The sequence below is a fragment of the Saccopteryx leptura genome, chromosome 13 (assembly GCF_036850995.1).
Source record: "Saccopteryx leptura isolate mSacLep1 chromosome 13, mSacLep1_pri_phased_curated, whole genome shotgun sequence".
In the NCBI taxonomy this organism is placed as follows: Eukaryota; Metazoa; Chordata; class Mammalia; order Chiroptera; family Emballonuridae; genus Saccopteryx; species Saccopteryx leptura.
The window spans coordinates 38,457,557-38,580,756 of NC_089515.1; the positions used below are offsets into that span (position 1 = coordinate 38,457,557).

The window sequence follows — 123,200 nt, forward strand, 5'->3', positions numbered from 1 at the left end:
AACTTAGCATTCTCCTTCCTCATTTCAGTTAACCTCTCTCCTGACTTTGATAAATCCACTGTTTTTATTAGTTTGTGAATAGGTTCTTACTGTTAAGCAATATAGTGTTTGGTTTTGCCTGTTTTTATCTTTTTTTTTTTAGTTGATTTTAGCAAGAGAGGAAGGGATAACCTGGACATGTTTTCTTTAAATATATGTACCCTGATTTATTGATGTCATCCCATTAAAATTAATAAAAATTTATTTATAAAAAAAAAAAGAGAGGAAGGGAGGGAGAGAGACAGGAACATTGGTCTGTTTCTGTACATGCCCTGACCAGGGGATTGAACCTGCAACCTCTGCACTTCAGGATGTTGCTCCACCCAACTGAGCTATCCAGCCAGGACTGCCTATTCTTATCTTTATTGTATTTTGACCCTTACTATAAGTGTTTTCCTGTCTTATTTTTTGCACTTGGCATTAATTTTTTTTCCTTAATTTTTGAGAGAGGCAGGGAGAGAGAGTCAGAGACAGAAACATAGAGCTGTTCCTGTATGTGCCTTGACCAGGGATTGAATTGGCAATCTTTGCGCTTTGGGATGATGCTCCAACCAACTGAGCTATCCAGCCAGGACTTAATATATTTTTTTAATTTATTGATTGCTTTTTTAGAGAAGAGAGAGGAAAGAGAGAGAGAGGAGGGAGAATGGAAGCATTCATTTGTTGTTCCACTTAGTTGTATATTTGTTGGTTGCTTCCCATGTGTGCCCTCACCGGGGATCAAACCCTCAGCCTTGTCCTTTTGGGATGATGCTGTAAACGAGGGGTAGTCAACCTTTTTATACCTACTGCCCACTTTTGTATCTCTGTTAGTAGTAAAATTTTCTAACCACCCACCGGTTCCACAGTAATGGTGATTTATAAAGTAGGGAAGTAACTTCACTTTATAAAATTTATAAAGCAGAGTTACAGCAAGTTAAAGCATATAATAATAATTACTTACCAAGTACTTTATGTCAGATTTTTGCTAAGTTTGGCAAAATAAATCTTTATAAAACAACTTACTATAGTTAAATCTATCTTTTTATTTATACTTTGGTTGCTCTGCTACCATTCACCATAAAAACTGGAATGCCCACTAGTGGGCGGTAGGGACCAGGATGACTACCACTGCTGTAAACTGACTGAGCTAATGGGTCAGGGCCTTCAGTCTTGAATTTTTGAGGCTTATTTGTGTTGGTATAACTGAAGTTTGTTAATTTCCCTGGCATATATTATTCCACTATGTGAATTTACCAACTTGTCCAGAGGTGGAGTCACTAAATCTGCATTTTGGACAAGCACCCCAGGTAAAATTAATGCAGATGGCCTGACCAGGAGGTGGTGCAGTGGATAGAGAATTGGACTGGGATGTGGAGGACCCAGGGTCAAGACCCTGAGGTCGCCAGCTTGAGCGCGGGCTCATCTGGCTTGAGCAAGAAGCTCACCAGCTGGGACCCAAGGTCGCTGTCTAGAGCAACGGGTTACTTGGTCTGCTGAAGGCCCACGGTCAAGGCACATATGAGAAAGCAATCAATGAACAACTAAGGTGTCGCAATGAAAAACTGATAATTGATGCTTCTCATCTCTCTCAGTTCCTGTCTGTCTGTCCCTGTCTATCCCTCTCTCTGATGCTCTCTCTGCCCTATATATATATATATAAATTAATGCAGATGGCCCTTGGCTCACATTTTGAGAAATATTCATAGAAGACAATGTCCAAGTTGTAACCTCTCTGTCTCTGAACTCTACCTCGGCCTTCTAATTTCAGTTAAGCTGCTTGTCTTCAATTAAACTATTTTATCTTTGAAAAATATTTTCCATCTTTCTACACCTAGATAATCCCTCGTCTTCAAAACTCTTTTGAGACAAACGTTATCATTATTATCATTGTCATTGACATTTATGAAGCAGATACAATATACAAAGTGTTATAGGCATGACCTCATTACATCTCATTAATCCTCCTGAAGAAGTAATAATCCAACCCCATGAAGAAGGTACTGAGATTATACTCATTTTACAAATAAGGAAATAAAGCTCAAAGAGGGTAAGTAACTTGCCCAAAGTCTAAAAGGTCTTTTTTCCCCCACTTATGCATTCATTGGTTGATTCTTGTATATACCCTGACTCGGGATCAAGTCTGCAACCTTGGCATATTGGGATGATACTCTAACCAACTGAGCTACCTGGCCAGGGCTCCAACAGGTCTTAAGTGTGGACTTGTTTTACTGTCATATTTGTCTTTGTACCTCCAGGGTCTGATGTAGAACTTGGTGTGTAGTAGGCACTTAGAAAATATTTGTTGTCTGACCAGGTGGTGACGCAGTGGATAGAGCATCAGACTGGGATGCCGAGGACCCAGGTTCGAGACCCCGAGGTCACCAGCTTGAGCGTGGGCTCATCTGGTTTGAGCAAAGCTCACCAGCTTGGACCCAAGGCTTGAGCAAGGGGTTACTCGGTCTGCTGAAGGCCCGCGGTGAAGGCACATATGAGAAAGCAATCAATGAATAACTAAAGTGTCGCAATGCGCAACGAAAAACTAATGATTGATGCTTCTCATCTCTCTGTTCCTGTCTGTCTGTCCCTGTCTATCCCTCTCTGACTCTCTCTCTGTCTCTGTTAAAAAAAAAATTGTTGAACTAAAAAAAAAAGACAAGATGGAAAACCATCCCCTTAGCTCAGATGATGGCAGTGGGTATGGAAAGAGGAGTAACATCAGCCTGGGCATGCCAGGCTGCCACAGAGCTGAGGTTTGGGGAGCGGAGGGGGCGAGGAGTGAAAAAGAGACATGGCATTTTCAAATTTTTTACTTTGGGCACATCTTTTTTTTTTTTTAACTGGTGACTTTACAATTTAAAAAAGGAAAGAGAAAGAGAGGGTGTAGAGGCAGAGGCTTACGTGACTTGGCACCATAAGAACACAGGAAACAATGGAGGAAGAGAAATCAAAGCTGACCAGGAGGTTTCTGGTGAGGGTATGTAAGAGAACATTGGAGTCGATGGTAAATAAGAAAGTCAGGAAAGGTGCTCTAGGAGGAGATGCTATAATTTGGAGATTCTGAATTTTGGGGCAAGGGAGGGTTCTCCTTTTCCAAGTGAAAGGTGGGGAGAGAGCAACAGACTCCCATATATGCCCCAACTGGCATCCAGCCAGCAACCTCCATCTGGGGCCATGCTTGCAACCAAGCCATTTTTAGTGCCTGAGGCACAGGCTCAACAGAGCCATCCTCAGAGCCCAGGGCCAATGTGTTGGAACTGATTGAGCTATGGCTGCAGGAGGAGAGGAGAGATAGAGAAGAAGGAGGGGAAAGAGAAAGGGTGGAGAAGCAGATGGTTACTTCTCCTGTGTGCCCTGACTGGGAATCAAACCTGGGATATTCACATGCCAGGCTGACACTTTACCACTGAGCCAACCGGCCAAAGCCAGAGATTCTGGATTTGTCAAGCAGCAGGTCTTCCCTGGGGAGGGTCCATGAAGCAGCTGGATTGGTAGGTATGAGATTCAGGGGAGAGGTTGAGCTAGAACTATGGTGTTTGTTTCTTTTTTTTTTTTTTTTTTTTTTACAGAGGCAGAGATAGACAGGGACAGACAGACAGGAACGGAGAGAGATGAGAAGCATCAATCATCAGTTTCTCATTGCACGTTGCGACTTCTTAGTTGTTCATTGATTGCTTTCTCACATGTGCCTTGACTGTGGGCCTTCAGCAGACCGAATAACCCCCTGCTGGAGCCAGCGACCTTGGGTCTAAGCTGGTGAGCTCTTTGCTCAAGCCAGATGAGCCCGCGCTCAAGCTGGCGATGACCTTGGGGTCTCGAACCTGGGTCCTTCCGCATCCCAGTCCGACGCTCTATCCACTGCGCCACCACCTGGTCAGGCTAGAACTGTTTTTTTTTGTTTTTTTTTCTGCTGGTCCCCGCCCTCCCCCGCCCACATGCTGACTCTAGAACTATGTTTTAAGAGATGATGGTTGAAGTCATAAGATTAGTATGCAGGGGGAAAAAAAAGAAGAGTGCCAAGGGTCAGAATGCTGAGGGGGAGGGAGGTGAGGTGCGGCGCATGTAACGGGAAGAAGAGGAACAGGGAAGATACTTGACAAGGAGTAGCCAGAAATAAGGAGAAGCATCGTATATCCATCAAGAGAAAAGAGAATTTCAAGAAGCATGTGTAAGTAAGACTAAAAAGTAAACAGCACCCTGGCCTGAGAGCTTGGTTGGTTAGAGCATCATCCAGATTCACAAATCTTGCCAGTCGGGACACATACAGGAACAGATCAATGTTTCTGTCTCTCTCTCTTTGTCTCTCTCTCTCCCTTCCTCTTTCTCTAAAATCAACCAATTAATAATAAGTAAATAGCTATTGAACAGAAAGAAGACTAACAAGAGACCTTTAACGACCACTGTCCTCTAGCACCCATACCTAATCATGTACCATTTAAAGCCTTTTTGTTTTGTTTTAATATTTCCATTGATTTGAGAAAGAGAAAAGACCTTTATTAGGAGGAAATTAGGAGACCCTTGAGAGCCAAAATCTAGAGGCACACTAGTAAAAGAGCCTAGATATGACAGCCCTGAGAATAACTACATATTAGTGAAAGTTTGACAAAAAGGGGAAGGGAAGAGGCCTGACCGGTGGTGCAGCAGATAGAGCGCTGGCCTGAGACACTGAGGACCCAGGTTTGAATCTCCAAGGTTGTTGGCTTGAGCTCAGGCTCATCCAGTTTAAGCGTGGGGTCACCAGCTTGAGTGTTGATATCACAGACATGACCTCATGGTCGCTGGGTTGAGCCCAAGGTCGCTGGCTTGAGCAAGGGGTCACTGTCTCAGCTGGAGCCTCTCAGGCAAGACACATATGAGAAAGCAATCACTGAACAACTAAGGAGCTGCAACGAAGAATTGATGCTTCTCATCTCTCTCCCTTCCTGTCTGTCTGTCCCTATCTGACTCTCTGTCTCTGTCAAAAAAAAAAAAAAAAAAGACTTAATATGTTACAACCTAGTGGCCTGTGTCTGTTAAGTACTGTTAGGAAGTCGGGATAGGAGGGGATGGAGCCTGGAGTCTGGGTTGGAGGTAATGTGCTAATTCTGTTGGCAGGTACTAGGTTTTAAAGGTTTCTCCTCTCCTCTAAGAACCTGGGGAAGGGCTGAGGAGTGGAAGAGGGAGAGGGGTCAAGCTACAGACCACCAGCTTTTACCTCTCTGAGAGTAAAGGTGCACATGTGTTAGAGCCTGCTTGCTATGTTGGACAGTACTGGAGTCTGTGAGAGCTCCCTTTAAAAAAAAAAAGACCAGTTCTTTCTCTTTTATATTCTTTATTATTATTTTTTTTGTGTGTGGCAGAGACAGAGTCAGAGAGAGGGACAGATAAGGACAGACACACAGGAAGGTAGACAGATGAGAAACACCAATTCTTCGTTGCAGTTCCTTAGTTGTTCATTGATTGATTTCTCATATGTGCCTTGACTGGGGGGCTACAGCAGACGGAGTGACCCCTTGCTCGAGCCAGTGACATTGGGTCCAAGCTGGTGAACCTTGCTCAAAACCGATGAGCCCGTGCTCAAGCTGGCAACTTTGGGGTCTCGAACCTGGGTCTTCCACATCCCAGTCTAACGCTCTATCCACTGCACCACCGCCTGGTCAGGAGAGCTCCCTTTTTTTTTTTTTTTAAGAGACAAGATAAACATCAATCTGTTGCTCAATTTATGTCTTGGTCTATTCTTGTATGTGTCCTAACCTAGGACTGAATCCATAACCTTGGCACATCAGCATGACACCTTAAGCAACTGGTCTACTCGGCCAGGGCGAAAGACCCACATTTTAAAGTGGTAAGGATAAAGGAATCTTTTTCTCAATTACAGACTGAAGTTCAGAGTGATCAACTGGCCTGGCCAAAGATAGCTGCCTCGTGAGTAACTTCACCGAGACTAGAAGCTCTTTCTTCTGCCCCCCGTTCTGCGCCACTGCCACATTCTCCCTCCTAAATCTAGGCTCACTCACAGACAATGAGCACACATCACATTTTTTTTTTTTTTTTTTTTTTTACAAAAGCGGAGATAGACAGGGACAGACAGGAACTGAGAGAGATGAGAAGCATCAATCACCAGTTTCTCGTTGCGACCTCTTAGTTGTTCATTGATTGCTCTCTCACATGTGCCTTGACCGGGGGCCTTCAGCAGACCGAGTAACCTCCTGCTGGAGCCAGCGACCTTGGGTCTAAGCTGGTGAGCTCTTTGCTCAAGCCAGATGAGCCCGCGCCCAAGCTGGCGACCTCGGGGTCTCGAACCTGGGTTCTTCCGCATCCCAGTCCGATGCTCTATCCACTGTGCCACCACCTGGTCAGGCTTTTTTTTTTTTTTTTTTAATATTTTATTTATTGATTTTTTTTTTTTTTAGAGAGAGAGGAGTGAGAGAGAGAGACAGAGAGAGAGAGAGAAGGGGGAGGAGCAGGAAGCATCAACTCCCATATGTGCCTTGACCAGGCAAGCCCAAGGTTTCGAACCGGCGACCTCAGTGTTCCAGGTCGACGCTTTATCCCACTGCGCCACCACAAGTCAGCACACATCACATTTTTAGCTGGGTTTAGGGTTATGCCTGCTGGTGCTAATAATGTAGCTTTTATGACCCTCAATGTCCTCTAACTGACTTCCTCTTGCAGGACACTCTTCCAGGACATGTTACATTAATCCAGTAAAAAATTCTCAGAATTTCTCCTCTAAGGGATATCGTACTCAATTCTGCATGGGCTCATTCCACATCTTACTCCTGGCCAAAACACTTCCAGCCCCAGAGAGAAAGCACCCTTGGAGTTTCTGATTCAGTAAGTCTGGGTTAAGGACTTAGAATTCGCATTTCTAACATGTTCCCAGCTGCTAATGATATTGGTCTGGGCTCACATGTTGTGGACCACTGCAATGGATTAAACCAGATTTCTTTTCCTCTGGTCAATTATCTAATTTCTCTGTCAAAGAAAGAGCTTGGGTTTACCAACGAGTTCTGTCCCCGCGGAGCTAAAGCCCTTAAATGGCATTCCATATAAAGGAAGGGAACAAACTAGTGTTCCGAGGCTGATGTAATCACTCAGTGTGTATTAACACCGGCAGGCTTGAAAGGAAAAGACCATCAGGCAGCCTCTTTTCTCTCTAGATTGTTAAACATGCAATATCCTCCTTCACCCCTTCCCCCTCTTGCATCTGTCCTTACCTGGCACTCCTACTCCTTGAGGATCAAGGACCCCAGCCCAGGATCCTGTAAAGTTCCCAAGTACTCAGGCTACAAGCCTCCATCATTTCCCAATTCAGAGTGGTTTGATGGGTATAACGTGAGTCCTCCAGTCCTGTAGTGTCTCAGAGACAAATCCCACAGCTGGCCTGTTCCTTGTTGCTGCCAAGGACACCTGCGGCCGGAGTCTGGCTCTTCTGTAACCACGTGACCCATAACAAGTCATTTGGCATTTTCAGGCCTCAGGTTTTCGATGGGTAAAAATAAGAAGTCCCTCATTATGAGAGAAAATGAGACATCTGGAGAAATATTATCCAGAGTTCCTTGGAGAAAAGATGTTAGCGATAATACTGTCACATTCAACTTTAGAGATGTTACACTTTATAGTTTAACAACAAATTGCTCACGTGCATGCGCGCATACATGTGCGCGCGCGCATGTGTGTGTGTGTTAGACCCTCACAACAACCTTGTGAGGTAGGTAAGGTGGGGCCTGAGAGAAGGTGGAAGTCTGGCCAGTTAAGTGTCAGGGCCAGGGCTCCAACAGCTCGCCTTCTCAGTGAAGTCAGTGTTTTCTTTATAACACATGCCCTCCCTCAATGCATTTTTAATTAAACATAGGAATGTACCAGTGCATAAACTGAATGACCCAAAAAGGATCAGAGTTGCATTAACTTAAAACTAAAAGGCAAATGACCCAGCAAATATGAAAACAGGAGCTGTTTCCTGCAGCTGAATGCCAGGAAGGATCCTGTAATATATATTATTTCGCTTCTGCAAAGTGACAGTCCTCTTCCAGGTCCCTCTGGCTTGCTCGTCACTGGAGATTTCCTATGCCTCAGATCGCAGCAAACCCCCAATGGGAGTTCCTCAGACAATGCTGTACAAAAAGCTTCTGAAATTCTTTCAGCCTCTTAGTCACAAGACCGCAAACATCCTCTATGGTAATTCTGCCTTGTCACGGCAATGAGACATTTGGTGACTAATGCCTGCATAGCACTGGGGTGGGAGTGTTCTGTTTCATTAAAACTGTGTGCTCACACCCGAGACCTTCTAGTGCCAACCTAATTTCTTGCAAGTTCTTGGCTTGCAGGGCTGTGCTAATAAACCCCTTACTGAGTGATAAGGCTGAGAATAAGCAACCAGCTTTGTATGGAGTGTCTTTTAAGGAACAGGTACTATACTGAGGGCTTCATGTAAGATCTCAAATATAGATCATTATAGTGATAAGGTGACCGTTTTGATACTGAGCACCTACTTTGTGCCCGTCATTGTACCAGGTGGTTTACAGGAGATCTCCAGGTCACACTTAGCATATTTCCTTTGTATAAGATGCAATTTTTTTTTTGAAAAATTTGGGGTCTAGGCCCTGGCCGGTTGGCTCAGCGGTAGAGCGTCGGCCTAGCGTGCGGAGGACCCGGGTTCGATTCCTGGCCAGGGCACACAGGAGAAGCGCCCATTTGCTTCTCCACCCCTCCGCCGCGCTTTCCTCTCTGTCTCTCTCTTCCCCTCCCGCAGCCAAGGCTCCATTGGAGCAAACATGGCCCGGGCGCTGGGGATGGCTCTGTGGCCGCTGCCTCAGGCGCTAGAGTGGCTCTGGTCGCAACATGGCGACGCCCAGGATGGGCAGAGCATCGCCCCATGGTGGGCGTGCCGGGTGGATCCCGGTCGGGCGCATGCGGGAGTCTGTCTGACTGTCTCTCCCTGTTTCCAGCTTCAGAAAAATGAAAAAAAAAAAAAAAGAATAAAAAAAAAAAAAAGAATAAAAAAAAAAAAAAAAAAATTTGGGGTCTAAAAACTGGGTGCGTCTTATACAGTGGTTGTAGTTTTTTCACTTGCTTTTCCCACTTTTCGGCACTTGTTTTTGCACTCATTGTTGAAGACAGTGATTCATCATCAGACACAGAGGAGGACAAGCTAATAGATGGGAGTTTTGACAGTGATGAGGAGTTGTATGAATTTTATGATAAATAAAACTTGAGTTCAATAACTTTATATAATACATTTTTTCAAATTTTGAGCCCCCAAATTAAGGTGCATCTTATACATGGGAGCATCTTATACATGGGGAAATACGGTATCTTATTTCTCTTCCAGTGACCAGGCACCAACTACTAAACTCATATTTCTCAGTCCTGGCCGGTTGACTCAGTGGGAGAGCATCAGCCTGGCGTGTGGAAGGTCCAAGTTCAATTCCCAGCCAGGGCCACAGAAGAAACGACTATCTGCTTCTCCACCCTTCCCCTCTCATTTCTCTCTACATCTCTCTTTCCCTCCCACAGCCAAGGCTTCATTGGAGCAAAGTTGGCCTGGGCGCTGAGGATGGCTCCATGGTTTTTGCCTTAGGCACTAGAATGGCTCCGGCCGCAACAGAGCAACACCCCAGATGGGCAGAGCATCGCCCCCTAGTGGGCATGCCCGTTGGATCCTGGTTGGGCGCATGCGGGAGTCTGTCTCTCTACCTCCCGGCTTCTCACTTCAGAAAAATACAAAACACACACACACACACACACACACACACACACACACACACACACAAAACCCTCACATTTCTCTAAGAGTCAATCAAAAACAGCGAAGGAATGTCTTTTGTATTGCAAACATTATTTGGATCCTATAGATGTATCCTCACCAGTAAAACATGGGGGAAAAGGAAGAGAAGGAACAGATCAGGGCCCAACTTGAACCACTGGTGCCCAGGTTCAGGTTCTCTCTATTTGGGATACTTGAAGACTATACCACCCTGGCCAGATAGCTCGGTTGGTTAGAGCATCGTCCCAAAGCTCAGAGGGTGCCAGTTCAACCCCAAGTCAGGGAGCATACAGGAACAGATCAATGTTCCTGTTTCTCTTCTGCTCTCTCCTTTCCTCTCTCTAAAATAAATATTTTTTAAAAATTAAGAAAGAAAAAGAGAAGACTGTACCAATGGAAGTTTGGAAGGGAACCGTAGCACCACTGGATTATTTCCTAAATCAAATGAGTGTTTTGATGGCATAAAAGATGTGCTTTCTGACGGAAGCTCTTGTCGCATTTACTACAGTGAAAAGGTTTTTCTCCTGTGTGTGTTCTTTGGTGTGTCAGGAAATGGGAACGCTGGTTGAAGGTTTTGCCACACTCAGGACATCGATAGGGTCTGTCTCCTAAGTGGATTCGCTGATGGGTCATGAAGTGGGAACTCTGATTGAAGCTCTTCCCACACTGGCCACAATGATAGGGTCTTTCTCCTGTGTGGATCCGCTGGTGTTTAATGAGGGCAGAGCTGTCAGCAAACCCTTTTCCACAGTTGTCACACTTAAAAGGCCTCTCCCCTGTGTGTGTTCTCTCGTGCGTGACCAGATGTGAGCTCTGGCTGAAACTTTTGTGACAGTAAGGACAAGTGAAGGGCCTTTCTCCTGAGTGAGTACTCATGTGAGACACAAAATGAGAACTATCTCGAAAGCCCTTTCCGCACTTCGGGCATTTAAAGGGCCGCTCTCCTGTGTGAGTTCGTTGGTGCTTAATCAAATCTGAGCTTTGGCTAAAACTTTCTCCACAGTCATTACACCTGTAAGGCTTTACTCCTGTGTGGATCCTCTGGTGGGTGATGAAATTTGAGCTTCGACTAAAGCTTTTATGACATTCGAGGCACGTGTAGGGCTTCTCTCCTGTGTGGGTCCTTTGGTGCATTATGAGGTGTGGCTTCCGCCCAAAAGTCTTCCCACACTCTGGGCACTCGTAGGGCCTCTCACCTGTGTGGGTTCTCTGATGTTTGATGAGGGTGGAGCTGTCGCTGAATTTTTTCTCACATCCACTGCACTGGTAAGGTTTCTCTCCTGTGTGTGTTCTGCAATGGGTGACGAGGTCTGAACTCTGTTTGAAGCCTTTCCCACACTTGATGCATTTGAAAGGCCTCTCGCCCGTATGGGTTCTTAGGTGTCTTATGAGATAGGAGCTCTGGTTAAAGCTCTTTCCACATTCTGCACACACAGGCTTCTTTCCTACATATCCATCAAGGAGCTTGTTTAACTCTTCACTCTCTGAAAAGGGCTCCTGATGGCCCTCTCCTGGAAGGGTTCCATGTTCTTCTAATTCCAGGGCCCTCTCCCAGCTTCCTCCCCAGCTAGGAGTAAAAGAAATGTCTTTACTGGCCCTTTCTGGGGATGGGCCACATTGTTCTGTTGTTTCAGAAACCTCCTGATGGAGTTTTTCCACCTGATTCTCAAAGTCTGAAAAATTAACAGAAGTGACAGAGAATAAAGTTATCAGGATCGAACATCAGAAAGCTGCAAGAAAGATTAAAATTAGTGTCTTTGCAACAGACTATAACTAATTTGACTACTTTGGTTTTCACTTTATAAAATTTTATTGAAGTTCATTGAACTTACAGAAAACATAAATTCCTAAACCCTTTCTATTTTAAGATGACCGGGTGAATTTTGAGGTGACCTCAAATGTATCCTTCAAGAATAAGATACATATTGTCAAAATTGGGCAGCTCCTTTCAAAGTCAAAACAAAAGTGAAATGCTTACTTAAAAAGAGACTTTATTTGGTGACTGCCCAAGGACTCAAATTTAAACTTCTAATAGGAAGAACAAAGGTTCTAGGGCAGCCTGACCAGTGGTGGCACAGTGGATAGAGCATGAAATCCTGAGGTCACCAGCTTGAGCACAGGCTCACCTGGTTGAGCACAGGCTCAAGTGTGAGATCATCAACATTATCCCATGGTTGCTGGCTTATAGCCCAAGGTCACTGGCTTGAAGCCCAAGGTTGTATCAAGGTATGAATGAGAAGCAATCAATGAACAAAACTAAAGTGACACAGCCTGACCAGGCAGTGGCGGAGTGGATAGAGCGTCGGACTGGGATGCGGAGGACCCAGGTTTGAGACCCCGAGGTCGCCAGCTTGAGCGCGGGCTCATCTGGCTTGAGCAAAAAGCTCACCAGCTTGGACCCAAGGTCGCTGGCTCCAGCAAGGGGTTACTTGGTCTGCTGAAGGCCCATGGTCGAGGCACATATGAGAAAGCAATCAATGAACAACTAAAGTGTCACAATGAAAGACTGATGATTGATGCTTCTCATCTCTCTCCATTCCTGTCTGTCTGTCCCTATCTATCCCTCTCTCTGACTCTCTCTGTCCCTGTAAAAAAACAAAACAAAAAACAAAAACTAAAGTGACACAACTACAAGCTGATGTTTCTGACCTCTTTCCTCCCTTGCTTTCTCCCTTCCTGTGTCTGTCTTTGTCTCTATTACTTGGGAAAAAAAAAAAAAAGCCTGACCTGTGGTGGCACAGTGGATAAAGCAGCAACCTGGAATGCTGAGGTCATCGGTTTGAAACCCTGGGTTTGCCCAGTCAAGGCACATACGAAAAGCAACTATGAAGCAACCAGGCATTGATGCTTCCTACTCCTCCCCCTTTTTCTCTCTCTCTCCTCTCTCTAAAATCAACAAATAAAACCTTAAAAGAAAAAAGTCTAGGGCAGCATTCCAAAATTCTTCTCCTACCCAGTAGCATTCACATCTCACCTGCGTGACTTTCCCTTAGGATCTTCCTTGCCTCAAAATTTTGGAGTGGTAGAACCCATGGCTCTTCTTTCTGTTCCAGCTGGGAGATAACACTTGGTCTAGAAATCCTATACAGAAAGATGAACATAGGGTGTTAATCTGAGCCAATCACACAAGGCCTGGCCAAAATCTAAGCCCTCCTCCTTCCCTCGGTAGAACAGAACACCCAGAGAAATTCTAACATGTGTTTGGTCTCATTAAAAGGGCAGCCATGCCTGACCTGTGGTGGCGCAGTGGATAAAGCATCGACCTGGAAATGCTGAGGTCACCGGTTCGAAACCCTGGGCTTGCCTGGTCAAGGCACCTATGGGAGTTGATGCTTCCAGCTCCTCCCCACCTTCTCTCTCTGTCTCTCTCTCCTCTCTCTCTCCCTCTCTGTCTCTCTCTCTCCCTTTCTTTCTCCTCTCTAAAATGAATAAATAAAATAAAAAAATAAAAAATAAAAGGGCAGCCATGATAAAGTGATAAAAAAGGGAGATCACCTCAAGAGGCTGAGAAAAAGCCCTTTGCCTCCCATTAAAAAATAATCAGGACTTGGTTCATTGAAATGTTAGAGTAAATACAATAACTCATCTCTAAAGATGCAAGACTAAACCATGTGGAGAGATAATTTTATCAGAAACAAATCAAGGAAGTTAATATTGGGCTTTAATATTTTCCCAGAAAAGCAGAAATGGACACATCCACGAGAAAAAGACAAACAGCTCTGACTGGGTAGTAGCTCAGTTGGTTAGTTAGAGCATCATCCCAATATGCCACAGTCATAAGTTCAATCCCCAGACAGGGCACATACAAGAATCAACCAATGAATGCATAAATAAGTGAAACAACAAATTGATGTTTCTCTCTCTTTCTCCTTCCCTCCCATATATATATATATATATATATATATATTTTTTTTTTTTTTAGGTGATAAGAAAGGAGACAGTAAGGCAGACTTCCACATGTGCCCCAACCAGGTTCCACCTGGCAACCCCATCTGGGGCCAATGATTGAGAACCAAGCAAAAAAAAAAAAAAATTAAAACAAACAAACAAAAAACAAACACTTGTAAGAAAAAAATTGACACAAAACATGAATAGGCAATTCACAAAAGAAAATGAAGAGAAGTAGTCTATAAATTATATGGAAAAACTTTAACCTTACTATTAACCAGATAAATTAAAATTAGCCTGGCCTATGGTGGCTCAGTTGATAGAGTGTCAACCTGGAACACTGAGGTTGCCGGTTCGAAACCCTGGCCTTGCCATATAACAAGCAATCAATCAATGGACAACTATAGTGAAACAACTGAGTTGATACTTCTCACTCCAACCCCCTCTCTCTCCTCTTTAAAACCAATAAATAAAATCTTTTTTTAAAGAAAGAAATTAAAGCCTGACCAGGCAGTGGCGCAGTGGATAGAGCATAGAACTGGAATGCAGAGGACCCAGGTTCAAAACCCTGACGTCACCATCTTAAGCATGGGCTCACCAGCTTGAGCGCAGGGTCACTGGTTTGAGTGTGGGATCATGGACGTGACCCTATGGTCGCTGGCTTGAGCCCCAAGGTCGCTGGCTTGAGCAATGGGTCACTCGCTCTGCTGTAGCCCCCTGGTCCAGGCACATATGAGAAAGCAATCCATGAGCAACAAAGGAGCCATAACAAAGAATTTATGCTTCTTATCTTTCCTTCTTCCTGTTTGTCTGTCCCTATCTGTCCCTCTCTCTGTCACAAAAAAAAAAAGAAAAAAATTAAAATTAAAACAATGATACATTTAGGCAATATAGTATAGAGGTGAAAAGTGCAAACTCAAGAGTCATATTGCCTGAATTTGAATCCTAACCCTGCCTCTTACAAGCTGTGTAACTTTAAGAAAGTTAAACTATCTATTTCTATGTCTTTATCTATAAAATAGGGATAATGATAAGACTTACCTCATGGAGTTATAAAGAGTAAGTGTTAAGTCCTCAAATGTTAGCTATTACTATTAATTAGACCTGACTATTAAATTACTGTAGGAATATGCTGTGAAGACTTGCAGAGAGTTAGGGTAAACAATCAGAGACAATGAGGAGCCCTAGGGTGAAACCTCTGAGCAGGTGCGAGTCCAGGGCCTCTCTGACCCTGTGCTGGAAACAGCAAAACAGCAGGATAAGATTCAGTAACAGAAAATGTTTAGGCCAGGGGACCCCAAACTTTTTACAGAGGGGGCCAGTTCACTGTCTCTCAGACCGTTGGAGGGCCGGACTATAAAAAAACTATGAACAAATCCCTATGCACACTGCACATATCTTATTTTAAAGTAAAAAAACAAAACGGGAACAAGTACAATATTTAAAATAAAGAACAAGTAAATTTAAATCAATAAACTGACCAGGCCCTGGCTGGTTGGCTCAGTGGTAGAGCGTCGGCCTGGCGTGCAGAAGTCCCAGGTTCGATTCCCGGCCAGGGCACACAGGAGAAGCGCCCATCTGCTTCTCCACCCCTCCCCCTCTCCTTCCTCTCTGTCTCTCTCTTCCCCTCCCGCAGCGAGGCTCCAATGGAGCAAAGATGGCCCGGGCACTGGGGATGGCTCCTTGGCCTCTGCCCCAGGCACTAGAGTGGCTTTGGTCGCAACAGAGCGACGCCCTGGAGGGGCAGAGCATCGCCCCTTGGTGGGCAGAGCGCGCCCCCTGGTGGGCGTGCCGGGTGGATCCCGGTCGGGTGCATGCGGGAGTCTGTCTGACTGTCTATCCCCATTTCCAGCTTCGGAAAAATACAAAAAACAAACAAACAAAAAAAAAAAAACTGACCAGTATTTCAATGGGAACAATGGGCCTGCTTTTGGCTAATGAGATGTCAATGTACTCCTCTCACTGACCACCAATGAAAGAGGTGCCCCTTCCAGAAGTGTGACAGGGGCCAGATAAATGGCCTCAGGGGGCCGCATGCAGCCCATGGGTCGTAGTTTGGGGACCCCTGGTTTACGCTCTCAGAACAGAGATTAGGAGTCAGCATGTTACTTGCACTTTACTTCATCCCCTGAAAACTTCTGCTGTCTGCTTCCTTGAGTTATTCGTACTAGCTAATATAATATCTGAGTAAGGCTGGGGACGGGGCTTCAGTCCTTTGGTCTACTGACCAGGGCTGTTGCCTCGCCTCGGCCCCTTGGAGCATGTCATCTGGTCTCTGAGTAGTTTATTGTTGCCATGACAAATTATAAATAAATTGATTTAATATTTCTAGAAAGCATTTGGGAAAATATCAAATCTTAGAAATGTACCTATAGTTTGACTTAGCAATTCTAATTCTCGTAATTCTAAGAAAATGGAAAAAAAAAGTTGTGCAAAAAACATATTAGCTAATTATTAACTAATTATACTTCAAGAAACAAAACTTTAAAAAAAGACAATTAGCAGCCCTGGCTGAGTGGCTCAGTGGATAGAATGTCACCCTCCACACACCAAGGTCATGAGTTCCATCCCCAGCCAGGGCACATACGAGAAGCAATCGATGGGTGCACAACTATATGAAAAACGTAAGTGTAACAATGAGTTGATGCTTCTTTCTCTCTTTCTCTCTCACTCTCTTTCAATTAATAGGGAAAAAAAAGACAACTAGCTAAGAGCTGTTCATCACAATACTGGTGAAATTTGGAAATGACCTAAATGTCTCACAACTGCCATTTTATAAGTAAAAAATGGTCAAATTTATGGTTCAAAGTAATGCAAATTACTCTACCCATACAACAAAATACTAAAGTGGTAATTTTAAGTGGTATATAGAAAGATATTTATTGTTAGCAAAATATATTCATACTACAATGTATAACTAGAATGAATGTACCACATGGCCCCAATTTTTTCTTTTGTTTTTGCATCATTTTCTAAATCTATATATGCTTGTTTTTAAATTATATCTAGCCCTGGCCAGTTGGCTCAGCAGTAGAGCGTCGGCCTAGCGTGCGGAGGACCCGGGTTCGATTCCCGGCTAGGGCACACAGGAGAAGCGCCCATTTGCTTCTCCACCCCTCCGCCGCGCTTTCCTCTCTGTCTCTCTCTTCCCCTCCCACAGCCAAAGCTCCATTGGAGCAAAGATGGCCCGGGCACTGGGGATGGCTCTGTGGCCTCTGCCTCAGGCACTAGAGTGGCTCTGGTCGCAACATGGCGACGCCCAGGATGGGCAGAGCATCGCCCCCTGGTGGGCAGAGCGTTGCCCCATGGTGGGCATGCCGGGTGGATCCCAGTCAGGCGCATGCGGGAGTCTGTCTGACTGTCTCTCCCTGTTTCCAGCTTCAGAAAAATGAAAAAAAAAAAAATCTATATGGGAGGGTCCTCAGGTTATGACACAGTTCCGCTCCTATGACAGTGACATAACCTGAGTTTTGGTGTAAGTCAAAACATGCCCTAGCTTAACACAAACGAAACAACTGCACTTTTAACAGTCCAAAAGGGCACAGGTAAGAGTACTGGGGGGCGCCAACTCCCTCACTCATACCTGCGTTATTGCGTATTCTTCCACCGCACACAGCCAAACTAGATTGCTCATGTAGTCCCTAAGTACAATGCTAATGGCATAAGCCACTCATGTCTCATTTTTTTTAGTTTTTATGGGAGTGAGCATTGTAAACTCAAAATGTCATATGTCGAGACTGTCATAAAACGAGGACCCCCTGTATATGCTTACATACTATGCTTTTAATTATATATATGAAAGCACAGTAACTCTTCAGTGGTAGGATGGATGACTTTTGCTTTCATTTGCTTGTCTTTGTCTTCAGTGAGAATATATTACCGGTGTATGCATACTCCTCCTACTTTTTTTTTTTTCAGTGAGAGGGAAGAGGGGAGGGACAAGAAACAGATCGGGAGGGAGAGAGATGAGAAGCACCAATTCTCCATTGTGGTATAATAGTTATTCATTGATTGTTTTCTCATAAGTGCCTTGATTGGGGGCTCCAGCAGAGTGAGTGATCCCTTGCTCAAGCCAACGACCTTGGACCCAAGCCAGCGATCTTGGGATTCAAGCCAGAGACCTTTGGGCTCAAGACAGTGACCATGGGGTCATGTATATGATCCCACGCTCAAGCCAGATGAGACCATGCTCAAGTCAGTGACCTCAAGGTTTGGAACCTGGGTCTTCAGCATCCCAGGCCAACGCTCTATCCACTTTCCCCCCACTTTTTTTATACTCCTCATTTTCCACAAAGACCTGAATTGGTCCTTTGAGTCTCAGTGTCCTGAGCTGGAAAAGGGGGACGATAATAAATACATACATCAAAGGGTTATGGTGAGATATTAACAAGGCAATAAATATCAAAGACATCTGTAAACCATAGGTGCCATAAAAATGGAAATCCTTTTTCTGCCAGGAGGACAATAGTTATCCTCACAGAGATCTGGATCTCAAAAGACAAGCATCCCTAGAGACCACTTAGACCTGAGCCCACTTAAAATATATGCCTTAAATCTAAAGGAGAGTAGCATCCTTACCCTTTGAGAGCCCATTCTTCTAATTCTGCTAGGTGGTATCCCTGAAGAGGATTCTCCAAACAGTGCCTACTCTTCCCAGAAGTCCCCAGCCACATCATTAAGGGTCATCAAGTCCTAAAGCAAGAGACCTCAGTATGCATCAATAGCTCTCTGGATATTCTCACCATGGTCTGAAAACCAAAAGACTAAGGACACCAGCATATTCAAACAAAGCCCCCCCCCCCCAATATCTCAGGTCTGTCACAAAGAATCTGCTTTTCTTATTCTGTTTTTACAGAATCCTTCCTTTGGCCAACCTTCCCATCATTAGAGGCTTGGGCCTCCAAAACATATGCACAGAACCCTGTTTTGAACACACTAACTTTTGGAGGAACAAATTGTCCATGATAGACAAGATAAACAAAGGAGAGAGTATCCAGGTATCAACTCAATTTCTGGAAAGCTTATAATCTAACTACATTTTCCTTAGCAAGCTAGCAATTGTGGACCTCTCCCCCCCCCCCCATTGATATGACAGAGAGAGAGAAAAAAGCATCAGCTCATTGCTCCACTTAGTTGTGCAATCATATGTGACCTGACCAGGGATCCAACTTGCAACTTCAATGCACCTGGACAATGATCTATCCACTGGACCAACCGGCTAGGGCCAATTATGAACTTAATTATACTCATATTAGTTATGAGGACAGCTGACTTTTCCTGGCTTCCAGATTTGTTGTCAACCTCAAGGGCCAGACCAAGCAGAACTCCAAAGGGAACTGCCTTGAGTACCATTTTATTTCAAGGTTTAATGGAATCAGAAATGAGGCCTGAAAAGAAAAAAAAAAGGCCCTGGCCTGGTAAGTCGGTTGGTTAGACTGTGGTCTCAATACATCAAGGTTACAGGTTTAATCCCTGGTCAGGACACATACAAGACTCAACCAGTGAATGCATAAATAAGTGGAACAACAAATCAATGTTTCTCTCTCTCTCTCTCTCTCTCTCTCTCTCTCTCAAATCAACCAATCCAAAAAAAAAAAAAAAACCCAGAAAACGAATAAGCTGTAAAATTAAGTGAACTTCAGTGGGGTTAAGTACATGATTATCTACCCAATATACTGTACACTTAAAACTAATACAAAATACAAAAGATGGAAGGAAGGAAGGGAGGGAAGGAGGGAGAGAGGGAGGGAGAGAGGAAGGAATTCAATGGGGATAAGCACAAAACAAACCCTTGGGGGCTGAAAACAATTATTAATACATCAATAAAATTGACAGCACTATTAAGAAAAAATTATTTTGGGGGAGATGACCAGATTACTGGTTAGATCAGTAATTTATTCATTAAGTAATATATTGTAAGACAGTAGGAATCACAAAGAAACATAGGTAGGTCTCCCACTTTAAAGGGTTTCCAACAGTACCTGACCTGTGGTGGCACAGTTGATAGAGTGTCGACCTGGAATGCTGAGGCCGCTGGTTCAAAACTCTGGGCTTACCTAGTCAAGTCACATAGGGGCATATAAATTCATGCTTCCTATTCTTCCCTCTCTCCCTCCTTTCTCTCTCCTCTCTCCAAAAAAGATCAATAAATAAAATCTTTACGTTTATTTATTTTTATTTTTTCTTTACAGGGACAGAGAGAGAGAGAGAGTCAGAGAGAGGGATAGATAGGGACAGACAGACAGGAATAGAGAGAGATGAGAAGCATCAATCATCAGTTTTTTGTTGCAGCTCCTTAGTTCATTGATTGCTTTCTCATATGTGCCTTGACCGTGGGCCTTCAGCAGACGGAGTAACCCCTTGCTCGAGCCAGCGACCCTGGGTCCAAGCTGGTGAGCATTTTTTATTTTGCTCAATCCAGATGAGCCCGCGCTCAAGCTGGCGACCTCGGGGTCTCCAACCTGTGTCCTCCGCGTCCCAGTCGAACACTCTATCCACTGCGCCACCGCCTGGTCAGGCTATAAATAAAATCTTTAAAGAGTTTCCAACAGAAAGAAACACAAGTCAGCCCCTGAACCTGCTACAAAGAATTCTGTGTTTCAGTGCAGGATGGACCAGATGGGGGAGAGGAAGTTTTCCTCTTTCACATCTTTGTCTCACTAGTCAAAGCACTTAGAACTTCTAGAATACAGACAAGAACACTTTTCACGGAAACATTTACCTATTTACAGTCATTGCTATCAGTCCATCATAAAGTACTGAGTTTTTAAGGACCTAAAAACCGTAGAAATACATTTCATCTCTCTGGCTTAAAACCTTCACGAACAAAAATAATGTCATTAGTTAGTGAAAACTGTACTGAATTTTGAGCATAAATTTTATTTCTACATCCATTACATAACACAACAGCAGGGTCCCCCTGCAGGAGGCAGCGGGAGTGAGGGGAAGGAGTCCCCAGCAAGGCTACAGAAACCCTGTCTCCCACGCTGTCTCCTGCCCCCCCCCCCCCCCGTACAGGTGACCTCAAAGTCCCTACAGCGCTAGGTGCTGTCCCTAAGTGCCACTGTGAGAAGCCCCGGTTTGTCACAAGATTTATTAATAGGAACATGACCGCCAGAGTAGGGCCGCCACCCATTCTCTCCCCCTCCACCCCCACCCCCACCCCCACCCCCACCCCCACCCCCACCCCCACCCCCCACGCTGCAGGCCCTAATCGGGTGTGCGGCGGTCCGAGGATCACAAAGCTATACTAAGGCCCGGGGACCACCACCGAGAAGCAAGAAAAGTGATACGAGGTTTGCTATCCTGACATCAGCAAAGAAAACAACATCTACCTCTCCCCACTGCTCAGCCGACCCGTGGGCTTTGAGAGGCGAGCGCGGGGACCCGCAGACACGGCGTCGGGGCGGCAGGCGAGCCCCTTCCACGCTCCTCAGCAGGCTGCGGCCGCTGTCTTCTTCCCAGGACCCACTCACCGCCCCAGGGCACAGCCGGGGATGGAGCAGGTAGGAGAGTCCTCCACCGTGGATCCCAGACTGTACGCCACACCGAGTCTATCCCAGCGGGATTCGTGACAAGACTGTGGAGACACAGGTGGGACTCAAGGCTCGACAGCCAGCGCCGGAAAACACCGCCCTTATCCTCTTACCATTGGCTTCTCAGTTTCCGTCACGAGAAATATCCCCCATCCATAGGCTGATAGAACTTCCAATCACCGCGGCACCTTCTGGGAAATGTAGTCCCCTGCAAGCCCTCAAAGAGCTCGTAGTCCAGGACGCCCAGTTCCGAGGGCTGACAAGTGCTGACTAAACTCAATTCCCCAGCTACCTGATTGCGGAAATTGCCTCTCCCAAGCTGAGAGGGAGATCAAAGACTGTACTCTCAGAGAATATATGCAGATGCAAACCTCGTGGCTTCACGAAACAACCGCGGAGCAGCCGGGTACCAAAGGCAGTGTTGCCCGCGGTCTGGAACCCAGACCCTTCCAGAGCGCGGAGCAGCTGTCGGCTCAGACCATGCTGCACATGTCTCCTCTAGCGGTTCCGCCGCCCCACTCGGGGCTGCCGGAGCCTGACTGATGTCTGCCGCCGCTGGGTTCCAGGCCAACTCAGACTGTGCATAAGAAACCCAAAGCAGAAGCCGTTAATAGAAGAGAGGCGTTCTGCTCCTTGCCAGTAGCATCACAATTCTCAGGCTATCCCCTTACCATTGGTTATGACACCTGCTCGTAGCCAGAGGAAGCAGGTGACAAATCAAGTGGTTTAGGAACCGCGTTCTTGCTGGTGCCCTATAGAATTCCTGTTCTTCAAATCTCGGTTCTATCCAGTGTGTCATTCCCCAAGCAGGGAGTTCCCTGCTAATAATTAGCAGGATTTAACGGATTTAAATTGGCAGGAGGTGGATTTAAGGGCGGGAGCACAAGGCACGTGCCCTGGGCCCAGACTTCTGAAGGGCACTGCAAAACCCCAACTTTACACTTTTTTCTAATGACACCAGGTTTGGTTTCATATGTACAATTTTAACATTAATAGTACATAAAAAATTTTTATTTATTTAAAAATATGATTAACATGTATTTTTATTTGCCCTATCTCTCTCTTATTTTAAAAGGGGCCCAATATTTTCTTCTGCACCCAGGGCCTCAACCTACCTTAATCCGCCTCTGCCTGTCATCTATCTACTTCTGCAACACTCAGGCTGGTGAACGTGGTCTCCACAATGCCTAGCCAGAGGGGTCTGCCTAGCTGGTACATCTCCTACCACAGCTGCATCACCTTTGTCTTTCCTCCTCTGATGTCCTGGTTTCTGCCACCTGACTGACCTGGGAAGCCGCGAGGAGATGGGGAAAGACCAATGAGGGACACAAAGATCTGGGCCTCTGGGCCCTGGCTGCCCACCTTGGGAGAGATTTTTCCTTCTCCTGTTCTTCCTTGAGGCCTCCCCAGTTCCTTTATACATACATAGAAACTTTCACATCGCTAGGAAAATCGCTTAATTTCACAAATCTTTTGAGTCAACTGAGAACTTATTACTACAAATGAATGAAAGTACTGTTTGCCCTCCAGGAACTCCCCAGCAGCTCTTTGGTTCCTTAAGTTTTAAGGTCTTAAGAGGAAGCTAAGTTAGAACAACAAAACAAAATAAAAAGAAAGACTACATTTGGGAATGTAAATGAATGTATTTATTTATGACTTCCAAGCACAGGAAGGAATTCTAGCTTTTCTTTTTTTTAAAAAATTTTCCAGCCTGACCAGGCAGTGGAGCAGTGGATAGAGCATTGGACTGGGACACAGAGGACCCAGGTTCGAAACCCTGAGGTCGCCAGCTTTAGCCCAGGCTCATGTGGTTTGAGCAAGGCTCACCAGCTTGAGCCCAAGGTCACTAGCTTGAACAATGGGTCACTCCGTCTGCTGTAGCACCCTGGTCAAGCCACATATGAGAAAGCAATTAATGAACAACTAAGGTGATGCAATGAATAATTGATGCTTCTCATCTCTCTCCCTTCCTGTCTGTCCCTATCTATCCCTCTCTCTGATTCTCTCTCTGTCTCTGTCACACACACAAAAACTTTTTTTTCCTGACTGGCAGTGGTGCAGTGGATAGAGTGTTGACCTGGGACACTAAGGACCCAGGTTTGAAACCCTCAAGTCACTGGCTTGAGAACAGGCTCACCAGCTTGAGTGTAGGGTCGCAGCTTGAGCATAGGATCATAGATATGACCCCATGGTTGCTGGCTTGAGCCCAAAGGTTGCTGGCTTAAGCCCAGGGTCACTAGCTTGAGTAAGGGGTTATTAGAGCCCCTTGGCGAAGGCACCTGTAAGAAGCAATCAATGAATAACAAAAGTTGATACAACTATAAGTTGATGCTTCTCATCTCCCTCCCTTCTTCTCTCTCTCTCTTTTTCTCAAAAATAAAAAAAACTCTATTCATTTCAGAGAGAGAGAGAAAGAGAGAGAGGAAGAGAGAGAAAGGGGAGGGAGAGAGAGAGAGAGAGAGAGAGAGAAGCCCCAACTCGTTGTTTGACTAAGTTGTTTCATTTAATTGGGGTTTTTTGTTTTGTTTTTTGTTTGTATTTTTCTAAAGTGAGAAGCAGGGAGGAGGCAGACAGACAGACTCTCGTATGTGCCCGACCAGGATCCACCCAGAATACCCACCAGGGGTCGATGCTTGGCCCCTCTGGGGCGTTGTTCTGCTGCAATCGGAGCCATTCCAGCACCTGAGGCAGAGACCATGGAGCCATCCTCGGCGTCTGGGCCAACTTTGCTCCAATGGAGCCCCGGCTGCCGGAGTGGAAGAGAGAGATAAAGAGAAAGGAGAGGGGGAAAGGTAGAGAAGCAGATGGGAGCTTCTCCTGTGTGTCCTGGCCAGGAATCGAACTCAGACTTCCACCCACCGGGCCAACGCCCTACCACTGAGCCAATCGGCCAGGGCCTCATGCAATTGTTTCATTGATTGTTTCTCCTATGTGCCCTGACTGGCATTGACACTTTATCCACTGAACCACTCAGCCAGGACTAACTTTTCTTTCTTTTTAAATAAAGGGTTTATTAGGCCATTGCTAGCTAAGAAAGAAAGGAAGGAAGGAAGGGAAGGAAGAAGGGAGGAAGGGAGGGAAGGAGGAAAGAAGGAAAAAAGGAAAAATAAAGAAAAGAAAGAATCTGACCTGTGGTGGCGCAGTGGATAAAGCGTCGACCTGGAAACACTGAGGTTGCGGGTTCGAAACCCTGGGCTTGCCTGGTCAAGGCACATATGGGAGTTGATGCTTCCAGCTCCTCCCCCCCCTTCTCTCTCTCTGTCTCTCCTCTCTCTCTCTCTCTCTCTCTCTCTCTGACTCTCCCTCTCCTCTCTAAAAAATGAATAAATAAATAAAAATAAAATAAAAAAAAAGAAAAGAAAGAAAAAGAAGACTGATTAGACTGATTTGGGGTAGGGAGTCAAAAACCACCAGCAGGCATGACTAGGTAAGAAAAGCAACAATGTCTCAATTCTAGCCTTTTTTGATGGTTCAATTATGAATTGTCAGTCCTGTCCTAACCCTTTATATTTTATTTTTTTTTAAAAACTTTTCCATTGATTTGAGAGAGTGAGAGAGAGGAAGGGAGAGAGAGACGTATCAACTCATTGTTGCACTTAGTTTCTCCATTTTTGTAGTTGTGCATTCATCGATTGCTTCTCGAATGTGCCCTTGCCCTTCCAAGGAATCAAACCCACAACCTTGGTGCACTGGGATGATGCTTTAACCACTGACGCACCTGGCCAGGCTCCTGTCCTAACCTTTTAAATAAATTCAGTTTAACCTTCAAAATAAACTGGTTACAGAATGAATCCAGAGCATGACCTATGCCTTGAATATGAGCAATGCTTAAAGATAGTGAGTCTTTTTGTTCATTTGCTGTTGTTGTTTTTTTTAGCAAGAGAGAGAGAGAGAGAGACAGATAGACAGGGATAGACAGACAGGAAGGGAGAGGTATGAGAAACATCAACTCATAGTTGTAGTACCTTAGTTGTTCATTGATTGTTTCACATACATGCACATGCCTTGACTGGTGGGCTCCAGCCAAGCCAGTGACCCCTTATACTCAAGCCAGTGACCTTGGACTTCAAGCCAGAGACCATGGGATCATGTCAGTAACCCCACACTCAAGCTGGTGAGCCTGTGCTCACGCCAAACTTCTTGAGGTTTCAAACTCAGTGTCTCAGATCAATTCTCTATCCACTGTTCCACTATTAGTCAGGCACATAAATCAAAAATTTTATTTAACTCATTAATCAAGGAACCAGTATGATGTTACTTATTAGTTCATAGGAGAATTCAAAAAACTACACACACATGTATGTAGGCAGATTAAAAATGCTAAAATGAATTTATAAATAAAAGCAGGTATATCTATCCACGGGCCAATAATCAATTGCATTCCACCAAATAAAACTAATTTGATTTTTTTTTTAAGTGAGCGGAGGAGAGACAGTGAGACAGACTCCCACATGCATCCCAACTAGGATCCACCTGGCAACCCTTGTCTTGGGCCAATGCTCGAGTCAACTGAGCTATTTTTAATGCCTGAGGCTGGTGAGCCCAGACCAACCAAGCTATCCTCAGTGCTCCAGGCTGATGCTCAAACAAATTGAGCCACTAGCTGTGGCAGGGGAAGAGGAAAAGAAGGAGGAAAGGGAAGGGGAGAGAAGCAGATGGTCACTTTTCTTGTGTGACCTGACCAAGAACTGAACCCTGGACGTCCACGCAGCAGGCAATGCTCCATCCACTAAGCCAACTGACCAAGGCACTAATTAGCATTATGATGGACAAGAATAATTTGCCTTAACATACAGAGTTGTAAAATAGATCACAGGCAAGAAAAGATAACATGGAAAGGTACTCTAGATAAGACACCCAGTAACCTTTCTCGGGAGTCCATTTCAGAGTCTTTCACTTTTTCCTAACAGTGACCACGGAGGAAAAGATCAAGAAAATTTTTCAAGAAATTTGATATATTGCCTGACCGGTGGTGCTGCAGTGGATAAAGGGTTGACCTGGAATGCTGAGGTCACCAGTTTGAAACCCTAAGCTTGTCCAGTCGGAGCACAGATGAGAAACTACTACTGGTTGATGCATCCTTCTCCTCCCCCCTTTCTCTCTCACTCTCTGCTCTCTCTAAAAATCAATAAAATCTTAAGAGTCTTTATTTTAAAAAATAGAAATGTGATATATAAAAATAAAAAATGTGCAACAATGTTTTGTTAAAATTCTTTGTGGCCCTGGTCAGTTTGCTCAGTGGTAAAGCTCTGCCCCGCGTATGGATGTGCTAGTTAAATTTCTAGTCAAGGGGCCCTGGCCGGTTGGCTCAGCGGTAGAGCATTGGCCTGGTGTGCAGGAGTCCCGGGTTCGATTCCTGGCCAGTGCACACAGAAGAAGCACCCATCTGCTTCTCTACCCCTCCCCCTCTCCTTCCTCTCTGTCTCTCTCTTCCCCTCCCGCAGCCAAGGCTCCATTGGAGCAAAGTTGGCCCAGGCGCTGAGGATGGCTCCATGGCCTCTGCCTCAGGCGCTAGAATGGCTCTGGCTGCAACAGAGCAATGCCCCAGATGGGCAGATCATCGCCCTCTGGTGGGTAATGCCGGATGGATCTTGGTCAGGTGCATGCGGGACTCTGACTACCTCCCCGTTTCCAACTTCAGAAAAATACAAAAAAAAAAATTCTAGTCAGGGTACACAGGAGAGGCAATTATCTGCCTCTCCCCCCACTCACTTCCCTTTCTCTCTCTCCCCCTCCTGTAGCCATGACTCAATTGGTTTGAGCTCACTGGCCCCCAGCACTGAGGATGATGTTTTGACCCACATCAAATAATCTTAGAAACAAAACCTCAGGTCTGTTGACTATAGAGACAGAGTTTTGGTCAAACAAGAGAGAATGTCTAGGCCTCTTGTTGTGTTCCAGCTCCAAGCCCAGAGAAGCAGCAAGGCCACGCAGGGGTGATGCCATGGCTGACAGCTTCGATGACTAATGAGTCCCCTGGTACTGACCAATCAGTAGAGACCACGATCTTAATGAGACACACCTGGAAAGCTGATGAAATTCTATTAAGATCCTACCCTGAGATTTGCGGATAAAAGTCCTTCATGGAAATTACCAGGCCCTGGTCAGGCACCTCAGTATGTTAGAGTGTCATCCTGTTATGCCAAGGTTGCAAGTTTGATCCCTGGTCAGGGCACATACAAGAATCAACCAATGAATGCATAAATAAGTGGAACAACAACTTGATGTCTCTCTCTCCTCCCACCTCTGCTCTCTCTAAAACTGAAAAAAAAAAAAAAATTGCCTGACCAGGTGGTGGTTCAGTGGATAGTGCGCCAGACTGGGACACAGAGGACCCAGGTTCGAAACCCTGAGGTCGTTGGCTTGAGCACAGGGTCATCCAGCTTGAGCACAGGCTCACCAGCTTGAGCGAGGGGTCCCTGGTTTGAGTGTGGGATCATAAACATGAGCCCATGGTCGCTAGCTTGAAGCCCAAGGTGGCTGGCTTGAGCCCTTAAGCAAGGGGTCACTCGCTCTGCTGTAGCCCCCGCCCCCCGTCAAGGCACATATGAGAAAGCAATCATTAAACAAACTGAGGTGCCACAACGAAAAATTGATGCTTCTCATCTTTCTCCCTTCCTGTCTGTCTGTCCCTATCTGTCCCTCTTTCTGACTTTCTCTGTCTCTGTCCAAAAAAAAAAAAAAAAAAAAAGAGAGAGAGAGAGAGAGAAAGGACCCAGTTATGCTCTCCTTGAGCGAGCATGCCCTTGCTTTCCCCCCATTTCTTCCCCCAGGCACATTTTCTTTACCTTCTTTCTCCTAAATTCCAGGGGCCCTTGTTTTGCCTCTATAACTTGTTTCCTGAGTTCACACAGCCCAGCTGGCTCACTCCTTCCATGGCTCACTTCTATCTTTGTGACTTTCTAAATAAAAATTTGCTTGTATTTTAGTTCCTTGCCTCTGAATTCATCTCTTAGCTGAACTCAAGGATTGAGGCAAACATCTGGTGCCATTCACCCTTAAAAGAAAGTAGTAAACTATGATACTTGCTCTTTAGGAAGTCTTTTTGCATCATGAATAAATGGAATTACAAATTTATTTTTTTAAGTGAGAGGTGGGAAAATAGTGAGACTGACTCCCACATGCACCCCAACTGGGACCCACCCGGCAGCTCCTAACTGGGGTTGATGCTCAAATCAACCAAGCTACCCTCAGCACCTGGGGCTGATGCTCAAGCCAATCAAGCCACTGGCTGTGAGAGGAGAAGAGAGAGAGAGAAGGGGGAGAGAGGGAAAGAAAAGCACATGGTCATTTCTCATGTGCACACTCACCAGGGATCGAACCCAGGATGTCCTCATGCCATGGGTACTCTATCCACTGAACCAACCAGCTAGGCTTGCTTGATTTTATTTTATTATTAATTTTTAGAGAGGAGAGAGAGAGAGAAGGGGGAGGGAGGAGCAGGAAGCATCAACTCCCATATATGCCTTGACTAGGCAAGCCCAGGGTTTTGAACCGGCGACCTCAGTGTTCCAGGTTGACGCTTTATCCACTGCGCCACCACAGGTTAGGCCAGGCTTGCTTGATTTTAGAAAGACAGAGAGAGCCTGACCTTTGGTGGAGGTTCAGTGGATAGAGTGTCAACCTAGAATGCTGAGATGGCTGGTTCAAAACCCTGGGCTTGCCTGGCCTGGTCAAAGCACATATAAGAAGCAATGCCTACAAGATAATGCTTCTTGCCTCTCCACCCCCTTTCCCTTTCCTTTCTCTAAAAATCAACAAATAAAATCTTAAAAAAAAAAAAAAAAAAAAAAAAAGGAACCCCCTCCTCCCTCAAAAAAAAGCCAGAGAGGAAGGAGAAGAAAGAGAGAAGCATTCATTTGTTGTTTCATGTAGTTGTACATTTATTGGTCACTTCCCTATATACCCTGATAGGGATCCAACCCACAACCTTGGTGTTTTGGGACAATGCTCTAACTGAGCTAACCAGCCAGGGCCAGCCCAATCTGTTTTAAAGAGCTGAAAACACCTGAGCAAGAAACAGAAAGTGCTGGTTTTCTGGAAGGAGGGTTCATCTTAGCCAATCCTGATGCAATGATGGGGTTGGGGGCAAGCTTTAAGGAGATGAGCTGAGGGGCCTGAAAGATCTGGGGAATATGAACTGGTGAAGGACTCTGGATTAGCTGGTGCTACGGGGGTGGAATTTTTCCTCGTTGATTTGAACGTGCGAGAGTGACACCTTGTGTCACTAAGAGCAATTGCAGAAACAACCACAGTCCAGAGTTTAGGATGCTTTGGGCTTTTCTTCCACAGGTGTGAATGTTCATAGGGCTGCTTTGTGTGTTATATAAACCCCAGGATCCTGGGCAGTCCAGGAGAAGGGGGAAGCTCCAAAAAGGAGGTAATTGGCTAACTAAGTAGCTAGAGCTAGAGAATAGAGCTAGTTTCTGATAGATATATGAATTTACCAAAACTTCCAACTGCCCTTTTGTTGTTCTACCTGGTTGCCTGACCTCACCCTTACTGGATAATCGCCCCTGAGGCAGAAAAGTTCCAGAAAGCTGATCAACCGCTCAAGGAGGAGCATTCCAGAAAGCTGAAATCCTAAAACCGTAAAAGGGAACATACCAGAACTTTTGACTCAGTACCCCCTCAGGCTCTCCCAAACCCTATAAAATTTGCCCCTAGTCTGTAACAGGTGCCCTTCTCCCCCTGAGAAGTGCCTGGCAGGGTTTCTGTCTTCCTTTCAATAAAAGCCTGTTACTCTGGTCTTTTCGGACTCCCATGGATTCCAACATTTGGTGCCGAAACCTGGGACCAGTTACTAACTGCCTGGATGATCCCTCTTTGCTGTTCAAACTTACAACCAGGGAAGCAATGGGCAGTGGCAGCTCATCCCGGGCTTACTCTCTGATTCTGTTTGGATGTGTAATTGTAGGTTGATTGGCCAGTGATCTATCCCTGTCCTGAACCCCTGCCGGACCAGAGAAAGGTAAGGAGTTTCTCCCTTTCCCTTCCCCAGTTGGCTTCTCTTTTCCACAAAATCTTCTCTGGTTGGACGGTTTTCTCTGACACGCCTCACATTTGGAGGGGTTTGACTTTCAGTCTCAGCAGACTGCACGGAAGACTAGGCACCTAGCCAAACCTCTCCTCTCTCTCTCTCTCTCTCTCTCTCTTGGAGCTCCCTGACATGGTGACGAACTCTATCAGGGACAACTCCCCCACACGGAGATTTTCTCCTCTTGGGACAGTGACAAAAGGCGGGGACACCCCCTCTTGCTCACCTTTCTCCACGGCTCTTCAGAGTCTAAGCCCTCCCACCAGACCCCTCTAGAATGTCTCATAAAAAACCTCACTAAGTTGGGCCTCTCTGACCTTAAGCCAAAAAAACTCATTTTCTTCTGTAACATGGTGTGGCCCCAATACAAATTAGACAATGACTCCCATTGGCCTGAAAACGAGACATTCGATTACAATATTCTGAGGGACCTAGATAATTTTTGCCACCAGACTGGGAAGGTCTCAGAGATTTCTTACGTGCAGGCTTTCTTCTCCCTTCGCTCCTGTCCTTAATCTCTGTGCCGCTTGTTCTACACACAGGTCATTTTTTGGCCAAAGAAATCTTTCCTAAAACCTCCACTTCTAATCTCTCCTTCTCTGCAGACTCCCAACTCTCTTCCCCTCCTGCCTGACCCCCGGGGGCACCCCTCTCTCGGAACCCAACTCTCTTCCACTTGAGTCTCTTCCCTTCAGAAAGCCCCTTCCCTCTCTTTGCTGAATCCTATTTCTCATTCACCTGCAAATACCAGTCTCTCTTCTCCCCAGCTGGCCAGGGGCCCTCCCTTCTCCACTGTGTTCTTAAGTCTCTCCTCCATCAGGCCATTCTCCGCCTACTATTGGCTCTTACACCGGTTTTCAGGACCCCAAGGCCCAACCCCAATTTTCTTGCAGGAAGTTCTGGCCCTGTCCTGCCTTTGGCTCTGGCGTTTCCTGCCAGATCTGGGTTCCAGGCTCCCAGGAGCCTACCTCCTCTTATTCTAACTCCCAAACCCCTATCTGGGACCTGTGAACACGGCATTTAAAGTTTTTAATGGTCCCAACTAGTGGGAACAGGCCGAGGCTGTTCGCCAGTCCCGCATGCAGCAGAAGGTAACACTCCAAACCCAGGCTCTTGTGGCAACCCTGAGGCTGGCAGAGCAACAGGGGCAAGGCACAAGAAGTGCTCGACCCAAGTCCAAGCCACAAAAAAGATCCCCACCAGCAACTTGCTTTAAGTGTGGCAAGCAGGGTCACTGGTCCCGGCAGGGCCCCTGCCCGTGGCTGCCCACTGAGCCCTGCCCTGATTGCAAGCAGCCTGGTCACTGGCAGAGTGATTGCCCCTTTGGGCAACAGGCTTTTCCTTAGTGTCTCTACGCGGAGGACAAGCCACTCGAATGGGAAGGCCAAGCCAGCCAGGTGGGCCCATTGCTTGAACTCCTGGGACTGACGGCCTGGACTCGGAGACCCCCCATCATCCTCACCAAACCCAGGGTAATGCTGCAGGAATGAGTAAGTCTATCTCATTTCTTGTGGACACGGGAGCTGTCTTCTCTGTTTTGCCATCACACTTTGGAACTTTAGTTCCTTCACGGGTCTCGGTTATGGGAATGGATGGGACCCCTTCTTTTCCCCTTCACACGCCACTCCTAACATGCAGTTTTGCCTCAAGCTTGCCTCCATGTAGGACCACTGGCAGTCGGAACCACTGGACCCTACTCATCTCCGGCTCACCAAAAGGCTGGACCTGCAAATCCCCCTATTACTCCTCTTTTTTTTTAAATTCTTACAGGACCGCATCCGCAAAGTTTCTCAACTCATGGCCAAACAGATGTTCCTCCTGACACCCCTCAAAACCACTACCTGCTGATCTCCCCCTCTCCACAACACCCCTAATCAGCAGGAAGTAGCCAGACGAGGAAACAGCGCCCTAATTAACACAAAAGACCAGAATGTGGGGTGGTCGGCAATGGGAGACAATCATGTGGGGAACCCAGACCCAAGAACTTAGCTAGAACTGCCCACTGCCAAGCGCACCCAAAGAAACTTCCCAAAAGTCCTTGGGAAAAAGCAACTGTCCGTCAATCAGTGACATTTCACCACGTCATATTAGCTCGACCACACTAGATAGGACCCTTTAAATATCTCTCACAGGGTCACCCCATGTGACTTATCTAGCTTCTGACCCTGGCGCTAGGGAACATCGTTGGGTGGGAAGCACTCTGTACTCAATAAAGCCTTTTATTATTCCACACTTAGTGGCTCTGGCTCCTTCCTTCTTTCTTGGTGGGGGGAAAAATACCTTACAGTTTTAGTTTCCTTTGTTTTGCAAAAATTTTAAGGGATCCTGATGTGGTATAGTTCATATTGGCTACACTCATATGCATAGAAAAAAGAATGAAAGAAAATCCACTACAACCATACAGAGATTATCTTTGGGTATTGAAGTTATACATAGCCATAGCCAAATAGCTCGGTTGGTTAGAGCATTGTCCCAAAGCACAGAGGTTGCTGGTTCAATCCTCGGTCAGGGCACACAGAGGAGAGGATTGATATTCCTGTCTCTGTCTCTCTCCCCCTTTCTCTCTCTAAAATAAACAATATAAATATTTTTAAAAAGAAATTATATATATACTTTTGTTATCTTTTTTTAAATTTCTGTATTTTCCATTATTTTGACAATAAACATATACCATCACTTTGCTTTTTTGTTTTGTGTGCAAATTTCTTTTTTAGCAAGGGAGACAGAGACAGAGAGACAGAGAGAGGAACAGATGGGGACAGACAGACAGGAAAGAAGAGAGATGAGAAGCATTAATTCTTTGTTGCGGCACCTTAGTTGTTCATTGACTGCTTTCTCACATATGCCTTGACTGGGGGGCTACAGCAGAGCCAGTGACCCCTTGCTCAAGCCAACCACCTTGGTCTCAAGCCAGTGACCATGGAGGTCATGTCTATGACCCCACGCTCAAGCCAGTGACCCTGCAATCAAGTTGGTGAGTCTGTGCTCAAGCCAGTGACCTTGGGGTTTCGATCCTGGGTCCTCTGCATCCCAGGCAGTCACTCTATCCATTGTGCCACTGCCTGGTCAGGCTGTGTGCAGGTTTTTATGTGGACATAAGTTTTTTATTTCTCTGGGTAAATACCAAGAAACATGATTGCTGGGTCATATGGTAGGAGTATGTTTACATTTGTAATAAACCACCAAACTGTCTTGCAAAGTGCCTGCACCATTTTGCATTCCTACCAACAACGAATGGCAGTTCCTATAGTTCCATATCCTCATCAGTGCTTTTTTCTAATATAAAATGTTTACCCTGGCTGGTTTTCTCAGTGGATAGAGCATCGGCCCAAGGTGCAGATGTCACAAGTTCGATCCTCAGTCAGCACACAAGAAGTGACCATCTGCTTCTCTTCCCCTCCCCTTCCTCCTCTCTCTCTTCCCCTCTCACAGCCAGTGGCTTGATTGGTTTGAGCCTCAGCCCCGAGTGCTGAGGATAGCTCATGTGATTAAAGCATCAGCTCTAGACAGGGGTTGCCAAGTGGATCATGGTTGGGGCGCATGCGGGAGTCTGTCTCCCCTCCTCTCACTTAAATAATTAATTAATTCATTAATGTTGGCCCTGGCTGGTTAGCTTAGTCAGTTAAAGTGTCTGAAAACACCAGTGTTTCAGTTCAATCCCTGGCCAGAGTACATATGGAAAGCAACCAATGATTGCACAATTAAGTAGAACAACAAATGAATGCTTCCCTCTTGTTGGGCAGCCCGGCCCATGCAGGTTCGCGTTGGATTCGGACAGTTGGTAAAGAAACAACGGAGCCAAAAACTGGTGGGCCATCATCTTTAATCCTAGCTTGCACCCGGTGGGCAAGTAAAAACACACACTGGGCTCCAAAACCCACTCATTCAGTGCTCACAAAGCTACTGATTTATCCGAGTTCTCCTAGAATCAAAGGTTTCTAGCTCACTGTTGGGCAGATAAAATATATTATGATCACTTTGTTAAGGATGGCGCTGCCCACATGGAAGCCTGTCACCCAGATGATATTAATGTGTGTTGGGAGCGGGCTGTGGGCAGGCAGGATTCTTGTAGCCTGGGGCTTGGTTTTAGGACTAAGCCTTTCCCACCCTTTTTGATGTGGGGTGGTGCAATCCCATCATGCCCTAGATAAGTGACTTTGTATTAGAGACTTCCCTATTTTGTATATTAGATTAAAGGTTTTGATTTCTGCACTATAAAATGGGGGCAGAATGGGATCTTGCTCTCTTGGTTCCTGAGATTAATATTAGAGGAGAGAGCAGAGAGGAGAGCAGAGAAAGGCCACGTGGAGGAGACCAGGAGAAGCAGCCAAGATGGCGGAGTGTTGAGTGAGAAGCCAGTTTGTGCAGAGTTTGTGCAGGGAGAAGGAAGGAGATGGGGAACAGAGGTGAATAAGTCTGGTGAGCTAGAGACCTTTGATTCTAGGAAACTCAGATAAGTCAGTAGCTTTGTGAGCACGGAATATGAGTGGGTTTTGGAGCCCAGTGTGTGTTTTTACTTGCCCGCCAGGTGCAAGCTAGGATTAAAGATGATGGCCCACCAGTTTTTGGCTCCGTTGTTTCTTTACCGACTGTCCAAATCCAATGCGAACCTGCATGGGCCAGGCTGCTGTGATGGTGGCCCTGGCTACTGGCTTTACACTCACTAGACTTATTCATCTCTGTTCCCCATCTTCTTCCTTCTCCCTGCACAAATTCTGCACAAACTGGCTTCTCCTTCAGCATTCCACCATCATGGCTGCTTCTCCTGGTCTCCTCCACGTGGCCTTTCTCTGCTCTCCTCTCTAATGCTAATCTCAGGACCGAGAGAGCAAGCTCCCGGTCTGCCCCCATTTTATAGTATTGTATATTGTATATTAAATTAAAACCTTTAATTCAATATACAAATAAGGAACTCTCTGATACAAAGTCACTTATCTGAGGCATAATGGGATTCCTCATGAGAGTGCACCACCCCACATCAAAAAGGGTGGGAAAAGCTTAGTCCTAAAACCAAGCCCCAGGCTACAAGGATCCTGCCTGCCCACAGCCCACCCCAACACACATTAATATAATCATGCCCATTACAAGCAAAAAGGGCAACTAATATCACCTGGGTGACGGGCTTCCATGTGGGCAGCGCCATCTTTAACAAAGTGAGCATAATATATTTTATCTGCCCAACACCACCCTAACCCCAACTAAATAACTTTTCCCTCTTGTGTAAATTAACATCCCTATTGAGCATGGAAAACTGGAAAAACTATTGTAAAGTACCATACCTCACTTCTGTAGGTTTATGTAGAGACACCAAGTCCAGATGAATTTTGAAGGGTTTTATTAAAAGGAGGAGATTTAGCCTGACTGGGCGGTGGCGCAGTGGATTGAGCGTTGGACTGGGATGCGAAAGACCCAGATTTGAGACCCCGAGGTTGCCAGCTTGAGCGAGGGCTCATCTGGTTTGAGCAAAAGCTCACCAGCTTCGACCCAAGGTCTCTGGCTCGAGCAAGGGGTTACTCAGTCTGCTGAAGGCCCGCAGTCAAGGCACGTATGAGAAAGCAATCAATGAACAATTAAGGTGTTGCAACGTGCAAAGAAAAACTAATAATTGATGCTTCTCATCTCTCCGTTTCCTGTCTGTCTGTCCCTGTTTATCCCTCTCTCTGACTCTCTCTCTGTCTCTGTAAAAAAAGAAAAAAGAAAAAAAAGGAGGAGATTTATTAATATGCCAGCTGCATATGACTAACGGGGCATATCTGACCCAAATTGTGCAGCACCAAATATATCTCAAAGGAGGTTATATACCCTTTGACCACATACAGGTTGGGGGGGCATGACAGCATAACATAATCATTAACAAGCTTATAACATTTGTCTAGGGCAGGGCTCAGGAACCCATGGCTCACGAGCCAGATGTGGCTCTTTTGATGGCTGCATCTGGCTTGCAGACAAATCTTTAAGAAAAAAAATGTTAAAAATATAAAACATTCTCATGTATTACAATCCATTCATTTCCTACCACTCATGTTCATGGTTGTGGGTGGCTGGAGCCAATCACAGCTGTCCTCTGGGACAACACCAAATTCTTATTGGATAATGCATAACGTAGATGGGTCGTTGTATGGCTCTCACGGAATTACATTTTAAAAGATGTGGCTTCATGGCTCTCTCAGCCAAAAAGGTTCTTGATCCCTGCTCTAGGGGATTTAAAAAACGTTAAAACTTTCAAGGTAACACAATGGTGATGTCGTTTACATATCAAACTACATTCATAAACCTTTTAGTGTCTATCTCTCCTCCTTTGCCTAGAGGTACACATTAATCTCAGGATTCCAGGGAGGGAGGGAGAGCTAAAATCAGTGTAGTATGGTAAGTAAATTTTGTCTCTTACTGAAAGGGAAAGGAAGTTCTTCAGATAACCTTAATCCTTTCAGAGAACTAAAACTAAGTGACCCAGTTGTCTTTGTAAGGCAGGAGATTTCTATATCTTTTTCCATCCATTTTCAAAAAAAAAAGATGGGACAGAAAGCCTGACTTTTCCTCTTTAAGATGGTGTTGCCAATACTGTTTTACAGTTTTTTGGCACCGTACCACAAAATAAATCTTTGTTAATATATGATCATTTCCCAGAATTACCAATCTCAAAACATTTTGGAGATTTTGCACTCTAGGAATGCTGATTACTGGAGAGGTGATGGTGGATTCTGCATTCAGGTACTTAATGCATTCTTCTCAGGATAGCCTGGAGGTGGCAATGTTTGCATGTGGTCACTTTAGGCAAATAAAATAAGATTACCAGGGATGTAGTATTTAATAGTGGAACTTCATTTTGTATCTTTATATTTGGATTAATGTTGGGATCCATGGGAGTCTGGAAAGACCAGAATAACAGGCTTTATTGAAAGGAAGAAAGGAACCCTGCCGGGCACTTCTCCAGGGGAGAAGAGCACCGGTTACAGATTAGGGGATGAATTTATAGTGCAAGAAAGAATTTTGAGCATGTGGGTGTTGAATTAAAAGTCCTGGGATGGGCCTGACTAGGCGGTGGCACAGTGGATAGAGCATTGGACTGGGATGCAGAGGACCCAGGTTCGAGACCCCGAGGTCACCAGCTTGAGCGCAGGCTCATCTGGTTTGAGCAAAGCTCACCAGCTTGGACCCAAGGTCGCTGGCTCGAGCAAGGGGTCACTCGGTCTGCTGAAGGCCCGCGGTCAAGGCACATATGAGAAAGCAATCAATGAACAACTAAGGTGTCACAATGAAAAACTGATGATTGATGCTTCTCATCTCTCTCCGTTCCTGTCTGTCCGCCCCTGTCTATCCCTCTCTCTGACTCTCTCTGTCCCTGTAAAAAAAAAAAAAAGAAGTCCTGGGATGTCTGGAATGCTCCTCCTTGGGGCAGCTTGCCAGCTTCTTGGAGTTTCTCTGTCTCAGGGGCCATAGTCCAGCAAGGGTGAGGTCTGACAGATAAGCGGAACATAAAAAGGGCAGTTTGAAATTCCTGGTAAATTCACGTATCAATCATTTCTCAACTCTGTGGTTACATATAAAAGAAAGGCAGTTATTAATTTTATACTGTACGGTGAGGGGTGACGAGGAGAAAGAGGAGAAAAAATTGGAAAATTATTGTTTCCTCTGGAGAGAACTCAAGAAGAGAACCTTGCTAAGCCAAGTCCCCCATCCAGTTAAGGAGGTCGTCAATTTCCGTGTTGTGAGTTCTGAACCAGGCAATGTTTTCGAAAACCTGAGTGATTAAGTAAAAAAAAAAAAAAATTGCGAGGTAATAATTGTTAGTTGCTTGCTGCGAGTGCCGAGTGGACAGAGTGACATGGTGATACATGGTCTCCTGGATGTTTCATGAGACGTGCTTGTCTGGTTCCTCTCGAATGGAAGGACATGTGGAGATTTTTAGAGACAGGGAACCTGTTGGTGTAAGTTTTTAGAAGGACTGAATATGTGTGGTTTAAAAGGAAGAGGGTTTGGAGAACATTCAGGAGGGAACTTCTCCGGCTGAGGGGCGGCTTCTTCCTGTTCTCATCCCTACCTATTTGATATTTCTCTCGTGAAGTTCTCCTTGGGGTACTGGGAATAGGAGTGTAGGAGCATTTGATTGTAGGTAAGTCTAGAGATTTCTCTCACCCTGGCCTGTAGGAACTTGATAAAGAAGGGGGCAAGTATTTGGATAAGGAGGGTTGTATAGCGGGGAGTGAAAGTTTTTCCATGGTAAAGTTAGAGATATTTTTTCCTGGAAGTCCTGGAGAGAGCAGTTAGCTTGAGCTAAAAGAAATGTTTCATGTCCATTTGTAAGCTCTTCTTCAGAAAAGAAGACCCAGAGATCCTGTCCCCTTACTATGTGAAGGGTAAAAAGACTGAGAAGCATTTAGAGGTGAATGCTAACCATTCTCCTCAGGGATATGGGAGAGTTTTTGGGTTAGGGGACCTGAGGGGTTGAAAGATAGGATTTGTAAGGTCGGTGGATAATGGGGAAAGGTCAGGCCCACAAACTTTGGCTGGGACCGCCCACAACCAAGCGCGCCAAAAGAAACTTCCCAGGAACCCTTTGGAAAAAAGCAACCGTCTGCCAGCCAGTGAGATTTCACCACGCCATATTAACTCGACCACCCTAGGGACCCTATAAATATCCCTCACATGGGTTACTCCTTGCAACTTCCCTGGCCTCCATCTTTTCTCGGGGCCAGGGAACCTTGTCAGGTGGATGCGCACTCTATACTCAATAAAGCCTTTTATTATTTCATACTTTGTGGCTCCGGCCCCTTCCTTCCTTCTTGGTGGAGAAAAATACCTTACATTTTGGTGCAGAAAACCCGGGAGGAGTTGAAGTCCGCAAGGACCGCTCCTCTTCCCTTCCTCTCTGAAAAAGAACCAGGACTTCCGACCTTCCACCCACTTCAGCACACGGTGTAGTAAGTCCCCTGCCTCCAGCCACCCTTGAGTTCTTTCTGCTGAAACTCCCTGTCTGAAACCGTAGCTACATCAGGGAAGTCTTTCTGATCCGAGTGCTTGTGCTCATGAAGACGTCCCGAGCACATCCACTTTACCTTATCCATCCGTGGCCAGAGCTTGAGTTTTGGGACGCTAATGCTCAAATCTGACCACTCCAAGGACTGAGGGTGGCTGTGGGGGCACAGGAATCTCCCTCCTTAAAGAAGAAGAAACTGTTCTTCTTTTCTGCTGTGGCCAGGCCACAGAACCCACTGAATTAGCCTCCTGAAGGGACTTTTGGTTTTAACACCCTCACCAATTTAACTATCGCCAAAAAAGCTGGGAACTGATTGGAGATCTTACATTCACGGCTTCTAATTATTCGCGTACCAGTCCTTAATCTCTGTGCCGCCTGTTCCACCGCGCAGGCCTTTTTCTGGCCAGAGAAACCTCCACTCCTGATCTTTCCTTCTCTGTGGACTCTCAACTCTCTTTCCCTCCTTCCTAACCCCTGGGACACCCCTCTCTCAGACCTCTCTCTGGTCCCTCTGTGGACCTCATTCTGCTCAAGTCTCTTCCCTTCGAGAGCCCCCTCCCCCCCTTCGCAAAATTCTGTTTCTTATTCACCACTACCACTCTCTTTCTCCTCCCCTGCTGGCCAGGGGCCCCTTCCCTTTTCCACTGTGTTCTTAAGTCTCTCCTCCGTCAGCCATTCTCAGCCTGGCATTGTTCTTACACTGGTTTTCAGGACTTCCAACCCCAATTTTTTTGCTGGAAGTTCTGGCCCTATCCTGCCTTTGGCTCCAGTATTTCCTGCTGGATCTGGGTGCCAGGATCCCTACAAGCCCCCCTCCTCTTATTCTCATCCCCCAAACCCCTATCTGGGACCTGTGAACATGGCATTTAAAGTTTTTTATATGTTTTTCTTTATTTATTTACAGAGACAGAGAGAGTCAGAGAGAGGGATAGACAGACAGGAACGGAGAGATGAGAAGCATCAATCATTAGTTATTCGTTGCACATTGCAACACCTTAGTTGTTCATTGATTGCTTTCTCATATGTGCCTTGACCGTGGGTCTTCACCAGACTGAGTAACCCCCTTGCTCAAGCCAGTGACCTTGGGTTGAAGCTGGTGAGCTTTTGCTCAAGCCAGATAAGCCCGTGCTCAAGCTGGCTACCTTGGGGGTCTCGAACCTGGGTCCTCTGCATCCCAGTCGGATGCTCTATCCACTGCACCACCGCCTGGTCAGGTGGCATTTAAAGTTTTTAATGGTCCCAACTAGTAGAAACAGGCCAAGGCTGTTCGCCAGGCCCACATGCAGCAGAAGGCAATGCTCCAAACCCAGACTCTTGTAGCAGCCCTGAGGCCGGCACAGCAACAGGGGCAAGGCACAGGACGTGCCCGACCCAAGTCCAAGCCACAGAGAGAAATCCCACCAGCAGCTTTAAGTGTGGCAAGCAGGGTCATTGGTGCCAGCAGGGCCCCTGCCTGCAGCTGCCCACTGAGCCCTGCCCTGAGTGCAAGCAGCCCGGTCACTGGTGGAGCAATTGCCCCTTTGGGCAACAGGCTTTTCCTCAGTGCCTCTATGAGGGGGACAAGCCGCCTGAATGGGAGGCCAATCCAGCCAGGTGGGTGCATCTCTCAAACTCCTAGGACACAGCCTGGACTCAGAGAACCCAGGGTATGGTGCAACTAGTGGGTAAGTCCATCTCATTTCTTGTGGACACAGGAGTTGCCTTCTCTTTTTGCCATCACACTCTGGACCTCTAGTTCCCTCACGGGTCTCAGTTTTGGGAATGGATGGGACCCCTTCCTTTCCCCTTTTTACGCCACTCCTGACATGCAGTTTTGCTTCAAGCTTGCCTCCATACAGGACCACTGGCAGACAGAACCACTGGACTACATCCATCTCCGGCTCACCAAAAGGCTGGACTCTACAAATTCCCATATTACTTCTCTTTTTAAAAAATCCTTACAGGACCACATCCATGAAGTTTGTCAACTCATGGCAAAACAGATGTTCCTCCTGACACCCCTCAAAACCAACACCGGCCAATCTCCCCCAACCCATGACACCCCTAATCAGCAGGAAGTAGCCAGATGAATAAACAGTGCCCCTATTTTATTTAACACAAAAGGTCAGAATGTTAGGTCGGTGGATAATGGGGAAAGATCAGGCCCGCGAACTTTGGCTGGGACCGCCCACAACCAAGCACACCAAAAGAAACTTCCCAGGAACCCTTTGGAAAAAAGCGACTGTCTGCCGGCCAGTGAGATTTCACCACGCCATATTAACTCGACCATCCTAGGGACCCTTTAAATATTCCTCACACAGGTCACTCCTTGCGACTTCCCTGGTCTCCATCTTTTCTCGGGGCCAGGGAACCTCGTCAGGTGGGATGGGATGCACGCTCTGACCTCAATAAAGCCTTTTATTATTCCACACTCTGTGGCTCCGGCCCCTTCCTTCCTTCTCGGTGGGGAAAAATACCTTACAGGATTTAGGAGGTTTGCTGATATAGGGTTTCAGATTTTTCTGTTTCACGAGGGCAGGTTTCAGGGTTGGTGTGTAGGGTTAGGTAGATTTTTCCAATTTTCTGCTGCACGCAGTTCTGTAAGAAACTAGTGAACAAACATAAGAGGCCGGTTTCAAAAGTTAGAAAAATAAACAGGAGAGTGAGTGGACTAATGAAAAGCAATAGTCAAGACACCCAGTTTGTGTGAAACCACTGATACCATGTTTACGAATTCACTGGGCTTCAGAGAGAGAGAGAGAGAGAGAGAGAGAGAGAGAGGCAGAGTAGGAATAAGTAGGAAAATGGCCAGTCCCTCTGGCCCTAGACCTACTTTTGTAGAGATTTCTAAAGCAACAAGAAGAGTGAAAATACAATTTCATGAAACAAACTCAAAAGTTTTATCAGCATCCTCTAGGACAGGGGTCAGGAACCTATGGCTTGCGAGCTAGATCTGGCTCTTTTGATGGCTGCACCTGGCTCACAGACAAATCTTTTTTTTAATTTTTATTTATTTATTTATTTTATAGAGACAGAGAGAGAGTCAGAGAGAGGGATAGATAGGGACAGACAGGAATGGAGAGATACAAGAAGCATCAATCATCAGTTTTTCATTGTGGCACTTTAGTTGTTCATTGATTGCTTTCTCATATGTGCCTTGACCGTGGGGCTACAGCATACCGAATAACCCCTTGCTTGAGCCAGTGACCTTGGGTCCAAGCTGGTGAGCTTTGCTCAAACTAGATGAGCCCGCGCTCAAGCTGGCGACCTCGGGGTCTCGAACCTGGGTCCTCCACATCCCAGTCCGATGCTCTATCCACTGCGCCACTGCCTGGTCAGGCAACAAATCTTTAATAAAAAATAAAAATGTTAAAAATATAAAACATTCTTGCCCTGGCCGGTTGGCTCAGTGGTGGAGTGTCGGCCTGGCGTGCAGGAGTCCCGGGTTTGATTCCCAGCCAGGGCACACAGGAAAAGCGCCCATCTGCTTTTCCACCCCTCCCCCCTCCTTCCTCTCTGTCTCTCTCTTCCCCTCCCACAGCCGAGGCTCCATTGGAGCAAAGTTTGCCCGGGCGCTGAGGATGGCTCTGTGGCCTCTGCCTCGGGTGCTAGAATGGCTCTGGCTGCGGCAGAGCGACGCCTCAAGATGGGCAGAGCATCGCCCCCTAGTGGGCATGCCAGGTGGATCCTGGTCGGGCGCATGCGGGAGTCTGTCTGACTGCCTCCCCGTTTCCAACTTCAGAAAAATACAAAAAAAATTAAAAAAAAAAAAAAAATATATATATATATAACATTCTCATGTATTACAATCCATTCATTTCCTACTGCTCATATTCATGGTTGTGGGTGGCTGGAGCCAATCACAGCTGTCCTCCAGGACAACACCATATTTTTATTGGATAATGCTCAACATACATGGGTTGTTGCATGGCTCTCACAGAATTACATTTTAAAATATGTGGCGTTCATGGCTTTCTCAGCCAAAAAGTTTCCTGACCTCTGGGATAGAGCATTGGACTGGGATGTAGAGGACCCAGGTTTGAAACCCCAAGGTCACCAACTTGAGTGTGGGCTTATCCGGCTTGAGGGCAGGCTCACCACCTTGAGCACGGGGTCACTGGGTTGAGCATGGGATCATAGATATGACTCCATAGTCACTGGTTTGAGCCAAAAGGTAACCTGGCTTGAAGCCCAAGGTTGCTGGCTTGAGCCCAAAGTCTCTGGCTTGAGCAAGGGGTCACTGTAGCCCCCCAGTCAAGGCACATATGAGAAAGCAATCAATGAACTAAGGTGCTGCAAAGAAGAACTGATGCTTCTCATCTCTCTCCCTTCCTATCTGTCTGTCTGTCCCTATCTATTCTTCTCTCTGTCTCTCTCTCTGTCTCTCTGTCTCTTGCAAAAAAAAAAAAGGGGGGTGAGTGCCTAGACTGTGGTTGCTCCTGGCTTTGCGGTAGTGGGTCTGGAGGTTTTTGAGTTGGTAGCAACACTGTTCCAGGGACTGTAGGAAAGCACATTCTTGCAGCCGCTCAGCCACAGTCTGATATACTTGGTGACTCCAATAGCTGGTGTGGAGGTTTTCATGGATTCAGGACTCACTGAGAATTCCCAGAAAAATTTTGGCTTCCTTATAGCTCCAGTGCACCCCCACCCCCTTCACATCCTCCAGGCCCTGTCCCTGCAGCTCATCCAAGGTCTTGGATTTTTTCAAGACAGGCACCTGGCTAGGCTTGACTCCCTCCCCCCCACCCCCATCTCAAGAGCCTCTGGAGCTTGAAGTGCTGGGCTCCGTGGCTTTTCCTCCTGCTCCACATGAGAGCTTACAGTGGGTCCATGGGTTGGAAACTGTTTGCAGGGAGACAAATAGAATCTAATCTATTTGATTAGATTGGCTTGGTGAATCGAATCCCAAAAACTTTTATACCATGGAGGAGAGACAGTAAATTTTTTTTTGTTGTTGTTGTTGTTGTTGCATTTTTCCGAAGCTGGAAACGGGGAGGCAGTCAGACAGACTCCCGCATGTGCCCGACCGGGATCCACCCGGCATGCCCACCAGGGGGTGATGCTCTGCCCCTCTGGGGTGTTGCTCTGTTGCATCCAGAGCCATCCTAGCACCTGAGGCAGAGGCCACAGAGCCATCTTCAGTGCCCGGGCCATCTTTGCTCCAATGGAGCCTCGGCTGCGTGAGGGGAAGAGAGTGACAGAGAGGAAGGAGAGGGGGAAGGGTGGAGAAGCAGATGTGCGCTTCTCCTGTGTGCCCTGGCTGGGAATTGAACCCAGGACTCCCGCACGCCAGGCCAACGTTCTAACCACTGAGCAAACCGGCCAGGGCCATAGAGACAGTAAAAATTTTAAAAAGTCTAAGAAGCTTCTTGGGAAAGCTCATTGAAAGTTATATTAAGGCATGTGAATGAACAAAAAGAAAAAGTTCAGGCCCTGGCCGGTTGGCTCAGCGGTAGAGCGTCGGTCTGGCATGCGGGGGACCCGGGTTCAATTCCCGGCCAGGGCACATAGGAGAAGCGCCCATTTGCTTCTCCACACCCCCCTCCTTCCTCTCTGTCTCTCTCTTCCCGTCCCGCAGCCAAGGCTCCATTGGAGCAAAGATGGCCCGGGCGCTGGGGATGGCTCCTTGGCCTCTGCCCCAGGTGCTAGAGTGGCTCTAGTCGCGGCAGAGCGACCCCCGGAGGGGCAGAGCATCGCCCCCTGGTGGGCAGAGCGTTGCCCCTGGTGGGCGTGCCGGGTGGATCCCGGTCGGGCGCATGCAGGAGTCTGTCTGACTGTCTCTCCCCGTTTCCAGCTTCAGGAAAAAAAAAGAAAAAAGAAAAAGTTCAGCCTGACCAGGCAGTGGTGCAGTGGATAGAGCATCGGACTGGGATGCAGAGGACCCAAGTTTGAGACCCCGAGGTCGCCAGCTTGAGCACAGGTTCATCTGGTTTGAGCAAAGCTCACCAGCTTGGACCCAAGGTCACTGGGTCCAGCAAGGAGTTACTCGGTCTGCTGAAGGCCCGTGGTCAAGGCACATATGAGAAAGCAATCAATGAACAACTAAGGTGTTGCAATGAAAAACTGATGATTGATGCTTCTCATCTCTCTCTGTTCCTGTCTGTCTGTCCCTGTCTATCCCTCTCTCTGACTCTCCATCTGTCCCTGTAAAAAAAAAAAAAGAACAAAAAGAAAAAGTGCAGGCCCAAATACATGACGTATTCTATTCCCATGTTCGCCTATCCTGTAACAAAATTCAGTCACCAGCTTTACTAACCGTCTTCCTAAGATGAGCTTCAATGCAGCATCCTTTCTGGACCCCAGAAACTCATCATGGTCCAGCTAGTGCTCTACTTACGACCACGATTGGTTCCGACAGACCGGTCGTAACACGATTTGGTCATAAGTTGAGTAGGCTATATGTACAGTACTGTGAAATGATGTTATAAAAATCTTTAAGTCAGGCCTGATCTGTGGTGGCACAGTGGATAAAGCGTCGACCTGGAAATGCTGAGGTCGCTGGTTCGAAACCTTGGGCTTGCCTGGTCAAGGCACATATGAGAGTTGATGCTTCCAGCTCCTCCCCCTTCTCTCTCTCTCTGTCTCTCTCTCCCTCTCTGTCTCTGTCTCTCTCTTCTCTAAAAATGAATTAAAAAAAAGACTAAGCCAAAAAATAAAAATAAAAAAAAACTAAAAAAAAAAGTTTAAAAAAAATCTTTGTCATATTTTATCATAATTTTCTATCATTGTTATATATCATCATTTTCTTTGTTCATTTTATGCCGTTTGTATCACCTTTACACCATTTTGTTTCTAATTTTTATATTTGTCAGGTTTAAGTAAAACACTGCATTACCAGTACAACTGGTTTAATATTTGCAAAGACAATTTCCTCTTGGTAGACATCTTGGGAGGGGTTTGATGAAAAATATCCAAGACACAAAACACAAATTGCTGTACTGAATCTGGGATAACAGTTGAAATGGTGCACGCGGAGATGGTAGTGCTGCCGGAAGCTGGTCTGCACTGTCGTATGCCTAGCTGGGCAACGCTTGCGCTGCCAGACAAGGAGCAGTCCTGGCTAGCAATTGTGGTCATAAAGTTGAATGGTCGTAAGTTGATCAATATTTGTGTTGGATTTACACTTATCTTTCAAGTAGGACAGAAGGAAAAAATGGATTTGAACATTTCAGACTGAAATGATCTGGAGTAAATACTAGAGAAAAGCCCACAGCTAACTTTGGTTGTAAAGGAAAAGGCATTCTTACCCAGCAAGGCCCTCTTTGCAGATTTCTCCTAACTTGTTTTCCAGGTGGTTCCTCTGTCCAGGTTCTGGTCGCCTCTGTGCCTCCTGGAAGACATACCAGTAAGGTGACCAATCATTCTCCTTTAGGGAGGACAGTTCTTCTTTTGTACATTCCGTCCTCCCTCGAAAAGTGTCCTCTTACATGTCCTCCTTTTTGATATTGGAAGACTAATCTGTAAATGTCCGTATTCGATCAATGCAGTCGATCCATTGCGTGTGATGTGACATATTTGTATCTAAATGACTACTTTTTTCTTATAATTATTATTAAAAGTTAATAGGCATGTAAGCATAATTACAATATAAAATATTACAAATGTTTTTATTATGCATTTATCATATTATAGTGTATTATTGTTGCAATGAATAAAATGTTTCTTATATTTACGATATTGTTTTCTTCAATTTATTTTGTCCTCCTTTTCATTGTAAAAAAGTTAGTCACCTTACATACCAGCCACATTGCCGGATGTTACCAACTCCCAAGAAACAACACCTCTATTCAAGGCACACTGCCATGGTACCAAATGCCTCTAAATGGCCTGAGTTGGAGGACAGGGGACAAAACAGTTTTCAAAGAAACTAACAAGTGAGTTTCCTTTGGCTTTTAAGGGCAATAAGCTCACACTTACTGAACACTTATCCCTGTACTGGAAACTTTTCATACTTGCTCATAGTTAGTTAGTATGTGCCAGAGCTGGGATTTGAATTCTGAGCTGTGTGACTCTGAAGCTTTTGTTTTTTCCCTCATTATACAGTCCTGCATACCATGTGGGCAAAACCCAGATATGGAAAGAAGGAAGTAACCTTTTTTTTTTTTTTTTTTTTTGGTGAGAGAGAAAGAGAGGCAGAGACAGGAAGGTAGAGAGATGAGAAACATCAGCTCATAGTTGAGGCACCTTAGTTGTTCACTGATTGCTTCTCATACGTGCCCTGACAGGGGAGCTTCTGTCAGGCCAGTGACCCCTTGTCAGTGACTTGACCTTATGCCAGCGACCTTTGGGATCATGTTGATGACCCCACACTCAAACTAGTGAGCCTGCTCTCAAGCTGGCAACCTTGGGGTTTCAAACCTGGGAACTCAGCATTGCAGGTTGACGCTCTATCCACTGAGCTACCACCAATCAGGCAAGAATAACTATTACTTTTTTTTTTTTTTTTTTTTTTTTTACAGGGACAGAGAGAGAATCAGATAGAGGTATAGATAGCGACAGACAAACAGGAATAGAGAGAGATGAGAAGCATCAATCATCAGTTTTTTGTTGCCACACCTTAGTTGTTCATTGATTGCTCTCTCATATGTGCCTTGACCGCGGGCCTTCAGCAGACTGAGTAACCCCTTGCTCGAGCCAGTGACCTTGGGTCCGAGCTGGTGAGCTTTCTACTCAAGCCAGATGAGCACATGCTCAAGCTGGAAACCTCGGGTTCTCGAACCTGGGTCCTTCCGCATCCCAGTCCGACGCTCTATTCACTGCGCCACCGCCTGGTCAGGCAATAACCATTACTTTTAAGGCAAACAAGAAAATCAGTATAATCTTACAATCCCAAGGTCAAGAAAAAGAATGATTTAAGCCCTGAATGGATGGATCAGTTGGTTAGAGCATCATCTCAATACAGAGCTTGTGGGTTTGATCCCCAGTCAGGACACATACAGGAACAGATAGATGTTTCTGTCTCTCTCTCTTACTCTCAAAACAATTAATAGCCTGACCAGGCGGTGGAGCAGTGGATAGAGCGTCGGACTGGGATGCGGAAGACCCAGGTTTGAGACCCCAAGGTTGTCAGTTTGAGCGCGGGCTCATCTGGCTTGAGCAAAAAGCTTGCCAGCTTGGACCCAAGGTCGCTGACTCAAGCAAGGGGTTATTTGGTCTGCTGAAGGCTCACGGTCAAGGCACATATGAGAAAGCAATCAATGAACAACTAAGATGTCACAATGCGCAACGAAAAACTAACGATTGAAACTTCTCTTCTCTCCGTTCCTGTCTGTCCCTGTCTATCCCTCACTCTGATTCTCTGTCTCTGTAAAAAATAAAAATAAATAAATAAAAAACAAACAAAAAACAATTAATAAAATTTTTTTTATAAAAAGAATGACTTTAATACAATCCCTTACAACCTACACTGTGCCTTACATAGGGAAGGAGATAGGCCATATTTTGCAAGGTGATGAAATTTTGGAGCCTAAACTATAAAGTTCTGGGCCTCCCTGCTGGATAAAATTCCTTTGGAATTTCTGATAGGCAAGTGAGTTGGTTGCAGAGGGTCCCACTTGAGTAGTAGAAGGTGATATGAGTAAGAGGAACATCTGGCTCACCTGGCAGGTGCTCACTGTCCCCTGGTCATCACTGCTCTCCTCCACAGAAAGACCCAGAGCCTGGAGATCAGGCAGGGTCAGGGAAAGGAAAGGAGCTGTTAGAGAACACTTCTCAACTCTTTCCCAGGGACCCATCCATCTGAATTCAGAAACATATAGAGCAGCGGTTCTCAACCTGTGGGTCGCGACCCCGGCAGGGTTGCCTAAAGCCATCGGAAAATACGTAATGCATATCAGGTATTTACATTCCGAATCATAACTGTAGCAAAATTACAGTTATGAAGTAGCCACCAAAATTATTTTTTGATTTGGGGTCACCGCAACATGAGGAACTGTATTGTGGGGTCACGGCATTAGAAAGGTTGAGAACCACTGATATAGAGTCTTTCTCTGTCTGCTTTGTTCTATCAAAGAAGGGCTGACAAAAATCCAAATGACCCATTCCTAAAAGAAGAGTTCAAGATTTTCCCCTTCCATATCTATCCAAGTTACTGATCATCAGTTTTATGATTTTATTCTTCAGTTTTGATAACACACTTAAATGATCTGATTTGCTTTGGGGATACATGTATTTTGAGAATGAGTGCATTTTAGTTTAACGTTACCTTGCGCCTTTCCCACCAACCAGGCCTAAAATCTGTACTCTACAGGATATTGTTGTAAAGTACCCAATCCACAATTCTGCGGGTTTTTGTAGAGACACCAAGTCCAAATAGTTTTTGAAGAGTTTCATTAAAGGAGGAAACTTATTAAATATGCCAGCCTTTGGCCTGACCTGTGGTGGCGCAGTGGATAAAGCGTTGACCTGGAACGCTGAGGTTGCCAGTTCAAAACCCTGGGCTTGCCCGGTCAAGGCACATATGGGAGTTGATGCTTCCTGCTCCTTCCCTCCTTCTCTCTCTGTCTCTTTCGCTCCTCTCTCTAAAATGAATAAATAAAAATAAATTTTTAAAAATAAATAAATAAATAAATATGCCAGCCGCATATAGCTTACATAAGGCAGTCCCAAATCGTGTGTCCCTATAAAATTCCAGGGGCTGGTTATGTACCTTTAATTATACATGGGCGGGGAAAAAGCCTGACATCACGGCATAAGCTTATACTTTTTGTTTTCTCCTATACAGGTTTGGGAAAAGGATAAAGGGAGGGAGATGGGACACAATTCATTAGCAAGTTTATAACATCTGTCTATAGGATTCATAAAAAGACGTTTCTACACATTAAAATTTACAAGGCAAACCTGACCAGGCGGTGGTGCAGTGGATAGAGCATCGATCTGGGATGTGGAGGACCCAGGTTCGAGACCCCAAGGTCGCCAGCTTGAGCGTGGGCTCATCTGGCTTAAGCAAAAAGCTCACCAGCTTAGACCCAAGGTCGCTGGCTTGAGCAAGGAGTTACTCGGTCTGCTGAAGGCCCCCGGTCAAGGCACATATGAGAAAGCAATCAATGAACTAAGGTGTTGCAACAAAAAACTGATGATTGATGCTTCTCATCTCTCTTCATTCTTGTCTGTCCCTATCTATCCCTCTCTGACTCTCTCTGTATCTCTAAAAAATAATAATAATAAAATAAAATAAATAAAATAAAAAAGATCTTAAAAACAACAACAACAAAGTGAGCATAATATATTTTATCTGCCCAACACCATTAATTATACATGGGTGGGGAAATAACAAGACATCACAGCATAAGCTTATACCTTTTGTTTCCTCCTATACAGGTTCGGGAAAAGGATGAAGGGAGGGGGATGGGACACAATTCATTAGCAAGTTTATAACATCTGTCTATAGGATTCATAAAAAGACGCTTCTACACATTAAAACTTACAAGGTAACACAATGGTAAAAATGTCACTTTACATACTAAAAGATATTCCTATAATTTCTAGTGTTCATTTGCTATTCCTTTGTCCAGAGATACATATATTAGCTACATGCTTTCAGGAAGGGAGAGGTAGTTTCCATGGGGACAAATGCCTGTAAATGGTCCAATAGTATAAGAAAAGGTTTAATTTAATTCTTTTTTCTCTCCCTACACCTGGCTAGCTATTCACCATTTCCCTGTAAGTATGAGGGAAGGTCATAGAATCCTTCCTCTGTTTCATTTACAACACAATGCCATCGGCCATCTTGATTTTATGCTAATCACAAGTACAGAGATCATTTACAAAATCCCTCTGTATGCCTAGCCCAAATTAACAAAATGTTCTTTAAGCTTCCTAAAATATTAATATTAATTCTGTAGCCTTTGGTATCTTACAGCAGCTCCTGCTGAAGGACAGCTGCTCTCCAAAAAGAAAAGTTTTTTTTTTAATTTATTCATTTTTAGAGAGGACAGAGAGAGGGAGAGAGAGAGACAGAAGAGAGAGAAGGGGGGAGGAGCCGGAAGCATCAACTCCCATATGTGCCTTGACCAGGCAAGCCCAGGGTTTTGAACCGGCGACCTCAGCATTTCCAGGTCGACACTTTATCCACTGCGCCACCACAGGTCAGGCCCAAAAAGAAAAGTTTTATGTGCTCCTTTGATCCGAGTGGGTGCTCTGCCATTTTAAGCAGTTTTCATTTAATGACAGGGACAACACTCAGAGCAACCAATGCTGTACATTCTCTAAAGAGTCACTTAACTTTGGGAGGAAAGTTGCAGGCCCAGGAAATAAGCAAATTCCACTTTGATACAAACAACAAAGCACTACATGTCCTCCTCACTGCTGGCAACCCAGCTGCTCTGGCTCTCACATTCCTCTATTTTAACTACTCAGAATTAGGTTCCCATATTCCTGTTGCATCCACCAAGCGCAAGAACAAACGTCGGAGACTTTCAGGGGTTTAGATCTTACTTTATTGGCCAAGTTTAACCTGCGCAGGGGCGAACTCTCAAGGCGTCCGGAGACACCGTACCCACAAGGGGCTGCAAACGAGAGTCGCACCTGGTGCTTACAACTAGGTCTTTATATATCCTAAGTGAGCAAGCATTATACAGAAGCAGATGTGGCAGTTCGCTATTCGCTAGGAGGGTCGCGCGCATCATAGCAACAGGGGAAGGGTTTTGCTCAGTGGCGAATTTCAAACATAAACTTCTGATAAGGGTCTCTGACTCATAGAATGCAGAATGTTTGCCCAACTCTGTGCTGCTGTCTTTGTTCTCGGCCTCACAGGGACCCTGTCAGCACTTCCCTGTTCCTACTCTTCTAAGAGTTAGACTCTGGCAGCCACAGCACACCTCCCCGAACCTAACAATTCCCACCTGCAGCCCCCATCTTCCTGGTGTATTCTGCAAGTCCTCCACTAGGGCCACCGCCTCCCCTCTACTTTCTAGGTGCTTTCGTCTCACCAAGATCTGGATCTCCTGGAGAAGGACAGTGAGGAACTGTTCCAGGACTAGTGACTCCAGGATCTGCTCTTTCATACACTTCTCTGGTCTCAGCCACTGATAACAAGGCTTCCGGAGCTGGATGCGAGCCTCCTGAAGTCCTGATGCTTCTTGACAGTGGAAATGCCAAAAGCGCTGGCAGGAGGTCTCTGGTTTGGGGTCACTCCCTTGAAGAGAAATTTCCTGTGCCCAGTGGGAATCTTCTTCCAGCTTCATTATTCAAAGCTCTTCTTGTATTTGAGTAGCCTGCATTTGTTGGTCCACAGCTACAGCCATTGTTCATCTCAGAGAAGAACCTTGCACCTGTGCTCTCAAGTTCAAACCTCTTCCTTTAACTTCATTGGGAAGCTACCTTCAGATAGGAGTCACTAAGTAGAACTTGAAATTGTAGTCAGAGACGTACATTACAAAGTGAACTCTAGTGAAAACCCTAAGTGTCAGCCCAGCAGGATTGAGGTGAAGGAAAGAGCCTTTCTGTTCTATCTACCCTCCCCATATCTTGGTGCCAGAAGAGTCTGGCCTTCTGTCACTGTCTGGAGGCAGCTCCAGAAGTTTCATATCAGGGTTTCAAGGGCCAGTGATCTGGTTGGAAAGGAAGGGAGCTTGAAGCTGTGTTTGCATAGGAATTTACTTTACTTAAGGCTGAGAAAATGCCAGTTATTCATACTGAAGAATGAGGATGGGCTGTTGACAATAACAGGGACAAAAAGCCGCCCACCCTTCACAGCCACTGGTCTTCATTGTTGCAAAGTGAATTTTTCAGGGTAAGTACAGACCACGCCCAATGTAGCAGCACCTTGAAAAGCAGCACCTGGCTGGAGCCTGCTCTGCCCTTCGGAGATTCAAATGCTCCAACCGCTCAAAGGTCTCCCCTCTGGCTGGGTTCTCAGCTTTGGATGCCCCGTTCAGGATTTCTCAGTCTTGGCACCCCAGCTCTCTCCCAAACAGAAAGGCCTGCCATGATTAAAGTTACAGAGCAAGGATAATAAAAACACAGACTCACAGGGTGTCAAAGTTGGAATGAAAATTAAGACACTCCAGCTCTGTCAAATCTGAGACAGTCACGGCTCAGAGACTCGCCAAAGTCACATAGCTGGCTTATCGCAGGAAATGTACAGTGGCTCTGCCCTCTGACCGTGACCTGGGTGACAGTTCCGCAGAGCGTGACTGGAAGGCTAATCTGCTCTGCGGGCGACCCTGGGGGACGAGGTCGCCTCGGAGGTCATAGGTGTGCGGTGCGCGGCGACAAGGATGGCGCTGCAAGCTCTCGGCCCAGCCGCGCCCACCCGCCGAGGGCGACCCAAACCCGAGGTGAGAGCACTTCCCGCACTCCGGAGCCCTGCGACTGCGGGAGCTCTGGCCCCACGTCACCTTATTCGCAGACACGAAGCGTCCCCACCCTGCACTAGAACCCTAGCCCGGAAACAAGTTTGGGCCCTCCGACGCCCACTAAATACCATAAGCGGAAACGCGATCCCCAAGAGAATTCGGGCTTCACGGGACTTCATTTCCCAGAGGCCTCCGCTTGTGCTCATAGACTGACAACAGCGTTAACCAGTAAGGTGTGGCGATGGCTGGCGACTCTTCTGGACGAATCACTGGTGGCGGGTGGGACTTCCCCACAAGCTGAATTAGGGGATCTAGAGCCACAACTAGGAGTGAATCAACGCGAGTTCCGGACGGGGCGGGGGTTGGTCTGTCTCCGCCCTACGCGGTCCGGGGGCTCTGAGAAAGAGGGTCCTTTCCAAAGCATTTTCCTTACAGCTGAAAGCAGGTATTTATCCCTTTAGCCCCTATTTACTCGTATTACACAGGTGAAAAAAAAACCCAGCTGGCTTGGGCCCGAGACCTTTCAGTGCGGAGCTGAAATTTCAGTTATTTTGCCTCAGAAGAAAGTACTTTTCTGTCATGGTTGTCCACTGTGGTAATGTTCACCGCTTCAGTCCTCCGCTTGGTGCAACACACACATTTCCTCATTTCCTGAGGCATCCGGGGAGATTCAAGGTGGATACCAAGTCACTCAACCATCTTCAGTTGTAGAGCGTCATTTTGAGAGAAACAGAGGGACCGACAGGAAGGGAGAGTGATGAGAAGCATCAATTCTTGTGCACCTTAGTTGTTCATTGATTGCTTTCTCATATATGCCTTGATGGGGGTGGGGAGGGGGGCTCCAGCCAAGCCAATGACCCCTTGTTCAAGCCAGTGACCATGGGGTCATGTCTATGATCCCACGCTCAAGCCAGCAGCCTAGCGCTCAAGCTAGTAGCCCGCGCGCAAGCCCGTGGTCTCTGGCTTAGAACCTGGGTCCTCTGCATCCCAGTCCAACGCTCCATCCACTGCACCACCGCCTAAGACGCTGTCATGAACAACGCAAATAACTCCAGTGCAGGGTGGTAAGTGCCAAATGGCGGGTCTGGGTTCCCCACGTGACCATCCCCTATTATCCACCGACCTTACAGGAACATTTTCTAACCGCCCATCGGTTCCACAGTAATGGTGATTTATAAAGTAGGGAAGTAACTTTACTTTATAAAATTTATAAAGTAGTTACAGCAAGTTAAAGCATATAATAATAATTACTTCTGACCTGTGGGGCGCAGTGGATAAAGCATCGATCTGGAAATGCTGAGGTCGCCAGTTCGAAACCCTGGGCTTGCCTGGTCAAGGCACATATGGGAGTTGATGCTTCCAGCTCCTCCCCCCTTCTCTCTCTCTGTCTCTCTCCTCTCTCTCTCCCTCTCTATCTCCTCTCTAAAAATGAATAAAAAATTTAAAAAAATAATAATTACTTACCAAGTACTTTATGTCGGATTTTCACTAAGTTTGGCAGAATAAGTCTTTATAAAACAACTTACTATAGTTAAATCTATCTTTTTATTTATACTTTGGTTGCTCTACTACCACCCACTATGAAAGCTGGAACGCCCATTAGTGGATGGTAGGGACCAGGTTGACTACCACTGATCTGGCCTGTTGGCTTGGTGGTGGAATGTTGGCCCAGCATGTGGAAGTCCAGGTTTCGATTCCCAGCCAGGAGAAGCAATCATCTGCTTCTCTGCCCATCCTCCTCCTTCTCTGGCTCTCTGTCTCTACCCCGTCTCCCGCAGCTATGGCTTGGAAGGTTCAAGCAAGTTGGCCCTGGGTGCTGAGGAAAGCCCATTGCCTTGACTCAGTCGCTGAGATGGCTCGTTTGCCCAGCAATGGAGCAGCGGCCTCAGATGGGCAGAGCACCCCTGGTAGGGAACTTGCCATTGATCCTGGTCAGGGCATTCTCTCCCTCCCTGCCTCTCACTTTATTTTTTTTTTAAATTAAATTTAAAATTTATTTTAGTGAAAGGAGGGGAGGCAGAGACAGACTTCTGCATGTGCCCTGACCAGGATCCACCCGGCAAGCCCATCAGGGGGTGGTGCTTTGCCCATCTGGGACCCTTGCTCCATTGCAACTGGAGCCATTTTAGCACCTGAGGCTGAGGCCATGGAGCCATCCTCAGTGCACAGGGCCAACTCGCTGTAATTGAGCCTTGGCTGCAGGAGGGAAGGAGAAAAGAGAGAGAAGGGAGAGGGGGAGGGTAAAGAAGCAGATGGGCGCTTCTCTTGTGTTTCCTGACCGGGAATCAAACCCGGGACATTCACACGCAGGGCTGACACTACCATGGAGCCAACCAACCAGAGCCACTTTATATACTGTATATATAAATAACAGGAAAAAAATACTGGAGGGCAGCTGAGAGAGCCCAGGAAGAAAGAAGGTTCAGTCTCAGGGAAAGGGAGCAGGAAACTAGACTTTATTGAGCACCTACTTTACATATTTTATGTGGTTTGGATCTGACATCGAATTCTGCAGCGTAGAGCCCACTCCCTATTTAACAGATGGAAGGTCCAAAAGTCAGGTGAAGGTGGGTGAAGTTGTGATCCTCCCCACAGGAAGAACGGTGACAAGAGGGCTCTCCAGGGAATCCCCAGTTCAGTATAAAATATGGGTCAGGGCGACTTCTCTCCTCTGACCTCAGAGAGGGCTACTGTGGAAATTCAGGCCAGCACATCATTCAACATGCACACACATCTGGCTTTCAAACCATTCCCTGGACCAGCCCAGAAGTCCCACAGGGCAGCCTCGGGGACTGCAGGTGGCCTAAGGCCCAACCCAGGAGAGGCCTTTGGGTTGCGACCATCTAGTCACCACTGCAGCTCTGCTCTCACATGTTTTCTGTCAGTGTAAGATTTCACTTCGAAAGAGGTTCCACTGTTGAGAAAAAGAAAATTGAAAATTACCAATCCAAGCTCATTACCCATTCCCTTAATTCAGGGAGCACATGGAACTTTGACTGGAACTGAAATCCAGCATGGAAAGGGCAGATCCGAACACAACTCATATCACTTTCACCATTACACCGCACCCCACACTTAAGAGAGAAGACATGCGTGCATGTCTTCCAGCTGTGAGCCACACTCCCCAAGACTGGGACTAAAGGACCCCCAATAGTCTGCATACATGGGATGCTTTCCCAGTTGCAGCTTCCTGGCTCTTCAGAGGACAGTTAGCCTTAAAAACCTAGACAGAAAATTTCTTTTGTCAAAGCAGACCCCATGTAGTTAGAGTTATCAATATTACCATGAAGAATAGGATGTCAGTGTTCACTGACATACAGAGGGCCTTACCCTTTCCCAGCAGCCTTCTGAAATGGGAAGAGCAAGTATTGTCATCAATTTTGCAGATGAGGAAAAGGAGGCCTCCAGAAGTGATGTTCCCCAGCGACACTGCTAGTTACTGGCACAAGTGTGTCTAGAACCAGGTTGGGCAGGTCTCCTGGGCTCCAATTCTCCATCTACTGCACCATAGATTTCAGTACAGGAGCTAATAACTTTGAAGGGCAGCACCATATGGGACAATGAGAGACGCAAGTGTCAGTAAGTCAGTTTCAGCAAGTCTGGTTTCTAGGTCATTGATGTATTTAGAAAAATAATGCACAGAAGGGTCTATAAGCAGTGCATAAGGAGAGAGGATTTTGAGATGGAAATAAGCTTATTCTTTTTTTTTTTTTTTTTTTCAGAGACAGAGAGAGGGATAGACAGGGACAGACAGACAGGAATGGAGAGATGAGAAACATCAATCATTAGTTTTTCGTTGCACATTGCAACACCTTAATTGTTCATTGATTGCTTTCTCATACGTGCCTTGACCGCGGGCCTTCAGCAGACCGAGTAACCCCTTGCTTGAGCCAGCAAGCTTGGGCTCAAGCTGGTGAGCTTTTTGCTCAAACCAGATGAGCCCTCGCTCAAGCTGGCAACCTCGGGGTCTCGAACCTGGGTTTTCCGCATCCCAGTCTGATGCTCTATCCCCTGCGCCACCGCCCGGTCAGGCAAATAAGCTTATTCTTGAGGAATTCAACTTATTATAGCCACACATAATGAATGGACATTAATGTTTCCTAGGTTCACTGGGTCATGTTTGTAACTTTTTTTTTCTTCTTTTCTGGGTAGAAGAGACAGAGAGACCGACTCCCGCATGTGCTCTGACTGGGATCCACCCAGCAACCCCCATCAGGGGCTGATGCTATGCCCATCTGGGGCCATGCCTGAAACAGCTACTTTTTAGCACCTAAGGTGGAGGCTCCATGGAACCATCCTAATTGTCCAGGGCTGATGCACTCAAACCAATCGAGCCATGGCTGTGGGAGGAGAAGCATGAGAGAGAGAGAGAGAGAGGAGAAGTGGAGGGGTGGAGAGGCAGACAGTCACTTCTCCTGTGTGCTCTGACTGGGAATTGAACCCAGGACATCCACATGCCAGGCTGATGCTCTATCACTGAGCTATCTGGCCAGGGCTGTGTAACTCCAAATTAACCAGTAACACTAACCTGTCTGTAGAAGGGGCATGTTCAGCATGGAAACCTGGGAGAGTTAACAAGGAAATCTTGGGTACTGAGCAGACAACACTGGGGAGCAGGGAAGAGAAACAGGACTATGAAGGGCAGTATTCATTTACTAAGGGGGTTCATGGCTGGTGTCTACTTGTCCCTCACTTGACTTCTTTCTTTCATTACATGTTGGCTCAAACCACTATCTAATCACAAAGCCACCATTTCAGTCACTTAGGACCAGGAGCAAGGGGTGCTCTGCAGGAGGCTTAGTACAGGAGATCCCCCACTGTCAATTAATAATAATCAGAGTCTGGAATATATATTGGTCTGTTGGAAATTGTTAATGGAAGCCTATCAACCCAAGGTCTGGACATCTCTGAGTGTACTGAGGAAACCCAGTCTCTGCATCAGAAAGGCTGGGACTAGAACTTGGCTGTGGTAAATCTGCCAAGATGTGCCACCCCCTGAGGCCTCCTGACAGGCACCCTTCCCCTAAGACAGTGGTTCTCAACCTTTCTAATGTCGTGACCCCGCAATACAGTTCCTCATGTTGCAGTGACCCCAAACCAAAAAATAATTTTGGTGGCTACTTCATAACTGTAGTTTTGCTACAGTTATGATTCAGAATGTAAATACCTGATATGCATTATGTATTTTCCGATGGCTTTAGGCGACCCCTGTGTTTTGGTTGTTCGACCCCCGCTGGAGTCGCGACCCACAGGTTGAGAACCGCTGCCCTAAGACATCAACAGATTAAATAGATGCTGTGGCCGCCAGGCCTGTGAGCCAGAAGGGGCCCAGGGAAGTGTTTCCTTGGAGCCAGAGCCTTCTTCTTCTGGTGGCAGTCCTGTAGTTGCCTTTGACTGTGAACTGATGGAAGATTCTCAGTTGGTACAGTGGGAAGGGGGGCCAGGGGGAAGGAGCCAGGGCAGGTAGGCCCTGGAGCCATAGCCTCTGCTGATGGCTGAGGCCCAAGCCAGTTTGCACTACTGATTCCATGGAAAGCCAAAGGGAATTAACCACCAGCCCCACTCTCCACCAGGCTCTGAAATCTTGTCTCTTGTCTCAAAGTCTGACCAACTATAGCAGGGGTCCCCAAACTATGGCCGTGGGCTGCATGCGGCCCTGCCACACTTCCGGAAGGGGCACCTCTTTCATTGGTGGTCAGTGAGAGGAGCACAGGATGTGGATCCTGTCTGTGCTCCTGGAGTACTGTATGTGGCAGCACCGCAGAACGCGGCAAAGCACGGCGTGGCTCACGTACAGTACTACTTCCGGTGACGCGGGATGCATGCATCATGGCTCCGGAAGAGCGTAATATCACTTGTTACGGCTAGCAGTGACAAATATGGAACCGGACATTGACCATCTCATTAGCCAAAAGCAGGCCCATAGTTCCCATTGAAATACTGGTCAGTTTGTTGATTTAAATTTACTTGTTCTTTAATTTAAATATTGTATTTGTTCCCATTCTGTTTTTTTACTTTAAAATAAGATATGTGCAGTGTGCATAGGGATTTGTTCATAGTTTTTTTTATAGTCTGGCCATCCAACGGTCTGAGGGACAGTGAACTGGCCCCCTGTGTAAAAAGTTTGGGGACCCCTGGTCTCTATAGTTTTATGTCCACATCCTCTGTGGCCCTGGGCTCTTTTATCAAGCAAAGAGGGTGGGAAAAAAGGAAAAACTAACATTCTGCCCAGAGATTTGAATTAGTTCCAGGCAGCAAGGAGGTTAAAATTAAGCTGACCAATTGTCCTCCTTTAGGGAGGACAGTCCTTTTGTATGTTCTGTCCTCCCTCAAAAAGTGTCCTCCTACATATCCACCTTTTTGATATTGAAAGACTAATCTGTAAATGTCCGTATTCGATCAATGCAGAGTTGATCCATTGGGTGTGATGTGATGTATTTGTATCTAAATGAGTACTTTTTTCTTACAACTATTATTAAAAATTAATAGGCATGTAAGCATAATTACAATATAAAATATTACATTTTTATTATGCATTTATATTATAGTGTATTATTGTTGCAATGAATGTTTCTTATATTTACGATATTGTTTTCTTCAATTCATTTTTGTCCTTCTTTCCATTGTAAAAATGTTGGTCACCTTATTAAAATGGCCCTGCATTTGAAAAACTCCAGGGCCATCTGGCAGATGGAGGGTGCAGCAAACCCAGCATACTAGGCTGCCACCGCACTTCCTGGTTATGAGGTCAGACACCCATTGGTGGATAAAAGGTTGAAAGAGCAGCCATCAGTCACATACAAGGAATGACCAATTACAGTTGTGGATCATCTTGATATTTAGCTAGGGAAGAGACTCAAAAACATAGCCAATATATTGTTTTTATTTTAACTTTTTTTTCCTTCAATTTGTTCCATAGGTATTACTCCTGGCTTTGATAATGCAATGGAGTTAACTGACTTCAGGACTAGAGTAAACAATAGGTGCTAGGTAAGTCATTCTTTTTTTAAGGTGAGAGGAGAGGAGATAGTGAGGCAGATTCCTACATGCACCCCCACTGGGACCCACACAGCAAACCCATCTCAGGCCGATGCTCGAATATGGAGCTATTTTTTAGTGTCTGACGCTGATGCACTCAACTGAGCTATCCTCAGTGCCTAGGGCCATGCTTGAACCAATTGAGCTGGGTGCAAGAGGGAAAGGGGGTATGAAAAGGTAGTGGGAGAGATAAAGAAGCAGATGGTCACTTCTCCTGTGTGCCCTGACTGGGAATTCAACCCAGGACGTCCATATGCTGGGCTGACACTCTACCCACTAAGCCACTGACCAGGGCCAGTAAGTCACTTACTAAGCTCTCCTGAGACCTCAGTTCCTAAGCTGGGAAGTGGGGATATAGATCTGTCATAGGGTTGTTGTCAAGATTGAGACATGCATGTAGAGAGAGCTTAGTGCAGAGCCTGTACAGAGTAACTGCTCCATAAATTGCATTACTGTATAAACTACTATGGCTTTTTGTAAACTATAAATGTTCCTAAAAAGAAGTAAAATTCCATGAGAAACAAAACAGGAGGTCTCATTCTGCCTTGCCTCTAATGGTAAAGTCTCTGATGAGAATGAGACTGTCTGGTTAGTGGTACAAGTGTGTCTAGAACCATGTCAGTACAGCTCCCAAACTTCCATCCACCACATCACTGGTTTCTCACTAGATTTCGATGATCTGTGACATTTCTAAAATATGTTATTTCATTAGGATATTGGTTACTTTTTATAAATATCTTCAGCTTTGCCTGACCAGATGGTGGCACAGTGGATAGTGTCAACCTGGGATGCTGAGGAGCCAGGTTCAAAACCACAGTCACCAGCTTGAGCAGGGGCTCATCCAGCTGAATGCAGGCTTACCAGATTGAACGTGGGCTCATAGACAGGACTCCATGTTTGCTGCATTGAAGCCCAAGGTCGCTGGCTTGAACCTAAGGTTGCTGGCTTGAGCAAGGGGTCACTGGCTTAGCTGTAGCCCCCCAGTCAATGAATGTATGAGAAAGCAATCAATGAATAACTACAGTATCGCAAAAAGTTGAGGCTTCTTGTCTGTCTTTAAAAATAAAGAAAAAAGGCCTGACCAGACGGTAGTGCAGTGGATAGAGCATCGGGCTAGGATGCTGAAGACCCAGGTTCAAGACTCTGAGGTCACCAGCTTGAGCGCGGGCTTATCTGGTTTGAGCAAAAGCACACCAGCTTGGACCCAAGGTCGCTGGCTCGAGCAAGGGGTTACTCAGTCTGCTGAAGGCCCGCGGTCAAGGCACATATGAGAAAGCAATCAATGAACAACTAAGGTTTTGCAATGTGCAACGAAAAACTAATGATTGATGCTTCTCATCTCTCCGTTCCTGTCTGTCCCTGTCTATCCCTCTCTCTAATTCTCTCTCTGTCTCTGTTAAAAAAAAAAAAAAATCTTCAGCTTTGTCTCCATTCACCAATAGCAACTTAGGTGAGAGGGCACTGAAGTTGCATTGTGGCGTGGTGGGGAAGTAAAGTGTGGGTTTGCTGATGATAGTCAATTTCAGGTTTTCTGACACACATTAAAAGACAGAGTCAGGAAAAGAATGGGACTCTACTTTATTAGACAGCACTGAGCATCCATCCTGTAAGAACCAAGGCCCATTCCGAGTGCAGGCCCCACGCACTGGAGGAGGTGGTTTCACATTTCCCAGAAACGCTTGTCCACTCTCTCCTCATAACAAACCCCTTTACCTGCTACCATCTCCATCTTTACTGTTTCAAGGCTCAAAGACCCAAGAATAAAGCCTTGGTAGCACCCTAGAATCAAAGGCAACCTCTGTAGGACAGACAATGCCTGATTCAAGCCCAGATCTCTCCCGGGGACAGATGATGTCTCCTCAAAACCAACAGTTCCTTAAAAATAACCTTCTTTGTATACAAAAGCTACTGGACAGAATTCTAGCTCTGCATGTATAAAATAAAAAACATAAGATGAGGAACTGATAAGTGCATAAAGTAAAGATTATGGAGCTTTGTGTAAAGACGTCAATAAGCCCACCCTGCAAAGTGCGGGACTGTTTCACCCCCGATGGGAGAGAAACTGCCACCCCCCAGGGCTAGACTGCTAGGGATCTCCGCCTTCACACTCGAAAAATGAAGCTCCTCAAAAATCCGTGTATCACCCCTGGCAGCTGACTTACCACAGGACAACAGCAGTAACAGAGCAAACGTGTACATCTCGTTGTACACCTTCCCTGGCAGGCCCTGTTCAACTCTTATCAATGGAAAGGCTGCTGGCACACTGGTTCCAGGACACACTGTGTTTCAGCATTCCTGCCCCTCTCTAGAAAGAGAAAAGGACTTCACGTTCATGTGGTGACTCAGAATTGGAGCAGCCTTTCCACCTTGACCCTGAAATCAAAGGCCAGGACTGAGCCAGGAAAAGATGGCGCTGACATGGGCAAGGGGCCTAGAATCTAGTAACACGGGTTGAAGGCACCTCAACCCAACAAAGTGGCAGCACAACCAGGCCGCACCAACAGAATCCCGGTATTTCCCCGAGAATTCAGCGGGATGTGGACCACGTCACCTTCCATTCCACATAGAGAAACACTCCCCTGTTCTACCAGAGAAGAAATGGCAGCACAGGGGTCAGGAGAGAGAGCCAATCAAGCCATGAAACAAAACAGAGAAAGACCCAACTTCCCAACCTTCCAGTTCTACACCAGTTTGGCTCCGACCACAAGACGACGGGATCCAAGGAAGGAAGATGCAGGGTGAGATTCTGGCACAAATCCCGAGATCACTCAGGAAGAATGGCTCTTCTAGTGAGACATCCCTGCCGGGGGCAGGGTGACAGGTCCCTCTCCCGGGTCAGCCCCTCACTTCTCCTCTTGTCACGTCAATAAAGTTTCTCTTTCATGTGAGTTCTCTGATGTGTAATGAAATTGGAGCTGTTGCTGAAGCCTTTGCCACACTCAGGGCATTTGTAGGGCTTCTCCCCTGTGTGGATTCGCTGGTGTATAATGAGAACTGAATTCCAACTAAAGCCTTTGCCACATTCGGAGCACCTGTACGGCTTGTCCCCCAAGTGCGCTCTCTGGTGCATGACCAGGATGGAGCCCCGGCTGAAGCTCTTGCCACACATGAGGCATTCATATGGCTTCTCACCTGTGTGGGTCCGCTGGTGCACCACCAGCTGGGAGCGCTGGCTGAAGCACTTCCCACACTCCCCGCATTTGTAGGGCTTTTCCACCAGGTGGGTTCTGCGGTGCGTGGCTAGATTGGAGCTGCGGCTGAAGTTTTTCCCACACTCACTGCAGATAGGGCTTCTCTCTTGTGTGAGTTCCCCAGTGGCTGATGAGGCCTGAACTCTGACTGAACCTCTGCCCACAGTCAAGACATTTGTACGGTTTCTCCCCTGTGTGGATCCTCTGGTGTCTGATCAGGTTGGAATTGTAACTAAAGCTTTCACCACATTCTTTGCATTCGTAGGGCTTTTCTCCAGTGTGGATTCCCTGATGGGAATTAAGGCTGGACCGGTTGCCAAAGCATTTGCCACACTCAGGGCATGAATATGGTTTCTCTCCTGTGTGAGTTCGCTGGTGAGTGACGAGATGGGGGTTCCTGCTGAAACTCTTGCCACACTCAGCACACTGAAAGGGTTTCTCACCCGTGTGGATCCTTTGGTGGGTTATGAGGTTTGCGCTCCGGCTAAAGCTTTTCCCACAATCCCTGCATTTGAAAGGTTTCTCCCCAGTGTGAGTCGTTTGGTGTCTACTAAAGTTTGAACCATCACTAAAGCTTTTTCCACATTCATCACACTTGTAGTGTTTCTCTCCTGTGTGGGTTCGCTCATGCGTGATTAGGTGGGATTTCCGGCTGAAGGCTTTCCCACACTGGGGACATTCATAGGGCTTCTCACTCAGGTTAGTGCTCTGAAGGCCAATGAGCTGTCTAACTTTCCTGCTCTGTGATGACACTTTCCTACAGTCTTCACTTGGGGCATTTCCCTGGGGCCTCCTGGAGCCACAGTCTCTCTCAAAATCACTTTCCCAATCAGACTGCTGAACGCCTTCCCCTTCAGGCATTTCTGAGAAGATCTCATGTGACTCCACATCCTGAAATATGTCTTGACTAGAGTTCTCCCCAATTGCACTCTGGATTTCAAAATCTGAAATAATGAAGAAAAACATACAATTTATACTCAATTCCCTATAATGATGAGAAAAGGACACCAAAGGAGAAATTTTAAAAATTCACTGGTAAAAAGGCTAACGAATCCTTAAAACTTTTAAAAACCAGCTTTATTTCCTTTTAACTGGTTCTCTAGTTAGCAGGCCCCAAACTTCCTGGTAATCAATTATCCAGAATTCCTAAGTCGTGTGTGTGTGTGTGTGTGTGTGTGTGTGTGTGTGTGTGTGTGTGTCAGAGATAGAGACAGAAAGAGGGACAGATAGGGAAAGACAGGCAGGAAGGGGGAGATGAGAAGCACCAGTTCTTCATTGCAGCTCCTTAATTCTTCATTGATTGCTTTCTCATATGTGCCTTGAAGGGCAGTGAGGCTACAGCAGAGCGAGTGATCCCTTGCTCAAGTCAGTGATCATGGGCCAAGCCAACCATCTCGGGATTTCAAGCCTGAGTCCCCTGCATCCTAGGGCAATGCTCTATCCACTGCGGCACCAACTGGCCAGGATAGAATCCTTAGTCTTAAAGCTGTGGGTTCTGTCTCTACTTGTTTCTTCACCGGGAAATGAGGGCAGGTAGGAGTTTGAAAATCCTTTTTTTTTAAGTAAGAGGATGGATGATAGTGAGACAGACCCCATCATACTCTCCAACTGCGATCCACCCAGCAACCCCTGTCTGGAGCTGATACTTGGATCAACCGAGCTACTTTTAGCACCTGAGGCTGACACATTCGGACCAAACAAGCTATCCTCAGTATCTGGGGCCAATGCTTGAACCAACTGAGCCACTGGCTACAGGACAGGGAGAGCGAGAAAAGGGGAAGATGGAGGGACAGAGGAGCAGATGGTCACTTCTCTTGTGTGTCCTGACTGGGAATCAAATCCGGATGTACATACACTGGACTGATGTTCTATCCATTGAGCAAACCGGCCAGGGCCTGAAGATCCTAGTCAAGGGAAAGTAACAGTTTACACGACCCTCAGTGTGCACCATGGAGCCTGATGCTTAGTAGCAGGTGCTTGCTCAATTAAACTTGATGAATGAGTTTTTTACTAATATCATAGAGATTTCCCTAAAGCCGAGTCTCCTTTCAAATGGAGCTTATATAATAATCTTATGCATTAACCTATGTGTTGTGTTTATAATCTTAGTTGGCATGGAAGTCAGACACAGAAAACATGACAGGACACCTGCAACAAGGACTCTTGTGATCTTCCATTGACAGGAAGCTAGTAGTGGGGAGTTATAAATGCCCTCAACTTTTTCTGCAGAAAGTGACTATAGATAGACCTTCCATCACTAATAAAAATATCTACCTTCCAGAACCTTATCAAACCCTCTCCTACCCAATAATTATCAAACATTTCAGTGAAAGACATCACTCACTAGGGAGGCTTTCTGGAAGAATATGCATCTCTTCCTTAGACTAGAGGCTCTAATAAATCTACCCCAGAATTAAGCCGAGCAGCAGAGAGCTGTGATCCTGGACCTCACTGCTCTGACCCCAGTTCAGTGAGTTCACTGAACTCTGTGTTGGTTTAACGGCTCTGGCCAATAGTGACAGACACTCTAAGGAGTGTCATTAGTACTAGTGGCTGTCAGGAACATTCATGCTGCCAGGAAGTTGCTGACGACATTGTTTATACCAATGTCCTCTTGATGAGCCCAAGGAGGAATCCTTCCTCTGACTGAAATACCAAAAAGCAGCTCTTCTGCGCCACCAATTTGTCTGTCTAACCCCAACTGTGGCTTCCTCGTAGCGTGGCCTGTTTGGAAGCTTGGAGCCAAAAACTCAGAGCAGACACTGGATGTTCTTACAGCATGCAATTTGTGTTCTTTCTTTTTTTCCTGTCCCATTATTTTCTTTTTCACTATAATTTCCTTGTGCATTATTTCTGTAAGGTGTCTTCAGTTCTTAGTTTAAAAAATTCTGTAGTGTATGCAGAAATCAATCAATGATTAATTGATAAATGTGATAGCCTATTTCTAAAACCTAACATTAGATCCTCTTACAAAGTAAATCTATCCATAGCAGGGAAGACAATTAGAAAAATAATGACACAAAGTCCTAGTGACATATTCATTATTAAAGCTAATAAACTATTTATTTACAGTAATGATCAATTCAGTGATTAATTTCTACGAGTGTAAATTTCCATTTATGCTTGATAAAATTTGATGTGCATCTTGCATCATGCTTTAGTCAATATAAGATTATATTTAGGCCCTGGCCGGTTGGCTCAGTGGTAGAGTATCGGCCTGGCGTGCAGAAGTCCCGGGTTCGATTCCCGGCCAGGGCACACAGGAGAAGCGCCCATCTGCTTCTCCACCCTTCCCCCTCTCCTTCCTCTCTTTCTCTCTCTTCCCCTCCTGCAGCCAGCCAAGGCTCCATTGGAGCAAAGATGGCCTAGGCACTGGGGATGGCTCCTTGGCCTCCGCCCCAAGCACTAGAGTGGCTCTGGTCGCAACAGAGCGACACCCCGGAGGGGCAGAGCATCGCCCCCTGGTGGGCAGAGCGTCACCCCCTGGTGGGCGTGTCGGGTGGAACCCTGTCGGGCACGTGCGGGAGTCTGTCTGACTGTCTCTCCCATTTCCAGCTTCAGAAAAAAAAAAAAAAAAAAAAAGGTTATATTTAAACTTGCAAATAGGCACATAATTACATTTCGTGCTCACACTAATATATGCTGCTGGCAATCTGTGAGCTCATATAATTGCCCTCCTTCCCCCATATCTCCAGGGGATGGACACAGGCATGAGGGGCCCAGTGCAGGTCTCCACTTGGCTAGGGCCAGTAGGCTGAGACCCTGACTTATTTTCTACAAGCTTGTAAAACCAAAGACATTTTTAATGACTTTAGTAAGTGTCTTCTTCTTAGTAGAGACAATACCTATTAAAGTTTCACTGCTTTAAAATCAGAAACCCTGGTATGTTCTGGGATGAGCTCAAACAACAGAGAAAACAAACAAAAACTCAAACTTAACTTCAGTGAGAGTAGGAAGAGAGTCAATTTGCAGACACTAATTGATGGAAGGGCTTCCCAAAACAGCAGAGACTGGGCAGAAGCCCACGAGGGCGGGGAAGAGGGAAAAGAAGCATGGGAAGTAGTGTGTGGAGAGGGCGGCACTCAAGGGAAGGAGATCTCAAAAAGCTGACAGCCTGACCAAGCGGTGGTGCAGTGGACAGAGCGTTGGACTGGGATGTGGAGGACCCAGGTTCGAGTCCCTGAGGTCGCCAGCGTGAGCACGAGCTCATCTAGTTTGAGCAAGGCTCACCAGCTTGAGCCTAAGGTCGCTGGCTCGAGCAAGGGGTCACTCGGTCTGCTGTAGCACCCTGGTCAAAGCACATATGAGAAATCAATCAATGAACAACTAAGGAACCGCAACGAAGAATTGATGTTTTTCATCTCTCTCCCTTCCTGTCTGTCCCTCTCTCTGTGTCTGCCCCCCCCCCCCCAAAAAAAAAGCTCTGGCAGATGATCACTTCCTGCAGGTCGGTACTGCCTTCAAGTGTGCCAGTGCTGCTGGGGACCGGGGAAGCAGGGCTGGCCTCTCCGGTTCAGAGAAGTAACGGAAGTGAGGCTACAACCAGAATCAGATAAGCCATTCAGAGCAACTCTGACCCTCAGGCACTAATCATGGGAATCCTTATGGAGAAAAGAGACCACTGTCCATCTATAACAAAAGTTAAATGAAGCAACCACCTCTGTGAAGAGACACTAGCCTGACCGGTGGTAGAAGTTACATTGCCCTGGCTGAGCACCTCAGTGAATACAGCATTGTTCAGCCACGCTGAAGTCGTGGGTTTGATCCCCAGTCAGGACAAAGGAAAAGCAACCAGTGAGTGCACAACCAAATGGCACCACCAAGTAGAATAGATGCTTCTCTCTCTTCCTTCCGTGCCCCTCCTTCCCCACCCCCCTCTCAAACCAATGGGGGAAAAACAACTAACTTAAAATAATCATCTTACAAAAGGGAAGTATGAAAACCTATTCCATTTACCATGTCAGAATATTGGACTCCACCTGCCTCTTGCATTTTCTATCTATCTCCACAAAGAGAACTCAGTTGGCAAAAATGGATTAAGTTCCTATTGTAATCCAGGCCCTCAGCTGGTTGCTAGAGACAAGAGTCTGGGACCTCAGTATGGGTGTGAACATAAAAGATAGAAGAGTGCCTGACCAGGCGGTGGCGCAGTAGATAGAACGTCGGACTGGGATGCGGAAGGATCCAGGTTCGAGACCCCAAGGTCGCCAGCTTGAGCGCGGGCTCATCTGGTTTGAGCAAAAAGCTCACGGGCTTGGACCCAAGGTCGCTGGGCTCCAGCAAGGGGTTACTCGGTCTGCTGAAGGCCCACGGTCAAGGCACATGTGAGAAAGCAATCAATGAACAACTAAGAAGTCTCAATGCGCAACGAGAAACTAATGATTGATGCTTCTCATCTCTCTCCGTTCCTGTCTGTCTGTCCCTGTCTATCTCTGCCTCTGTTGAAAAACAAAACAAAAACAATAAAAAAAAAACAAAAAAAGATAGAAGAGAAAGGGGGCAGAATCATGTCAGAGAGAGATGTGTGACAGGTCACAGGCACTGAAGTGGGAGAAGGTAGGGGTGTGAGAGGCAGAAGCAGGTCAGGCCTGCCACAGATGTGCAGGGAAGCCTGACCTATGGTGATTCAGTGGATGGAGTGCAGACTGGAATGCTGAGGTTACCAGTTCCAAACCCTGGGCTTGCCTGGAAAGGAACGTACGAGAAGCAACTTCAGGTAAAAATCAGTAAAACTGATTTTTACTCCCTGAAGGTCATGGACCATTTTTGGCCTGGTGCAGGAAGTGGCGTGGTGGGGAAGTGAAGTGTGGGTTTGCTGATGATACTCAAGTTCAGGTTTTCTGACACACATTAAAAGACAGAGTCAGGAAAAGAATGGGACTCTACTACTCCTTCAATGCTTTTCTCTCTCTCTCTAAAATAAATAAATAAAATCTTTTAAAAATAAATAAAGTAAGTGTAGGGAAGAAAAAAAGGTCCAGGTTACGCCTCATGGAGATGATGGGTCAGACTTCCTGTTCACCACCGGCCCCTAGTACCCAGCATAGAGATGGAATTAATGATGGGAACTTCACAGCCAAGGTAGTTTGGCTTAACAATCCTGGCCTAGGTTAGAAATTAGACCTTTCTGTCTAATTTCGCTGATTCAGGATAACGATGATTCAGGAGGCCATCTGGCTCCTTAACCAGAGCTGCCGCTCCAAGTCTTGGTAGACAGACAGCGTACAGAGTTGGCAAAGGACACTGGAAAGGTATGTGCACTGGTCAGATCTAGGCTCAGCCAAAGGCGTGCTCTTTGGAGCAACTGATTTTTACTCCCTGAAGGTCATGGACCATTTTTGGCCTGGTGCAGGAAGTGGCGTGGTGGGGAAGTGAAGTGTGGGTTTGCTGATGATACTCAAGTTCAGGTTTTCTGACACACATTAAAAGACAGAGTCAGGAAAAGAATGGGACTCTACTTTATTAGACAGCACTGAGCATCCATCCTGTAAGAACCAAGGCCCATTCCGAGTGCAGGCCCCACGCATCGGAGGAGGTGATTTCACATTTCCCAGAAACGCTTGTCCACTCTCTCCTCATAACAAACCCCTTTACCTGCTACCATCTCCATCTTTACTGTTTCAAGGCTCAAAGGCCCAAGAATAAAGCCTTGGTAGCACCCTAGAATCAAAGGCGACCTCTGTAGGACAGACAATGCCTGATTCAAGCCCAGATCTCTCCCGGGGACAGATGATGTCTCCTCAAAACCAACAGTTCCTTAAAAATAACCTTCTTTGTATACAAAAGCTACTGGACAGAATTCTAGCTCTGCATGTATAAAATAAAAAACATAAGATGAGGAACTGATAAGTGCATAAAGTAAAGATTATGGAGCTTTGTGTAAAGATGTCAATAAGCCCACCCTGCAAAGTGCAGGACTGTTTCACCCCGATGGGAGAGAAACTGCCACCCCCCAGGGCTAGACTGCTAGGGATCTCCGCCTTCACACTCGAAAAATGAAGCTCCTCAAAAATCCGTGTATCACCCCTGGCAGCTGACTTACCCCAGGACAACAGCAGTAACAGAGCAAACGTGTACATCTCGTTGTACACCTTCCCTGGCAGGCCCTGTTCAACTCTTATCAATGGAAAGGCTGCTGGCACACTGGTTCTAGGACACACTGTGTTTCAGCATTCCTGCCCCTTTCTAGAAAGAGAAAAGGACTTCACGTTCATGTGGTGACTCAGAATTGGAGCAGCCTTTCCACCTTGACCCTGAAATCAAAGGCCAGGACTGAGCCAGGAAAAGATGGCGCTGACATGGGCAAGGGGTCTAGAATCTAGTAGCACGGGTTGAAGGCACCTCAGCTCAACAAAGTGGCAGCACAACCAGGCCGCACCAACAGAATCCCGGTATTTCCCCGAGAATTCAGCGGGATGTGGACCACGTCACCTTCCGTTCCACATAGAGAAACACTCCCCTGTTCTACCAGAGAAGAAATGGCAGCACAGGGGTCAGGAGAGAGCCAATCAAGCCATGAAACAAAACAGAGAAAGACCCAACTTCCCAACCTTCCAGTTCTACACCAGTTTGGCTCCGACCACAAGACGACGGGATCCAAGGAAGGAAGATGCAGGGTGAGATTCTGGCACAAATCCCGAGATCACTCAGGAAGAATGGCTCTTCTAGTGAGACATCCCTGCCGGGGGCAGGGTGACAGGTCCCTCTCCCGGGTCAGCCCCTCACTTCTCCTCTTGTCACGTCAATAAAGTTTCTCTTTCATGTGAGTTCTCTGATGTGTAATGAAATTGGAGCTGTTGCTGAAGCCTTTGCCACACTCAGGGCATTTGTAGGGCTTCTCCCCTGTGTGGATTCGCTGGTGTATAATGAGAACTGAATTCCAGCTAAAGCCTTTGCCACATTCGGGGCACCTGTATGGCTTGTCCCCCAAGTGCGCTCTCTGGTGCATGACCAGGATGGAGCCCCGGCTGAAGCTCTTGCCACACATGAGGCATTCATATGGCTTCTCACCTGTGTGGGTCCGCTGGTGCACCACCAGCTGGGAGCGCTGGCTGAAGCACTTCCCACAGTCGCCGCATTTGTAGGGTTTCTCACCCGTGTGGATCCTCTGGTGCTTGATGAGGTTGGAGCTCCAGCTAAAACTCTCCCCACAAGTCAGGCACTCATAGGGCTTTTCACCCGTGTGCATTCCCTGGTGTGCGATCAGGCTAGAGCTCTGGCTGAAGCTCTTCCCACACTCCCCGCATTTGTAGGGCTTCTCCACCAGGTGGGTTCTGCGGTGCGTGGCTAGATTGGAGCTGCGGCTGAAGTTTTTCCCACACTCACTGCACTGATAGGGCTTCTCTCCTGTGTGAGTTCTCCGGTGGCTGATGAGGGCTGAGCTCTGACTGAACCTCTGCCCACAGTCAGGACATTTGTACGGTTTCTCCCCTGTGTGGATCCTCTGGTGTCTGATCAGGTTGGAATTGTAACTAAAGCTTTCACCACATTCTTTGCATTCATAGGGCTTTTCTCCAGTGTGGATTCCCTGATGGGAATTAAGGCTGGACCGGTTGCCAAAGCACTTGCCACACTCAGGGCATGAATATGGTTTCTCTCCTGTGTGAGTTCGCTGGTGAGCGATGAGATTGGGGTTCCTGCTGAAACTCTTGCCACACTCAGCACACTGAAAGGGTTTCTCACCCGTGTGGATCCTTTGGTGGGTTATGAGGTTTGCGCTCCGGCTAAAGCTTTTCCCACAATCCCTGCATTTGAAAGGTTTCTCCCCAGTGTGAGTCGTTTGGTGTCTACTAAAGTTTGAACCATCACTAAAGCTTTTTCCACATTCATCACACTTGTAGTATTTCTCTCCTGTGTGGGTTCGCTCATGCGTGATTAGGTGGGATTTCCGGCTGAAGGCTTTCCCACACTGGGGACATTCATAGGACTTCTCACCCAGGTAAGTGCCCTGAAGGCCAATGAGCTGTCTAACTTTCCTGCTCTGTGATGACACTTTCCTACAGTCTTCACTTGGGGCATTTCCCTGGGGCCTCCTGGAGCCACAGTCTCTCTCAAACTCACTTTCCCAATCAGACTGCTGAACGCCTTCCCCTTCAGGCATTTCTGAGAAGATCTCATGTGACTCCACATCCTGAAATATGTCTTGACAAGAGTTCTCCTCAATTGCACTCTGGATTTCAAAATCTGAAATAATGAAGAAAAACATACAATTTATACTCAATTCCCCTAATGGTAAGAAAAGGACACGAAAGGATAAATTTTAAAAATTCACTGGTAAAGAGACTAAAGAATCCTTAAAACTTTTAAAAGCAGGTTTATTTCCTTCTAACTGGTTCTCTAGGTAGCAGGCCTCAAACTTCCTAGTAATCATCCAGAATTCCTAAGTCTGTGTGTGTGTGTGTGTGTGTGTGTGTGTGTGTGTGTGTGTGTGCGCGCGCGTGCGCTGTGTGTGTGTGAGAAGAGAAATAGAGAGAGACAGAGAAGGACAGATAGGGACAGCCAGGATGGAAGGGGGAGAGATGAGAAGCATCAGTTCTTCATTGCAGCTTCTTAGTTTTTCATTGATTGCTTTCTCATGTGCCTTGATGTTCCGTGCAGCTACAGCAGAGTGAGTGATCCCATGCTCAAGCCAGAGACCCCACACTGAAGGTGGTAAGCCTATGTTCAAGCCAGCGACCTCGAGGTTTCCAGCCTGTGTCCCCTGCATCCCAGGCCAATGCACTATCCACTGCGCCACCACCTGGCCAGGCCAGAATTCCTTAGTCTTAAAGCTTTGGGTTCTGTCTCTACTTGTTTCTTCACTGGGAAACGAGGGCAGGTAGGAGTTTGAAGATTCTTGTTTTTAAGTGAGAGGAGAGGAGATAGTGAGATAGACTTCTGCTTACTCCCGAAATGCGATCCACCCAGCAACACCTGTCTGGCGCCCATACTTGGATCCACCAAGCTACTTTTAGTACCTGAGGCTGACACACTCAGACCAAACAAGCTATCCTCAGTGCCTGGGGCCAATGCTTGAACCGACTGAGCACTGGCTACAGGAGGGGAAGAGAGAGAGAAGGGTGAGATGGAGGGGTAGAGGAACAGATGGTCACTTCTCTTGTGTGTCCTGACTGGGAATTGAACCTGGATGTCCATACACTGGACTGATGTTCTATCCATTGAGCCAACAGAAAACATGAAGGGACACCTGCAACAAGGACTGTTGTGATCTTCCATTGACAGGAAGCTAGTAGTGGGCAGTTATAAATGCCCTCAACTTTTTCTGCAGAAAGTGACTATAGATAGACCTTCCATCACCAATAAAAATACCTACCTTCCAGAACCTTATCAAACCCTCTCCTACCCAATAATTATCAAACATTTCAGTGAAAGACATCACTCACTAGGGAGGCTTTCTGGAAGAATATGCATCTCTTCCTTAGACTAGAGGCTCTAATAAATCTACCCCAGAATTAAGCCGAGCAGCAGAGAGCTGTGATCCTGGACCTCACTGCTCTGACCCCAGTTCAGTGAGTTCACTGAACTCTGTGTTGGTTTAACGGCTCTGGCCAATAGTGACAGACACTCTAAGGAGTGTCATTAGTACTAGTGGCTGTCAGGAACATTCATGCTGCCAGGAAGTTGCTGACGACATTGTTTATACCAAACAATGTCCTCTTGATGAGCCCAAGGAGGAATCCTTCCTCTGACTGAAATACCAAAAAGCAGCTCTTCTGCGCCACCAATTTGTGTCTGTCTCACCCCAACTGTGGCTTCCTCGTAGCGTGACCTGTTTGGAAGCTTGGAGCCAAAAACTCAGAGCAGACACTGGATGTTCTTACAGCATGCAATTTGTGTTCTTTCTTTTTTTCCTGTCCCATTATTTTCTTTTTCACTATAATTTCCTTGTGCACTATTTCTATAAGGTGTCTTCAGTTCTTAGTTTAAAAAATTCTGTAGTGTATGCAGAAATCAATCAATGATTAATTGATAAATGTGATAGCCTATTTCTAAAACCTAACATTAGATCCTCTTACAAAGTAAATCTATCCATAGCAGGGAAGACAATTAGAAAAATAATGACACAAAGTCCTAGTGACATATTCATTATTAAAGCTAATAAACTATTTATTTACAGTAATGATCAATTCAGTGATTAATTTCTATGACAGTGTAAATTTCCATTTATGCATGATAAAATTTGATGTGCATCTTGCATCATGTCTTTAGTCAATATAAGATTATATTTAAACTTGCAAATAGGCACATAATTACATTTCGTGCTCACACTAACATATGCTGCTGGTAATTTGTGAGCGCATATAATTGCCCTCCTTTCCCCATATCTCCAGGGGACGGACACAGGCATGAGGGGCACAGTGCAGGTTTCCACTTGGCTAGGGCCAGTAGGCTAAGACCCTGACTTATTTTCTACAACAGGGTTCGAGAACCTATGGCTCGTGAGCCAGATGTGGCTCTTTTGATGGCTGCACCTGGCTCGCAGCCAAATGTTTAATAAAAAAATAATAACGTTAAAAATATAAAACATTCTCATGTATTACATTCCATTCATTTCCTATCGCTTATGTTGGTGGTTGCGGGTGGCTGAAGCCAATCACAGCTGTCCTCCGGGACAACACCAAATTTTTATTGGATAATGCTTAATGTACACGGGTCGTTGTATGGCTCTCACGGAGTTACATTTTATTTATTTATATATTTTTTTACAGAGACAGAGAGTGAGTCAGAGAGAGGGATAGACAGGGACAGACAGATAGGAACAGAGAGAGATGAGAAGCATCAATCATTAGTTTTTCATTGTGCATTGCAACACCTTAGTTGTTCATTGATTGCTTTCTCACATGTGCCTTGACTGCGGGCCTTCAGCAGACCGAGCAACCCCTTGCCAGAGCCAGCGACCTTGGGCTGGTGGGCCTCGCTCAAACCAGATGAGCCCACACTGAAGCTAGCGACCTTGGGGTCTCGAACCTGGGTCCTTCCGCATCCCAGTCCGACGCTCTATCCACTGCGCCACCACCAGGTCAGGCATCACGGAGTTACATTTTAAAATATGTGGCATTTGCCTGACCTGTGGTGGCGCAGTGGATAAAGCGTCGACCTGGAAATGCTGAGGTCGCCGGTTCGATACCCTGGGCTTGCCTGGTCAAGGCACATATGGGAGTTGATGCGTCCAGCTCCTCCCCACCTTCTCTCTCTCTCTCTCCTCTCTCTCTTCCTCTCTCTCTCTCTCTCTCCCTTTCTCCTCTCTAAAAAATGAATAATAAAAAAAAAAAATTAAAATATGCGGCGTTCATGGCTCTCTCAGCCAAAAAGGTTTCCGACCCCTGTTGTACAAGCTAGTAAAATCAAAAACATTTTTAATGACTTTAGTAACTGTTTTCTTCTTAGTAAAGACAATAGCTATTAAAGGTTTCACTGCCTTAAAATCAGAAACCCTGGTATGTTCTGGGATGAGCTCAGAAACCACAGAGAAAACAAACAAAAACTCAAACTTTATTTCAGTGAGAGTAGGAAGAGAGTCAATTTGCCAACACTAATTGATGGAAGGGCTTCCCAAAACAGCAGAGACTGGGCAGAAGCCCACGAGGGCAGGGAAGAAGGAGACAAGCATGGGAAGTAGTGTGTGGAGAGGGCGGCACTCAAGGGAAGGAGATCTCAACAAGCCCTGGCAGATGATCTCTTCCTGCAGGTCGGGACTGCCTTCAAGTGTGCCAGTGCTGCTGGGGACCGGGGAAGCAGGGCTGGCCTCTCTGGTTCAGAGAAGCAAAGGAAGTGAGGCTACAACCAGAATCACCCAGATAAGCCATTCAGAGCACCTCTGACCCTCAGGCACTAATCATGGGAATACTTATGGAGAAAAGAGACCACTGTCCATCTATAACAAAAGTTAAATGAAGCAACCACCTCTATGAAGAGACACTAGCCTGACCAGTGGTGGCACAGTGAACCTGAGATGCTGCGGTCCCAGGTTTGAAACCCCAAGATGGCCGGCTTGAGTGTGGGCTCATCCAGCTTGAGCACAGGAACATCTACATGATCCCAAGGTCACTGGCTTGAGCAAGGGGTCACTCACTGGCTTAGCTGTAGCCCCCCAGCCAAACCACATATGAGAAGCAATCAGTGAACTAAAGTTCTGCAACTATGAGTTGAAGCTTCTCATCTCTCTCCCTTCCTGTCTGTCTCTCTAAATAAATAAATAAATAAATAAGATCCTACAGTGGAACTTGAAGAGAAGACGGTGAGATAATGAAATGTTAGCTGGCAAAACTAAGAAAAGGAGGGGAAATAATCCAGAGAAACAAGCACAGTTGGGATGGAACACAAATGAAAACATACACCTTGGAAAGGACAGAAATGGAGGAGGAATGCAATGACAAAAGCAATGAAATTAAATGGAAACAAAGTAAGGTGAACAAGATTAAAGAGATTGACAGAAACAGAAGTTAGACAAAAAGAGAATCAATAAACATAACTGGAGTTCTCAAAAAAGGAAACTAGCCTGACCTGTGGTGGCGCAGTGGATAAAGCGTCGACCTGGAAATGCTGAGGTCCCCGGTTCAAAACCCTGGGCTTGCCTGATCAAGGCACATATGGGAGTTGATGCTTCCAGCTCCTCGCCCCTTCTCTCTCTCTGTCTCTCCTCTCTTTCTCTCTCTTTGTCTCTCCCTCTCCTCTCTAAAATGAATAAATAATAATAATAAAAAAAAAAGGAAACTAAACCAAAGGACCAGAACAAATAGTTTAATCAATAAAGACATAAGAACCCTTGAAACTTAAATTGTATGCCAAAGAAAAGTAGCCCAGGGTGGTTAATAATGAGACACAGGTAACAAGGCAAAAAGATCAAATCACTTATATGGGCGAAGAAAATCAACTGGTCTTGGATTTCTCTCCAGTCACACTCACTGCGAGCAGATAGTGCAGCAACAGCTATAGATGCGTAAGAAAAGAAAATGTACGCCAAGAATTTTATGTTTAACCAACTGTCCTTCAAGTACAAAGTGTATAGGCAAACAGCTTTGAATACACACAATTTCATGGAATATTGGTCCAATGAGCCCTTCCTGAGGAAACAGTTAGGAGATGAATTTCAATCAACCAAGAGATAAAGGAAACTCTAGAGCAAAAGATTGGTGATGACACCTGATACATAGACCTTTAGAAGTCTAAAACAGCCTGACCAGGCGGTGGCACAGTGGATAGAGCGTCAGACTGGGATGCGGAAGACCCAGGTTCAAGACCCTGAGATCACCAGCTTGAGTGCAGGCTCATCTGGTTTGAGCAAAAGCCCACCAGCTTTAACCCAAGGTTGCTGGCCCCAGCAAGGGGTTACTCAGTCTGCTGAAGGCCCGCGGTCAAGGCACATATGAGAAAGCAATCAATGAACAACTAAGGTGTTGCAATGCGCAATGAAAAACTAATGATTGATGCTTCTCATCTCTCTCCATTCCGGTCTGTCTGTCCCTGTCTATCCCTCTCTCTGACTCACTCTCTGTCTCTGTAAAAAGTAAAAAAAAAAAGTCTAAAACAACCATGGTGATTAGGGGGTTAGACTGTAAATGCTATACAGAGATGCAGAAATGATATTCTGATCAAAACTGGGGTAGGGGGAAGAAGGTGGAATATAGGATATGTTCATTGACTGCCTTACCTCTTAATACCTGGGAGCTCAAAGGATATCATTTAAAAGTGACAAATCGTGTTACTGAAGTTTCAGTCTTTTTTTTTTTTTTTTTAATTTATTTATTTTAGAGAGGAGGGGGGAGATAGAGAGAGAGACAGATAGAGACAGAGAGAGAGAGAGAGAGAGAAGGGGGAGGAGCAGGAAGTATCAACTCCCATATGTGCCTTGACCAGGCAAGCCAGGGATTTGAACCGGCAACCTCAGTGCTTCCAGGCTGACGCTTTATCCACTGAGCCACCACAGGTCAGGCAAGTTTCAGAGTCATTAAAGCAGTGGTCCCCAACCCCCGGGCCGTGGACCAGTACTGGTCCGTGGGCCATTTAGTACCGGTCCGCAGAGAAAGAATAAATAACTTACATTATTTCCGTTTTATTTATATTTAAGTCTGAATGATGTTATATTTTTATTTTTTATTATTATTATTATTTTTTGTATTTTTCTGAAGCTGAAAACGGGGAGAGACAGTCAGACAGACTCCCGCATGCGCCTGATCGGAATCCACCTGGCATGCCCACCAGGGGCGGCGCTCTGCCCACCAGGGGATGATGCTCTGCCCTTCCGGGGCGTCGCTCTGCGGCGACCAGAGCCACTCTAGCACCTGGGGCAGAGGCCAAGGAGCCATCCCCAGCACCCGGGCCATCTTTGCTTCAATGGAGCCTTGGCTGCGGGAGGGGAAGAGAGAGACAGAGAGGAAGGAGGGGGGGGTGGAGAAGCAAATGGACGCTTCTCCTATGTGTCCTGGCCGGGAATTGAACCCGGGTCCCCCGCACACCAGGCCGACGCTCTACCGCTGAGCCAACTGGCCAGGGCTGATGTTTTATTTTAAAAAAATGACCAGATTCCCTCTGTTACAGCCATCTAAGACTCACTCTTGACGCTTGTCTTGGTCACATGATACATTTATCCGTCCTACCCTAAAGGCTGGTCCGTGAAAATATTTTCTGACATTAAACCAATCCGTGGCCTAAAAAAGGTTGGGGACCACTGCTTTAAAGTACAAAATAAACATTAGGATAAGATTACAAGAGATTAAGTGTTGGCAAGGATGTGGAGAAAAGGGAACCCTCATACATTGTTGGTGAGAATGTAAGTTGGTACATCCACTATGGAAAAAAATTATGGAGGTTCCTCAAAAAATTAAAAATAGAACTACTGCCCTGGCTGGATAGCTCAATTGGTTAGCATCGTCCTGAAGCAGAGGTTGCAGGTTCGATCCCTAGTCAGGGGATATACAGGGACAAATCAATGTTCTTGTCTCTCTTGCTCACAAAAATCAATAAAAAAAAACCAAACAAAATAGAGCCTAACCTGTGGTGGCGCAGTAGAGGGACTGTGGACCTGGAATGCTGAGGTCACCAGTTCAAAACCCCAGGCTTGCCTGGTCAAGGCACAGACAAGCAGCAATTAGTGAACTAAAGTGAAGCAACTACGATCTCGCTCCCTCTCCCCATCTCTCATTCTCTCTAAAATCAAAAATCTTAAAAAATAGAACCACCTTATGACCCAAAAACTCCACTTCTGGGTGTATATAGCATCCTAAGCAAATAAAATCACTATCTCAAAGAGATACCTGCACCCCCATGTTCACTGCACTGTTATTTACAATAGCCAAGACAAAAGATTCTTAGAAACACTTAAATTTCTTATGGTCTAATAGGCAAAAGAATAGTTTTGTACTTTAATGGGTATTTTCCTGATAATTTTTGTGTGTGTGTGTGTGTGTGTGTGTATTTAAAGCATATGCCATTAACCATTTTATTTTATTTATTTATTTATTTATTTATTTATTTATTTATCTTTTTCTGAAGCTGGAAATGGGGAGAGACAGTCAGACTCCCGCATGCGCCCGACCAGGATTTATTTATTTATTTATTTGTATTTTTCTGAAGCTGGAAACGGGGAAGAGACAGTCAGACAGACTCCCGCATGCGCCCGACCAGGATCCACCCGGCACGCTCACCAGGGGCGATGCTCTGCCCACCAGGGGGCGATGCTCTGCCCCTCTGGGGCGTCACTCTGCTGCGACCAGAGCCACTCTAGCGCCTGGGGCAGAGGCCAAGGAGCCATCCCCAGCGCCCGGGCCATCTTTGCTCCAATGGAGCCTTGGCTGCGGGAGGGGAAGAGAGAGACAGAGAGGAAGGAGGGGGCGTGGAGAAGCAAATGGGCGCTTCTCCTATGTGCCCTGGCCGGGGATCGAACCCGGGACTTCCGCACGCCAGGCCAATGCTCTACCGCTGAGCCAACTGGCCAGGGCTTTTCCTGATAATTTTTAAGGTTGAATTTATTTTGTATAAACTGAGAAGCAAAAACTTATTTTGGTGTAAGTTATGAAGTAGGGATCCAATTCTAGTTTTTTCAAAATAGTTAGACCACTTCCAAATACCACTCCATGGAATGGTTCTTGAATTGCCACAAGACCCTTATAGGTCAGCAGATAAAAGCCGCAGTTGTGGCTCAGTCTAAACCAGCGGTTCTTGCATTTTTCTTTTTTTTTCAGAAACAGAGAGAGAGTCAGAGAGAGGGATAGACAAGGACAGACAGACAGGAACGAAGATATGAGAAGCATCAATCATTAGTTTTTTGTTGCACACTGCAACACCTTAGTTGTTCATTGATTGCTTTCTCATATGTACCTTGACCGCAGGCCTTCAGCAGACCGAGTGACCCCTTGCTCGAGCCAGCGACCTTAGGTCCAAGCTGGTGAGCTTTTGCTCAAACCAGATGAGTCTGCACTCAAGCTGGCGACCTGGTGGTCTCGAACCTGGGTCCTCGGCATACCAGTCCGACGCTCTATCCACTGCGCCACCGCCTGGTCAAGTGGTTCTTGCATTTTTCAACCTTCAATATACTCTCCATTCCCATGCACAGCACATCCCAGTGGCTGTCCCCCTGCTTGGTCAGAGGCCTGCTCTTTCCCTCCCATGCTAGAACACATATCAGAATGAGTGTGAGGAAAACTGATGTCAATAAGGGGATAAACCTGAATTTAGTATAATTTGTAACAATAAAATTGGTTACTAACTACAATGCTTTAGCTGGGTCAGCTAAAAATTCTCCCAAAGCTCCTCCCACCTGATTGTGACACACTGTTGTGTCTCAACACCACAGTCAGAGGCAATGGTCTAAAATACAAAAGTGAGTGCTCGCTTCGGCAGCACATATACTAAAATACAGAAGTTAAGCCCTGGCCAGCTAGCTCAGTTGGTCAGAGCATCATCCTGATGTGCTAAGGTTGAGGGTTTGATCCCGTCAGTGCACATACAAGAATCAACCAATGAGTACATGGGCATTGATACAATGTTTCTGTCCCTTCTCTCTTCCTTTCTCTCTTTCAAAAAAACAACAACAAAACAAAAACCCAAAACAATCAATGAACATCTATTTATTCATTCTTTTAGATTTTATTTATTGATTTTGGAGAGAGGTGAGAAAGAGAGAGGGGGATAAGGAGAGTGAGAAAGAGCGGGAAGCATCTACTTGTAGTAGCTGCCTCCTGTATGTGCCTTGACCAGGCAAGCCCGGGGATTCAAACCAGCAACCTCAGCGTTCAGGTCAATGCTTTATCCACTGTACCATCACAGGTCAGGCAAGAAAAATGTAATCACATGAAATACAGAACTGTTTCATCCAGCTTGTGTTCAATTCCGGCTCTCCTACTCTATCTTGGCTTCCCCCATAGGAGTGCTGCCCTGCAAAGCCTTGTGGGAGCCTGATCCCACTGGAGTGCTGGGCACACTGTTCCCAGCTGAACTCTGGCTGCTTGAAAGACTGAGCACTGATAAAACAACAATGAGCTCTCTTATCAGTTTAAATGAATGTCTGCCAAACATTTTACATTATGATATTACAACTCTCTAAGAGTTCAAATACATAAGTGAACTCAAAGTGATTTTATTTTGAAGCTGAAAATCATAGCTTTAAAAGACATATACTTTCCACCTGACCAGGCGGTGGCGCAGTGGATGGACTGTCGGACTGGGATGCGGAGGACCAGGTTCGAGACCCCGAGGTCACCAGCTTGAGTGCAGGCTCATCTGGTTTGAGCAAGGCTCACCAGCTTGGACCCAAGGTCGCTGGCTCGAGCAAGGGGTTACTAGGTCTGCTGTAGCCTCCGGTCAAGGCACATATGAGAAAGCAATCAATGAACAACTAAGGTGTCGCAACAAAAAACTAATGATTGATGCTTCTCATCTCTCTCAGTTCCTATCTATACCTCTCTCTGACTCTCTGTCTCTGTAAAAAAAAAAAAAAGAAATATACTTTCCAACCCTCTAACACTCTCTATTCCCCTTCTTGTTAAAAAAAAAAGAATGTATTTGTTCATATGTTGTCATTAAGGGAACATTTTGCTAAGTTGCAAGCTCAAAGTAGGTAAACTTGCGGCCTGACCTGTGGTGGTGCAGTGGATAAAGCGTCACCTGGAAACGCTGAGGTTGATGGTTCAAAACCCTGGGCTTGCCTGGTCAAGGCACATATGGGAGTTGATGCTTCCTGCTCCCCCCCTCCCCTCTCTATAATGAATAAATAAAATCTTAAAAAAAAATAAAAAAGTAGATAAACTTGCTTGTGCCCCCAGAAAGCCAGGTGATGCTGGAGAGGTCGCTGTGACCCTTAGGCTCACCTGTTGGAAAACAGTAGATTTGAAGTTGACAATATTGATTTCTCTATAGATAGAAGAAGAATAAAAAAGAAAGACAGGTCCTTGCCTTCTGGGATTTTATAGGTTCCTAGAAAAAAATAAGACAAGTATTCACAGAAACAGAAAACAAGACGGGCTTGACCAGGATAGAGCATTGGCCTGGGATGCTGAGGGCCCACGTTTGAAACCCCAAGGTCACTGCCTTGAATGCAGGGTCACTGGCTTGAGTGTGGGATCACAGGCATGACACTATGGTTGCTGGCTTGAGCCCAAAGATCGCTGGCTTGAAGCCCACGGTCTCTGGCTTGAACCCAATGTTGCTGGTTTGAGCAAGGGGTTACTGGCTCAGCTGGTCAAGACATGTATGAGAAAGCAATCAATGAACAACTATAGTGCTGCAAGTATGAGTTGGTGCTTCTCATCTCTCTCCCTTCTGTCCCTGTCTGTCTCTCTCTCTCTAAAAGAAAAAGAAAACAAGATGGAATATGAGAAAAGGCCAAAAGAGAAGAATCAAAATGCTCTGGAGAGAAGACTTCCAGCAGAAATGATCCAAGATGCTCCCAGGTGGACGGAGCTGGGGCCAGGGAGGAGGGTCTGGAAGTAAGGACAACTTTATGGGGCTGGACTTGAAAGGTGTACACTCAAAGGATGACCAGGATGGGATACCACACAGGGATGGGATAAAGCCATTTCAGGTCAAAATTCAGGAGCAGAGGGGAATGCTAGAAAACACAGGCATGTTCAAGAAACAGCAAGACCAGGTCTGAGTGGAGCAGGAGCTGCAGCAAGTGGCCCAGGGAAAATCAGCTGCAGGGCCGTCTGAGCCAGGTCTCACGGGCCACAGGCTCCAAGCATAGCACTCGATTTGGAGACACTGGGGAACTCACGATGACTTTTCGCAGGAGAGTGACCAATCACTCAGGTAGGAGGAGCAGCTGTAATGAAGAGGAAAGGAGGAAGGCAGGTTCCCTTTGGAGGTTGCTGCAAGATTTCAGGTGAAATCCAAGAGCATTAATTACAGCTTAGGACTGAAATGTGGGAAACACTGAGAGAGAGCTTTACCTTAACCTGCTGATAGAGGTCCAATCTCAATTGAGATGATTAGATACTGTGGGCACCCACAGGTGCCTGTCAGTCAATATTTAACTGTACTAGATAAATGTGTCCAAGGTCCCGAGCTGTACAGAACAGAGGTCTTGAGTAAACGTTCAAGAAGGGATGAAGATAGTTGCAGAGGCTCCTCTGAGGAATCATGAGGAAGGTCAGGAGCATTTGTTAAACAAAGACCAATAAAGATGATCTCAAAGGCAGAGGCAGGAGTCAGAGGGCTGACAGGCACATCTCCCGGGTCCCAGGACCGAAGAAAGCACCAAGCCTCTGCAGTAAGCCAGGTAGAAGGGCTGTGGCAGGGGGCGTCTATAGTCCCCCGAGGCACCTGCTGAGACTCCACTTTCTGTTCTGTGACCTCCCCAACCCAACCACAATCCTAGAGGCCTCTCCCAGTCTGCAGCCCTGCTGGCCTCTCTGCGGTATCTGACTAAAGATCCTAACGTTTATTACAAACTTATCCCAGCCATCAGGAGGCAGGCGAAACAAGTGTTTAAATAGGGTAAGAGGTGCCCTGGCCAGATAGTTTGGGTGGTTACAGTCTTGTCCTGATATGAAGGGGTTGACGGTTTGATCCCCAGTCAGGGTACATACAGGAACAGATCGATGTGTCTGTCTCTTCTCTCTCTCCCTTCCTCTCTCTCTATAATCAATAAATTTTAGCCTGACCTGTGGTGGCACAGTGGATAAAGTGTCTACCTGGGACGCTGAGGTTGACAGTTCGAAGCCCTGGGCTTGCCTAGTCAAGAACATACAGGAAACAACTACTATAAGTTGATGCTTCCTGCATCTTCTCCCACCCCTCTTTCTCCTTCTCTCCCTCCCTCTCTCTCTCCTCTTTCTAAAAAATCAATAATTTAAAAATAGAATTAATTAAAAAATTAAAATCAATAAATAGGATGAGAGGTGTTTGTATTTTTTTAAATAGAAAGAGTAAAAATAAAAGTTACTTTTTTTTTTGTAGTGACAGAAAGGGAGATAGAGACGGACTCCTGCATTCACCCTGACAGGGATCCAGCCAGCAACCCTCATCTGGGGCCAATGCTCAAATCAACCAAGTTATCCTCTGCGTCCAGGGCCATCGCTCAAACCAATTGAGCCACTGGATACCAGAGAGGAAGCGAGAAGGGGGAGAGGGAGAGGGAGAGGGAGGGAGAGAAGCAGGTCACTTCTCATGTGTGTCCTGACCGGGGATCGAACCCAGGACGTCCGCATGCCAGGCTGACGCTCTATCCACAAAGCAATGGGTCAGGGCCAAAAGTTACTTTTCAAGGCTAAAGAAAACCAGGTACTTTAATTTAGACAAAACCTAGGATCTAGCCTGACCAGGTGGTAGTTCCATGGATAGAGAGAGCATTGACCTGGAATGCTAAGGACCCAGGTTCGAAACTGCAAGGTTGCCGGCTTGAGCATGGGCTCACCAGTTTGAGTGTAAGATCATAGACATGACCCCATGGTCGTTGGTTTGAGCCCAAAGGCCGCTGATTTGTAGGCCAAGGTCGCTGGCTTGCGTAAGGAGTCACTGACTTGGATGGAGCCTCCTGGTCAAGGCACAAATAAGAAAGCAATCAATGAACAACTAAACTGCCGCAACTAGAAGTTGATGCTTCCCATCTCTCTCCCTTCCTGTCTGTCCCAGTCTGCCTGCCTGTCTCTCTCTATTCTACCCCTCACTAAAAAAACAAAAAACAAAACAAAACAAAAATATCTAGGATCTACCCGACACATGTGGAAGCAAATACACTGGAATTTTAGTCCTAGATACACCACTTACCCACTGTGTGACTCCAAGTAAGGACTGCCTTGTTGCACTCCATGTCCTCATCTATAAAACGACAGCCCCATCCATCTCACAGGATTTTTTTTTTCTTTTATAGAGACAGAGAGAGAGAGTCAGAGAGAGGGAAAGATAGGGACAGATAGACAGGAACGGAGAGAGATGAGAAACATCAATCATTAGTTTTTTGTTGCGCGTTGAGACACCTTAGTTGTTCACTGATTGCTTTCTCATATGTGCCTTGACTGTGGGCCTTCAGCAGACTGAGTAACACCTTGCTCAAGCCAGCGACCTTGGGTCCAAGCTAGTGAGCTTTGCTCTAACCAGATGAGCCCGTGCTCAAGCTGGCGACTTCGGGGTCTCGAACCTGGGTCCTTCGCATCCCAGTCTGACGCTCTATCCACTACGCCACCACCTGGTCAGGCTCTCTCAGAATTTTTTTTTTTTTTTCTTCATTTTTCTGAAGCTGGAAACGGGGAGAGACAGTCAGACAGACTCCCGCATGCGCCCGACCGGGATCCACCCGGCACGCCCACCATGGGGCGACGCTCTGCCCACCAGGGGGCGATGCTCTGCCCATCCTGGGCGTCGCCATATTGCCACCAGAGCCACTCTAGCGCCTGGGGCAGAGGCCACAGAGCCATCCCCAGCGCCCGGGCCATCTTTGCTCCAATGGAGCCTTGGCTGCGGGAGGGGAAGAGAGAGACAGAGAGGAAAGTGCGGTGGAGGGGGTGGAGAAGCAAATGGGCGCTTCTCCTGTGTGCCCTGGCCGGGAATCGAACCCGGGTCCTCCGCACGCTAGGCCGACGCTCTACCGCTGAGCCAACCGGCCAGGGCTCTCTCAGAATTTTTAATGAGACATGTAAGGTGCCCACTGCAGGGTCACAATACGCCTTCAATGGCAGTCCCTTTCTCTGAAAGATGGCTCTACTTCTGTCTCCCAAGTCCCTGAAGGTTGTCACCACCTCTGCCATTTCCTTTCTTCTCTTCCCAGTCCTCTGAATCCTCCAGACAAGATGCTTCTGAGTTAGGTCACCTTTGTCTCAGTCCCCAACTGCATCCCCCCTTTCCAACTCCCCACCGGGAACTATCCCTCTGTGTTCCAGATGAGATGAACATGAGTTCAATGCTCAGACCCATGAGTTCAGACGCTGGCCTCATACTAGCTGCATGATCTCATGGGAGTCACAGAACTTCTCTCACTTAACTCACAAGGTGATGAAGTAATCTCGCTTTCTCCCAAGGTGCTAAATTTTCATGAGTTTTGCATATTGATGTATGGAAAAGAAAGGATCTTAACATGAATAATTTTTGGTAAAACTTACTTTCTTTAAAACAAAGAGACTTTTAGCAGAACTTACTTTTTCTGAAAAGACTCCCTATTCCTGGCCTTGAGGCTGGTTTCCCAGACTGTGCCTTGGGCTAGCTTTGCAAAGTTGCAGGTGTTCTCAGAATGTTTCTCCCCAAATTAACCCAATAGATAAACATTGTAAAGCTTGTTTCACTGCTGTTTTACTGCTATGCTTTCTCTCCTCCCCATCCCTCAATCAGTATGTAATTTCACCTATGAAATCTAATTCCAAACTGCAGTCAGAGCTGCACTGATTTGAAGGGCTTGGGCCTCCATGTGGTCCGCGCATGGCTAGCTAATAAAGGCTCCCTAATTACCTAATTTGGCTTCGTGACTGTGTGGCAAGACGTATGTTTCTCACTGTTCTGATACAACATATTATTGGAGGCCCCAGTGAGATAAGAGTCCCCTGCACTCATTTGACTTTTTGTCTTTGCAACACAAGCAGGGCGGCTGACCTCCTCGGCCAGGAGCAGAAACCCAGCAGGGGAGGTGCCACCTGAGATGTTCCAGGGCCCCGCTGGTCTTTTGTGTCTGGCCGACAGTCAGCCGCAATCAGCACGCCCATCCACCCATTTGGAGTCATCAAGAAAGCCTCCAGAGGTGAGTAGAGCAGATTTGCAATCTGCTCAATTTGTGGCTTGTCTGTGGCTAGGCTTCTGTACTATTGTGAACGAGGATCGGACGTGACTGCACTCACACAGTAGGCTCTCCAGTGCCAAGACATTGGTGGAGCGTTATTTGGAAGAGGGATCTTTGTGCTCTTGGGAGGGCAGTTGCTGGGACTGAGTCCCACCTCAAGCTTCCCAGGACACGTTTGGATTTGCTCTCATATGTTTGCCCTCTGCTTGTTTTGCCGCTTGTTTATTTTTACAGTATATCCTAAAAGACACCTCCTGGTTTGGTCCCTCTTTTGGGATCTCCTTCCTGCATTCTTCACTGGATAGAGGACCTTCATTTTCAAGGGTCCCTATCTGTTTTACTCTTGCCGAGATCTCGTTCTTCACTTTTGTTTGATATTCTGTCTCTGTGTTGAAAACCCCTGAGTGAATGTGTGAATAAAGAGCTCAGGTACCTAAGCCTGAGTTTCCAGTTTGTGGCTCTTCACAGGCACCCCTTTCCGTTTTGTCTGAAAGTTCTTTGTCCTTTGGTTCTCCAGGATATGATCCAATGGGGGACATTTTAGAAAACTGGCCCAAACCTAGGTTCTTTTTTTTTTTTTTTGTATTTTTCTGAAGCTGGAAACGGGGAGAGACAGTCAGACAGACTCCCGCATGCGCCTGACCGGGATCCACCCAGCACGCCCACCAGGGGCGATGCTCTGCCCACCAGGGGGCGATGCTCTGCCCCTCCGGGGCGTCACTCTGCCACGACCAGAGCCACTCTAGCGCCTGGGGCAGAGGCCAAGGAGCCATCCCCAGCGCCCGGGCCATCTTTGCTCCAATGGAGCCTTGGCTGCGGGAGGGGAAGAAAGAGACAGAGAGGAAGGAGGGGGGGTGGAGAAGCAAATGGGCGCTTCTCCTATGTGCCCTGGCCGGGAATCGAACCCGGGTCCCCCGCACGCCAGGCCAACGCTTTACCGCTGAGCCAACTGGCCAGGACCCAAACCTAGGTTCTTGATCCCTTTTGTGATCTTGGGAAGTTCATTGTACTCATATTGTTTGTAACAATGGGGAAAGGGCAAAGTCAGAGTCAAACTCCTCTTGAGTGTATGCTTAAGAATTTCAAGCCTGACCAGGCAGTGGCGCAGTGGATAGAGCGTCAAACTGGGGTGTGGAGGACCCAGGTTTGAGACCCTGAGGTTGCCAGCTTGAGCTCAGGCTCATCTGGCTTGGGCAAGGCTCACCAGCTTGAGCCTAAGGTCACTGGCTCGAGCAAAGGGTCACTCGGTCAGCTGTAGCCCCTGGTCAAGGCACATATGAGAAATCAATCAATGAACAACTAAAAAGCCGCAACAAAGAATCGATGTTTCTCATCTCTCTCCCTTCCTGTCTGTCTGTCCCTCTCTCTGACTCTGTGCCACAAAAAAAAGAATTTCAAAATTGGATTTTCTGATGATCGATGATTATGGTATAAAACTAAGCAAGGGGAGACTTTGAACTCTTTGTGAACTAGAATGGCCATCCTTTCGGGTAATGTGGCCCAAACTGGGCTCATTAGATCCTAGAGATGTCAGAGCTGTATGGAATGTAAAGCTAAGCCTCCGGGCCACCCAGACCAGTTCCCATACATAGATCAGTGGAGGGCTCTAGTGAGAACCCCCCTCCCTGGCTGAAAGGCTGTGCTGTCAGAGACAGTCATCATGTTTTGTTAGCAACAGTCCCAAAATTAGACAAGAATGTCCCTGTTTTACAAGCTGTTGAGGAAGATTCAGAATCGACCCTCCGTATCTTCCCCTCCGTCCGCTCCACCCGCCTAGAAGCCTCAGGCTCTAACAAGACTGTTGGAATCTGTGCTGTACACACATCACCCCACCTGGGACAACTGCCAGCAGCTTTCAGTTACTTTGTTTACTACTGAAGAGAGAGAAAGAATCAAATCAGAGGCAAGAAAAGCTGTCATGCTAGGGAGAGATGGCTGTGAGGAGGACCACCTTGATAAGGTGTTCCCCACTGTCCAGCCTGACTGGGACCCTAACGCTACTGCGGGACGGGAAGCTTTGAACACTCTTCACCAGCTTCTGTTAGCCGGGATCAGGGAGCTGCTAAGAAACCCATGAATTTGTCTCAGGTGTCCGACGTTATGCAGGGCCCCCAGGAAACTACCTCAGCTATCTTAGACTGCAAGAAGCTTACAGGATCTACATACACACCTTTAGACCCTGAAGCACCAGAGAATGCTAAGGCAGTTAAATTAGCTTTCGTGTCACAGGCTGCTCCAGATATCAGGAGGAAGCTACAAAAATTAGAAGGCTTCCCGGGGATAGGAATTTCCCAATTGCTAGAAGTAGCTCAGAAAGTTTATAATAACAGAGACTCCCTTGAGGAGAAACAGCCTAAGAAAATAACAAAGGTAGTTTTAGCTGTTTTAGAACACCAGAATAATAAGAAAAAAGGAAGCCTAAGTTAAGCAGAAATCAGTGCACTTATTGTAAAGAAAGACATTAGAAGAAAGACTGTCCAAAGCTGAAAGGAAAGTCACAGCAAACCCCAAGAATCCTTAATCTAAAGGAGGACTGACGGGGCAGGGTCCACACCTGTTAGCCTTTACAAGTAGGAGGCTGCCCGGCAGACTTCCTCACTAGCACCAGCGCCTCTCACTCTGTTCTCACTGCCCTCCTCCAACTGCTCTCAGGGGAACAGTATTCATATTAAAATACTGTTAGAAGTTGGTATTCTTGTTCCTTGCCAATCCCAATTGAATGCTCCTTTACTGCCTGTCCAGAAGCCAGGCACCAAGAACTATCATCAAACCCAGGACTTTCGGGAGGTAACTAAACGGGTTGAGACAATACACACAACTGTGCCTAACCCCTACACACTTTTAAGCCTGTTGTCACCGGACTTGAAATTTTACAGAGTTTTAGATTTGAAAGATGCTTTCTTCAGTATTCTCCTGGCCCCTGTAAGTCAGCCCATCTTTGCTTTCGAGTGGAATGACCCAGAGGCAGGCATTTAAAGACAACTAACCCGGACCAGATTACCACAGGGCTTCAAGAATTCACCCACCCTCTTTGATGAGGCACTACATCAGGACCTGCTCGCCTTCCGCCAGGAACATCCAAATGCACGCTGCTACAGTACTTAGATAATTAGCTTCTAGCTGTGGAAAAGGAGGTAAGCTGCTGCATAGCCACTGAGGGACTTTTACAAACACTGCAGATTCTGGGGTACTGGGTGTCAGCTAAAAAGGCACAACTCTGCACCTCCAAGGTGGCCTATCTAGGCTACCACATTGAGGCAGGGAAGCATACTCTCTCCTCCAGTCGTATAGAGGCCATCCTTCGAATTCCAACCCCCACTAGCAAGAGACAAGTCCGAGAATTTCTCGGGGCAGTTGGATATTGCAGGTTTTGGATCCCTAGGTTTGCAGAGATAGCCACGCCTTTATACTCCGGTACAGCAGGAACCCAAGAGTTAATCTGGACAGATAAGGAACAAGAAGCTTTTGAAACCCTCAAGAAAGCCCTCCTGAGGCCCCTGCCCTGGCTTTGCCACACATTACCAATCCTTTCCAGCTCTTTGTTCACAAAAGCAAGGGAATAGCAAAAGTGGTTCTGACCCAAACTTTAGGGCCATGCGCAGGCCTAATTCTTGTCCTCTCTAAGCGGCTAGGCCTTGTTGCATCTGGATGGCCAAACTGTCTCAGAGCCATAGCAGCCACTGCCATACTAGTGAAGGAGGCAGATAAACTAACCATGGGCAAAAACTGTTCCTGACAGTTCCACATGCAGTAGAGACTTTGCTTAGAGAACTCCAGAAAGGTGGATGTCTAATGCTAAAATCACACATCAAGCCCTGCTCATAGATCAACCTCACATTAAGTTTGTCCAGATGCATGCTATCAACCCAGCAAGCCTGATGCTGACGAAGAAATAAGCATCCCCTTGCATGACTGCTCTGAGGTGCTAGACTCTGTTCAAACTGCAAGACCAGACCTTACTGATGTACCTCTATTTAATGCAGAAGTACAGCTATTCACTGATGGCAGCAGTTTTGTCCTAGATAGGGTTCAACATGCTGGAGCGGCTGTAGTAATTCCTGATGAGACCATATGGCCCAAGCCTTGCCCACGAGACCTTGGTTCAGCAGGCAGAACTTATCGCTCTCACCCAGGCATTGAGGTGGGCCAAAAGAAAGAAGGTCAACATTTACCCTGACAGTAGGTACGATTTTGCTACTGCCCATGTTCATGCGGCAATCTATAAGGAGAGAGGATTCCTGACATCTGACATCTGCTGGTAAGGACATTATAAACAAAGAAGAAATTTTAGCTTTACTAGAAGCCATTTGGGTGCCAGAAACTGTAGCTCTCATTCATTGCCCAGGACACCAGCAAGGGGACTCAATAGTGGCAAAAGGAAATCAGGCAGCAGATAAGGCAGCCAAAGAAGTCGCTCTAAAACCAGTAGGGCCTTTAGAAATCTCAGTAACTTTACCAGAACACTTGTTGCCAGAGATGCCTTTTTATAACCAACTAGAGGAGCTTTCCCAGGTAAACATTAGGAGATAGGTTTTATTAAGATAAAGCTGCCAGCACAGGGATATAAGTATCTATTAGTCTTTATTGACACCTTTTTAGGATAGGTAGAGGATTTTCCTACTAGAAATGAGACTGCAATAACAGTTGTTAAGAAACTACTATATGAAATTATTCCCAGATTTAGCTTGCCCATTAATATTGGGTCTGATAATAGGCCTGCATTTGTATCTAAGGTCTCATAGCTAGTAGGAAAGGCACTCAACATTAATTAGAAGTTACATTGTACTTACAGGCCTCAGAGCTCAGGACAAGTTGAAAGAATGAACCAAACTCTGAAAAAAGTCCTAACTAAATTCATTTTAGAAACTGGTAAAAACTGGCCCTGGCCGGTTGGCTCAGCGGTAGAGCGTCGGCCTAGCGTGCAGAGGACCCGGGTTCGATTCCCGGCCAGGGCACACAGGAGAAGCGCCCATTTGCTTCTCCACCCCTCCGCTGCACTTTCCTCTCTGTCTCTCCCTTCCCCTCCCGCAGCCAAGGCTCCATTGGAGCAAAAAAGTTAGCCCGGGCGCTGGGGATGACTCTGTGGCCTCTGCCTCAGGCGCTAGAGTGGCTCTGGTCGCAACATGGCGACGCCCAGGATGGGCAGAGCATCGCCCCCTGGTGGGCAGAGCATCGCCCCTGGTGGGCGTGCCGGGTGGATCCCGGTCGGGCGCATGCGAGAGTCTGTCTGACTGTCTCTCCCTGTTTCCAGCTTCAGAAAAAATGGAAAAAAAAAAAAAAAAAGAAACTGGTAAAAACTGGACTGATTTACTCCCCCTAGTTTTGTTAGAAGCTAAATACAACCTTTACTGGAAAAACCTCACCCCCCACAGAATTGTATTAGGCAGGGAGACCCCTTCTCCCTAGGCTCCCTTGAAGACCCCCTCAGAGACGATCCCACCAACCCCTGTGAGCTGACCCTAAGAAGGACAACATGCTCTGCTTCAGCCACAAACCAGAAGCTGGATGGTCTACGAAGCCTGCGGAAGCTCGCCATGGGTCTCTTTCATAAATGAACTTTGGGAAGGGGGGAGCTCGGGTCAGGGGAAGGCCAGAGGGAGTCATCTTAAATTTTAACATATGTACCGCTGCAGGTCATGCAGAAAGGGGCTATAAGTCCCTTCGCTAAGAGAGAAGCTACAAGGAAAATGAAAGATATATATATACTCAAAGCTACCCCTGTAAAGTAACCTATAAATATTAATCATGTATCTGACAAGCTACTTAGAGGGAGGACATCTCTAAAAAGAAGCATATTTTAAAGAAAATTGCTTATTGCTAACATAAGTTGTCACTAAATGTTAAGATCTTTAAAAATTAAGAGTTCTGATTAAAAAGGGATTGTATAGTTTTGATAACAGAAGGTGTAAGGTATAAATGTACTTTTAAGAAAAAAAAGAGAAAAAGTTGTTATAAAAGCTAGTTATTTCTGAACAGATAAGAAAGTTCATGAAAGCTCAGGGTTTATGTAAGTTGCAGAAGGTTTCTGCAGGCTGTAAGCAGTTTGTACAAAGAGAAAAGAAAACAGGTTTAGGGAACAGAATAAGCCTTATTATATATTCTAGCAAATGTTATGTCTCAAGTTTATTTGTATAAAAGAAATAGTTTTACAAAATAGAAGAGGCTTAGATTAACTTTTCCTTCAACAAGGTAGCTTATGCACAGCTTTAAGGGAAACTTGTTTCTATGCTAATAATTCTAGTGTAATTAAAGAAAGCCTATGTTTAGTTAGGGCAAACATAGAAAAAAAAAGAATTTAAACAGTTAAGCGAATTGGTTCCAAAGAATGTTGAATTGGTCACCATGGCTCACTACTCTTTTGTCTGCAGCAATTGGTCCTCTTACTTTAATTTTAACTTGTCTTATAGTAGGACCATGTTTAATTAATTTTACAACACGATTTGTTTGAGAAAGGATGAACTCTATCAAATTAATAGTAATCAAAAATCAATACAGGCCCTGGCCGGTTGGCTCAGCGGTAGAGCATTGGCCTGGCGTGTGGGGGACCCCGGTTCGATTCCCGGCCAGGGCACATAGGAGAAGCGCCCATCTGCTTCTCCACCCCCGCCCCCTCCTTCCTCTCTGTCTCTCTCTTCCCCTACCGCAGCCGAGGCTCCACTGGAGCAAAGATGGCCCGGGCGCTGGGGATGGCTCCTTGGCCTCTGCCCCAGGCACTAGAGTGGCTCTGGTCGCGGCAGAGCATCGCCCCCTGGTGGGCAGAGCGTCGCCCCTGGTGGGTGTGCCGGGTGGATCCCGGTCGGGCGCATGCGGGAGTCTGTCTGGCTGTCTCTCCCCGTTTCCAGCTTCAGAAAAATACAAAAAAAAAAAAAAAAAAAGAAAAAAATCAATACACACCAATACAAGAAGATAGCAATGAAAATAAAAAAGAATCAATGATTTGATTAAAATTTAATTAAAACCAGTAGGGAATGAAGTGTGGAAAAGAAAAGCTCTTAATGAATAATTTTTGGCAAAACTTACTTTCTCTGAAACAAAGAGACTTTTAGCAGAACTTACTTTTTCTCCCTATTCCTGGCCTTTAGGCTGGTTTCCCAGACTGTGGCCTTGGGCTAGCTTTGCAAAGTTGCAGGTGTTCTCAGAATGTTTCTCCCTGAATTAACCCAATAGATAAACACTGCAGTTTTACTGCTATGCTTTCTCTCCTCCCCTTTCCTCAGTCAGTATGTAATTCTGCCTATGAAACCTAATTCCAAACTGCAGTTGGAGCTGCACTGATTTGAAGGGCTTTGCCTCTGTGTGGTCCGTGCCCATAGCTAGCTAATAAAGGCTCCCTAATTACCTAATTTGGCTTTGTGATTGTGTGGCAAGATGTTTGTTTCTCGCTGTTCCAATACAACATATTAGATGCTAGGCATACAGTCTGGCCCACAGAAACGGATCGATAAATGCTAGCTATTGTTTCCGAGTTCTTCTTCACACGTGCCCAATCACCTCCTTGTGCCCTGCCGACCCCACCTTGGGCTGACCCCTGTACACCTGATGTCTAAGTGGCTTTCTGGCTGCTCTCCTACCTCCAGCCTCTCCCTTCTCTAATCAAACCCACATCCTGTTGCCAAACTCGGCTTCCTCCCATGCCCCTTGGGCTCCAGTTCAAAAACCTGCTGAGGCCAATGACAGTAAGTCTGAGCCTCCACCCACCCTCCCCCCAAGCTCTACTTCCTACCACTTCCTAAACACATACTTTCCACTCCTCAATCAGCCAGCCTTGCTTACTGTCACTTGAACTATGCCATGATGATCCACCCTTCTGAGCCTCTGCTTAGCACAGCTCCTCTGGGAGGCCACCCCGTCTGCCTGCCCCGCACCTTTCCAAATTTTCCCCCCAGCCTGCGACTCCGGCTCAAGTTCCACATCCTCCACGAAGCCTCTCTGACCTCTCCTCTCCCACAGTCCTCACAGCACACAGGCAGCCCTTTCCCTTGGGTCCTGAAGCAGCCCCAGGGGCACAGGGAGATTGGAAGTAAACATCTGGAAATCAAGGGAGTCCAGCTGACAAGTGAAGAGCAGGATGGAGGGAAGAGTAGTTACACGGCATACCCAGGTCCCACAGTATATTAATAATATAAAAGACAAATACATCAACTGCTATAAAGAACTCAGATTTGTAATTCCTCCTCTAAGAGCCCAGCATTACTGCCTACTGGTTTTAGTGCAGTGGATTGAGCACTGGCCCAGGACACTAAGGGCACCGGTTTGAAACCGCGAGGTCGCTGGCTAGAGCACAAGCTCATTGGCTTGAGCGTGGGGTCACCGGCATGAGTGCAGGATCATGGACATGATCCCAAAGTCTCTGGCTAGAGCTCAAAGTTGTTGGCTTGAGCCCAAGTTCACTGGCTTGAGTCCCCAGTTAAGACACGTATGAGAAGCAATCAATAAAACAACTAGAGCTACTATGAGTTGATGCTTCTCATCTCTCTCCTCCCCCTCTCCTTTCTAGTCTCTCCCTCTCTCTAAAAAAAAAAAAAAGAGTCCAGCATTACTTTGTGCCACAGAAAGTCCCTAGTATTAGCTGGCTTACTTGTCATTCATCTTGGTTTCATAAAAATAATCACATTTTAAAAATAGGATTTGGTTTTGCTAGACCCATGGCAGCACAGTGGATAAAGTGTGGACCTGGAACACCAAGGTCGCCGGTTTGAAACCCTGGGCTTGCCTGGTCAAGGCACATATGGGAGTAGATGCTTCCTGCTCCTCCCCCCTTCTCTCTCTCAGTCTCTTTTCTCTAAAATGAATACATAAAATCTTTAAAAAAAAAAAAAAAAAGATTTGGTTTTTCTAACTGCTGGAACTCCACAAATATCTGGATGTTTATTGTACAACCAAGTGAAGGCACCATGGGGTGAATTATAGGGTTTTCAGCCCCTCCCCCAAACCTCCACCAGGTTCCCAACCACTCTGAGTAAACACAGAAGGATAAACCACGCTGGCCCTGCCAGGTGGCTCAGATGGCGAGAGCATCCTCTTCATACACCAAGGTTGTGGGTTTGCTCCCATGTTAGGGCACATACAAGAGTCAACCAATGAATGAATCAATAAGTGGAACAACAAATCAATGTTTTTCTTTCTCAGATAAATAAAAATTAAAAATAAAATAGTTCCAATACTCTTCCTCTAAGCCCCTTCTACACTAAAATTCTGTAACTTTCACTGCACCCCAGGGACTTTAAAAAGGTGACAATATGCTGATTTTATGCAGACAGAGTAGAGGAATGGGGCTGTCCCAAACTCTGTCTTCTCCTCTACCTGGGAGGGTGCTCCCAGCCTCGCCCTAGGAGTTTCGGCATCTTACCACTGTCCTGCAGGGTCTGGGTCAAGTCTTCTACCAGGGCCACTGCCTCCTCGCTGTTTTCGGGCCTATGCTCTTGCAGCCAGGCCTGAATTTCCCTTGGCATCAAGGTCAGCATCTGCTCCTTGGTGTGCACCTCTGGCCTCAGCCAACGCCGACAGAGCTCTCGCAGGCGGCCGAGCGCACCCGGTGGTCCTCCAGCGACCTCCTCACAGTGGCGGCTTTTGCCAGCACTCTGGGGAAAGGACTCGGACTCAGGGCCATCCTCCTGCAGCACAGCCTCCTGCACCCAAGAGTCATCCTCTAGGATCATGGTGGTGACCTCCTCCATTTGTCTGTCTTCCTCTTGAGGTAGCTGGACCAAGGGACTCAGGGGAGTGGTTACTCTCGGCACCTCTGCAGCCATCACTTCTGTTCTCGGGACACTTGGGCTTCTAGCTTTAACTTCAGTCTTCTCCAGCCAGGCCCTCTGAGAAGACACCTCCCTCCTAAAATTTCAACAAGTAGCCCAGCTGAGAAATGAGAAACAGAATTAAAAATTAGAAAAGAAAGGTTCTTAGCATAAGTAACTTTTAGCAGAACTTACTTTCTCTAAAACAAAGAGACTTTCAGCAGAACTCACTTTTTCTAAAAGACTCCCTACCTCTGGCCTTGAGGCTGGTTTCCCAGGCTGTAGCCTTAGGGCTAGTTTTACAAGGTTGCAGATGCTCCCAGAATGTTTCTCCCTGAATTAATCTTATAAACGTTGTAAAAGAGCTTGTTTCACTGCTTTGTTTTACTGCTAGGCTTCCCCTCCTCCCCAAAACCCAATCAGTGTGTAATTTTGTCTTTAAAAGTTGACTTCAGCCTGACCAGGCGGTGGCGCAGTGGATAGAGCGTCGGACTGAGATGCGGAAGGACCCAGGTTTGAGACCCGAGGTCGCCAGCTTGAGCGCAGGCTCATCTGGTTTGAGCAAGGCTCACCTCAAGCAAGGGGTTACTCGGTCTGCTGAAGGCCCATGGTCAAGGCACATATGAGAGAGCAATCAATGAACAACTAAGGTGTCACAACGAAAAACTGATGATTGATGCCTCTCATCTCTCTCCGTTCCTGTCTGTCCCTATCTGTCTCTCTCTCTGTCACTGTAAAGATAAATAAAATTAAAAAAAAAAAAAAAAAAAGTTGACTTCAAACTGTGTTCGGGGCTGCATGATTGGAATGACTTAGGTCTCTGCACCGGCTTTGAATAAGACTCCTTTAAAACTGAACTTTGGTGTGGAGTCTGTATACTCTCACTGGTTCTGCTACAACAGAATCAATAAGCAAACTGTCCTAAAACGATCTAACTCACAGCAGCCCAGGTCAGGCCGCCATTATGATTCTCATATTGCAAATCAGCACAAGTTTCCTGTCTCTCTTAAGGAAAAAGTGGCTTATTTCTGAAAACCTATTTCTCTCTACGGCAGGAGAAGAAGAATCATAAACACAAAATTATATAGCATTTTTCTTTCCAAAAGCCAAAGCATGAGTGTAAGAAATTCAAAGCCCTTGCGAAAATCCAGGGCTGAGTTATCCTGCCCTAAACTCAATTCAGATTTGCTGCCGAGTGAGTGGCCTTGACCTGACTTACTCAACCTCACTGACCACCACAAAGTAGAGATAATAACACCCATCCTTCTTATCTTACAGGGATTCTCAAGTATTAGCAATGGATCAGATATCAAGAGACTTTGAGCCTCACTATACAGAAGACAATTTCTCAACAGCATTATTACCATATTTTAATATATGAAGTTTTAAAATGTTCATACTTGTTGCATCCACCAGGCACGAGAACAAACGTCGGAGACTTTCAGGGGTTTAGATCTTAACTTTATTGGCCAAGTTTAACCTGCGCAGGGACGAAATCTCAAGGTGTCCGGAGACACTGTACCCACAAGGGGCTGCAAATGAGAGTCGTGCCTGGAGCTTACAACTAGGTCCTTATATATCCTAAGTGAGCAAGCATTATACAGAAGCAGATGTGGCAGTTAGCTATTCACTAGGGAGGTCATGTGCAGCATAGCAACAGGGGAAGGGTATAGCTCAGTGGAGAATTTCAAACATAAACTTTTTTTTTTTTTTTTTTAGATTTTATTTATTCATTATAGAGAGGAGAGAGAGAGAGAGAGAGAGAGAAGGGAGGAGCAGGAAGCATCAACTCCCATATGCGCCTTGACCAGGCAAGCCCAGGGTTTCGAACCGGCAACCTCAGTGTTTCCAGGTTGACGCTTTATCCACTGCGCCACCAAGGTCAGGCCAAACATAAACTTCTGATAAGGGTCTCTGACTCATAGAATGCAGGATGTTTGCTCAACTTTGTGCTGAACTCTTTGTTCTCGGCCTCACAGGGACCTTGTCAGCACTTCCCTGTTCCTGTTTTTCTAAGAGTTAGACTCTGGCAGCCACAGCACACTTCCTTGAACCTAACAATACTCAGTGATATGGCCTTGGCCCCTCATGAATTTATCTTTTATAACTATATTTCAAAGAAAAATTTATTTGGAAGAACATCCAACCATAGCATTCTTTCTGACTGCAAAAAAATTGACATGTTAAAAATCCAGCAGCAGCCTGACCTGTGGTGGCGCAGTGGATAAAGTGTCGACCTGGAAATGCTGAGGTCGCCGGTTTGAAACCCTGGGCTTGCCTGGTCAAGGCACATATGGGAGTTGATGCTTCCAGCTCCTCCCCCCTGTCTCTCTCTCTCCTCTCTCTCTCTCTCTCTCTCTGTCTCCCTCTCTCTCCTCTCTAAAATGAATAAATAATAATAAAAAAAATCCAGCAGCAGGGGAATGGTTAATAAATTATGGCAAATGAGTACTATAAAATGTATTAAAAACTATGCTGGAGCCCTGGCCAGTTGGCTCAGCGGTAGAGCGTCGGCCTAGCGTGCGGAGGACCCGGGTTCGATTCCCGGCCAGGGCACACAGGAGAAGCGCCCATTTGCTTCTCCACCCCTCCGCCGCGCCTTCCTCTCTCTCTCTCTCTTCCCCTCCCGCAGCCAAGGCTCCATTGGAGCAAAGATGGCCCGGGCGCTGGGGATGGCTCTGTGGCCTCTGCCTCAGGCGCTAGAGTGGCTCTGGTCGCAACATGGCAAAGCCCAGGATGGGCAGAGCATCGCCCCCTGGTGGGCAGAGCATCGCCCCATGGTGGGCATGCTGGGTGGATCCCGGTCGGGAGCATGCGGGAGTCTGTCTGACTGTCTCTCCCCGTTTCCAGCTTCAGAAAAATGCAAAAAAAAAACAAAACTATGCTGATGCCTGGCCTGTGGTGGCGCAGTGGATAGTGTTGGCCTGGAATGCTGAGGTTGCCAGTTTGAAACCCTAGGCTTGCCAGGGTAAGGCACATATGACAAGCAATCAACAAACAACTAAAGTGAAGCAACTATGAGTTGATACTTCTCGTTCCTCCCCTTCCCCCTGTAAAAAAATCAATAAATAAAATCTGGCCCTAACCCACTGGCTCAGTGGTAGAGTGTTGGCTGGGCATGTTGATGCCCCAGCCCCGGGGTTTGAATCCCAGTCAGGACACACAGGAGAGGTGCCCATCTGTTTCTCCCCCTCTCCCCCTCACTTCTCTCTCTCTCTCTCTTCCCCTCCCACAGCCATGGCTCAATTGGAGCAAGTTGGCCCTGGGTGCTGAGGATGGCTCCATAGCCTCAGCCTCAGGCTCTAAGAGAACTTGGTTGCAATGAAGCAATGCCCCACATAAGCAGAGCATTGCCCCCTAATGGGTTTGCCTGGTGAATCCCAGTGGGGCACATGTGGGGAATCTGTCTCTCCCCTCCTCTCACTGAATAATAAATAAATAAATAAATAAATAAATAAATAAAATCTTCTTTTAAAAAAAATCTATGCTAATATAATAATGGCTACTTTGGGAGGTATTGACTGAGAAGGAGCTGAAAGGAGATTTTGGGGGGTGTTGAGAATGTCCTATATTTTGATTTGACAATGGTTGCATGAGAGCATATGTATGAAATTTAAGATTTGTGCACTCTGCTGTATGTATTTTTAAATATTTTTAAAATTGTGCTGACAAAGGCCCTGGCCAGGTGGCTCAGTGGATAAAGCATCAACCCAGAGCACCAGTGGCTGTGGGTTCAACCCCTGGTCAGGGCACAGAGAAGAAGCAATCAATGAGAGCACTACTAAATGGAACAACTTAAGTGAAACAAGGATTTGGTGCTTCTCTCTCTCCCTGCCTCTTTCTCTCTCTCTCAAATCAATGGCAAAAAAATTTTAAATTATTCTGAGAAAGATTATTCATTATTAGTGATTTAAGATAATCACTAATAATGTAAAAATTAGGGATGAAAACAAAACCAGCAACATCTTAAAACCATAGATACAATATGACCCCAATTCCCTTTAAAAATGAACATACACAAGGAAAAAAAAGATCTGGACCGAAATCCTGCAAGACACTGAAAGCTGTGAAATTACAAATTACTTAAATACTATAAACGCAATAAAAATTATTTTACAAGATTATTACTATACCATAAAGACTCAGATAACAACCCCCCCCCCAATAAAAAAGGAAAAAAGGGGGTAAGAAAAACTTTCTTAACAGAATAAAAATGCTAGTGGGAAAACCGAAGTTCCCAATGTGTATTTACAATGACTAGAAGAATCACAGGGATAACAGAACTCTTACCCTTAAGGAACCCTGGAAAACTGTTCCTAGTAAGTTAATGTTCTGTGTGACCCGAGGCAAGTAAGACACGCCCCCTCTGAGCTCAGTTTCCCCATGTGTAAAATGAGGAGCTGCGCGGGATGTCGTCCAGTGTGCTTCCAGTGCAAATCCTGCAGCCGCTGTTGGGTGTGCAAGGAGCTCATCGACAAGAGCAGAGCCCGGGTGAGTTCGCAGAGGGAACCAACGCGTAAACCGGAACCGCCTGGGTCCGCGAGCCACGGACAGCGCCCCCGACGCCCCTCCCCCAGCAGGCTGCCAGCACTGGCTCCAGGCCCGTTATTCCCACGCCTCACGGTACTCCCCTGAGCCGCGAGGCTCCAGGCCTGTCTCTCCGGGCTTACCTCTCTGGAGACCAAATCCTGCTCCGACGGCGGCTTCCCGTGCAAAGGGGCCCCGCGCAGGGCACAGTCCCTCCAGAGTCACAACGGCTCGGACCAGAGGGGCACCGAGAACAATGGACGGGAGCGACCCGCCCCCAGCGCGCTCATTGGCTACCGAGAACGCCCGCTGGAACTCTGCTTTCCTGTTGGTGGATACATCGCCCAGCCAGAGGCGGGTAGGAGACTAAGCCGAAGGCATTGTGGGTGATGAAGTCCATCTACGCAGACGGCCAGTCCGCCGGCCTGGGAGCGGGGTTTGGGCTTGATAGCCAGGGCAGAACCCGTGGGCCAGAGGCAGAAAATCAATGGACTGGACGTCAGGACCCCCGTGTTGGCCAGAGCTGTGACCTGTAACAGGTCATTTACACTCTTTAAGGCTTCCTATAATTATAAAAAGAAAGTTGGAGGGAGTTGAAGGTCCTTTTCAGCTCTGACTCGTGTGGCAATTGTTAGGTCCCTCGACAGCAAACAGCAGCCACAGAAGAGTAAGAGCCCCCTGTCGCCTCAGCCCCAACCTGCAGATGCTTGAACCTGGCTTTGCACACACCTTTGTTTTCACACGTGGTATTCCTGCATGTGGAGGAAAGCCCTGTTCCACCTCTACTGACAGGAACGTCTATCTCTGTCTGCAACTCCCCAGGGAGACACTACCCTCTCAGCACACCTTCGACAGATCTCAGCAGTAAGAAGTGAGTGTGGGAGGTAGGCCTCTGTCGTGGTATTCTCACTCTTGATGTTCTTGAGAAAGCTGCCCCGACGCTGTGTGACAAGAAAAAACTGCCTGGAAGTCCAAGACGGAAAATATAAGAACGGAGAGAAAGACATCTTTAAAGATTGTTGATAGAACAATTGTGTATGGTTTGTACAGAGCAATTGATGACTACATTGAAATTAAGCAAAGAGACTTCCAGCAGAACTTACTTTTTCTAAAAGACTCGCTATCCCTTGCCTTGAGGCTAGTTTTGCAGGCTATGGCCTTGGACTAGTTTTGCAAGGTTGCAGATGTACCTCGAGTGTTTCTCCCTGAATTTATCTTATAGATAAACATTGTAAATGAGTTTGTTTCACTGCTTTTGTTAAATTGGAACAGCCATAGATGTTTGCCACACAATTAAGTAGTCAATTAAGGAGTCTTTATTTCAAAAGCCAGCAACCTATGACCAACTAGCGTTCCAAAAACTCACAGCCCCAAACACAGTCAGGAGCAAGTTTTTAAAGGCAAGATTATATTTTGGCCAGGATATGGGGAGGAAGGGAAGCCTTGCAGTAAAACAAAGCAGTGAAACAGGCTCTCTTACAATGTTTATCTATAAGATTAATTCAGGGAGAAACATTCTGGGAACATGTGCAACGTTGCGGAACTATCCAGGGCCATAGCCTGGGAAAGCAGCCCCAAGGCCAGGGGTAGGGAGTCTTTTAGAAAAAGTAAGTTCTGCTGAAAAGTCTCTGTTTTAGAGAAAGTAAGTTCTGCCAAAAGTTACTCATGCTAAGAGCCTTTCTTTTCTACATTTCATTCCCTACTGGTTTTAACTAAATTTTAGTCAAATCATTGACTCATTTTCTTTGCTATCATCTTGTAAAGGTATATATTGACTTCTGTTTATTATTAATTTGATAGAATTTATCCTTCCTCGAACAAATCTTGTTATAAAATTGATTAACCATGGTCCTAATATCAGACAACATAAAATTAAAGTAAGAGGACTGGTTGCAGAAGACAATAGAGTAGTTAGCCATGGTGACCAATTAAACATTCTCTGGAACGAATTCTCTGAGTTTTCAAATTCTTTTCTCTTTTTTCTAGTTATTGTGGCAAGATAAGACATCTCGCCACACAATCAGTCAGGCAAATTAGGGAGTCTTTAATTAACCTGCTGCATGGACTGCATGGATACCTAAGTTGTTCAGATCAATGCTGCGGTGAACACAGTTTGGGGCTTGCTTTTTTTTTTTTTTTTTTCTGAAGCTGGAAACGGGGAGAGACAGACAGACTCCCGCATGCGCCCGACCGGGATCCACCCGGCACGCCCACCAGGGGCGATGCTCTGCCCACCAGGGGGCGATGCTCTGCCCATCCTGGGTGTCGCCATGTTGCGACCAGAGCCACTCTAGCGCCTGAGGCAGAGGCCACAGAGCCATCCCCAGCGCCCGGGCCATTTTTGCTTCAGTGGAGCCTTAGCTGCTGGAGGGGAAGAGAGAGAGAGAGAGGAAGGCGCGGCGGAGGGGTGGAGAAGCAAATGGGCGCTTCTCCTGTATGCCCTGGCCGGGAATCGAACCCGGGTCCTCCGCACGCTAGGCCGACGCTCTACCGCTGAGCCAACCGGCCAGGGCGGGGCTTGCTTTTAAAGGGAAAATTACATACTGACCGATGAATGGGGAGGACAGTAAAACAAAGTTTTAAATCAAGCAGTAAAACAAAGCAGTAAATCAAGGTTTCTTACAATGTTTATCTATAGGGCTAATTCAGGGACAAACATGTTGAGAACACCTGCAACTTTGCAAAGCCAGCCCAAGGTCACAGTCTGGGAAATCAGCCTCAAGGCCAGGAATAGGGAGTCTTTTCAGAAAAAAGTAAGTTCCGCTAAAAGTCTGTTTTAGAGAAAGTAAGTTTTGCCAAAAATTATTCATGGTAAGAGCTTTTTTTTTTTCAGAGACAGAGAGAGTCAGAGAGAGGGATAGACAGGAACAGAGAGATGAGAAGCATCAATCATTAGTTTTTCATTGCGCATTGTGACACCATAGTTGTTCATTGATTGCTTTCTCATATGTGCCTTAACTATGGGCCTTCAGCAGACCGAGTAACCATCTTGCTCGAGCCAGCGACCTTGGGCTCAAGCTGGTGAGCTTTTGCTCAAACCAGATAAGCCTGTGCTCAAGCTGGTGACCTTGGGGTCTTGAACCTGGGTCCTCTGCATCCCAGTCCGACGCGACGCTCTATCCACTGCGCCACCGCCCGGTCAGCCTGGTCAGGCAAGAGTCTTTCTTTTCTACACTTCATTCCCTACTGGTTTTAATTAAATTTTAATCAAATCATTGATTTATTTTTGTTTTTGTTGCTATCTTCTCTCGAACAAACCTTGTTATAAAATTAATTAAACATGGTATTATTATCAAACAAGTTAAAATTAAAGTAAGAGGACCAATTGCTACAGACAAAAGGATAGTGAGCCATGATTAATTAAACATCTTTGGAACCAATTCTCTGATGTTCAAATTCTTTTTTCTCTTTTCTATGTTTGCCCTAACTAAACATAGGCTTTCTTTAATTACACTAGAATTATTAGCATAGAAACAACAAGTTTCCCATAATGCTGCACATAAGCTACCTTGTTGAAGGAAAAGTAAATCTAAGCCTCTTTTATTTTGTATACAAATAAACTTGAGGCATAACATTTGCTAGATGACAGAATAGGCTTATTCTGTTCCCTAAACCTGTTTTTTTTTTCCTTCGTACAAACCGCTTACAACCTGCAGAAACCTTCTGCAACTTAGCTTTCATGAACTTTCTTATCTATTCAGAAATAACTAGTTTTCATAACAACTTATTTTTTCTTTTTTAAAAAATTATATAATCCCTTTTTAATCAGATTTCTTAATTTTAAAGATCTTAATCTTCAGTGACAACTTAAGTTAGTAATAAGCAATTTTCTTTTAAAATATGCTTCTTTTTGGAGGTGTACTACTTCTAAGTAGCTTGTTGGAAACAAGATTTTTATAGGTTACTTTACAGGGGTAGCTATGAGTACATATATATTTTTCATTTACCTTGTAGTTGTTTTTTGTTTTGTTTTGTTTTTGTTTTTGTTTTTAGCAAAAGGACTTATACCGCCTCTTCTTTATGACTCATAGCAGTACATGTATTAAATCTTTTTTTTTTTTTTTTCATTTTTCTGAAGCTGGAAACAGGGAGAGACAGTCAGACAGACTCCTGCATGCGCCCGACCGGGACCCACCCAGCACGCCCACCATGGGGCGACGCTCTTCCCACCAGGGGGCGATGCTCTGCCCATCCTGGGCATTGCCATGTTGCGACCAGAGCCACTCTAGCACCTGAGGCAGAGGCCACAGAGCCATCCCCAGCGTCCGGGCCATCTTTGCTCCAATGGAGCCTTGGCTGCGGGAGGGGAAGAGAGAGACAGAGAGGAAAGCGTGGCGGAGGGGTGGAGAAGCAAATGGGCGCTTCTCCTGTGTGCCCTGGCCGGGAATCGACATGTATTAAATCTTAAGATGACGCCTGACCTGTGGTGGCGCAGTGGATAAAGTGTCGACCTGGAAATGCTGAGGTCGCTAGTTCGAAACCCTGGGCTTGCCTGGTCAAGGCACATATGGGAGTTGATGCTTCCAGCTCCTCCCCTCTGTCTTTCTCTCTTTTTGTCTCTCTCTCTCCCTCTCTCTCTCCTCTCTAAAATGAATAAATAAAAAAATAAAAAAAATCTTAAGATGACTTGCTCTGGCCCTACCCCAACCCAAGATTCCCCCCTTCCCAAAGTTCAATTACAAAGGAGTCCCCCAGCGAGGTTCCTCAAGCTTCTGCCATTTGTAGACTAGCCAGCTTCTGGTTTGTGGCTGGAGCAAGGCATGTCATTCTTCTTCAGGGTCAACTTACAGGGGTTGGTGGGATCCGTTTGCACCATCTCCATTTCTGAGGGGGTCTTTAAGGGAGCTTAGGGAGAAGGGGTGTCACCCTGCCAAATACAAGTCTATATGGGGTGAATTTTTCCTAGTAGGGGGTGTATTTAGCTTCTAGCTAAACAAGGGGGAGTAAGTCAGTCTAGTTTTTACCAGTTTCTAGAATTAATTTAGTTAGGACTTCAGAGCTTGGGACAAGTTGGAAGAATGAACCAAACTCTGAGGCCTGTAAGCACAATGCAATTTCTAATTAATGTTGAATGCCTTTCCTACTAGCTGTGAGACCTCAGATACAAATGCAGGTTTATTATCAGACCCAATGTTAATGGGCAAGTTTAATCTGGGAATAATTTTATATAGCAATTTCTTAACAACTGTTATTGTGGTCTCATTCCTAGCAGAAAAAGCCCCTACCTATCCTGAAAAGGTGTCAGTAAAAACTAATAGATACTTATATCCCTGTGCTGACGGCTTTATCTCAGTAAAATCTATTTCCCAATGTTCACCTAGGAAAGCTCTTCTATCCCTATTTCTCTCTACGACTTCTCTATTTTGTTTGGCATTTACTTGGACACAAATTAGACACTTGGGCACTATGCTTTCTACAATAGAGTCTAATCCTGGCAAATAGTAATTTTTATTAGATAATTCTATTAGCTTAGTTTGGCCTAGATGAGTAACTTGATATAGCTGGCTGATAATCTCTCTGCCTAGGGCTTCAGGTAAGAGGGTTCTTTGGTCTGGCAACTATAATCATCCTTCTTTGTTTTTAGACATTCTTCTTTTAGCAAAATCCTCCTCTAATTAGTTATAAAAAGGTGTCTCTGGCAACAAGTGTTCTGGTAAAGTCACTAAAATTTCTTTTTTTTTTAATCTTTTTTTTTCTTTTTTTCTTTATTCATTTTTAGAGAGGAGAGAGAGAGAGGGAGAGAGAGAGAGACAGAGAGAGAGAAGGGGGGAGGAGCTGGAAGCATCAACTCCCATATGTGCCTTGACCAGGCAAGCCCAGGGTTTTGAACCAGCGACCTCAGCATTTCCAGGTCGACACGTTATCCACTGCGCCACCACAGGTCAGGCCTAGTCACTAAAATTTCTAAAGGCCTTACTGGTTTTAGGGCTACTTCTTTGGCTGCTTGATCAGCTGCCCAATTTCCTTTTGCTGCTATTGAGTCCCCTTGCTGGTGTCCTGGGCAATGAATGAAAGCTACAGTCTCTGGTAACCAAATGGCTTTTAGTAAGGCTAAAATATCTTTTTGTTTTTAATGCCCTTACCAGCTGATGTCAGAAACCCTCTCTTCTTATAGAATGCTGCATGAACAGGGGCAGTAGCAAACGCATACCTACTGTCAGTGTAAATGTTGACCTTCTTTCCTTTGGCTCACCTCAACGCCTAGGTGAGAGTGATAAGTTCTGCCCGCTGAGCCAAGATCCCAATTGGCAAAGCTTGGGCCCGTATGGTCTTATCAGGAGTCACTCTAGACACTCTAGCATGTTGAACCCCATCTAGAACAAAACTGCCGCTATCAGTGAATAGCTGTTCTTCCACATTAGGTAAGGGTATATCAGTAACATCTATTTTTACTGTTTGAACGAAGTCTAGCACCTCAGAGCAGTCAGGCAAAGGGATGCTTGGATCCTCGTTGGGTGGATAGCCTGCATCTGGACAAACTCAATGCGAGGCTAATCTATGAGCAGGCTTGGCTATCTCTACAAACCTAGGGATTCACAACCTGCAGTATACTACTGCCCCGAGAAATTCTCGAACTTGTCTCTTGCTAGTGGGAGTTGGGAGCCGAAGGATGGCCTCTATACGACTGGAGGAGAGAGTATGCTTCCCGCCTCAATGTGGTAGCCTAGATAGGTCACCTTGGAGGTGAAGAGTTGTGCCTTTTTAGCTGACACTCGGTACCAGTCTGTAGTGTTTGTAAAAGTCCCTCAGTGGCTGTGCAGCAGCTTACCTCCATTTCCGCAGCTAGAAGCTAATCATCTAAGTACTGTAGCAGCGTTCACTCTGGATGTTCCTGGCGGAAGGCGAGCAGGTCCTGATGTAGTGCCTCATCAAAGAGGGTGGGTGAATTCTTGAAGCCCTGTGGTAATCTGGTCCGGGTTAGTTGTCCTGAAATGCCGGCCTCTGGGTCGTTCCACTCGAAGGCAAAGATGGGCTGACTTACAGGGGCCAGGGGAATACTGAAGAAAGCATCTTTCAAATAAATCTAAGACTGTATAAAATTTCACTTGCCCTTTGTCAGAGGAATATATATTAAATGTAGTTACCAAGGAAGAACAAGAAGTTTCAAATGAGTATTTAATAGACTTACAGCACAGATTCCCCTCGGTTTGGACAGAAATCAACCCGTCTGGGCTTGTAAAGCATCAAGCCCCAGGAGTAGTTTAGCTTACTGTCTGTAAGTGCCGTCCCTATACAGGTAAAACAATACCCTATGTCAAGAGAAGCTAAAAAGGGAATATTTCCCATATTAAGAGACTGGTAGAAGCTGGTATTCTTGTTCTCTGCCAATCCCAATGGAATACCCCTTTGTTGACTGTTCAGAAGCCAGGCTCCAAGGACTATCATCCAGTCCAGGATTTACGGGAGGTAAATAAACGGGTTGAGACAATACACCCAGCTGTGCCTAAACCCTACACACTTTTAAGCCTGTTGTTACCAGACTTGAAATTTTACCCAGAAACATCACTTTTTCTTTTTTTTTGTATTTTTCTGAAGCTGGAAACGGCGGGGAGAGACAGTCAGACTCCCACATGCGCCCGACCAGGATCCACCTGGCATGCCCACCAGGGGCGAGGCTCTGCCCACCAGGGGGCGATGCTCTGCCCCTCCAGGGCGTCGCTCCGCTGCAACCAGAGCCACTCCAGCGCCTGGGGCAGAGGCCAAGGAGCCATCCCCAGCGCCCAGGCCATCTTTGCTCCAATGGAGCCTTGGCTGCAGGAGAGGAAGAGAGAGACAGAGAGGAAGGAGAGGGGGAGGGGTGGAGAAGCAGATGGGCGCTTATCCTGTGTACCCTGGCCAGGAATCGAACCCGGGACTTCTGCACGCCAGGCCGACGCTCTACCACTGAGCCAACCGGCCAGGGCCCCTATTAGTTTTTATTGACACTGTTTCGGGATAGATAGAAACTTTCTCTACTGGAAATGAGACTGCAGTAACAGTTGTTAAGAAATTGCTATAAACAATTGTATCAAATTAACCCCAGGTTTGGCTTGCCCATTAACATCGAGTCTGATAATGGGCCTGTGTTTGTGTCTAAGGTCTCACAGCTAGTAGGAAAAGCACTCAACATTAATTGGAAGTTACATTGTGCCTACAGGCCTCAGTGTTCAAGACAGTTCAAAAGAATGAACTGAACTCTTAAAGAAGTCCTGATTAAATTTATTTTAGAGACAGGAAGAAATTGGATCAATCATCTTTGCTATTTTGAAAACATGATGTACCCCCCTATAAAGCTGGGTTCACACCTTATGAGATTGTATTTGGGAGACCACCATCATTGCTTCCAAGCTTAGAGCTGAAATGTTAGCAGAATTAAGAAACCAAGAACTCATTAAGTCATTGCAGGAGCTGCAGAAAACACAGCGGCAGATCCCTAAGCAGGTGCAAGAAACTCTCCCTTCGCTCAGCTCTGAGCCTGCTCACCCATTCCAGCCAGGTGACTACATTCTTGTCAAGAAATTCATCAAAGAAGGACTGACTCCTGACCACTCTAACTGTAATAAAGGTAGATGGCATCCCGGCGTGAATTCAACACTCATGGATCAAAAAGGCCGACTCAGGATGGACCGTCACAGCTACCAAGGACCCTTTAAAAATAAGATTAACCTGGCCCTGGCCGGTTGGCTCAGCGGTAGAGCATCGGCCTGGCGTGCGGGGGACCCGGGTTCGATTCCCGGCCAGGGCACATAGGAGAAGCGCCCATTTGCTTCTCCACCCCACCCCCCTCCTTCCTCTCTGTCTCTCTCTTCCCCTCCCACAGCCAAGGCTCCATTGGAGCAAAGATGGCCCGGGCGCTGGGGATGGCTCCTTTGCCTCTGCCCCAGGCGCTAGAGTGGCTCTGGTCACGGCAGAGCGACCCCCCCGGAGGGGCAGAGCATCGCCCCCTGGTGGGCAGAGCGTCGCCCCTGGTGGGCGTGCCGGGTGGATCCCGGTCGGGCGCATGCGGGAGTCTGTCTGACTGTCTCTCCCCGTTTCCAGCTTCAGAAAAATACAAATAATAATAATAATAATAAGATTAACCTGTATCTAATTGTTTACTTTGCTTTTTGTATTTAATTCCCTATAGTATAGGAGGTAACCCCCAGAAGCCACAACAACCATATAAATTTCAGTTAAGAAATGAAATTGCAGGAGATACTATCAAAGAATATATTTGGACAGGAGGTAGTGCCCAAGTAATGCTTGGCCTCTGTGATATTTTTCAAAGCAATTTTGAAACAAGGTACAAGGGGAATTCACATAATATAAAAGGAGCCTTTGAGGTAGATGAAGTAGTGGCAGGAAAAAGGCCCTTTGGATGAGGCTATGTAAGTCAGGAAATAGGACTAAGGAGACTTGGAATCTATATTTGCCCTGGATCTGGTAATGTACAGTCAAGGTGTTTAAATGTTGAAGAGTATTTCTGCCCTTACTGGGGTTGTGAAAACCATTTCCACTATAGACAATAAAAAGAAGAATAGGGATAGTCATATTCTTCTATCTGGAATAGTTCCCACAGACAGCTGCCAAAACACTGGCAAATGTAACCCTATAAATATTACCATCATAGCCTGACCACAGGTGGTGGCGCAGTGGATAGAGTGGCGGACTGGGACCCTGAGGGCCCAGGTTTGAAAACCCTAGGTCACCAGTTTGAGCCGCAGGCTCATCTGGTTTGAGCAAGGCTCACCAGCTTGAGCCCACGGCCCCTGGCAGATCAATGCTGTAGCCTCTCAGTCAAGGCACATATGAGAAAGCAATCAATGAACAGCTAAGGTGCCACAATGAATAACTGATGCTTCTCATTTCTCTCTCTCCCTTCCTGTCTGTCTGTCCCTATCTGTCCCTCTCTCTGTCAAAAAATTATTACCATCATAAACCCAAAGAATGCTGGGTGAGCTGTAGGAAAACGTGAGGAATACGACTCTATGTGTGGGCTAAGGATCCAGGAACACTTATAACCATCCAAAGGTATACATACACTCCACTTAGGAAACTCATAGGTCCTTCAGCAGAATGCTGCCAATCCCTGTTGCTCCTCTTGTTATGCAAGCATCATTTGTTACACAAGTTCCCTTTGTTACTCCCTCCACCAGACTTAAAGATTTGGCATCACCTGAGGTACCTATACCTACTTTAACTCCTGAATCTCCCCTTCTTAGCATCTTTGATGCAGTACATAAAGTTGTTATTGCAGGAATCAAAGGAGCGAAAAAATGCCCAGACAACTTGATGAAGGAAGTAGGATTTATTAAAGCTGGCAGTGCACGTGAGATCTGTAGCTGCAAAACACGGGCTCCCTGAAGTTGATTTTCTTACATGTTCTATACCTTTATAGTATCTAAGCAGTGGGCATGTGATTTCTTTGTTTAAGTTTTCCCAGGACTCAAGGAGAGAGGAAGGAAAGTTTTGGTGGAGTCAGCAAAGGGAGAAGGGGTTTCCAGATCACTGGCCATAGTTACATACAGATCCTGCTATTCTTGCTTTGTATTGCAACTATGGGATATAGTTAATTTATTACTGGCTGACTTGGTTACCCCTAATGACTCTTTTCCTTTGTATTCTTTTTTTTTTTTTTTTTTACAGAGGCGGAGATAGAGAGGGACAGACAGACAGGAACGGAGAGAGATGAGAAGCATCAATCATCAGTTTCTCGTTGCGCGTTGCAACTTCTTAGTTGTTCATTGATTGCTTTCTCACATGTGCCTTGACTGGGGGCCTTCAGCAGACCGAATAACCCCTTGCTGGAGCCAGGGACCTTGGGTCTAAGCTGGTGAGCTCTTTGCTCAAGCCAGATGAGCACGCGCTCAAGCTGGCGACCTCGGGGTCTCGAACCTGGGTCCTTCTGCATCCCAGTCCGACGCTCTATCCACTGCGCCACCACCTGGTCAGGCTTCCTTTGTATTCTTTTCATTTCTTCCTTTTCAGGGAAGAGGGGGCCTGCCCCTCCTTCCTTATTCCCCCTTTCAGAATTCAGAATTTCTTTTATACTGGAGTTTCCCATTCTTTCCCTGATCCTAAAGGGGAGTCCTGATAGTGGTGGGGAAAGTATACATGGGCTGTGGTTTGTTGCTGTATTGTGGCCTGTACCATGTTTCTTATGCTGTTCATTAATAATGGTAACAAACACAGACCCATTAAGCAAATTCCTAGGAGTAGTTAAGACTGATCCTATTAGGGTTTTAAACCTACTAAAGGCTGAGAACAATATTTTACTCTAAATATTGTGATAGTAGGAGGATTTTTAGGATCATAACAGTCATAAGGCTGGTTATTCCCTGGGTTACACACTGAATATTGAGTCTGATTATAGGTACAGGTCCCTTTCTGAGTTCCCTCACACTCACAGAAGCTATAGAAAAATAAGGTGGTGGAGACCTTTCGGCCTTCCTTGGTGACATGGATACAAAGTTTACAGTCCTCTGCCCTAGTTGTGTCCCTCCCCAGAATCTAATTATAAAGAGCCCCAGAGGCGAGATTCCTCAGGCTTTGGTCGTATGTGGACCAGCCAGATCCTGGTTTGTGGCTGGAACAGGGCATGCTGTCCTTCTCAGGGTCAACTTACAAGGGTTGGCAGGGTTAGTATTTGCTGTCTACGAAGGTGTCTCCGCTGGGGCCTCGGGCTTCAGCTGGCTGTGGTGAATCCAGGCAGGAATGCCTTCTACCTTGGCAGCAGGAGTGGTCAGTATCACAGTGTCAAGTCCCTTCCACCTGGTTTCCTGGGGATGAAGAATGGACAGGGGTGAACAAACTGATCAGAGCCCTATCTAGCACCTACTTGGATATGGTACCAGTCACCTTGCCTAAAGCTTTTCATTGCCTATGTAGTTCTGTTTTTCCTAATTCTTGGGGAGTCTCTGGCAAGCTACATAATATTGGGGGAGGCCTATTGTAAAATACCTTGTAAGGTGAATGAATACCTGGTGTTCTTGGAGGGGGTGTACTGAACCTTAAATAATATTAGAGGCAAAGTTTGTACAGTTTAAGACCTGTTTCCTGACATAATTTGCTAAGCCCTAACTTCAGAGTTTTGTTCATGCATCCTACCTTTCCCGAGCTCTGAGGTCTGTAGGCCGTGTGAAGCTTCTAGGTCAGGAGTCCCCAAACTACGGCCCGCGGGCCGCATGCGGCCCCCTGAGGCCATTTATCCAGCCCCCATCGCACTTCCAGAAGGGGCACCTCTTTCATTGGTGGTCAGTGAGAGGAGCACTGTATGTGGCGACCCTCCAACAATCTGAGGGACAGTGAACTGGCCTCCTGTGTAAAAAGTTTGGGGACCCCTGTTCTAAGTGATGTCTAATGCTTGAGCTGTTCCTTGTACTCTCTTAGCTACAAAGGTCGGGCCGTGGTGGGAGCCTATCCGAAGTGACAATCTAAACCTTGGAATTACTACTTCTCTGAGCAATGCCTTTGTTACTTCTCTAGCTTTTTTAGTCCAGTGGGATAGGCTTCTACCTATCCTGCCTCCTGGTGTCCTTGGCAGTGGATTACTGCTATCTGTTTTGGCTTCTAGACTGCTTCAAGCAGCTGAAGGATTTCTCCTGGATATCTGAGGTCCTTGCCCCCAGCAGCCAGGAGCACTCTTTCTGGCTCTATGGACTTTCAGAGTAAGAAAGGCAAAGCAGAAATCAGTACATATCCAGCTTGCCTTCCTCCTGGTGAGTTGACAGCAGCTTCTAATCTGGGTCTCTAATCGGTTGATCTAGCAATTCTGGCCAGCTGGAGTAGACTGCATCAAGCACTTCCAAGCAATTGTGTTGAAGCTTTCCGTCACTCACTGGGAGCAGTGACGCTGGATTTAGAGTGGTACACGCCTCTATTACTAGTTTTGGGTTTTCACATAATAAACTCTGGCACACAGTGAGGTGGGCATTTGTGAGCCAGTGATGTCCTCTGGCATTCATTAGAGTCACTACTGCATGTGGCACCCGCACTTTTAGGTCTTGTCCTAAAGTTAGTTTGTCTGCTTCTTGCACCAGCATGGCAGTGGCCGCTAGGGCTCTCAAGCATGGAGGCCAGCCCTTTGCAACCCCATCTAGTTGCTTGGAGAGGTAGGCTACTGGTCTAGGCCATGACCCCAAGTCCTGGGTTAATACACCCACTGCTGTCTTGCTCCTCTCTGAGACATACAGCACAAAAGGTTTTAGCCCTGGCCGGTTGGCTCAGCGGTAGAGCATCGGCCTAGCGTGCGGAGGACCCGGGTTTGATTCCCGGGCAGGGCACACAGGAGAAGCGCCCATTTGCTTCTCCACCCCTCCGCCGCACTTTCCTCTCTGTCTCTCTCTTCCCCTCCAGCAGCCAGGGCTCCATTGGAGCAAAGATGGCCCGGGCACTGGGGATGGCTCTGTGGCCTCTGCCTCAGGCGCTAGAGTGGCTCTGGTCGCAACATGGCGACGCCCAGGATGGGCAGAGCATCGCCCCCTGGTGGGCAGAGCTTCGCCCCTGGTGGGCGTGCCGGGTGGATCCCGGTCGGGCGCATGCGGGAGTCTGTCTGACTGTCTCTCCCCGTTTCCAGCTTCAGAAAAATGAAAAAAAAAAAAAAAAAAAAAAGTTTTGCTAGGCTAGGAGGACCTAGCGCTGGGGCAACTTATAATTCGGTTTTAAGAGTCCAAAAAGCACAGCCCTGTTCTGACCACCAGTCCATGGGCTCTTTTTCTCCCCACTTTGTGACTTCATAGAGGGGTTTGGCCAGTACTACAAAGTTGGGGATCTACAAATGACAGTTCCTACTGTACCCAGGAACTCTCTAACTTGTCTCCTTGTGGTAGGGACTGGGATGTTCTAAATAACCTGTTTCTATTCTACTCCTAGCCTTCCCCCTGTTGGAGAATGATCCCAAGTATTTTACTTGCCTTTGGCAGATCTGGGCGATCTGGGCCTTCTTCTTCCAGACCTTGTATCTATTCTTCTCTAGATGATGTAGAAGGTCGTGGCTTCCTCGAGCACATCCTTGGAGAGTCTCATGACCTAGCTATAGGTCATCCATATACTAAAGGAGGACACACCCAATGTCCTGTGCAGGAAACCTCGGGAGGTCCTGAGTGAGGGCCTCCCCATAGATAGGAGGGGAGTTCTTGAACCCTTGTGGGAGCCTAGTCCAGGTGTACTGCACCTTTGCCCCTGCGGCCGGGTCCTCCTATTTGTAGGCAAACAGCTCCCGGCTTTTAGGAGCTAGTCTTATACTAAAGAAGGCATCTTTTAAGTCCAAGCAAGTGAACCATGAGACTTGAGCAGGGAGGAAGCTTAGGAGTGAGTAAGGATTTGGTATTGTCGGGTGCCGAGTCACTGCTGCCTCGTTTACGACCCTCAAGTCCTGTACTGGCTAATAACCATTGGCCACTGGTTTTCTTTTTTTTTAATTTTTATTTATTTTATTTTTCTGAAGTTGGAAACCGGGAGGCAGTCAGACAGACTCCCGCATGCACCCGACCGGGATCCACCCAGCATGCCCACCAGGGGGCGATGCTCTGCCCATCTGGGGCGTTGCCCTGTTGCAACCAGAGCCATTCTAGCGCCTGAGGCAGAGTCCATGTTGCCATCCTCAGCGCCCGGGCCAACTTTGCTCCAATGGAGCCTCGGCTGCGGGAGGGGAAGAGAGAGACAGAGAGGAAGGAGAGGGGGAGGGGTGGAGAAGCAGATGGGCGCTTCTCCTGTGTGCCCTGGCCAGGAATCGAACCCAGGACTCCTGCACACCAGGCCGACGCTCTACCACGGAGCCAACTGGCCAGGGCCGGCCACTGGTTTTCTAACAGGGAGCAAAGGAGCATTCCAGGGTGTCAAGGAACTTAACATTTGCTTCTGCAGTGTCCTCTGGAGGGTAGGCACACAGTGCACACAAGCATACACACACACATGTATACTCACACAGATGTACATGCATGTGCACATTTCCACCCACAGCAGTGGCCTGGCCATCACTGGGCAGCTGAGCTCCGTGGGGGCAACTGGGTGTTATGTGTTTACTAGTTCAGAATCGACCTGAGCCACCTGTCCAGTGAGCTTTGTAGGGAGCCCCTTCAACGGGCCATGACACCCTGTGCACTCCTGTCCACTGCCCACGACACGCCCACGGAGATCTCGGAGTGGCAGGAGAACCAACCCTGGGAGGTTGTCATCTTGGCCTACAGCAACTTCGAGGGCATGACAGACGACCTGCACGAGTACCTGGTCACCTGTGTCAAGAACATCTTTGGGGACATGCTGTGTCCCCGAGGGGTGAGGGGTAATGCGGTGTCCTTGAGGGGTGAAAAGGGTGTGCGGTGCCCCAATGGGTGAGGCAGGCACGACCTCCCCACGCAGGTCATGGAAGGGGGTGAGGCTTCCCCGTACCTGATGCTGAGGTAGTCCTGGCACCAGTGAAGCTGCTGACATGGTCTTCTGGAAGCTTCTGTGGAGACTGGGTCAAACTTAGCACCTGTTAGAAGTTGCTGCACTGTGTGTTCCCCGTGAGCAGGGTGACTCTCTGTGTCCCAGGCTGTCCCAACAGGGTGCACAGCCTGGGAGCACCAGCCCCACAGGGCTTCTTCTCACCTCACTCTGGGGGCTGGAGTCTGAGACCCAGATGTGGGCAGGGCTAGTTCCCCCTGAGGCCTCTCTTCTGAGTGAGACACGGTTGTCTCCTCCCTGTGTCCTGACATGGCTGTCCCTTTGTGTCTGTGTCCTCACCTTCTCTTCTTATAAGGACCCCAGTCCTGTGGGATCAGGACCCTTCCTAGTGACCTGATTGTACCTAAATCCCCTCCGTTCATGTACAGCCTGACTCAGTGTGCCTCCTGTCCCGGTCACTCACTGAGGAGCATCAGGCTCTGTTCCAGGAAAACGAGTGTGTGTCCTTGTGACAATCCAGATGCCACAACACTGATACGGATGCCCCATTGCCCCACTGTCCTCACACAGACCTGATATCCCCTCCCAACCCTGACACGTCACCCTCCCACCACAGGAGGCTCCGACACTGCAGCAGCTCTGGGCGCGGGGCGAGCAGGTCCTCCTGTCCTACGATGATGAGGGAGCCGTGCACCAGCACGGGGAGCTGTGGCTGGCCATCCCCTACGGGTGGGGCAACCAGGTGAAGCCCAAGAAGCTGATTCACTACCTGGAGCTCATAAAGAGCTGCGGCCGCCCAGGTGGGTGCATGTCCTATGGGGGTACACTCACACACGTGTACACATAGCACGCATCCATCATGGGGTATGCATGTGTGGTTTTAGGGCTCAACTGCATGAGGTCTGGGTGTTGCCACGGCAGCTGCCAGCTCTGAGCAAGGAGAGCGTGCAGTTCTGGGGTCTTCTGTCCCTTCCGATGTCGCACAGCATCCCGTGTGTTTCTCGCCCGAGCCTCCTCATCTATTGCCCATGACTCTCTGCAAGGACATGGGCACTTTTGGGCACACGAGCCACACACGACCCCAACTGATTCGGAGGTGGGGCTGTTTTGCACTGTTGTGTCTGTGTTTTGAAGGAGATTTTCTTACAAAAGGAGTCTGTGGTTTCAACTGCTCCATATCCATGGTCAGGGTGCGTGGCTGTGTCTGTGGCTACTTTGGGCCTCCGGGATCCCACTCTCCTGTCACAATCAGCACTGTGAGAGGGCAGCTGTGTGTTACGCTTGGTGTGCTACCTGGGATTCACACGGCTATTAATCCGTGTACCGCACGGCATCAGGACGTGGACATGTCAGGTAACTTTTCACCCATAGTCCTCTGTAGCAGGAGCATGGCGATCTGACAGCACTGTGGGGCCAGAGATGTCCGTGCTGGTGTGAGGGGCTGGAACCATGGGGATGACCGCGGGGGCAGGACGGGGGTAGCTGATGGGCCACGTGGGCCGCAGGTGGGAACCAGGTGGGGCGCAGGTGGACGGCAGCAACCCCCACACTGGCAGGTGGGCTTTTTGTAGCTGGCAGCAACCTGACGGAGAACCTACAGTAAGTACGTCCTGGCGCATCATCCGAGTCCCTGTGGAGGCTGACACTGCCCAGCCTGCCACAGGCCGGGGCCTGGGTGTGGGACCAGTGCCCAGGCCCGGGCGCACGTTGCACCAACATCATTGCGGGCGACTTCATCGGCGCCAACACCTTCGTCAGCAATGTCATTAATCTCAACAAGAGGCTGCTCGATCTCAACGAGAGGCTGCTTGCATGCTGACGGCGTGCCCTCTGTCCTCCTGCAGCCTCTGTCGTCTCCCTGTCTCGCACATGCATCCAGCCAGCAGGGCGAGAATGGTGGCCAGACGGCTCACAATGTCTCTGACGTAGTAACTATCACCCCCTGCACACCCACATTTCCCTCGGTTGAGCCTGAGCCGGGAACCATCCACAGCAGTGATTTCCTCCCAGAGAACAACACACACATGAAACAGCTTTGACACAGATTTTTGTGGTCAGACAACCCAGGTGTTGAGAATACACAAAAAGGAGCTTCAGAAATGTGAACTGTGTTTGGGTCCTGAGGAGCTATTTTTAAACATGGAATTGTGCCCCCCCCCTCCCTCCCATTTATCTTTGATTTATAAAGAGTTCTGAGGTTCATAATACCTTCAGCTTCCCAGGGGCCATTAACCAAAGGTCTGCATGTAATTGTAAAGATGACTTCTCCAGACTTTATGTTAAAGGGACATGTTCTTCCAGCAGGACATACTGGGCAAACTGACTTCCAGGCCGTGGGCAGAACTGTCGCTACGAAGCCACTCAATAAATATTTGTGAAGGAGCCACCAAACACATGCTGACCTGGGATCTCTCTCTGAAAACACTGCCTCGTCAGACACATGGTGGGCACCCCTGGTCTGCCCAGCCCAGCCCACCTTCCCCTGATGACACAACGGCCTCCCTTCCTTCCTCCCTCCCACTTGTGGTTGTTCTCAGGGTCAGAGCTCCTGTGGGCCCAGTGGACCCTATAATCTGGAGGAGACAAGACCGTCAGTGGTGTGGAGTGGTATTACACTTGTTCTCCCCCACATGAAGCCCAATGTTTGCTCTCTGGGGCCCGAAGACCCCAACCTCATCCTCCTCCTTGCGGCCCCACTGAGCTGAGCCCTCGCAATGTTGTCGAGACCGGACAGTGTGCCTGGCCGTGCCTGAGACAGCCCTGGGGTGAGTTCTCTCCTCCTCAACTCCAGGAGTGAGAACGGGTGTGCCAGCTGTGGGGGTACCAAGAGGAGAGCCAGCCCGAGACCAGAACCCCCACCCGGCCCCGTTTTCCTGAGCCAGAGAGGAAGTGGCTTGCAGCAGATGAAGCCCGGAACTGGACGGCAGGTGTGGGCAGCAGCCAGGAGAGAACTGAGGCAGCCTGAAAAGGGACAGTGCTGCCCCCAGGTGGCTGCTGGCTGCAGCGCACTAGGCAGGACCTGAGGGCACCCCAGAAGGATGCCCTCCACCCCCGCGGTCTCCTCAAAGCTCCAACAGCTCAGAGACCTACGGGGGCTGATCCCCAGGGCGGGGCTGAATGGATACAGACAGCAGATGCTCTGCGGCCCGGGCTCATGGGGCTGTCCTGTCACCAGAGGGCCACACGGGCAGCCAGGACCACAGCCCACTCTACACTCAGCCTGCAGGGTCCCTAGGAGCCCAACTCAAGGGGATAGCAGGGTAGGGCCGTGTCACCAGTGGATAGCCTCAGGACCCAGGATCCCCCATGTGCAGCGGTCCTGAGGTCACTGTAACACACAGCCATGTCACTGTCCTCTCAGCCTGGGGTTCGGGAGTCTGCAGGGGTCTCCGGGGCTGAAGTCAGGGTGTAGCAGGGCTGGTTCCCCCAGAGGCCAAGGGAAGGGGAAGTGTTGTGGGGCTGGTGCCCCAACACTGCAGGGGACACTCGGAGGCCCCATCGTTGCAGCTTGGAAGCACCCCATTGCTTGGCTCGTGGCTCCTTCCTGCACCTGCAAGGCCAGCCCCGTGGCGTCCCGACCTTTCCCTGACTTGGCTTCCAGCTTTACCTGCACATCTCTGACCCTGGCCTTGCTGCTTCCCTCTGGTTAGGACCCAGGTAGTGGCACCGGGGAATACCCGGGGAACGCAGACTCACCTCCCATCTCAGGGTCCTAACTGGATCCTATCTGCAAAGTCCACCTGCCCATTCAGGTGAACAGCTCAGGTTCTGAGGGTGGGGACAGGGACACCTGAGGGGACAGTGTCTACACCTTACCAAACCGAGCTTCTCAGCACAGCCAGGCCAGGGGGCCAGGGTGGGAAGGTTTGGGAAGGAACAGTTTGAGGGTCGAGTGGGGGTGTGACAGTCCTGTCTGGCAGCGTGAGCCTCATGGAGTCACACAGAACAACCAGCTCTCCACGGTGTGAGGGCAGGTAGCGCACACCCCTTTGCACGCTCATGAGGGGGCAGAGCTTCCTTTATTTCCCCCCATGCCGCGGGTGTGGGACAACTTCACCAATGCCCCCGACCTGGTGGGTTCAAGTCTGCAGGACAACCCCTCACTGCTTTCTCTGTGAGGGAGGGAGAGACCTCTCCCCTTGGCCTTGCGGTATATCCTGCGCTGTTCTCCACCCAGGGAAGCACGTGAGTCTCTAACCGAGGGAGGCGCCAGCTGTGCACCCAGGTCTGTCGTGGGGCGTCTGCGTGTGCAGCCCTCTTGGTGGCGGTTTGCGCCAAGGCACAACTTCCTGCTTCTTGAAACGATGCCAGATGTTTGCTTCTCTCTCTCTTTTTTTTTTTTTTTTTTTTTTTACAGAGGCAGAGATAGACAGGGACAGACAGACAGGAACGGAGAGAGATGAGAAGCATCAATCATCAGTTTCTCCTTGCGCGTTGCGACTTCTTAGTTGTTCATTGATTGCTTTCTCACATGTGCCTTGACTGGGGGCCTTCAGCAGACCGAGTAACCCCCTGCTGGAGCCAGAGACCTTGGGTCCAAGCTGGTGAGCTCTTTGCTCAATCCAGATGAGCCCGCGCTCAAGCTGGCGACCTCGGGGTCTCGAACCTGGGTCCTTCCGCATCCCAGTCCGACGCTCTATCCACTGCGCCACCACCTGGTCAGGCTGTTTGCTTCTCTTTGCACAAGGGCAGTCGCAACCAAGAGGACTGGGCTCTCCTTCTTTCATGACTGCAACCTCAGGAGGAGAGCCAGCCCACGTGACGCAGTGACCAGGCAGCGCCCGTCGCCCTCCCCGTCTCCCACGGACTCCTGGCCTGCGGACCTGTCTCTCTCTCAACCACCAACACAGTCCAGGCCACGCGTCTGTTCATTCTGGAAAGAGCTTCCGGAATTTGCCCTAGGCAGAGTTGCTAATGATGGCCTCGATGTCGGCCACGCTGGCCTAGGGGACCACGTGGATGTCCTGAACCGTGGCCTCCTCATATAGCCAGCTGTGGGGAGGGGCGGCTTAGGGCGGCACACGCAAGCGCTCCCGAGGGACACCTGCAAACTCCTTACTCCTACGACACACTACTCGGCCTGTGTGTCTGAGTGTAGGGGGGAGGTCCCGCTGTGTGGGAAGGGGGTCAGGCTGGGTGAGGACCGGGCACTGGCCGTCGTCGGGGGTCTCAACCCAAAGGGAATCAAGGCCACACACATGTGAGGCGACTAGGAACACGCAGGCCCCACGGAACTCTCACAACTTCTTCCGTATCCCGCCTGTTCCCTAAACACCCCCCCACCCCTGCCCCAAACCAATGGGCTAGTTTCTCCTTCCTAGAATGCTCAGGGTGTCCTGTGCCTCACATGCACCATCAAATTATTTTAACTATAAACTCCAGAAAATGAAAACAGCGTCGCCTCACGACTCAACACTGCAAAAATAAAATGACCAGAAAAAAACACTATACAGGTCCTGGCTGGTTGGCTCAGCGGTAGAGCGTCGGCCTAGCGTGCGGAGGACCCGGGTTCTATTCCCGGCCAGGGCACACGGGAGAGGCGCCCATTTGCTTCTCCATCCCTCCGCGGCGCTTTCCTCTCTGTCTCTCTCTTCCCCTCCCGCAGCCGAGGCTCCATTGGAGCAAAGATGGCCCAGGCGCTGGGGATGGCTCTGTGGCCTCTGCCTCAGGCGCTGGAGTGGCTC

The 123,200-nt window shown here is 47.0% G+C and overlaps 2 protein-coding genes and 1 long non-coding RNA gene across 5 annotated transcripts; 1 reads left to right on the forward strand and 2 right to left on the reverse strand.

Annotated features, from left to right (window-relative positions):
• Positions 1-9,018: 9,018 nt before the first annotated feature.
• ZNF774 (zinc finger protein 774) lies at positions 9,019-21,242 on the reverse strand. Of its 2 annotated transcripts, XM_066355462.1 has the most exons (5): positions 20,989-21,242; positions 20,376-20,470; positions 18,233-18,346; positions 12,741-12,847; positions 9,019-11,439 (listed from the first exon to the last, which is right to left on the reverse strand). In XM_066355462.1, exons 3-5 carry the CDS (start codon positions 18,328-18,330, stop codon positions 10,202-10,204), a joined length of 1,443 nt encoding a protein of 480 aa, XP_066211559.1. In that variant the 5' UTR covers positions 18,331-18,346; positions 20,376-20,470; positions 20,989-21,242; the 3' UTR covers positions 9,019-10,201. The 2 variants fall into 2 exon arrangements, with proteins under 2 accessions (XP_066211559.1, XP_066211558.1); XM_066355461.1 differs by lacking the exon at positions 20,376-20,470.
• A 32,546-nt stretch (positions 21,243-53,788) lies between these two features.
• LOC136384840 (uncharacterized) lies at positions 53,789-71,206 on the forward strand. Of its 2 annotated transcripts, none has more exons than XR_010747660.1 (3): positions 53,789-53,924; positions 60,399-60,473; positions 70,812-71,206. It is a non-coding gene; the product is annotated as an uncharacterized lncRNA (long non-coding RNA). The 2 variants fall into 2 exon arrangements; XR_010747661.1 differs by lacking the exon at positions 70,812-71,206 and adding an exon at positions 62,741-62,845.
• On the reverse strand, positions 62,078-109,181 carry ZSCAN2 (zinc finger and SCAN domain containing 2). The gene is given in 7 exon segments (XM_066355460.1): positions 62,078-63,801; positions 63,803-64,652; positions 71,719-72,891; positions 97,257-97,765; positions 102,315-102,701; positions 102,901-103,091; positions 108,941-109,181. Coding segments are annotated over 4 exon segments (2,847 nt in total). The 5' UTR covers positions 97,660-97,765; positions 102,315-102,701; positions 102,901-103,091; positions 108,941-109,181; the 3' UTR covers positions 62,078-63,380.
• Between the last annotated feature and the right edge of the window lie 14,019 nt (positions 109,182-123,200).

What these genes read in the sequence shown, in the direction of transcription:
- ZNF774 (XM_066355461.1), bottom strand. Translation starts at nt 18,330, where the DNA reads ATGATGTGGCTGGGGACTTCTGGGAAGAGTAGGCACTGTTTGGAGAAT. An exon ending in GAAGAATGGGCTCTCAAAGG is followed by an intron (nt 12,848 to 18,232) that starts GTAAGGATGCTA and finishes CTTTCTGTATAG; the next exon opens with GATTTCTAGACCAAGTGTTA. An exon ending in CCTAAGGGAAAGTCACGCAG is followed by an intron (nt 11,440 to 12,740) that starts GTGAGATGTGAA and finishes TTAATTTTTCAG; the next exon opens with ACTTTGAGAATCAGGTGGAA.